General features: G+C 33.9%; 1 protein-coding gene across 1 annotated transcript; it reads left to right on the top strand.

Annotated features, from left to right (window-relative positions):
* The first annotated feature begins 40,573 nt into the window (after positions 1 to 40,573).
* LOC139869281 (calreticulin-3-like) lies at positions 40,574 to 119,552 on the top strand. The gene is made up of 6 exons (XM_071857595.1): positions 40,574 to 40,591; positions 41,297 to 41,393; positions 42,073 to 42,265; positions 118,931 to 118,979; positions 119,198 to 119,262; positions 119,489 to 119,552. The coding sequence occupies exons 1-6, from the start codon at positions 40,574 to 40,576 to the stop codon at positions 119,550 to 119,552; spliced, it is 486 nt and encodes a 161-aa protein (XP_071713696.1).
* The last annotated feature ends 11,167 nt before the right edge of the window (positions 119,553 to 130,719 follow it).

Here is a 130,719-nt window from a genome sequence, read left to right as displayed (position 1 = left end):
TATAATATAGTATTTCAAGACTATTTTTTCTTTCTTTTTGTGATGTAATAATCATTACCAGAAGTTCTTGAGCTGGAGATCTATTCGTTCTCTACCCAACATACGAAAACATGTTCGTGAACGGTTTATTTTCGTTCTCTACCTAAACCAACATACTTGCAATCTGATGAAAGAAGGAAACTTTTTGGTACATCATGATGATGATGATGATGATGATGATGATGATGTTGATGATGAGATGGGGGCCGCTAAACACAGGGACGAATTTGAGAGTGGAAAATGTCATTAGGGACTAAAATTGCAGGAACATTTTGAGAGGGACGGAAAAAAAGAAAATCGAATAACACAGGGACCAATTTGACAATTTTGTCTTAAAACATTATTTAAATTATTTTTCTGTAAAATGCGTTACTGATTATTATTGAATCTAAAATTGTAAAATAATACTCCCTCCCTGGTGTCAAGTATTAATAGTCTAGTATTTTTTTTTTATTTGTTTCAAAGCAATAGTTCACTTTCATATTAATAAATACATAAAATAAGAATAATAAGGTAAAATTTCTTTATACACTTAACTTTTACATATAAGACAAAAAAATATGTAAAAAATTAAAAGTAAAATATAAAGTAAAGAAAAAGTACAGTACTCTCAAATCCCTTTGTACGCTAACGTCAACGTACAATGCTCTCAAATCATTCATCAATCAACCATCTATCTATTTCTCAATAATACATTCCGTCAATTTATAAATTGACTGTGCACAGTATAAACCATCGCTTGCGAGTAGATTTATTCATCTGGTTGCGGAAGGCCGATCATGTTCATCGATTGTGAGTAGATTGATTGCGGTATTACAAATCAGTATCTATGATCTTAATGGAGGTGAAATTGAATCGTGATGAGGTATATCTAACCGATGAACAAATAAGAATTCGTGTTATCACTTATGTCGGGTTTAGATTTTATATTACTTAGTCAAATTACACGTATTTCTTAGATAGTTAAAAAGATTAACTGATTGATTAATTGAATAGCGCTCATGAACGTCAAATGAAGTTTACAGTTTGTTTAGGAACGATTTTGTTTATTATTAATTTTGGTACTATATCTAGGAGTTGTATAAATAGAATAGTTTTCTAGGGTTTCAATCATTTTCAGTTCATTCGTTGGTATCTGTAATAAATTTTCTCTCAAGAATATTTTCTGTGGTTGTATTTTGATTTATTCAGTTGTGATAATTGTGATTGTTTTTGAGTGATTATCTAAATCATTCATAGTTTGTTCATGGTATTAGAGCGGGTGCTTCATTCCCATCGTTTTACTTGAAATCCAAATTAGGGTTTCACTGTGAAGGGTGAATTGTCTGTTGAATTTAGGGTTTCTGTTTTAAAAGAAACCTGTGGTTGTTCTTCGTTTTGGGCGTGTTGATCTGGAACGAATTCTCGGTATATTAGGGTTTCAATTCAAAACCCTAATTTGTGATTGTTGAAGACGGCTCTTGAATTGTCTTCTGATTGTGCTTTCGCTGTAAAATTGAAGGTTGAAGGATGAGTACTCTGCGAGGAATTTTCTTCCTACATGTGTCTGTAGCAAATTCCTACACGTAAGAGCATCCGTGCTTACAGAGATTAATTGCCCCTACGTGTTATACTTGGCCTATAGCCAGGACTATCTCTTTCGTTATCTTTCTTTATATTCTTTATTGGTGTTAATTGCTTAAAGAATTTCACTACACCCAACTCTTGAACCTTGGTTTTTAGATTTGAAGGAAGCCTGATCAAGTATAGTGATTCTTTAGGCCTGGTGTCATTTTTTTTTTGTCAAGATGTCTAGTGATGAGGGTGAAGCTTCCACTACCATGATAAGTAAGTTGGATTTTGGTAATCCTCTTTACTTACACGCTAGTGACTTCAGTAGTACAACTTCAATCAATTTTAAACTCAAAGGTACTGAAAATTATAAGTCATGGGCTTGTGCCATGGAATTAGCTTTACAAACAAAAAATAAATTTGGTTTTATAAATGAAACTCTTGAAAAAGATGAAGAGGATGAAGTTCTCTCTAATCAATGAAAGGTGTAATGCTGTTGTTTTGTCCTGGATTTTGGGATGTGTTTCAGATGAACTGTATTATGGTCAAATTTATTCAAAATTGGCTTTTGTGGTTTGGGAGCAATTAAGGAAAACTTATGATAAAGTGGATGGTTCTGTTTTGTTTAATCTTGAACAAAAAATTACACTGTTAACTCAAAATGGTACTCCTGTATTTGACTATTATCATAAATTGAATTCATTATGGAAACAATATGATATTCTGTGTAAATTACCTTCATGTGAGTGTGATGCCGATAAAAAGAGAATAGAATATTATAATCAAAGAAAGCTAATGAAGTTTTTGATGAGACTGGATGATTCCTATCAGCAAGTAAGGACCACTATTCTAACTAGTTATCATTTACCATCTATTAATGCTGCATTCTATATAATTTCAAGAGAAGAGTCACTTAGAGGAGTTCATGATAAGAAATCTATAACAGGATCATCGGCATTTTTTTCCTTACACTGGTAAACCCAAAGGGTTTAAAACTAATCCCAAACCTGAATGCAAGAAGTGTGGTAGAACTGGACGTACGATAGAAAAATGTTTTGAGGTTATTGGATATCCACCAAGACATAATAATCTTAAATGTACTAAATGTGGTATGACAACTGTGGATAGGTGTTTTTGAGGTGGTTGGGTACCCACCAAACTTTAAAAGAACAAACTTTAATAACTCATCAACATTAAATACTAATCATTCTCCTAGTTCTAGTAGTGGTACCTGTGATACAGGTACAACTTCACTCACACTTTCAAATGAGCAAATTGCAAAGTTGGTTAACTTTCTTGATGGGAAAAGTGCTCCTGCACATTCTTTCTCTAATATGACAGGTGATTTTATGAATCTAAATGTGTTCTTTAACCAAAACATTCACAAATTCATGTCATGCAATATAAATGAAAAAGAAAATGTTAATTTTGGGTGGATCATAGATTCAGCAGCTAATCAACATATGAAAAATTCATGTAATGGTTTTGAAGTTGTTAATGATGTGTCAAACTTAAACTTAACAATAGGTCATCCAAATGGAATAAAGGCCAAAGTTAAACAAATTGGGAACTTAAGAATTTCAAAAGATTTAGTTTTGTATGATGTGTTGGTTGTTACTGATTAATGTGTTAATTTGTTGTCTGTGTATTGTTTGGTTAGAGATAACTCATTGTTTGTTGGCTCTGACAAATATGCATGTTATATTCAGGATCTGGTCTCTAGGAAGACCATTGTGACTGGTAGTTTATATGATGGTTTATACATTTTCAGTAATTCAAATAAGGGTGAGTGTCATCACTCTAACCATCAGTTGTGTATGTTGTCTAAATATACTTGGCCTAATAGACTTGGTCACCCTGCAGACCAAGTACTTAATATTATTAGTAATGAGCTGAATTTTGGAACTGATAACAGTTCAAGTCCTTGTGATATATGTCATAAGTCTAAGAAAACTAGAGAACCATTTCCACTTAGTGATCATAAATCTATACATCTGGGTGAACTTGTTCACCTGGATGTGTGGGGTCTAATATGATCGAAACGGACGATTTTATCTGAATAGACAGCAACGTCCCTTACCCCCAACCCCCGTGCAGTCTGACTACAGGCATACACGTTCAAACAGCTCATCCAATTGAGCGACTCGGTTGAGTTACGTATTAACATTCCACAAAGGTCTAAACTTTCTTAAGCACAATGAGATACAAGGTATGCCATATCCGAGAGACGTGATGTGTTTTGATGCTTTCGTTAATGATTGGGTTTAAAAAGGTAGTTAGGCCCTTAAAAAGAGTTCAACCATAAAGAACACCATTTCCAAGTCAGTTTGACTTCCATGAACACGTTCGGTTATCCTAACGGTCCAATCCTTTATGTCTTTAAACAAACAGTTCCTTAATTAACTAAGAATCCCTCAAGCGGGGTGCAATGCTTGAGACCGCATTATGAAGTGTACTAATCAGCACTGACCGGGTTCCATGGCCTTACTTAGCAGAGGTACAGCTTACAACAACAATTGTGCTTCAGCATGCACGTACAAAGTTTATATGCTTGGTGACTACACTAGCATGGTCTAGGACCGACAATGTACTAGGGGCCTAGTTAGATGTTTCACTACGAAAGAGTCCTCAGTCAGAATCCAAGGCTTGGTAGACTTACTACAACTGGTGTGACTCCGTCAAACTTACGTTGTATTCGATAGACTTCTCTTACCAAGGTGTGACACAGATAGTGTGCTCTGAATCGGGGTTCGCGACTTCCTAATAACAGAGCCGATAACTACGTTCTATTAGTAGGAAAAGTGATTGAGTTTAAAGCATAATCGGGAAGCATCTTGGCAACATACACAAACCATAATATTATTTCGGCATTATAACTGACTACATCATAGCATACACTAAAAAATAACTACTCGCTAATCATGGTAACAATATCACAAATCATAATAATGAAAGACATTATATAAAGACAAAGAATAGAAGTATGAGTAGATTAAACGAGTTCTGAATACAAAAGTGACAACTTCCAACTCCAGACCGCTCCTAATACAATCTTCGGCGTTCTTTTCTGGGTACTAGGTTTTCCGCACGGAGTCGAAGACCTTGAAAGTATGACTAATATTATAGAAAGAGAGAGTGAGAGAGAGAGAGAGAGAGATGAATTGAAGTGTGTGTAAAAATGGATGACAAATGGCCCTTAAATAGAAAAGGATTTTGCCTGCATACGGCTGGCAGGCCGTATGGCAAGCCGTATGGCCTGCCCGTATGGCATGGCAGCCCGTTTGTTGTGCTCGGATACATGGCAGGTCGTTTCCCCTTGTGGAAAGCCGTATGGCTTGCCCTGTTCTGCAGTTTTTGCTGGATCGTAACTTGATTTATGGGGTCGTAACTTGTCTTTCACCGTGTTCGCTCTAGAATATTCGTTTTAGCTCCGATTCTCTTGATTCTTTTTCCACCAGCTTCGTAATCACTTAATCTTCACTTTTATCCGACAAAGCGAGTATTTTGGCGATAAAGCTCGAATCTTTATTGTTTTTAGGTCTTAATACTGGGGTGAAAACATGACTTTTTAGCCGGTATCAAATATCCCACACTTAGACTTTGCTTGTCCTCAAGCAAACTTCTCAAATTTACTTTAAGAAATATTTTCGGAGTTTCCTTTCTATTGGCCTAAGCGGTTTGCTTTTTTATTATAAGAGTGAAAAGTAAGGTGAGTCATCTATGTTAAGGTTAAAACTATCTCTGCAAGCATGCGATGAGGTTACATGACTTAGGCTAGTTTTCACGGGTCACTCAAATCACACAAGTGTTTAAGGTTCCCTATAGATCTAAGAAATGAATTCACTCATAGCCAGTCATGTTGCACCCATCGTCATAAGCTTGATAAAGACTCAAATCCTTGCTACTAATGTGAAAACGGTAATAACCATAGCTTCTAGGTCATTTGTCAATTTGGAAGGAATTTTTGGAGTGGTGATAAAGTTATTTTAAGGGGTGAGAAAGGGTAATATAGTATTTTTAAAGACTTTTATTCTGAATTCGGAAATGAAAGATAGATAGGAGTGCTGATATTTGAGAAGCACTTTTGAACTTTTCTCCTTTTGTAGTGATAGGCATTTGCGGTCAAGTTCTTCTTCGGCGTTTCTCTTTATAAGTTCTGTCCTTTTCTCAGAACTTAAAATTTTTTATTTTATTTTTTTTAGAGATTTTATCTCGAAAAACTTTCTGCCGGTAAACCTTTTGCAAGACCTTTGCCGTGATACTTGAGAAGTTTATAACATCAGGTTTTTGGAAGGAATCTCATTTTCTGGATTTTTCGACTGGTAGTAAAGATGATGTGGATGTGGTTTGATGTAGTAGAAGTGGTGGAGGGTCTAAAAGGTTTATTTGACCAATGGCTAGCTCTGCTGATCATACACGAATCACATTTTGTTACTTGGAAATGCAGATCTAAAGCAAGTTCTGATTCTGAGTAAAGACGTCAGCACTCTCAAAAGAAAATAGTGAAGCATTAAAGATGAATGCTTATATGGTCTTATTTGGGTGCCTCACCATAATCAATTTAGGTCGATAATGCCTTAGTCATGCAATGCTCTATTAGAGATTTGGTTCGTCCCAACAAGATTTCTACCTTACTTAAGCCTTAATTTTTATTTACAAACGTTTTAGGTTTTCGAAAGTACTTTTTCGGAAAGGCTTTCTCTTGTTAAAGTTTTATGAAATTTGGCTTAAGAACTCGAAATCTTTGTAATGGGGTTATTTTAATACAGCATAAAAAGATTATTATACCAACATCCCACACTTAGACGAACATTGTCCCCAATGTTCCTAGTGTATCCCACACTTAGGAGTTTTAGTTAAAGATTTTTGGGAATATTTGTCTAGTGTTTATTTGGGTTGGAATCCCACACTTAGTGATAAGCTAGGATATGGCATAATTTAAAATTTGAGCTAGTAACGAGTGGAAAGGAATGAGTACTCCCCAGCGGATTGTCATGGTTGCTCGTGAAGAAACTGGCTGGCTTGTGAAGACATGTTGTTTCAGCAATCTTGGAAGTTACGTCCTTTATTGATTGGCTCATTTGTCATTCTTTATTCTTCTACTCTACTTTATTGCACGGGTTGCCTCCCGAGAAGCACTTTTGTTTAAGGTCATTGGCTCGACCATAATGATGCCTAAAAAGCAGACATCCCCCTCTGGTAGTTGTAATCATGATCTTCTCGAGGAAATGTGAGTCTTGGCGAATGGATTCGGAGAAAGTGCCAGACCAAAAGTTGTAGAAGATCCGGTATGTCTCTCGAAGATCTTCTGAAGGAGACAAAATGTGCGGTTTCAGCTCGTGACAAATATTGAAGTCCGATGAGAACATGATCCACGGCTCTGCTGATTGATCCATGAATGTCAATGATCTAGGCAGTGCTTGTAGTGATCATTTCTCTGACGGGATGCTCATTTCGGACGTCTTCAAATAGTCAGAAATTGTATTTTCAAATCTCAAAATCTTTTGAGCGGTGGTCTCTACAGTAGGAGTCTGTAGCTTTGCACAAATTTGTTAAGAGGCGAAGCTGAAAAGAAGTGAAAAGCAATCCTGACCCAAGCATTAATGTCACCGTCTTGGAATATATCTCCCGACATCCAGCTTTGAATGTGAAACTAGGATTAGTGGATTCGTGGAAGATACTTGCTATCTGTTTCGTAACAAAAGTTGCAATGTTGACTCCGTCTGTTCCAGGTGTGAGAACGGATTGTTGCGTCTTCCTTCTTCTGCTCCTACGTCTCATAACTCCTTGATAATCAGATCAGCGTGGTGATCAATTGTTATGTAAATCACTAGCCTGTCTGGTGTGCTTTCGAAATTATCTTTTTCCAAGAGAACGAAGAGGCTATGAATATCTTCGATCATTTTCAAATCAGAGTGATAAGTCGGGTGTCTGGTGAAAAGATCCATATGCTTCTGGATGAGAGTCAGGAGTGCTCGTTGGTTTGTTGAGCACGGAAGTGCAGATCCGGCTAAGGCATTGTAAACCTTAGAGTAAATGATCTTCTGATCTCGACAAAATCTTGTCTCGAGAATAGTGCAAACCATAATTGTACACTCGTTTCCTTTCTTCATGGTAGATATGATCGTAAAGGGTATTGATAAAGTCTTGAATGCGCTCTTCTAAGATTTCAACATTATCATCTTCTATTGATAGATTGAGGTTGTATTCATCTTCGATAGCCTTGATCCGCTCCTTTAGACGAGGTGTGAAAGCGATTGTTAATTTACGGATGGCTTCGAGAATATCTTCAAATTCATCGGTGTCATTGATGAAGGTTATCATGTCGGCGTGATTAGATATGACCGGAATCTGATCTGAAGAAGAGTCCGGCTCCGCTAGATCTGGTGTGGGTGGAGAATATGAATCATCTAGAATGTCTTCATTTTGCTCTTCTTCCTCGTTATCAACGGTATAGTTCTCTTCTGCAGATTCGTCTTATGAACGGGCTTCTTCAGCATTCTGGTGTTTCACTTTGACACTGGTGGGGTCAATCTCTATATCTTTAACCTCAGCCTTATCAGTTTTCTTTTTGAATCGAATAATTAAACTGTGATCCTCCGTCTCTAGCCTCATTAATTCTTCATGACGTGCTAAGCCTAGAGAGGTCACTATCGCAGTTTCTTTTACGTCTTCCATTTCTTCTTCTTCTATTTCTTCGCTGGGATCCTCTTCTTCCATATTTGGGTCGTCAGCAGACTGTGATTCGACACCCATTTCGATATCATCTGCTGGTAGTGGGGACTCATCATTTGAAGTGATCCGTTGGTGAAAATAGCAAACATCTCTGCCTGTTCAGAAAGATCTGTAGGTAGGTCAATTTTGAAGGTAATGCTCTCCCCATTTGATCGCAAGATCAAGGTTTGATTGTACACATCAATGACAGTCCTAGTCGTGTTCATGAAAGGTCTCCCTAACGTTATCTGCGTATTTAGGTCTTCCTTAATATCCATTACTATGAAATCCGTAGGATACAAGAATTTGTTGACTTTCACTAAGACGTTCTCAACTATGCCCTTAGGATATCGAATTGTGTGATCGGCAAGTTGGATTATCATTTTGGTTGGTGACAAGTCTCCTAGCTCTAATCTCTTGTAGAGAGAATATGGAATTAGGTTGATACTTGCTCCTAAATATGCTAGCGCATGAATGGTTCCAGATTGGTAGATCGAACATGGTAAAATAAATCAGCCCGTATCTCCTAGTTTCTTCGGTAGAGAGTTTCTGAGCAATGTCGAGCATTCTTCACTCAGTGAAATTTTGTTGGAATCTGGTATTATTTCCTTTGTAGAGAGAACCCTTCGAATATATCTCTTCTGGTTGGGAACTTTGGACATAGTGTCCAGGAATCTTCCATCAAGTTTGTAGGTATCAAGCTTGGATGGTACTTCCAGCAGCCTTCCAGGATAAGGTACATGAACTGGAGTTTGAGTGGGCAGCTTCTGAGTATATGTTGATTTGTTCTTGAGCCTAGTTGACCATCTCCGTGGTTCCTCTTCTGAGATTATGGAATCCATTTGCTTAGCTTCTTCTATGTGGGGATTTTGGATAGTATGACTTGGTAATCTTCCTTGTGGTCGGGTTTCAAGGCGTTGTGATAACTGTCCGAACCGCGTTTCTAGACTTTTGAGCAGATCTAATTGGTTTCACATGAGTATCTCCGTCTGGTCTTGTCTACACGCAGTTCTCTAATTTATCTGTTGTTGTCCTTAAATGAACTGAGTCAATTGATCATCAGTACCGAGAGCAGGGTTGGTTACTTTTGTAATTTGGGTGGTTGGAGAATTTTCCTCAGCTGGTGGTCCAGTAAGTGGAAGTGATTGATCGTAGGTTAATGGAGATTGTTGGGGTGGATAAGGTGGGTAACGATAGCGAAAAGGCTGATTGTTTCTTTCAAATTGGTTAACCCTAGGTTGTTGATTGAATCCGGGATTTGATTGACGAGCTGTGTATTGAACGTAACAGACTGAACTGTCAGGATTCTCGTACTCAACTTGATAATCTTCAATGGGTTGCGGGTTGGTACAGTTAACACAGGCCTGAGCCTGGTTAACCTGCTGCGGCTGCATCTTCAATTCTTCGAGTTGTTTAGAAAGAGACTCCATCTTGTCTTTGAGGGATTTGATGGCCTCCGTTTGATTATTAAGTGCGGAGAGTGGAGCAGATGATGAAGTTGTTTCACCACTGTTCCAGTCATGATGATGCATTGTCATCTTTTTGAGCAACTCCCATGCTTCGTCTGCGGTTTGGTTCATCAGATTTCCTTAAGCTGCTGCGTCGATCGTCGTCTTATGATTTACTGTGAGACCATTGTAGAAGGTACAGATTTGGGCTGACCGTTCTAACTGGTGATTATGACATTTCTTCAGCAGGGTTTTGAATCGCTCCCACGCGGTGTAAAGAGATTCATCATAACTTTGTTTAAAGTTAATGATGTCATTCTTAAGCTTAATTTGTTTAGAAGGAGGGAAATATTTGGTTAAGAATTTAGTAGCTATCTCCGTCCATGACGTGATTGAATCATTTTCCAATCCTTCAAACCATGTTTGTGCATGATGAGTGAAAGAATAGAGGAACAAGTATAGTCGGACTATATCTTGTCCTATCCCTGGCTGTTTGTAGGAGTTTGGAAGAGATATGAATTTATCTAGGTGAGAGTTAGGATTTTCATTCGACAGTCCATGAAATTGACAGCCATTTTGGATGAGCTGTATAATGTGATGTTTTAGCTCGAACGAGTGTCCTTGAATCTCTGGGAATCTGATTGGTCCTCCCCGACCTTCAATCGAGGGTTTGGTATTTTCTGCTAGAGTAACGCGCAATGCCATTTGATTTCTAATTCATTCTTCTTTGCGTGCTTTAGAGTTTATTGCGCCTGGATCAGGTACGAATAACAACGGCCCTGGTATAGATCGGGTTTGGGTCATACACTGAGTATGCCCTTTTGTTTTAAATTTTAAGTAGATAAGCTAGGTTCTAATTTAGTCTAAAAGTAAGCTAAAGCAATCTAAAGTAATCTAAGGTAATCTAAGGTAATAATCCTAGGTTTAATTATATTTTTGGTTCTTGCTACTGATTCTCTGGTATTTTGATAACAGAGCTTCGCACGAACTATTCGACAAACCAAGTGGCCAGGCTAACTACAGAGAGGTAGGATCCTTTTGGTTCCAATATATTTGGAGACTATTCGGAAAATCCAACAACCAAGTCCGAGTATAATTGTCTTTCTTAGACACCACTAAATGTTGTGAATAGGTTTGATAGAAGCAATATTGTCTGATATCAGATCCTCGGCAGTGGCGCCAAAAACTTTTTCTACCTCTTCATATGACCGAAACGGACGGTTTTATTTATTCAATGTTGTTAGGCCGCAAGGCGTCATAATCAGCTATCAGGAGGTGAGATCAATAGATTTTTTTTTCTTTGCCCTGGCCTAAATCGTACTACTCCTTATTATGGTGAGTAAGAGAAGTAAGACCTAGGGTCGTATTTTTAAGATATTAGTAGAATCGAACCTATAACTAAAATTTAAGATAATCCTAAAGTGAAGGAGTAGTGGCTTGTAACCTAATTTTGGGTTTTCAAGTTTATAAGATAAAATAAAGTAAATGCGATAAAATTTTTAATTCAGATAAGCTTAAAGCAAGTGCATACTATGGTTTCATCAGTTACTTTGCCGAGATTATATAATGCTGGCTCATGAATAGGGAGTGACCTTGTATTCATTACACTGGTCCTAATGCCCCTGTCATAAGACATGTCACTGGGTAATGCATTAGGCTTGAAGATTCTGAATAGACAGCAACGTCCCTTACCCCTGACGCCCGTGCAGTCTGACTAGAGGCATACACATTCAAACGACTCATCCAATTGAGCGACTTGGTTGAGTGACGTATTAACATTCCATAAAGGTCTAAACTTTCTTAAGCACAATGAGATATAAGGTATGCCATATCCGAGAGACGTGATGTGTTTCAATGTTTTCGTTAATGATTAGGTTTAAAAAGATAGTTAGGCCCTTAGAAAGAGTTTAACTATAAAGAACACCATGGCCAAGTCAGTTTGACTTCCATGAACACGTTCGGTTATCCTAACGGTCCAATCCTTTATGTGTTTAAACAAACAGTTCCCTAATTAACTAAGAATCCCTTAAGCGGTGTGCAATGCTTGAGACCGCGTTATGATGAAGTATACTAATCAGCACTGATCGGGTTGCATGGCCTTACTTAGCAGAGGTATAGCTTACAACAACCGTTGTGCTTCAGCATGCACGTACGAAGTTTATATGCTTGGTGACTACACTAACATGGTCTAGGACTGACAATGTACTAGGGGCTTAGTTAGATGTTTCACTACGAAAGAGTCCTAAGTCAGAATCCAACGCTCGGTGGACTTACTACAACCGGTGTGCCTCAGTCAAATTTACGTTGTATCCGATAGACTTCTCTTACCAAGGGGTGACACAAATAGTGTACTCTGAATCGGGGTTTGCGACTTCCCAATAACAGAGATGATAACAACGTTCTATTAGTTGGAAAAAGCGATTGTGTTTAAAGCATAATCGGAAAGCATCTTGGCAACATACACAAACCATAATATTATTTCAGCGTTATAAATGACTACATCATAGCATACACTAAAGATAACTACTCACTAATCATGGTAACAATATCACAAATTATAATAATGAAAGACATTATATAAAGACAAAGAATAGAAGTACCAATAGATTAAATGAGTTCCGAATACAAAAGTGACAACTTCAAACTCCAGATCGCTCCTAATACAATCTTTGGCGTTCTTCTCCGGGTACTAGGTTTCCCGCACGGAGTCGAAGACCTTGAAAGTATGACTAATATTATAGAAAGAGAGAGAGAGAAGTGAATTGATGTGTTTGTAAAAATAGATGACAAATGGCCCTTAAATAGAAAAGGATTTTGCCTGCATACGGCTGGCAGGCCGTATGGCAAGTGATAATGCTAAAAACGAACATATATTTCATAGCATTATTCCTCAAGAAAGATAAGCTTTTAGTTGCAATTGTTCTATTTAAAAGTGATATTCGTTTAAATAATAAAAGGTAAAGACAAAAGACAGATTCGACGAATTGAAGACGCAAAGGTCCAAAAAGCTCAAAAGTACAAAATACAATCAAAGTGGTTCTAATTATTGATAAGAAACGTCTCGAAATTACAAGAGTACAAGATTCAAAATGCAAAGTACAAGATATTAAATTGTACGCAAGGACGTTCGAAAATCCGGAACCGGAACATGAGTAAACTCTCAACGCTCGACGCAACGGACTAAAAATTACGAGTCAACTATGCACATAAATATAATATAATATTTAAATAATTCTTAAAATTATTTATATATTATATTTATATTAAAAATCCGTCGGCAAACAAAGAGCCAAAGCTGGGTGAGCTGTAATTTCAAACTCCGCGAGTTGCGGAGTTTGAAGGCAAAAAATTACGCGAGTCGCGGAGCTCACCTGGACTCAAATCCCTATAAAAGCAAACGCAGTTTGATCGCAAAAATATCATAATATCAATCTCTCTCTCAATATATACGTAATATATATATATATATATATATATATATATATATATATATATATATATATATATATATATATATATATATATATATATATATATATATATATATATATATATATATATTTTTTTTTTTTTAATTTTAATTTTAATTTTAATTCTAATAATAAGGGTATGTTAGCGAATGTTGTAAGGGTGTAAGTCAAAATTCTGTCCGTGTAACGCTACGCTATTTTTAATCATTGTAAGTTATGTTCAACCTTTTTACATTAATGTCTCATAGCTAATTTATTATTATGCTTATTTAATCCGAAGTAATCATGATGTTGGGCTAAAAATATTAAAATTGGGTAATTGGGCTTTGTACCATAATTGGGGTTTGGACAAAAGAACGACACTTGTGGAAATTAGACTATGGGCTATTAATGGGCTTTATATTTGTTTAACTAAATGATAGTTTGTTAATTTTAATATAAAGATTTACAATTGGACGTCCCTATAAATAACCATATACACTCAATCGGACACGATGGGCGGGGTATTTATATGTACGAATAATCGTTCATTTAACCGGACACGGGAATGGATTAATAGCCACTAGAATTATTAAAACAGGGGTGAAATTATGTACAAGGACACTTGGCATAATTGTTAACAAAGTATTAAAACCTTGGGTTACACTCAGTCGACATCCTGGTGTAATTATTAAACAAAGTATTAAAATCTTGTTACAGTTTAAGTCCCCAATTAGTTGGAATATTTGACTTCGGGTATAAGGATAATTTGACGAGGACACTCGCACTTTATATTTATGACTGATGGACTGTTATGGACAAAAACCAGACGGACATATTAAATAATCCAGGACAAAGGACAATTAACCCATGGGCATAAAACTAAAATCAACACGTCAAACATCATGATTACGGAAGTTTAAATAAGCATAATTCTTTTATTTCATATTTAATTTCCTTTATTTTATATTTAATTGCACTTTTAATTATCGCATTTTTATTTATTGTTATTGTATTTGATTGCACTTTTAATTATCGTACTTTTTAATTATCGCAAGTTTATTTTATCGCACTTTTATTATTCGCAATTTCATTATCGTTATTTACTTTACGCTTTAAATTAAGTCTTTTATTTATTTAATATTTTACATTTGGTTTTAACTGCGACTAAAGTTTTAAAATCGACAAACCGATCATTAAACGGTAAAAACCCCCCTTTATAATAATAATAATAATAATATTACTTATATATATATTTGTATTTTTATAAATTAAACTAATATAGCGTTAAGCTTTGTTTAAAGATTTTCCCTGTGGAACGAACCGGACTTACTAAAAACTACACTACTGTACGATTAGGTACACTGCCTATAAGTGTTGTAGCAAGGTTTAAGTATATCCATTCTATAAATAAATAAATATCTTGTGTAAAATTGTATCGTATTTAATAGTATTTCCTTGTAAAATTTAATAGTATTTTATACCCCTTAGCTTTAACTATCAAGTATTTTTGGCGCCGCTGCCGGGGATCATCTAGCTTAAAAGCCGGAAGCGCAACGCTAATAAATATATAAAAAAAAATTTATTTTTAGTTTACTTTTATAAAAAGACACTTTTTAAAAAAATACGTTTTAAATATTCGAAAACATAAAAAGAAAAACAAAAATATAATATTTTTAAGAGTTTGTTAAATATTTAAGTTTTATAAAGTTTCTTTATTTTTATTTTATAAAAATATAAGTTTTATTTAAATATTTTGTTTTTATTTAAAACATAAAATCAAAAACCGAAAAAAAAATTTATATATAAATCTAGTTTTAAGATTTTTATTTATAAAATTGTAACATATTTTTATTTCTATTCTAGTTTTTAAAATATAAGTTTTATTTAAATTATATAAATATTTTAATTAAATTAAAAACAGAAAAATAAAAAATATATATAAATAAAATTACGTTGAACCTGTCAAACGAAGCAACCTGATCTGAAATTTAAAACCCCGCGACTCGCGGAGTTTTCTAGCCTCGGGCACCGCAAGTCGCGGAGCAGCCCTGACACGGGTACACAGGAACCCTAACAGCATTAATTACGGGATAATTATTATTATTATTAATTCTAAACCCTAATTAGGGTATTTTTATTATAATATTTAGTTTTAATTAGTTTATTTTGTTTTATTTAATTTTATTTAGTTTAATTAAATTATAAAATTAATAATTTTATAAAATAAATAATATAAAAATAATATTTTTATAAAAATTGTACTTTTTACAACTTTTAGTATATTTTTATATTTTGTCCTTTTTAATTGTTTTAGCGTAATATTTGTGTTTTTCGCTAGTTTTTAGTTTTAAACTTAATTTTTGCCATAGTTATTTTTATTTATAGATTTTTAGGCTTTGTCGTAAATTCCCTTAAGTGCTTTTTCTTTAGACTAAGATCTAGGTGCTTTAGAATTTTGCGACGCCTTTTTAAATTTTAGTGCTTTTTTTTTTTAAGTTATTGCCATTTGGGATATAGTTTTACTTGTAAGCTTTAATATTTTTAGACACCTTTTACCTATGTATCAATTATCATTCCAATTAGTAATCTCAATTTGCGATTATAATTTTAAGTTAGTAATAGTAATAAGGTTGGGTTAGTCAAGTATTTTTAAGTTCTATAGTCATCTCTTTTTATTTCATATTTTTCGACGCCTTTTATTTTTCAACCCTTTTCTTTTACTTTTTCGACGCTCTCTTTTTCTTTCTTATTTCTCGCAATTCTAGTTTTAGGACATAGATTTTTATTCTACTTCTTATCTAAATTTCTTAAAATTACGAAAATTTATTTTAAGTGGTTAAATTGATAGACATCAAAATTTTCTGGTTCGTAGTAATAGTTGAATTTGTACGTGGACTGGGTTATTGGAGCCAAACAGTCCTCAATTATATTGAGACCAAACGAATCCTGCCCATCTGCTGCATCTTTTGGCTATTCGAAACGTGGGCAAAATCAGAAAAGTCTATTAATTAGATAACTTATATAATTTTTCTTTCCTTTTTAAAAACTAATAGGATATTCAGTGAATGCACCGAGCAAGACGTTCACCACCTTTTGTACGTTCACCACCTGTAACTAGATTAAGACATTTAGCAAATATTACCGCCGTTGATTTTTCTTTAGAATCGTCATCCAGTCGACCAAGTACTCCAATTCAAATTTCCCATAATCCATTTTTTGAACCCGACCTCACAATTGAGAGCCCGGAGAATCTTCAGGGACGATTCATAGATCCTGAACCATTATATTTTCCTCCGGAACCACCAATCATTCAAACAGAGATTGTTGAGGAACGAACCATTAAATCAGAATCCTCTAGTGATTCCGATTCAACAAATTCAATTATGGAGAATCTAGAACCTTTAAGTATGGAAGACCGAATGAGAGCTAAACGTACTGGCCAAGGTCAAGCAATTACTCATCCAGACATTAATGCACCAGATTATGAAATCAAAGGACAAATTCTACACATGGTCACTAATCAATGCCAATTTAGTGGTGCGCCGAAGGAAGATCCAAATGAGCATCTTCGTACCTTTAATAGGATCTGCACTCTATTTAAAATAAGAGAAGTTGAGGATGAACAGATATATCTCATGTTATTTCCCTGGACTTTAAAGGGAGAAGCCAAAGATTGGTTAGAATCGTTACCTGAAGGGGCGATTGATACATGGGACGTTTTAGTTGAAAAATTTCTTAAACAATTCTTTCCGGCATCTAAAGCCGTAAGACTTCAAGGAGAAATTGTTACGTTCACACAGAAGCCAAATGAAACTCTATATGAGGCGTGGACTAGATTTGAAAAGTTATTAAGAGGATGTTCGCAACATGGTTTAGACACCTGTCAAATAGTACAAATATTCTACCAAGGATGCGACATCACTACAAGAAAAGACATCGATATAGCAGCTGGTGGTTCCATTATGAAGAAAACCGAAACTGATGCTTACAAAATTATTGATAACACTGCTTCCCACTCACATGAGTGGCACCAAGAAAAAGATATCATTAGATCATCTAAAGCAGCTAGAGCCGATTCTAGCCATGACTTAGATTCCATTTCCGCAAAGATAGATGCTGTCGAGAGACGAATGGAAAAGATGACTAAAGATATACACTCAATACGAATTAGTTGTGAGCAGTGTGGAGGACCACATTTGACAAAAGATTGTCTTAGTATTGAATTAACAATGGAACAAAGAGAGAATATTTCATACATAAACCAAAGGCCTGGAAATAATTATCAGAATAATTATCAACCACCAAGACCGATCTACAATCAAAACCAGAATTATAATCGAAATATTCCATACAACAACCAACAAGGTCCTAGCAATCAATAAGTATCTAACAATACTTACAACCAGCAAAGACCTAATTTTCAAAACAAACCACCACAAACCGATGATAAAAAGCCGAATTTAGAAGATATGATGACGAAGCTAGTTGAAACTCAAACGCAGTTTTTCACATCTCAAAAACAAACTAATGAACAAAATGCTCAAGCATTTAGAAATCAACAAGCTTCTATTCAAAACTTGGAACAAGAAGTAAGTAACCTAGCAAGGTTAATAGGTGAAAGAAAACCGGGAAGTTTACCTAGTGATACAAATGCAAACCCCCGGAATGAAACAGCTAAAGCCATTACCACAAGAAGTGGTACAACACTTAAACCACCTGAAATACCTGTAACTTCTGATGAAGCTATTCCTACTCCACAAGAACCACAACCTGATCAAGATAAGGAAAAAGAACCGGTAGTTGAAAAGATTAATGAAGATAACACAGTTAAGGCTAAACCTTATGTTAAACCATACCAACCACCACTTCCTTACCCAAGTAAAATGAAAAAAGAGAAACTTGAAGCCGAGCAATCCAAATTCTTGGATATGTTTAAACAGATAAATGTAAATCTTCCTTTCATTGATGTGATTTCAGGAATGCCTAGATATGCTAAATTCTTGAAAGATCTGATCACGAATAGAAAGAAAATGGAAGAACTCTCGGCTGTTACTATGAACGCTAATTGTTCAGCAGTGCTGTTTAATAAGATACCAGAAAAATTATCTGATCCAGGAAGTTTCACAATTCCATGTTTTCTGGGTAGTCTTAGTTCAATAGAAGCATTGGCAGACTTAGGTGCTAGTATAAATTTAATGCCGTATTCACTATACGCTAAACTAGACCTTGGAGAATTGAAACCAACAAGAATAAGCATACAACTAGCCGATCGATCAATAAAATATCCTAGAGGGATAATGGAGAACATGCTAGTTAAAGTTGGTACTTTAGTATTTCCAGTAGATTTTGTTGTTCTGAATATGGAAGAAGATTCTCAAGTTCCTCTCATATTAGGAAGACCATTCTTAAATACGACTAAAGCAATGATAGACGTGTTCGGTAAGAAACTGACCCTAAGTATAGAGGACGAGAGTGTTACCTTTTCAGTTGATAGAGCAATGCAACAACCGCAATCTGCAGATGATACATGATATTATATTCAAACTATAGACTCACATGCAGAATTGTTAGAAGAATTTACAGAATTACAAGGAAGAGGAGAATGTTCTTTAGGAGAAGGTAATGAACCAATTGATGAAGCTGAAATGTTAGCTACACTAATAGCTAATGGATATGAACCAACAACAGAAGAAATTCAAATGCTAAAAGAAGAAGACAGATATCGATATAAATCATCGATAGAAGAACCACCGAAATTAGAGTTAAAGCCACTTCCAAACCATTTGGAATACGCTTATTTACATGGTGAATCTGAATTACCTGTAATAATATCGTCTTCTTTTATTGAAAATGAGAAATCACAACTCATTTCTGTGTTGAAAGCTCATAAACCAGCCATTGCATGGAAGATTCATGATATTAAAGGAATAAGTCCTTCGTATTGCACACATAAAATCCTTATGGAAGAAGGTCATAAAACGTATGTGCAACGCCAACGAAGACTAAATCCTAATATGCAAGATGTAGTTAAAAAAGAAATTATTAAACTGCTAGATGCAGGTCTAATTTATCCAATCTCTGATAGTCCATGGGTAAGCCCAGTTCAATGCGTGCCTAAGAAGGGTGGCATGACTGTCATTACAAATGAAAAAAATGAGCTTATTCCTACAAGGACTGTAACAGGATGGCGTGTATGTATTGATTATAGAAAATTAAATGACGCCACCAGAAAAGATCACTTTCCCTTACCTTTCATTGATCAAATGTTGGAAAGGCTAGCCGGAAATAGTTACTATTGTTTTCTTGATGGATTTTTCGGATATTTTCAAATTCCAATAGCACCCGAAGATCAAGAGAAAACCACATTCACGTGCCCTTATGGTACTTTTGCTTACAAACGCATGCCATTTGGACTTTGCAACGCCCCTGCAACCTTTCAAAGGTGTATGATGGCGATTTTTCACGACATGATAGAAGAATGCATGGAAGTTTTTATGGATGACTTTTCAGTCTTCAGTGATACATTTGAATCATGTCTAGCTAATCTTGAACGAATACTGATTAGATGTGAACAATCAAATCTAGTACTTAATTGGGAGAAATGCCATTTCATGGTTAAAGAAGGCATCGTTCTTGGACATAAAATTTCAAAAGAAGGAATTGAAGTGGATAGAGCTAAAGTAGATGTAATTGCTAAACTTCCACATCCCACCAATGTTAGAGGAGTTAGGAGTTTTCTAGGGCATACCGGTTTTTACCGACGTTTCATAAAAGATTTTTCTAAAATTGCCACTCCTATGAATAAACTCCTAGAAAAGGATGCTCCATTCATCTTTTCAGATGACTGTATCAAATCTTTTAATATTCTTAAACGAACATATATTTCATAGCATTATTCCTCAAGAAAGATAAGCTTTTAGTTGCAATTGTTCTATTTAAAAGTGATATTCGTTTAAATAATAAAAGGTAAAGACAAAAGACAGATTCGACGAATTGAAGACGCAAAGGTCCAAAAAGCTCAAAAGTACAAAATACAATCAAAGTGGTTCCAATTATTGATAAGAAACGTCTCCAAATTACAAGAGTACAAGATTCAAAACGCAAAGTACAAGATATTAAATTGTACGCAAGGACGTTCGAAAATCCGGAACCGGGACATGAGTAAACTCTCAACGCTCGACGCAACGGACTAAAAATTACGAGTCAACTATGCACATAAATATAATATAATATAATATTTAAATAATTCTTAAAATTATTTATATATTATATTTATATTAAAAATCCGTCGGCAAACAAAGAGCCAAAGCTGGGTGAGCTGTAATTTCAAACTCCGCGAGTTGCGGAGTTTGAAGGCAAAAAATTACGCGAGTCGCGGAGCTCACCTGGACTCAAATCCCTATAAAAGCAAACGCAGTTTGATCGCAAAAATATCATAATATCAATATCTCTCTCAATATATACGTAATATATATATATATATATATATATATATATATATATATATATATATATATATATATATATATATATTTTAATTTTAATTTTAATTTTAATTCTAATAATAAGGGTATGTTAGCGAATGTTGTAAGGGTGTAAGTCAAAATTCTGTCCGTGTAACGCTACGCTATTTTTAATCATTGTAAGTTATGTTCAACCTTTTTACATTAATGTCTCGTAGCTAAGTTATTATTATGCTTATTTAATCCGAAGTAATCATGATGTTGGGCTAAAAATATTAAAATTGGGTAATTGGGCTTTGTACCATAATTGGGGTTTGGACAAAAGAACGACACTTGTGGAAATTAGACTATGGGCTATTAATGGGCTTTATATTTGTTTAACTAAATGATAGTTTGTTAATTTTAATATAAAGATTTACAATTGGACGTCCCTATAAATAACCATATACTCTCAATCGGACACGATGGGCGGGGTAGTTATATGTACGAATAATTGTTCATTTAACTGGACACGGGAATGGATTAATAGCCACTAGAATTATTAAAACAGGGGTGAAATTATGTACAAGGACACTTGGCATAATTGTTAACAAAGTATTAAAACCTTGGGTTACACTCAGTCGACATTCTGGTGTAATTATTAAACAAAGTATTAAAATCTTGTTACAGTTTAAGTCCCCAATTAGTTGGAATATTTGACTTCGAGTATAAGGATAATTTGACGAGGACACTCGCACTTTATATTTATGACTGATGGACTGTTATGGACAAAAACCAGACGGACATATTAAATAATCCAGGACAAAGGACAATTAACCCATGGGCATAAAACTAAAATCAACATGTCAAACATCATGATTACGGAAGTTTAAATAAGCATAATTCTTTTATTTCATATTTAATTTCCTTTATTTTATATTTAATTGCACTTCTAATTATCGCATTTTTATTTATTATTATTGTATTTAATTGCACTTTTAATTATCGTACTTTTTAATTATCGCAAGTTTATTTTATCGCACTTTTATTATTCGCAATTTCATTATCGTTATTTACTTTACGCTTTAAATTAAGTCTTTTATTTATTTAATATTTTACATTTGGTTTTAACTGCGACTAAAGTTTTAAAATCGACAAACCGGTCATTAAACGGTAAAAACCCCCCTTTATAATAATAATATTACTTATATATATATATATATATATTTGTATTTTTATAAATTTAACTAATATAGCGTTAAGCTTTGTTTAAAGATTTTCTCTGTGGAACGAACCGGACTTACTAAAAACTACACTACTGTACGATTAGGTACACTGCCTATAAGTGTTGTAGCAAGGTTTAAGTATATCCATTCTATAAATAAATAAATATCTTGTGTAAAATTGTATCGTATTTAATAGTATTTCCTTGTAAAATTTAATAGTATTTTATACCCCTTAGCTTTAACTATCAGCAAGCGGTATGGCCTGCCCGTATGGCATGGCAGACCGTTTGTTGTGCTTGGATACATGGCAGGTCATTTCCCCTTGTGGCAAGCCTTATGGCAAGCTGTATGGCTTGTCCTGGTCTGCTGTTTTTGCTAGATCGTAACATGATTTCTGGGGTCGTAACTTGTCTTTCACCGTTTTCGCTCTAGAATCTTCGTTTTAGCTCCGATTCTCTTGATTCTTTTTGCATCGGCTTCGTAATCACTTGATCTTCACTTTTATCAGACAAAGCGAGTATTTTGGTGATAAAGCTCGAATCTTTATTGTTTTTGGGTCTTAATACCGGGGTGAAAACGTGACTTTTTAGCCGATATCAAGGTCCATATAGGGTTACTAATAGAGATGGGTTCAGGTTTTTCCTTACTGTTGTAGATGATTACACAAGAGCTGTTTGGGTTTTCTTGCTTAAGTCAAAAGATGAAGTCAGTTTTTATGTTGAATTGTTACATGAACAGTTGTTTTCTCAGTTTCAAAAGAAAATCAAGATCATTAGAAGTGATAATGGTAGTGAGTTTGTGAATACTAAGATGTCAAATTTTACAATTAAAAATGGTATAATCCACCAAATAACCTGTGTTCATACTCCTCAACAGAATGGGATTGTTGAGAGGAAACATAGACATCTACTAAATGTGGCTAGATCTCTAATGTTTCAGGGGGGAATACCTCTTGCTTTTGGTCTGATTGTATACTTACTGCAACTTATTTGATTATCAGATTGCCATCTTCTATGTTGAATGGAAAGTGTCCCTTTGAGCTGGTGTATCATAAAAAACCTAATCTTTCCCATTTGAGAGTGTTTAGTTGTCTTGGTTTTGCAACTATTTTAAATAATAATGATAAGGTTTCTTCAAGGTCTGAAAAGTATGCTTTAGTAGGTTACTCTACTGTCAAAAAGGTTACAAGCTGTATAGTTTTGATAGTAAAACTATTTTGTTTTCAAGAGATGATAGGTTTTATGAAAATGTGTTCCCATTTAAAACAATGGGAACTTGTTGTGATAAAAATGATAATGGTCTTAATCAAATTAATTTTTTTGATATGTATGAGGTTGACAATCAAAGTGCTCAAAGTCCCAATGATGAAGGGAAGGATAACTTAAGTAGTGATGGCAATGGAGGCAATCTGCCAAATGATGTTGTTCCATCAGGTCATACTGGTAGTATTCCACCATCTGCAACATTACATGCTAAAACAAATCACCCTGAGAGTAATAAAAATGTTTACAATAAAAATGATACGCCAGGACCATCTTCTACTTTAAGAAGTTCTCAAAGAGACATCATTAAATCTAAAATATTTGATGATTTTGTTTTAGATGGTAAAGTTAAGTATGGAATAGAAAAAATTGTTAATTACAGTAAGTTAATCCCTGAAAATTCCTGTTTTGTTTCTTCTCTAAATAAGTGTGTTGAACCTAATACATATTGGGATGCTTGTAAGTCACAACATTGGGTAGATGCTATGAATACAGAGATGGAAGCATTATATAGGAATGATACTTGGGAATTGACATGTCTGCCTCCTGATAGAAAACCAATTGGTTGTAAATGGGTCTATAAAATTAAATATAAATCAAATGGTCAAATTGATAGGTACAAGGCTAGGCTTGTAGCTAAGGGTTATAATCAAAGAGAGGGCATTGACTTTGATGAAACCTTTTCTCCTGTAGTTAAAATGACCACTGTGAGGTGTGTGTTGAGTCTTGCTGTTGTTAATGGCTGGGAAATATTTCAGTTATATGTTAATAATGCATTTCTGTATGGAGAGTTAGATGAGGATGTTTATATATCCATACCTTTAAGCTACTTTAATGAAAGTGAAAAAAGAGTATGCAAATTAAAAAAGAGTTTATATGGTTTAAAGCAAGCCCCAAGGAAGTGGAATGAGAAGTTAACTTCTGCCTTGGTTGAGCATGGTTTTTGAGCAAAGCAAGAATGATTATTCCTTATTTGTTAAGTCTGATAAGGATATGTTTGTGATTTTACTGGTTTATTTTGATCACATTGTTATTATTGAAAATAATGTAAATGAAATAAAGAAATTTAAACAGTTTTTAAATTCAAAGTTTTTGATAAAAAATTTAGGTGTTTTAAAGTATTTTTTGGGAATTGAAGTTTTAAAAACTAAGAGTGGAATCTGCTTGTCACAAAGAAAATATTGTTTGGAATTATTAGCTCAATTTGGTAAGCTAGCAAGTAAACCATCATCTACTCCTTTAGAGTCTGGTTTTGTCTTTAATACTAATGTGTCCAGTCAAGATAAAGCTTTGCAAAATCTTAAAGAATATCAAAGATTAAATGGCAGACTTATTTACCTTACTTTAACAAGGCCTGACATTGCTTACTCAATACACTTGTTAAGTCAGGTTATTCATGCACCATTGGAGTCACATCTGAAGTGTGCTCTTAGGTTGTTAAGGTATTTAAGGTGCACCTGGATTGGGTGTACACATATTAAAGAATGATAATCTGAATCTGGTTGCATATGTTGACTCTGACTGGGGTAAAGCTAGTATGGGCAGAAAGTCTGTAACAAGTTATTGTGTTTTCTTGTATGGGTCCATGATTTCATGGAAGATCAAGAAACAAGCAACAATATCTAGATCTTCAGCCGAGGCTGAATATAGAGCTCTTACTGATGTTGTTTGTGAAATTATTTGGATTCTGAAGTTGTTGGATGAGTTCAAACGTGAAACTGTTTTGCCTATAGAAATATTTTTGCTGATAATAAAGCTGCTATTAAAATAGCTTCCAATCCTGTGTTTCATGAAAAAAAAAACAAAGCATTTTGAGATTGATTTGCACTTTGTAAGGGAAAAGTTGTCTAAAAATATTGTTGATGTCAAAAAAATTCAGTCTGCAGACAATATTACAGACTTGTTCACTAAAGGTATAAGTGGTATACAACATGGGGTTTTGTGTGACCAAATGGGTTTAATAAACTTGTTCAAATAATTAGATTGTGGGGGGATGATAAAAATAACAATCTAATTATTTGTTTTAGCTTGTTCTTATGTTTGTTTGGATGAGTTACAGGTTGCAGCATCAATGGTGAGAGCTGTCGATGTGCTTACTTGTATGTTGGTCATGTTACTGAGAAGACTCAATCACTTTGTGCACCATGTACAGATTAACACTGAATAATGCACCTGGTGTGGGGTTCATGTTAAAATGTACACATATGGGACATAGTTGTTGATTGAGTAATCCATTTTACACCCTTTATTAAGTTCAGGGGTCAAATTGACACATTTCTGGAAGTTATCAAGTCTAAGGACTGGTTGTGTCATTTTACTATTCTGGAGTTGTATAAATACAATAGTTTTCTAGGGTTTCAATCATTTTCAGTTCATCCGTTGGTATCTGTAATAATTTTTCTCTCAAGAATATTGTCGGTGGTTGTATTTTGATCTATTCAGTTGTGATAATTGTGATTGTTTCTGAGTGATTATCTAAATCATTCATAGTTTGTTCATAACCATTTGTTTGGTTTTTAAGATCCCGTATACTTTATATTTTGTCATTAAGCTAAACAAGATTCCATGGGGCTGCTTTTAATTTTCAACGCAGGCTACATTGGTGCATCGTTATAATGGTACGTTACCAAAAATTACCCGAATCGAGCATTGTACTATCTTACTTATGTGAAGTAGGATATATTGGTTGTTCAAAACATGAAAACTAATCACAATCAAGGGTCGTGAAAATGTGCATTAATGTGTTATGCATGGCAGTAAATATTGACTTTTAAGACTGCTCGTATCGGTACCATGATGGTACCGCCATTAGACCCTCCTTTGTATCACGCTGATATTAGCAAACCCGCCGTTTGCCGCCCTCCAACCACTCGCCCTTCAATTTTCTGTGCAATGACAACTTGAATTACATATATGCTTTTACAAATGGCTATTTTTTTTGTTTTATCCCCCAAACGGCTACATCTTTTGAATTATTTTTATTTTTTACTTTTAATTTCTAATTCTATATATATACATACTCCACAACTTCACAACAAATACACACTCCACATTATATTACACTATATTACAACAATATCTACAAAATATTTATACAAAATGAATAATATCGATTACGATTTCGAAGATATTGAGCAAGTAACAAGTGCATACGATCCGCAACAACAACTCGAAATTCTTGATTTTTTAGATGCCGAAGAAGAGGAAGAAAATCAAGAACCTATTCTGAGAAATCCAAGAATATTTTTTCATAGAGATCGGGCTGGAAGATCTACACTCTTGTGGAATGATTACTTTTTCGACACACCAACCTTCCCCGAAGATAAATTTTGAAGAAGGTTTCGAATGAGCAGTCAATTGTTTAATCGTATATCCGCAGGTATACTCAGTTATTCTCAAGAACCTATTCCTTCATACTTTAAATATTTTCATCAAAGACGGGATGCAACCGGTTTACTCAGGTTTACTGTCTATCAAAAAATCACATCCGCTATACGACAATTAGCATACGGTGTTGCTCCCGATATTTTTGTTAAGTATTTGCATATTGGTGAAACAACATCATATCATTGTTTAGAAAATTATTGCAAAAGTGTTATACATTTATTTTCAACTAAATATTTAAGAAAACCGAATACTCATGATTTTTAACGTTTAATTACAAAACATGAGCAAATACATGGTTTTCGGGGCAGGCTCGGTAGTCTAGATTGTATGCATTGGGCTTAGAAAAATTGTCCAGTCTCTTGGAAAGGTCAATACACACGAGGCGATCAGGGTCACCCAAAAAAAATATTGGAAGCGGTCACATCGTATGATTTGTAGATTTGACACGCTTACTTTAGACCAGCTAGTTCAAATAATGATATCAATGTGTTAAACCAATCCGATTTATTCAAAGAGTTACTTGAAGATAGAGCTCCACCGTATAACTATACGGTGAATGGGAAACATTTTACAAAAGAATATTATTAAACATATGGAATTTATCCTGATGGGGCGACACTTGTTAAATCATTCAAAAGCACGGTTGAACCAAAAACATCAAAATTCAAAAGGTACCAAGAGTCAGCAAGAAAGGATATCGAACGAGCTTTCGGTGTACTTCAAGGTCGTTTTGCAATCATTAAAAGTCCTGCAAGACAATTCTATATTGAGAAAATCCAATGTGTTATGTATACGTTTTGAAAATGATGGAATGTGTTTTGGTTATATAGCAGGTGTCAAAATGGGTTTTGATAATGGGTCAAAATATTAGAAAAGAGCTAGAACTGATCTTTTAGCAAGAGGTGCACCGCACCAATAAGGTGGTGCTCTGCACCATATAAAGGTTTTAGCTACTGACTTCGGCTTTCCAAAAATTAGATTTAGGGTGCGTCGCAGTTGAGCTCAATTATGCCGTACCCTTATAGAGGTGCGCCACACCCTAGCTATGGTGCGCCACATCTATTGTTTGTAAAAAAAGTGTCGTTTTCTAGTAATGAGTTTAAGGGCGTCACAGTATGGATTCATACTAGACCATGTTGTGATATGATTATGTAGAGCGGCTGTGTGATGTAGTGCCATACACACCTTCCGATTAGGAGAACCCCCTGGAATTATGACTAATGTGTTTTACGCGATATATGATATGATTTAGCACCGTGGGTGCGATATGTGATATGATCTGGCACCAATGTAGTGCTTACTTGATTTTCTTGTTATGTAGGTGTACTTAGTATAAATACGGTGAGGCCTTTATACAATGATCATTATTGTTTGTATCTTTTATCATTCACAGACTGAGCTTTTTACTCAGTCGGATTTTTCTTTTTCTACGGCAGGTATTTTTGAAAATTATGGGATGAGCATGAGTGCTTTAAGAATTGAAGATATTGTAAAGACCTACCATTACATTATATTAGTTTGGATATATTTTCAAGATTCGAGATTCTAAGATAATATTGTTGTCAAATTTATAATCAATGAAACAAGGATTAATTATTATTATTATCAAAAATTATGAAGACATTAATTATTTAGCAATAAATGTGACATCTCGTTCCTTGTATGGAACGCGGTGTTACATTATATTAAATGATTTAGACTGAGTTTTTTTATTACGATTGGTATTTGTGTTACTCGTGGTGTGCGATGGAGAATGGGTAAACCGATTCTTAAGAGAGTAAAATGGAATGTAATTAGTGGGCTTACGCGGATGAATATTTTGTTAGAAATGCATAGTGGATAGTTGCTATTTTGTAGCTATTAGTTGTTGGACGTTAGCAGTTAGCTATTTAATAGCCTTGTTCTAATAAATAAAGAGCGTAATCATAATGTAGTCGTCTTGAGTTCTTGTTCTTTTGCATATTAAAATAACATAATTTAATTTTCTATTAGCACATCCAACTACCAGATCATATATTATTAATAAATTTTGGTCTTAAAAACGATCAATAAGTTGATAATGATGCGCATAGCTGCACATCAATTGCGCAATACCCTGATGACGCGCATAGCTGCACATCAGTTGCGCGAGGTCTTAATGATGCGCATTGATACGACTTTGATTCGAGACAAGTCAAATCTCCAAGAAATTAGAGAGAAAAGAACAGAAATTTTATTAATTGAATTTGATATTATGAGCATACAATTGAATCAGATCATCTCTTAATAACCTAACCAATCACTCTAACAACTTGAACAGACTAACTAACTCATGACACGTGTCACTACTAATTACATTGACTAGTTAACCTGCTAATTACTCATCATAACGTTTGGGCCTATTCTTGGGCCTTTGTGATTTCCTTGTGTTGGGCTCATGGCTATTTGTTGGGCCTGACTCCTTATTACATTCCGCAGCCCTATCACCAGCCCTATCATTACTCTCCTCTTCAAAAACATCCATGTCCTCATGGATCAAGTCAGCCTTTATTGCCAGGTAATCACTTTCATCAATCCAGGTAGCCTCATCAATGGGTAATAATTCCCATTTAATTAACACTTGATTTACCACAACCCCATCTCGCATAATCTGCCTAGTATCCAACACATGTTGAGGCACCAGAATTGGACCACTACCGTTATCTAATTCAGGCAAAGGGTGACATAAAACAGCCTCATCACCCCTAAATTTCTTCAACAAAGAAATGTGAAAAACTGGATGAATTTTTGAACATTCTGGTAGTTTGAGTTTATAAGCCACTGCACCAATTCTTTTTTCAATTTCATATGGACCAAAATACCTTTTACTGAGCTTTTGATTAATCCTTTTTACCACAGACAATTGCCTATAAGGATGCAGTTTGACCCACACCAAATCACCCTTTTGAAATTCCATGGCAGTCCTATGATTATCTGCAAGCAACTTCATATTTGCATTAGCTTGAGATAAAGCAGTTCTCAGTGATTGCAGCTGAGCATGTCTCTCTTGTAATAACACATGTAATGAATCAACATTTGTGGATTCATTGAGATAATCTGATAAAACAGGTGGAGCCCTCCCATACATTGCTTCAAAAGGACTTACTCCAGTAGCAGAATGAGTTGCTGTATTATAATGAAACTCAGCCAAGGATAGAAATTGATACCATTTTTTTGGGCATTCAGAGACAAAGCACCTCAAATATTGTTCCAAGCATCTATTTATTACTTCAGTCTGACCATCTGTTTGAGGATGGTAGGAAGAGGACATTTTGAGTTTAGTGGAAGAAAGCCTGCATAACTCTGTCCAAAACTTACTAGTGAACACTTTGTCTCGATCTGAAACCACAGATTTGGGCATGCCATGATACTTAACCACTATTTCAAAAAACAAATGGGCAACAGATTGAGCTGAATATTTAGCAGTTAGCCCCCCAAAATGAACACCTTTAGATAATCTGTCCACCACTACCATAATTACAGAAAAACCATGTGAAGAAGGCAGACCTGTAATGAAATCCATGCTAACTTCTTCCCAAACCTGCTCAGGAATATTCAATGGTTGCAGTAATCCATAAGGAGCAATGTTGAGTGTTTTAACTTGTTGACAAATCACACACTGTTGAACCCACTTGGCTACATCTTGTTTAATGCCTGGCCAATAAAAATTTGCTGCAAGTCTCATGTAACTTATATGGATACCTGCATGACCACCCACTGGAGTAGCATGATACTCATCTAATAAGGCTTGTTTCAATGACTGAACATCAGGAATGAACAACTTGCATTTATAGTATATCAACCCATCTTTGACTTTCCAGTGGACTTGTTTTTCTACACTGCTTCCAATATCTTTAATCAATTGTTGAGATTTGGCATCTTCTGCAATAAATCTTCTTAAATCATCAACCAAATCAAATTGAACAGTTGAGATTGCCATGAAAGATGCTGTATTACTTGGTACCCTGGATAAGGCATCCGCAGTGACATTAGCAATTCCAGGTTTATTGGTAATATCATATTGATATCCCAACAACTTAGTAAGATAATGGTGTTGTTCAGGGGTCTGAATTACTTGCTCCATCAAGTATTTTAAACTTTTATGGTCAGTGAAAATTGTGAATTTACCCCCTAACAAGTATTGTCTCCACTTAGAAAGTGCTGCAGTGATGGCATACAGTTCACGGATGTATGTTGAGGATCTTTGTAACTTGAGGCTCAATTTTTTACTGAAAAATGCAATAGGGTGCCTTTCTTGTAATAAAACTGCACCTATTGCTGACCCACTAGCATCTGTTTCTACTTGAAATGGTAGGTCAAAGTTGGGTAACTTTAAAACAGGAGCTGTCACCATCTTTTCTTTCAAAGTGTTGAATGCTTTTTCTGCATTTTCAGACCACTCAAAAGCATCTTTTTTAAGTAATTGAGTCATAGGACTAGCTATACTAGCATACCCTTGGATAAACTTCCTGTAATATCCAGTTAAACCTAAGAACCCTTTTAATTGTTTAGTATTCTGTGGGACAGGCCAATCAACCATGGCTTTAATTTTACTAGGATCCGGATGCACCCCATTAACATCAATTATGTGACCCAAATAGTCTATGCTTGAAACTGCATAACTACACTTGCTTGCTTTAACATAAAACTGATGGGACCTCAAAATTTGCAGAACTTTTGTAAGATGTTCCACATGCTCAGCTACACTCTTACTATAAACCAATATATCATCAAAGAAAACTATGACACATTTCCTCAAAAGCCCTGTAAAAATAGTGTTCATAGTCGCCTGGAAGGTAGAAGGAGCATTTGTCAAACCAAATGGCATCACCTTAAACTCATAGTGTCCTGAATGAGTTCTAAATGCAGTCTTATGTATATCCCCTTCTTGCATTCTAATTTGATGGTACCCTGCCCTCAAATCAAACTTAGTAAAATAAGCAGCACCATGCAACTCATCTAATAGCTCCTCAATGGTGGGAATAGGAAACCTATCCCTAACAGTCACAGCATTTAAAGCTCTATAATCTATACAAAACCTCCAAGTACCATCCTTTTTCTTAACCAATAAGACTGGTGAACTAAAACAACTTGTACTCGGTTGAATCACACCAGCTAATAACATTTGGTTCACTTGTTTCTCTATTTCATCTTTTTGAAAATGTGGATACCTATAAGGTTTCACATTCACAGGTTGTGCAGTAGGTAACAAATTGATTCGATGGTCTAAAAATCTTTTGGGAGGTAACTCCTTTGGTTCAGCAAACACATCAGAATAATACTGAAGGACACTCACAATGGTTGGGTCCAAGCCTGGTGGTAGCTGAATAGGATCTTGGATGACATCAGGTTGTAAGTTGTGCTCAAAGAATTCCAATTGAGGGGTGGTATCTTGAACCCAAAGCATGTAATAGTTGAAAGAGGGTGCAGACTTCACCAATCTTTTAAGTTGCCTGCCAGTGATTGGTTCTACTAAGGTAGATGAAATACCCTGCAACAACACCTGGTGACCCTTATCAACAAAACTCATAGTTTTGTTCTTGTAATTAGTAGTCACATCTCCTAATTCTTCCATCCATGCCATACCAAGAATTGCATCTGCCCCATGAAGATCAATTACATAAAAGTCTGTTTCAAAGGAATAATCTTGAATTCTGACAGTGACTTTAACACATTTACCCAAACATTTCAAGTGTTGACCATTACCCACCATCACATTAAACTGATCAGAAGGATGTAAGGCCAAATTGAGATATTTAACCATTCTTTCTTGTAAGAAATTATGGCTACTACCACTATCCACCATTAGTTGTATCTTCCTATTCACTATTGTGCCTTCCATTCTTAATGCTCTAGGGTTAGCTTGACCCCATAAGGCATGAAGACTAATGGCAGGAGTCTCTGCAGACCTATCTTGAGTATCATACCTCATATCCTCTTCACTTATGACCTCTTGATGTTCAAGATCAGATAATTCTTCCTCATCTAAGTCCATAACATGCAGATTAGGCCTTGAACTGCATTTATGACTTCTACTCCATTTCTCATCACAATTGTAACATTCATCTTTAGCATCTTTTTGAGCCCTTTCTATATCAGATAATTGTTTGCCTAATCTGGTATATCTTGGTGGGTTAGGTTTGACAATTGTAGATTGAAATGGTCTGTGGGTTGTTGGAGTTGGTAAAAAGCCCTGTTGCCTATTAAACCATGTATTAGGAGATGGTTTATCCTGCAACTTAGCTTCATACAATTTGGCTAATCCAATTGCTTGACTCAAGGAGAAAGGTGTCTTTGACTTAACCTCCCTTCTAATCTCAGGCTTCAAACCAGCGATAAAACAACTCTTTAATGTACGATCAAAAAGCTCTCTTGTTTTACAGCATAATGCTTGAAATTCCAACAAATAATCTTGAACTGTACCCTTTTGTACTAATCGTGTTAAAAGTTCAATTGGATCCTCATAAGAAGAAGGACCAAAATGCACTTTTAAAGCAATCACAAAATCAGGCCAAGAATGAATTTGATTAGTCATCTCTACCCACTGAAACCAATTACTTGCATTACCTTCAAGATGCATTGCTGCATATGCTAATTTGTGAGCTTCAGAAATATTCTGCATCGTAAAGAATTTCTTTGCCTTATACAACCACTCCGAAGGATCTCCACCCCCAAATTTTGGAAATTCCATGGTGAATTTCTTCGCCGGAAACACTGTATTCGCCGGATTAATTGCATCGACATTTTGAATCGCCGGTGGTGGAGGAGTTTGAGACGCCATAGCTAACAACGCTGTTTGTAATGGTTGCAAAGCTTGAATGAAACGCTCAGTCATGCGTTCCAAGATCTCACTTTGTGACGATGATTCCGCCATTGTTGCCGGCGATTGTGGCCGGAGCAAGAACAATGAAAGCACCAAATGATACGACTTTGATTCGAGACAAGTCAAATCTCCAAGAAATTAGAGAGAAAAGAACAGAAATTTTATTAATTGAATTTGATATTATGAGCATACAATTGAATCAGATCATCTCTTAATAACCTAACCAATCACTCTAACAACTTGAACAGACTAACTAACTCATGACACGTGTCACTACTAATTACATTGACTAGTTAACCTGCTAATTACTCATCATAACGTTTGGGCCTATTCTTGGGCCTTTGTGATTTCCTTGTGTTGGGCTCATGGCTATTTGTTGGGCCTGACTCCTTATTACATTCCGCAGCCCTATCACCAGCCCTATCACGCATTGCTAGGCATCGGTTACGCAAGATAAATGTAGCATCGGTAAGATTGTACATGCAAGATGAAGAGTGTACGGTGGTGGTACTGAAAATAGAAAGGACACTGTGGCAGGTTGACACGATCCTGACTCTACATAACGGCTGAAAAAGGACAGTAGGTCGTAAGGGGGCAGCACTAAGATAATGGCAGCACCTTTTGCAGCTTTATGGAATAAAAGGACAAGAACAAAACAGCGTGGCACGAATATGTCTTTTTGTCCCCTTACGTGGCACTAAGGGGCAAAAGCTTACATCTATAAATAGACATAACCTGGGCTGAAAACAATTCATCCACTCAAAATCATTCTCAATAGTATTATCTTCTTAATACACAATCTACACTAAGTAGCACATGCAATCGGAAGAGTCATTTAGCACTCCTTGAGGTTTCAGGTAATGTTGTCATAACATAAACCCTAACACCGCCCTTGAGCCATCAGTTCCGGCTAACCCGAATGATGGTGTGTCATGTTTAACCACCATTTCTGAGATCATCATCTCGTATTAGGGTTACTCATGGTGCTCCGAACCGGAGAGTTAAACACAAAGAACCTTAAATCCCCCTTATTTGTTGATCTTGCATAGACTGAACCTTTTGGACCATTTTATGCTTGATCAATTGATAAATCGAGTAGCTCATCATTAATGATCGTAATCACAATTAACGATTTATATATCGATGTATCATAATAATTAAAAATATTTATTGTGAAGCAATTATTACCTGACAAACATCGAAATAGTATTATTTTCACTCTAAAGGTGTTGAACAAATGTTTAATCTTTAATTTTATTTGTGATGATTCATTTAATTAGGTTTGTAGTCGAGGTAGACCTCCTATTCGTTAAAATAGTTGGCTGATAATACCATTGTAATCTTGTTGGTTCATCTTCCCTAACTTCTCGCTAGGGGAAGACTTTTTCGTTTGTATAAAAGTTTATCTGTTCAAAAGGAAGTATTAAACGTTGTAAATTTATCTTTAGATCCACATATATTATTGTGAGAGGTCATGTCGCAAACACTCTTTACTATAGGTAAAAAAAAAGTGACTTACATTTCTTAAGAATAATTGAGAAATGATATTTACCTCAAGATTGAAGAACATTTGTCTACATCTCACTAGAGAAACAACTATCAATATTTTAACTCATCTTATACACTGTGTTCACAGATTTTGTTGGGTGTGGTTGTTTAGGCACACATATTTAAGCACAAAAGTATTTACATTAACTTTTTTAGATATTACATTATTTCATAGTATTTTTTTATTCAAAAGTATTTATGCTATTTTTAATTATTAAAAAGCATATATTTTTACTTACTTCGGTATGTTGGTGCAAAAATAAAAGTAAAGGTGGGAAGAAGTAGATGAACTATGAAGATTAGCTTAAACCGCTTCACTCGTGTGACATAGGGGCGTAATAAATTCTATAATACTAATCGACTTTATTACTTATCGATTTGAATATTATTTTTTAATAAACTAGATGCATGGTCATCGTAAGAACATTTATATTTATTACGCGATACATAACAATGCAAAATGAACTATCACATTTTTTTAGTTAATATACATATATTAATGACAACGGGGACACACCACCTCTGGAGCGCCACAAAGGTCATATTCTAGTCTATTACAACACCAACAATTTTTAACCCCAGGTTGACATGTCTTTCGACCCCTCGCTGGAAAGCAATATGCATCCATATGGTGAACATTCAATGAGTTTGGACTCTCAAAAGGAGTTGATACGGTTAAAATATCAATATCAGTCTGTGATATCTTCGTAGCCAATTTATCATCATTGTTATTATTTCCATCAATACCTGCAATAATGAATACGTATTTTAGATATTTGAAATAACATTAGATGAGTTTAACTAAAAAAAAGTTCGATGTATAAATATAAAAGTGAAGATTAGATGACTAAGACTAGAAATAGTCATTTACCTAACACGAGAAGACTAAGAACAAAGAAAAAATGCAACATATGTTTGTTAAACAACATCTTCATAAGATATTTGAAAATATGACTATGATGGTGACCCTTTTTATACTACAAAGATTGCAATAAATTGCATTAAGTACACGAATTTAGAAAGTAGTTGCCATAAATGGTTGAAGACTTTTTTAGTAACTACACTCTGTATTTGGTTTATCTTGATCTTAACTACATACAATGTACACGAGTTTTATTATTATTCTAACCGAGTATATGTATAAGGTTTTATATGTTCATCATATTCGAGAAAGGGTCATGATTTGTATATGTTGGTGCATAATCCCTAGTTTTAAGTTTGTCATTTAAATACATTCGTTCATGTAATAACATTTTATATTGTGACTTTTGAATTGTTATGTGTGTATTTTAATATTTAATCAATAGTTAAACTGCAAACACTGTCGACCGAGTGAGTTCACTCACTCGACCGATTGAGTCCACATAGTTGACCGACTGTCTAACACAGTCAACCGACTGTGTCTGAATGCAGTATCTATACGGGATTTGACCTCCATTGTGAGATTACTCATTACCTTAACCTTAATACGTGTGTTTTCATCTCAGTTGGTTCCCAACACCAAAACTCAGAGAATATACTCGTTTAGGTGTTGTTCTAATCTATTTTTTCATTCTAGGTTCGATAATTCGACCCCAACACGACCCGACATTCAATTAACCCTTGTTCTAGTGATTTCCGCCATTATATCGAGTCACAAACGATTCTAAGATCCTAATAACAACGTCTACAATATGTGACTACCTCAACTTTTCTGACTAGGTTTTCTCAAGCTAAATCGATTGTATAGAATTCCCGACACGATAAGCAAACTGTTATTTTCGCGTCTTGGATTTTTCTTGAGGTTTATACAATCACACAAACCCTTAGACACACCTTTATGCCTACACATATACATTATGAACTATAATAATGTATCAATATACACCTAAACCGAAAAGGATGTTATTTCTGGCATGATAAGCAAAGTATTTTTGTTAAGTCTTTTACCTTTTCAACGGGACTTTAAATTTTTCATAAGTATTTATGAAAACGTACTTTCACTTAAACTCGAATCCATACCGTGACTACGATAAAATATTCAACACTTATATATGTAATTTATAAATATGTACAAGTATGTAAATAAGCAATTATAAGTATTTTCTTAAGTAAAAATACAAGACTTTATTTGTTAAAATACAAGTAAACTGAATGCATACACTCATTAACACTAATCAAATGCTAGTTCACTCACATTAATCCATAAACACTACCATTAACCTTAAGCTTATGATCACTAGCACCATTAACACCTTAATGACCTTTGCATGGGATTAACATCTAATTACTTCCACCTAATTACATGCAATACATATCAAGTCATGGCATTAAATTAGATTGCATGAAAAATGACCTTCCCCCTTTTTTCCTCCTCTTGGTCGTTCACCACACAAGCACACACATACATTCCATTTTTTTACTTCTTCTCAAACACTTCTCTCTCAAGACCACATTCATACACCTTTATATCATCTTCAACCACCATCATCCTATCTTCATCTTCATCTTCATCTTCATCTTCATATCTTCATCATCTTAATCTTCTTCACTAGGGATGGCAAAATAACCCGTACCCGATGGGAAAACCCGAAACCCGTTATATTTGGGCCGTGTCTGACCCGAGTCCGACGGGTCATGGGGCGGGTATGGGGATGGTTACAAAAAAATTTCCGGGTTCGGGTTCGGGTATGGTTTTGGATACAAACCCGTTAACCCGACCCGTATACCCGACCCGCATACCTATATACCCGGCCCGAGAAATTTTAATAATAATTTTTATGTAAAATTGTAGTATTAGTATTATATTTTTAATGGATGAAAAATTTCTTTTATTTTTTTTGAAAACGAGTATAATTTTATTCAATATAATCATATACAGCAAGTTTTCGAGATGTGATATTTTATATATACTTTGTGTATTTGAGTATTTTAGAAACTTTTTAATCAACTTTTTGTATGTGATATTTTATAATACTTTAAACATGAAGTAGTTAAGTTATTTTTCGAAATTTTGATTTGGTAACTTGTTGAAAAATAGATACATAATGACTAATCGGGTATAACCGTTTACCCGTGGGGAACCCGAAACCCGATAGTATGTAAGTAAATGGGGACTCGACGGGTTCCGGGCCGGGTTTGGGGCGAAGTTTCTTAATCGGGTTTGGGTCCGGGATTACTTAAACCCGCCCCAAACCCGACCCGATGCCATCCCTATTCTTCACCAAGAACACCATCAAAAATTGTAAGAACAGCATCAAATTCTTATGAATTTGTTCATGATTTCAAGTCCATTTTCAAGATAGAAAGGATGTAAGTGCCCAGAACATAGTGTGTTACTAACACACAAGGATTGTTCGAGAGCTTTTCCACTATCTAAACATGTTAAGGGCTGAGATCTATCATTTACAAGTTTTATTTTGAGTATTACATTAAGTTATAATAAGGGTCTTCGTCAACTAGATCCTACTATGTAGATGTAAAAGCAAGAACATTGTGTTTCAAACACCATGATTGTTCATATGGCTATTCTAGATCTAGCAAGATGAGACTTCAAAAGATGAAGTTTAATATGTAATAAGACTCATAACCATCTTAACTTATAGATCTATACACATAAAATCAAGAGAAAATGGTTAAAACTCAAGAACACACATTTTTCTTAAATTGGTCCAAATATTTTACTTGAAATTCATGACTTAAAAATCAACTTATACTTGATTTCAGGAACTCATATTTTGATATGTTGTTCATATATATGTTCATGACTTCCAGTAAAACTTTCATGAATTTTCTCATAGAAAAAGTCATTTTTCATTTATTTTTTTTGGTGACTCAGGGTCCACATCTGAGCCAATCTGACCATGGTCCAAATGACCATGCATATTCAAGATTAAAGATTTATTTGGAGAAATGAGTTATTGTCTTGAACACTATACTTAAAAAGGAAAATTTCACAATTTTAATCACCGAAATCCATTGAGTAAATATTGAGAAATGGTCACCACAAGTTGACACATGTTTTTGTTAAAGTCGGATTTTGATCATAAAGATCACTCTTAAAAACTATGTTAAAAACAACCTGGAGATGATTCCTTTTGAACGTGTGTTCATTTACATCTTAAATGTTCTCTGTAAAAGTCTTAATTGAAACAAATGAGTTTTGCTATTTTTAAGCTTGTGTAGAAGCTTATAGTGTAAAACAGGACTGTTTTGCACACTTGTGAAAAATAGTCATTTTAATTAAATTTTACTTAGAATTAAGACACCAAACTTACATGGTTGTTTATAGGACTCAAAAAGATAACTTTGAAAGGTGGAATCATCATATTTGAATAATAACTCAATGATTTATACTTGTGGGAAGTTGGTGCTTCAAATCAGAAAATCCTTAAAACATAAACTAAGAAACACATGTCCTTTACGAAATCAAAAACCCGAAACGAATACGTAAAACTTACCAAATTAGATCAAAAACTTAATCAAACACTATATTTAGTATAATATAGTCTCTGACCTAAACCAATTGACCTAGGTACAATGTCTCGGATTTCATCCTTTGGCTTCAACACCACAACTGACAACACGAACACTTGTTTATTGCATTGTGAGTTTCATAGCCCCTCTTTACTCGTTTTATAACTATTTTGAGGTGAGAATACATGCCTAATTTTTTAAGACATGCTTTATGTTTTTCAAAACGTGTTTGCTATATATATATATATATATATATATATATATATATATATATATATATATATATATATATATATATATATGGTTTCAATCCATGACTAAGCACTAAATGGGGTACAAACCGGATAAGTAAATATGAGCCTCACGTTAAGAAAAAATCTCATTTTATATCAAAAATGCGGAAGGGCAAAATAGTAATTTTGTAAATAAATTTCCATTACTTTTATCAGTCGCGTCTTTTATCATCTGCTACCAAATTAAAATCCAAAAACATAGGTCCGCTCCCTGTTCTTACTCAAACACCATCGTATATTCATCAATCCATAAATTCACACTCCAGATCTTGGAAATCTACCGGCAACAATCTCCGGTGAAACCGAGTAATAATTTCTGATGAACACGTGGCGTCTGCTCCATCGTTCAGCGTTTTTACCAATCCTTACAAACGAGTGGTTTGATTTTCCGATGAACTTCGTCCGGTAACGGAGTTGCTGGTGCCGAAGATTATTCCTGTAACTCTACATCTGGATCGATTAGGTCAGTTGTTTGGTTCACTTTTAATTATGTAGTGATTAACAGTTACGGTGTTTATTTGATGCATGTGGAAATTGTAGCTATGTGTAATTAGGTCATATTTGTATGAAATTGTAGCTATGTGTTAGTTGAATAAAATATGATTTCATGATATTCATTTATAATGTTGAAATTGATAGCCTGCTAGCTTTTCATTATTATTTTTCTTCTTAGTTAGTTCTTAACATGAAAATGTAATTGATACTTTAGGGTTAGTGAGGTGATTAATTCGAAATATTAATGGTTATGGAATTGTTGTCATAAAGATGCATAGTATCTTTGTTTCACATATGCTATAACTACTAATCAAGCTAAAGGTAGCTGTAAAGTGAGATTAGGTTTAGGTTTTGCTTTTTACCCGCATTGGAGATAGGTTTTATGGTGCTTCTGATAAGCCTATAGGTTTTCCATACACCATGGAAGCATGGTCAGAGGTATAATCATGTTTAGATCAAGTTTAGTTATTGTTATATGCACTTTTCTATCTTGCCTTTTATTATAGTAAATTGAAGATTTAAGCTATTTACTAATTAAGCTGCTGTTATATTGTGTAATATTAACCCTAATTGATTTTACTGTATTTGATTTATTTGATTGAGGTAAGTGCTATTGTAAATGGAGTCTGAGTTAGAATATTAAGAAATTTCTTTAGGATATATAGGATTTTAATAGTTAATTTTTATTGTGCATGTTCACACTTTTAGTAATAGTAGCAACATATTCACACTTTTTAGTAATAGACTTAGTATCATTTTTTTCAAAATCATAGAAACTGTAAGGAAACTTAGAGTTGTTTTGATTGGTAAACAAAAGGGAAATAATGTCGGTATTTAATTTAATTTTTAATGTCTAATTTAAAATACTGGTTAAAATACGAGAGTTAGATGCTAATCTCTACTTTGCAAGATAGTTTTGACAGTTTTCAGTTTACATATTGTTGTTTCTGGTGAAGTATTTAATGGTAAAAAAGTGAAAGTATGTTGCAGTTATGTGCAATTATCCTTTTAGAGTGGCTATGCCCAGTGTTCTATATTTGTAGATACAAAAGATGTAGTGTTCTTACATGGAATTTTATATCTTCATACTTAACTAAAAGTGTTTTTGTTAATTGTAATTTGTGGCAAATAGATGGGTGGCAGAGCCAGTGGGTGAAGTCTGATTGGAAACAAAGTGAAGGAAAGGTTGGTTCGTTTAAGCACACGGCTGGCTCATGGTCAGCCGATCCAGATGATAAAGGTAAAAAAAAAAAAATTAATGTCATGCAGTTTGCAAAATTAGGGAATTTTTAATGTGGATTGATAGTTTTGTATTTAAAAAAAAAGAAAGACAAACTATTGAGGGTCCATTTTTTGGGTGCACATGATTAGTTTTTGAATGTAGTCAGGCAATGCCTTTAATTGAGTTTTTTTTTTCCTTCCATGTTCTGTTGCATTGTCTTTCTTTCATTGGAGTATAAACTAGATTTGGGATGCACTTTGCAGCCATAAAGGCCAATAGGTGTGGCCTAAATTGTTTGCTATTTTATAGCATTTTATCAATTTTGTTGGTAAAACTACATGATACCGGTACTGGCTTCCATTTTCTTTACATCCTTAACGTTTACTTCATATATTTATGTCTTTATAACCATCAGTTCTAGTGCAATAGTACAAACTAATTGGTTTATTCATACTGTCATGTTTATAATGTAAAGGAATTATTGGGAAATACTAATAAGGTGAACAATCAAGTTAAGTTGTAGTTGTATAAACAAAAGGTAACTATATATGTGAAGTCAAAACTCGATATACGTAATCAAGATTATTGAACAACTTAATATATGTTTATCGTCATTTAGTAATATCCACCAAACATGTGAAACAAAATAAAAATCCCTGAATTTGAAAGATCTTTATATTGTTTTCAACTCTTTCAGGTATTCAAACAAGAACTGACGCCATACATTTTGCCATCTCTGCAAAGATCCCAGAATTCAACAACAAAAATCGAACACTGGTTTTGCAATATTTTATAAAATTCGAACAAGATATTGAGTGCGGTGGTGGCTATACCAAGCTTATGTCTGGATATGTCAACCAAAAAAAATTCGGTGGTGACACTCCCTACAGGTTCAACAATATAACAAATCCATATTATCATTCATCGCCTCATTTTTATCATTAATCACCTCATTTTTATCATTCATCTTGTTTTTCATCATTCATCACCTCATTTTTATCATTCATCACATCCTTTTTATCATTCATTATATCTTTTTTTATCATTCATCTTGTGTTTAATCATTCATCACCTAATTTTTATTATTCATCTTGTTTTTTATCATTCATCACCTTATTTTTTATCATTCATTACCTCATTTTTATCATTCATCACTTCATTTTTATCATTCATCTTCTTTTTTTATCATTCATCACATTATTTTGTCATTCTTCGCTTATCATTCATCAGCTATCTTTATCATTCACTGGGTATTTTTATCATTCATCGGATACTTTTTATCATTCATAACGTTCTTTTATCATTCATCGTTTATCATTCATTAGCTGCTTTTATCATTCATTTGGTATTTTTATCATTTATCGGGTATTTTGATGAATGATAAATGCTTGATGAATGATAATGTTTTTTGATAAATGAGAAGTGTTTGATGAATGATAGCGTTATGATGAATGATAACCTTTTTCTGATAAAAGATGAGTGTTTTTTACATGAATGACAACAATTAGATGAATGATAATTGTTTGATAATTGGGCATTTGGTCTATGGTATGATTCTCACTTTCGGTGCGGGAGGTCCCAAGTTCGATTCTCGGAATGCCCTATTCTTTTTTATAATACTAATCATATTATATCAACTATTTAAAATTCCACTACTTATGTAAGTCTATTAAAATATTTGATGATATAAAATATTTTAATGCAAGATAATCATTTTGTGAAATGGTTATTGTTTTCTTATGAATGATAACCGATTTTTAAAAAATGATAACTATTTGATGAAAAATAAGTTAGATGAATGATAATTTTTTCTAATGAATGATAATTTTTTCTAATGAATGATAAAGGGTTGATGAATGATAATTGTCTGATGAAATGATAACTATTTGATGAATGATAATTGTTTGTCGAAGAATGTTAAATGTTTTTCGATGAATGATAAATGTTTTTCGATGAATGCTAAACATTTTTCGATGAATGTTTGATGAATGATTAATATTTCCGATACATGATAATTGTCTGATGAAATTAATAATTCTTTTTTGATGAATGATAAAAAAAAAATTTCGATGAATGATAAATGTTTTTCTGATGGTTGGTGGTGATTAGGGTGGTTGGTGGTGGTGGGTGGTGGGTGGTGGTTGGTTGTGGTGGGTGGTGGTGGTGGTTGTGATGGTTGGTGGTCGTAGTTGGTGGTGGGTGGTGGTTGTTGGTGGTGGTGGTTATTGGTGGTGTATATATATATATATATATATATATATATATATATGGGTGGTGGTGCGTAGTTGGTGGTTAGTGATGGTGGTGGTGGTTGGCGGTCGTGGTGGCGGGTGGCGGTGGGTGATGGTCGTGGTGGTGGGTGGCGGTGGTTGGTGGTGTTGATTGATGGTGGTGGTTGGTGATGGGTGGCGGGTGATGGTGGCGGCGGCGGTGGTGATTGGTGGTGGGTGATAGGTGGTGATGGTGGTTGGTGGTTAGTGGTGTTGGTCGTGGATGGTAGTTGGTAGTGGTGGTGGTGATGGTTGGTGGTGGTGGTGGTCATAGTGGTGGGTGGAGGCGAGTGGTGGTGGGGGTGGTGGTTGGTGGCGTGTGGCGGGTAGCGGGTGGAGGTGGGTGGTGGTAGTGGTGATGGGTGTTGGTGGGTGGTGGTGGTTAGTGGGTGGTGGTGGGGGTGGTTGTGATGGTTGGTGGTCGTGGTTGGTGGTGGGTGGTGGTTGTTGGTGGTGGTGGTTGTTGGTGGTGAGTGGTGGTGCGTGGTTAGTGGTGGTGGTGGTTGGTGATGGTGGTGGTGGGTGGCGGTGGTTGGTAGAGTTGATTGATGGTAGTGGTTGGTGGTGGTTGGTGGGTGGTGGAGGGTGGTGGAGGTGGGGGTGGGTGTTGGTGGTGGAGGGGTGGTGGTGGTGGTTGGTGGTGGTGGTTATGGATGCTGGTGGTGGGTGGGTGGGTGGTTGGTGGTGGAGGTGGTGGATGGTGGTGGTTGGTGGTGATTGGTGGTGGTGGGTGGTGGTGGCAGGTGGTAGTGGTTGGTGGCGGGTGGTGGTGGTGGGTAGTGGCGGGTGGTGGTGGTTGGTGAGTGGTGGTGGTAGTGGGGGTTGGTGGTGGGTTATGGTGGTGGTGGGTGGATGGTGGTGGTTGGTGGTGGTGGTGGTGGTGGGTTGTGGTGGTGGGGGTGGGTGTTGGTGGTGGGTTGTGGTGGTGGTTGGTGGTGGTGGGTGGTGGCGATTGGTGGTGGCAGCGGTTGGTGGTAGCGGGTGGTGGTGGTTGGTGGCGGGTGGTGGTGGTGGAGGGTGATGGTGGTGGCGGGTGATGGTAGTTGGTGGTGGTGGTGGTGGTTGGTGGTTGGTGGTGGGTTGTGGTGGTGGGGGTGGGTGGTGGTGGTGGTGGTGGGTGGGTGGTGATGGTGGTTGGTGGTGGGTTGTGGTGGTGGTGGGTGGGTGGTGGTGGTTGGTTGTGGTGGTGGTTGGTGGTGGAGGTGGTGGTGGTTGGTAGTGGTTGGTGGTGGCGGCGGTTGGTGGTGGTGGTTGGTGGGTGGTGGTGGTGGGTAGTGGTGGTTGGTAGTGGTGGGTGGTGGTTGTGGGTGGTGGTGGTGGTGGTTGGTGGTGATGGGTGGTAGTGGTTGGTGGTGGTGATGGCGGGTGGTTCTGGTGGTGGTGGTGGTGGTGATGGGTAGTGGTGGTGGTTGGTGGTGGTGGGTGGTGGTGGTGGGTGATGGCGGATGGTAGTGGTTGGTGGTGGCGGATGGTAGTGGTTGGTTGTGTTGGTGGGGGTGGGTGTTAGGGCTGGGTGGGTGGTGGTAGTGGTGGTTGGTGATGGTTGGTGGTGGCGGGTGGTGGTGGTGGGTGGTGGTGGGGGGGGGGTGGGTTGGTGGTGGTGGTGGTTGGTGGGTGGTGGGTGGTGGTGGTGGTTGGTGGTGGTGGTGGTGGTGGTTAGTGGTGGTGGGTGGTGGTGGTTGTGGGTGGTGGTGGGTGGTGCTGGTGGTGGGTGGTGGTGGTTGGTGGTGATTGGTGGTGGTGGTGGTGGTGGTGATGGCGGGTGGTTGTGGTGGCGGGTGGTGGTGGTGGTGGGTAGTGGTGGGGGTGGGTGTTGGTGGTGGGTGGGTGGTGGTGGTTGGTGATGGTTGGTGGTGGCGGCTGGTGGTGGCGGGTGGTGGTGGTTGGTAGTTGGTGGCGGTGGTTGGTGGTGGTGGCGGCAGGTGGTGGTGGTTGGTGGGTGGTGGTGGTTGGTTATGGTGGTGGGGGTGGGTATTGGTGGTGGGTGGGTGGTAGTGGTGGTGAGTGGTGGCGGGTGGTGGCGGTTGTGGGGTGGTGGTGGGGGAGAGGGTGGTGGTGGGGGTGGTGGTTGGTGGTGGTGGTTGGGTGTTGGTGGTGGTTGGTGGTGGTGGTTGGGTGGTGGTGGTGTTTGGTGGTGGTGGTGGGTGTGTAACATCCCGCCTTTTTCCGTTTACTTTTCCGTTTAACTATTTAAAGTCCGTTATATGATTATGACATCCCTCGTTAATACGCGTTTTAAAATATCTCGTTTAGGTAATTCACGCACCCGCAACCGAACTAGAGGGACCATTGTTGCCAAGAGAGCAAAGAGGTGACTAGGTCAACTAGTCAACCCTTCACTCTCATCCATTCATTAATTCTTTTCCTTTTTCCTTTTTCTCTAACACTTTCACCAAATCTCTCAAACACCACTTCAAGAATTCATCATCCAAATCAAATCGAGCAAGCATCCATCTAAACAAATTGCATATTCGGAATCCTCTCATCTTCCTCTTCGATTCCATACCGATTTCATCAAGTTTGGGTAACTTTCTAAAATCACTAGATTTTGTGTTCTTGATGTTTTTAACTTATAAAGTTGTTAATTAGTGTCTATGGCTCAAGTCTAACATGAATATATGATTTATATGTTCGATTTCGTTATTTGAAGTAACTAGTTTGAATATGAACTTTGGTGTGTTTGATTTGGTGATTTGGTTGTTTGAATGTTGTTAAAAGTGATAAATGCATGTATTAAATGTGTTCCTAGTATCACTAGCTTCAATATGATGTGTAGGTTGTTTTAGAAAACTTCATCAACATGATTAGTGATTTTGATGTTGTTGGTTAGGGTTTGATAGAATTTAATGTGAACATTTAATGCTTTGAATGACATGAAATGTTATTTGTAAGTGTTAGCTTGTATTGTATGCTTGATCACCTTCGAAACGGCGTATCATTCATGTAAATTGGTTGCCGAATCATCAAATTTCATTTATGAACTTGAATGCATTCAATGAGGAGCCTTGAATGTGATTTTGGTTGTTGTAAAAGTAAATGTGATTGTTGAAATGTGTTTAGTTGTTTTCCTTGTCAAAATACCTTTCCGATGATATAAGATACATGTTTTGGTTGTTTGCGGGTCATAAATGGTGATTGTTTGAAGTTAGGTTCGTGCATAAAACTTAAAAACTGCCAGATTTCTCTGTACAGGTAATGGCGCGGCGCGCCATATACCCGCGCGGCGCGCCAAAGTGGTCTGTCCAACTTTGTCAATTTTCGAATAATGTTTGCTATGCTACGCACCTCCGATTCACACGTAACTTGTTCTAACATGCTCATACATGATTAAAAACCTCAGAAAAATAGTTCGGGACCCGACCCGAACGTGTTGACTTTTTCGTTGACTTTGACCGACCAAAGTTTGACTTTTTGTCAAACTTAACCAAATGATTATGCAACCTTCCTAACTTGTTTATATACTTGTATCTTGCATGAAACTTGACAATTTGATTTCACATGCTACATAATCGAGTCGTAACGAGCCATAGGACTAATTGAACATCTTTGACCTATCGTGCTTACCGTTATTGATACGACCTATTTGTTTAGGTCAAGACTAGCACTATCCTTCGCACACGTTACTTTGTGAAGTACTTTTCATACGTGCACTCAAGGTGAGATCATAGTCCCACTTTTACTCTTTTGCACTTACATTTGGGATGAGAAAACATAAACGTTTCTTTTTATTAAGTGAACACAAGTACAGGAAAACAAACATTCTACATACGAGTTTGAACAAAAATCCTCAATTCGATTATCATTAGTTACACTTGCCGGGTGTAAGCGAGAACTTATGTTATATGGCCATATGGGTTTGGCAAACCCTCATTCAAACGGTTCGCTACCGTTTACGAATGAAATGTATTTTCGAGAAACAGTGTATGTTCTAACACTATTGTGATGGGGTTCTATGGAAGGAATGTTAAGCATTGATAATTGGGTGCTCGTGAAACAAACTTTTGGAATGTATTACTATTATATCATTGTTGCAAATCTTGTGGTTCACTTGTACTTACTTACTCAAACCTATGATTTCACCAACGTTTTCGTTGACGGATTTCTATGTTTTTCTCAGGTCCTTGAAAGCTACTTGATACATGCTTCCGCACTCTTTTTGATACTTGCTTGGATGTCGAGTATACATGCATAGTTGGAGCGTCTTTTGACTACTTTAAATTGTGTCGCATAGGTTTCATTCGTACGTTAAACATTGTAATGTAACTAGTCTTTGAACTACATTTGTAAACTTGAAACATCCTTTTACTTATGAAATAGATGTGACATATTTTGGTCAAACGTCATGATAAAGACTTATGACCACGTAACGGGACCTAAGTAGACGGCGCCGTCAAACATGATTTGGTCGGGTCGCTACAGATGGTATCAGAGCTGGTTTAACCTTAGCCGTAAAGGTAGTCAGGCGCCGGCTGTCAGGCCGGGCACTCATACGGACTATGCTTTTTGGCGGGTTAATCGTAGAGGGGGTTCTCACAGTGTTACCTGTGACGAAGCATTGGCTCTTACCCCTTGCGATCCCTTGGAATTTGAGGGTTGGCAGTTTGGCAGAAATGCGGGCCGTAAAATCAGTGTCTGAGGTACACTCAGTGGTCACCAAGCGGTTAGCTGGAAAGGCACTGGGTGGGCTTCTACCCCATCTGTCGCTACAGATGGTATCAGAGCGTTGGTTGTAGGGATTTAGAGTTCATTGGTGTCAACCTCGAGTCATAGGGTACATTGGTGAGTCTAGACTACAACCGGCATATAGACTTGAAGTAGGAATTACTTGACTACTTGTGCATGTATACTCGAACGCTTTTACTCATATCTACTCTTAGTTCATCTTAATCTCACGTTGTTTAATTTGATTGACACGCCACCTTGACTATATGAAATGATGTCGAATGCACATATGAATCAGGGTAATATAATTTCCGGGATTATATTACGGTGACTCATATGAACGTTCCGACATTATGGCATAAAGAATTTAAGGCGAGTCAAGGAAAATTTTCTCTCTATCTTTATTCCATATCACGGTTAGTGTTATTTAGAATACTAACCAACGGTATTCTTGTGTCTTGAAGGAACAATGGCTCCTCGTCGTGTACGCCGCAATGAAACTCCCGAACAAGCTCTCGAACGGATGATAGCTACCGCCGTAGATGCGGCCATGGCCGGTCACTCATCCAACAACAACAACAATAATAACAACAACCACAACAACAACCACAACAACAACCACAATGGAGCCGGTAACTCAAACGAAGGGTGCTCCTATAAATCCTTCATGGGGTGTAAACCTCACACTTTTGATGGAACCGGGGGACCGGTCGTGCTCACCCGATGGTTTGAACAAACGGAAGCCGTCTTTAGCATAAGCGGTTGTCGGGACCAAGACAAGGTCAAATACTCCACTCACACCTTCGCCGGTGTCGCTCTTACATGGTGGAATACTTATGTACAATCGGTGGGTACCGATGAAGCTCACGCCCTCTCTTGAGCCGACTTGAGGGAAAAGATGATTGTCGAATATTTCCCTCGTGAAGAAACCCGAAGGCTCGAACAAGAGCTAAGAACTTTAAAGGCGATCGGAAATGATCTCAAGGCTTATAATCAACGATTTTCCGAACTAGCCTTGATGTGCCCAAATCTTGTGAACCCCGAAGCTTTAAGGGTTGAACTTTACATGGATGGTCTTCCAAAGAGTATCAAACACGGAGTAATGTCATCCAAACCCACTAATCATCAAGAAGCTTTGAACATGGCCCACAAATTGATAGAAACGGTTGACGAAATCGTAGTTCCGACACCTAAGGCCGAGGATAAATTGAGCGGCAACAAAAGAAAGTGGGAACCCTCCCAATCAAGCAACAACAACTTTGCTAAGAAGCCTTACACCTCCGACGGCAAGAAGGGTTATGCCGGGAACCTACCTCTTTGCAACAAATGCAACAAACATCACTTTGGTGAATGTGGCAAGTTAATCTGCCACCGGTGCCAAGGATTTGGTCATAAGGCCAATGAGTGTAAAAGTGTTGCCCCCATCGCTCGAAAGGGGCCCGATGCACCAAAAACGGGCACTTGTTATGAATGTGGCCAAACGGGCCATTATAGAAATGCATGCCCGAAGAGGAAAGATAACACCAATACGTGCGGCCGAGCTTTCAACATCAACACCGAGGAAGCCCGAGATGATAATGAAATGGTCACGGGTACGTTTCTTCTCAACAACACTTATGTTACTTGTTTATTCGATTCGGGTGCCGATAAGAGTTTTGTATCCAAGACTTTGACTCATTCTTTCAATACTCCACCACGTCCACTAGATACCACTTATACCATTGAAGTGGCCAACGGAAAACTATTGAGTGCCAACACATATTACCGGGGGTGTACGTTAAACATTTTGGGTAATGAGTTTGAAATTGACTTGATACCCATGGAACTAGGGAGCTTCGATGTAATAATCGGTATGAATTGGCTAGCCAAAACGAAATCTCACATCCTTTGTGATCTTAACGCAATCCGAATCCCTATCGAGAATGGTGAACCTTTGATCGTCTATGGCGATAAGAGTTGCACCGGACTCAACCTCGTTTCGTGTATTAAAGTTAGAAAACTACTCCGTAAGGGTTGTTTTGCGATCCTTGCTCACATTAAGAAAGTCGAGTCCGATGAGAAGCACATCGATGATGTGCCAATTGTTAGTGACTATTCCGATGTATTTCCCGATGAATTGCCGGGTCTTCCACCTCATCGACCGGTTGAATTCCAAATCGATCTTATTCCGGGAGCCGCACCCGTAGCACGTGCACCATATAGACTCGCTCCATCCGAAATGCAAGAATTGCAAAGTCAAATCCAAGAACTACTTGATCGTGGTTTTATCCAACCTAGCCATTCACCTTGGGGCGCTCCGATTTTGTTTGTTAAAAAGAAAGACGGATCCCTACGAATGTGCATTGACTATCATGAACTAAACAAATTGACGGTTAAGAATCGATATCCTCTTCCTCGCATCAATGACCTCTTTGATCAATTACAAGGGTCTTGTGTACATTCAAAAATCGATCTCCGCTCGGGTTATCATCAATTGAGGGTTAAGGGGGAAGATGTCTCCAAAACCGCTTTCCGAACTCGTTATGGTAGTTATGAATTTCTTGTAATGCCATTTGGTCTCACTAACGCACCGGTGGTGTTCATGGATCTTATGAACCGTGTGTGCAAATCGTATCTTGACAAATTCGTTATCGTGTTCATCGATGATATTTTAGTCTATTCAAAAAGCGAAGAAGAACACGAGGAACACCTCCGACTTGTGCTTGAACTTTTAAGACAAGAACAACTCTATGCCAAATTCTCCAAGTGTGAATTTTGGTTAAAGGAAGTTCAATTTCTTGGTCATGTTGTAAGTGACCAAGGTATTAAAGTCGATCCAACAAAAATCGAAGCCATTAGTAAATGGGAGACTCCTACTACTCCTACTCACATCCGTCAATTCTTGGGTCTCGCCGGATACTACCGTAGATTCATCAAGGATTTTTCTTTGGTTGCTCGTCCTCTAACCGCTTTAACTCACAAGGGAAAGAAATTCATTTGGGCGACCGAGCAAGAATCCGCGTTTCAAATCTTGAAGACAAAGCTAACCACCGCTCCTATCTTGTCACTTCCCGAAGGCAATGATGATTTTGTTATATATTGTGATGCCTCGAAACATGGTTTTGGGTGTGTATTGATGCAACGGAAGAAAGTCATTGCTTATGCCTCTCGACAACTAAAAATTCATGAACGGAATTACACGACTCATGATCTCGAACTCGGAGCCGTTGTCTTTGCACTTAAAATGTGGAGACACTATCTTTATGGAACCAAGAGTACTATCTTCACCGATCACAAAATCTTTCAACACATCTTCGATCAAAAGCAACTAAACATGAAACAACGACGGTGGATTGAAACTTTGAACGATTACGATTGCGAGCTTCGTTACCATCCCAGGAAGGCAAACGTAATAGCCGATGCTTTAAGTCGAAAAGAAAGAGCGGTGCCTCTTCGTGTCCGAGCCTTAAACATCACCATCCACACAAACCTTAATAGCCAAATTCGGGTAGCCCAAGATGAGGCTCTCAAGGATGAAAACCTTTCACACGAGCTCTTGAAAATTCTCGTCTCTCGATTCGAAATTAGGGAGGCCGGACTCCGATATTACGCCGGAAGGATTTGGGTGCCTAGTTATGGGGACCTACGAAGCCTTATTTTAGATGAAGCCCATAAGTCACGATACTCGATTCACCCCGGTGCCAATAAGATGTACCACGACCTTAAACAACTATATTGGTGGCCGAACATCAAAAGGGACGTAGCTACTTATGTTTCCAAGTGTTTGACATGTTCCAAAGTCAAAGCCGAACACCAAAGACCATCCGGACTACTTCAACAACCCGAGATTCCGTAATGGAAGTGGGAAAGGATAACGATGGATTTTATCACCAAGCTACCAAAAACGACGGGCGGTTATGATACCATTTGGGTTATTGTTGACCGTCTCACCAAATCCGCACACTTCCTTGCCATGAAAGAAACGGACAAAATGGAGAAACTTGTACAACTTTACATTAAGGAGATCGTAGCCCGACACGGTGTACCTTTATCGATTATCTCCGACCGAGATGGCCGTTTCGTTTCTAGATTTTGGCGTACATTGCAAGAAGCGTTGGGAACGCGTTTAGACATGAGCACCGCATATCATCCTCAAACCGATGGACAAAGCGAACGTACAATTCAAACCTTAGAGGACATGTTACGAGCTTGCGTGGTTGATTTCGAAAAAGCTTGGGACAAGCACTTGCCTCTCGCCGAATTCTCCTACAACAATAGTTATCACGCGAGTATTAACGCCGCACCATTCGAAGCATTATATGGCCGAAAATGTCGTTCTCCTCTTTGTTGGGCCGAAGTATGCGACAAACAAATCACCGGTCCCGAACTTATTCATGAAACAACCGAGAAGATCGTTCAAATCCGAGATAGGCTTCGGACGGCCCGGAGTCGTCAAAAGAGTTATACCGACAAACGATGCAACGACCTCGAATTTCAAGTCGGTGACCGAGTAATGTTAAAAGTCGCACCTTGGAAAGGTGTAATTCGTTTTGGGAAACGCGGGAAGCTAAATCTGCGGTATATTGGTCCTTTCGAAATCTTGGAGCGTATTGGCACCGTTGCTTATCGTTTAGATCTTCCGCCTCAATTGAACTCCGTTCATCCTACCTTCCATGTATCTAACTTGAAAAAGTGTCTTGCCGAACCCGATATCGTCATCCCTCTCGAAGAACTTACTATTGATGACAAACTTCATTTTGTGGAGGAACCGGTTGAAATTGTGGACACCTCCGTCAAGACATTGAAACAAAGCCGAATCCCGATTGTCAAGGTTCGTTGGAATGCCAAAAGAGGACCCAAGTTTACTTGGGAAAGGCAAGATCAAATGCAAAAGAAATACCCTCACTTATTCTCGATTCCGGAAACGCAAAATTTCGAGGAAGAAACAACAACTACTATGCCTACTTAAATTTCGGGATGAAATTTCTTTTAAGGAGTAGGTAATGTAACATCCCGCCTTTTTCCGTTTACTTTTCCGTTTAACTATTTAAAGTCCGTTATATGATTATGACATCCCTCGTTAATACGCGTTTTAAAATATCTCGTTTAGGTAATTCACGCACCCGCAACCGAACTAGAGGGACCATTGTTGCCAAGAGAGCAAAGAGGTGACTAGGTCAACTAGTCAACCCTTCACTCTCATCCATTCATTAATTCTTTTCCTTTTTCCTTTTTCTCTAACACTTTCACCAAATCTCTCAAACACCACTTCAAGGATTCAGCATCCAAATCAAATCGAGCAAGCATCCATCTAAACAAATTGCATATTCGGAATCCTCTCATCTTCCTCTTCGATTTCATACCGATTTCATCAAGTTTGGGTAACTTTCTAAAATCACTAGATTTTGTGTTCTTGATGTTTTTAACTTATAAAGTTGTTAATTAGTGTCTATGGCTCAAGTCTAACATGAATATATGATTTATATGTTCGATTTTGTTATTTGAAGTAACTAGTTTGAATATGAACTTTGGTGTGTTTGATTTGGTGATTTTGTTGTTTGAATGTTGTTAAAAGTGATAAATGCATGTATTAAATGTGTTCCTAGTATCACTAGCTTCAATATGATGTGTAGGTTGTTTTAGAAAACTTCATCAACATGATTAGTGATTTTGATGTTGTTGGTTAGGGTTTGATAGAATTTAATGTGAACATTTAATGCTTTGAATGACATGAAATGTTATTTGTAAGTGTTAGGTTGTATTGTATGCTTGATCACCTTCGAAACGGCGTATCATTCATGTAAATTGGTTGCCGAATCATCAAATTTCATTTATGAACTTGAATGCATTCAATGAGGAGCCTTGAATGTGATTTTGGTTGTTGTAAAAGTAAATGTGATTGTTGAAATGTGTTTAGTTGTTTTCCTTGTCAAAATACATTTCTGATGATATAAGATACATGTTTTGGTTGTTTGCGGGTCATAAATGGTGATTGTTTGAAGTTAGGTTCGTGCATAAAACTTAAAAACTGCCAGATTTCTCTGTACAGGTAATGGCGCGGCGCGCCAAAGTGATCTGTCCAACTTTGTCAATTTTCGAATAATGTTTGCTATGCTACGCACCTCCGATTCACACGTAACTTGTTCTAACATGCTCATACATGATTAAAAACCTCAGAAAAATAGTTCGGGACCCGACCCGAACGTGTTGACTTTTTCGTTGACTTTGACCGACCAAAGTTTGACTTTTTGTCAAACTTAACCAAATGATTATGCAACCTTCCTAACTTGTTTATATACTTGTATCTTACATGAAACTTGACAATTTGATTTCACATGCTACATAATCGAGTCGTAACGAGCCATAGGACTAATTGAACATCTTTGACCTATCGTGCTTACCGTTATTGATACGACCTATTTGTTTAGGTCAAGACTAGCACTATCCTTCGCACACGTTACTTCGTGAAGTACTTTTCATACGTGCACTCAAGGTGCGATCATAGTCCCACTTTTACTCTTTTGCACTTACATTTGGGATGAGAAAACATAAACGTTTCTTTTTATTAAGTGAACACAAGTACAGGAAAACAAACATTCTACATACGAGTTTGAACAAAAATCCTCAATTCAATTATCATTAGTTACACTTGCCGGGTGTAAGCGAGAACTTATGTTATATGGCCATATGGGTTTGGCCATCCCTCATTCAAACGGTTCGCTACCGTTTACGAATGAAATGTATTTTCGAGAAACAGTGTATGTTCTAACACTATTGTGATGGGGTTCTATGGAAGGAATGTTAAGCATTGATAATTGGGTACTCGTGAAACAAACTTTTGGAATGTATTACTATTATATCATTGTTGCAAATCTTGTGGTTCACTTGTACTTACTTACTCAAACCTATGATTTCACCAACGTTTTCGTTGACGGATTTCTATGTTTTTCTCAGGTCCTTGAAAGCTACTTGATACATGCTTCCGCACTCTTTTTGATACTTGCTTGGATGTCGAGTATACATGCATAGTTGGAGCGTCTTTTGACTACTTTAAATTGTGTCGCATAGGTTTCATTCGTACGTTAAACATTGTAATGTAACTAGTCTTTGAACTACATTTGTAAACTTGAAACATCCTTTTACTTATGAAATAGATGCGACATATTTTGGTCAAACGTCATGATAAAGACTTATGACCACGTAACGGGACCTAAGTAGACGGCGCCGTCAAACATGATTTGGTCGGGTCGCTACAGGGTGGGTGGTGGTAGTGGTGAAGGGTGGTAGTGGTGGTGGTTGATGGTGGTGAGTGGTGGTGGTGGGTTGTGGTGATGAAGGTGGTACATAATATGTTAACTTTTGTATATTTAAGTTTTATTAATTATAATTATTAAAATTACTTTTTTACCCTTCCATGCATTTTAAGCTAAAATGAAGTTTTATGATATTTTGTGGTTCATATTTGCTTATCCAGTTTGTACTCGTTTTAAGCTTAACCACGGATCGTGCCCCTATATATATATATATATATATATATATATATATATATATATATATATATATATTGAAGCTTGATATGAGTTAACTATGTGGTTACTTTTAAATGTTTTATAACTTGGAATGGGAATCATGTTTCAGCTATGTTTTACGCTGTGGACACGAGTAACTAAACTATATTCTACGGAGTAACTTTTATAGTTCACTGAAATCCTGATTCCAATATTGTTAATTACCTGGTTTTGGTAAACACGAATAATGGGGATAGATCTTTAGGTTTGACAACAACATCCGGACTTAGTAGTTAAACTAATTGGATGCTCAGACTTCGTCACGGGTCATTTTTGGACTATGAGTGTTGGGTACGGATACTTATGTATCTAATTGGTTAAGTTCAATATTGGGAGCTCTACTATATAGAATATACTTTTTGACTGTTTTCGAACCAACTTGATAATCGTTTGGAAACTAGCTTGAACTTGAACTGTTGTTAAACTTTGAAACCTTGTGGTCCACAAAAACTATTTGAAGACCGTTTATGAACTTGATAACAGTGAAATCTTATAGTCCGGGGAACTGTTTACAAACTTGAAATGTTATGAACTACGAAGCTATTTTCGTACTTGAAAGCTCAAGATCATATTACTTCTAAACTATCTATGAACTTGAAATCTTGCGATCCGTGTTACGAGTAAGCTATTTATAAACTTGAGATTTTGTGATACGTTCTACTATGAAACTATTTATGAACTTGAAAACTTACAATCCGTATTACTAGTAAGCTATTTATAAACTTGAGAACTTGTGATTCGTTTTACCGTCAACTTATGTGTGATCTGTGAAACCTTTTTAAACTATTTTCACGACAGATCACAAACTGATTTAAACTGTGAACCCTTGTGGTCAAATCGTTTTACTTGTGCAACTAAAACCTATGAACTCACCAACGTTATGTTGACCGTATTTTTATACATGTATTCTCAGGTATTTAACATTACGCTTCTGCACTCTGGATGAAGACATAGATAATCACATCACGAGAGTCAGCTGAGCTGGTTAACTGATGTACGAATGTTGTTGGGACCTATGGATCACGGCACGTCCTGAAGGCCTCGGGCTGGATCGTGACACAATACATAATAAATTGTTATTCATACACAATCAAACATGTATTAAGGGCTTTTGGTTTGTGGGATTTAGAAGAATTTATGGAATTTGCATTTTAAAACCCACCAAATCCTATTTTTGTTGGAGGATTTGAATTTACTTAAGATTACAAAATCCCATGGAGATGGGATTTCAAAATCCTTTGTATTAGTAAAGGATTCTCATATCCCACATTTCAAATACTTTATTATTATAATTTTTGTTTACATTTTATGGTTTACGCTATATGTTTTACGTGTAGGTTTATGTTTTACGATTTATGTTTACGTTTTACCCTTACGTGTTACAATTTTACGGTTACGTATTAAGTATACGTGTTACGTTTAACGTTTTATTTTTATGTTTTAAGTTTTACGTTTAACGCTTACGTTAACATTTTATGTTTTGCGTATTTCACAATACGCTTTATAATTTACGCTTTACGTTTACTTTTTACACTTTGAATTTACATTTTATTTTACTTTTACGTTTACGTATAGTAATTACATTCTACGTTTTAAATCTCGGGATTTCAAATCCATGAACCAAACACATAATAGGATTTCAAATATCACGGAATTTAAAATCCTGAGATTTCAAATCCTCGAACCAAACGCCACCAGTGTTGAATAATACAACACTTTTATGCACATTTGATTGTGTATGAATAAAAAATAGTTGTATAAAATCAATCTACTCCGAGAAATGGATCTTCGAGAAATGGATGTATTTTTACTCGGATATATGTGATCTAATCGATTATCATGTGATCATTTTCAACTTGTTTACCTTAAAACATGTTGTTGGTACAATTTATAATTTAGACACCTATTTTATGTAAAGTCACGCGATATTATTCAAAGTTACATAAAATAACGTAAAGTTACGCATTTTAGGTAAAGTTTTTACTTAAAGTTCGTATTTTATGTTAAGTTACGTAATCGTACTAAACGTTACGTAAAGTTACGTAAGTTATTGTGATGATGATGATGAATACGTAACTCATTCATTGGAGTCCAACAGAATAAATGCTATGTAATGCTGTGTATCGATTATGGAGGTTTAGGGTTTATATTTATAGGCAATCTCGAATTCTAGAACCTTCTCAGCCGTGTAAGTCCTTCTCATAACTAACTCTCAATGATATCAACTATATTTGTATCATAAACGTATTTAGATAAGATCTGTTAAACGACTTTAGGGGAGCGCGTGTGTTGCGCATACCACATGGTAGCTACACTAGGTAGATTTAGTCAACGAATGTGCAACGAATGCGCAATGACTGCACATTGACTTTCCTCAACACACGGGTATTTATCAATTATCTGAAATCTTACGTACCTCGTTAGGCGGCCCTAACGAAGTCCAAATTAAATAAACAAACATGTTCTGTGACCCTTGTCACAAACTGGTCTTGATCAAATAATAAAATAACACTATTCACATAATTAAAATGAAAGCATATAAAGACACATAAGAAACCCAAAGGGCAAAATAGTCCACTTACAACTAGCCCAGGTTTCTGTCTGTTACATTATGATAGGTTCACTCAAGGTGTCTTTTATAACTAAGTGTTGGTTTATCATTTGGTATTTTTGACTTTAAAAATCACTTTTACTATATCACCACTTTTTATCATTTTTGAAGAAAGATAATTCTTTTTCTTGTTCAAAATAGTCACAAGCTAGTGATTTTAGTTTCAAATTATTATTACCACTAAGTAACCTTTTGTTTGACTATATGAGTTTCGAGAATACTTATTGAGATACTTAGAGTCTAATCTTAGATATTATGTCTTTCACTTAAGGCTCTAAGATGTGTGACAACCTACGTATTCTAGCATGTAAGATCAATTAATCAAGCACACATTAAGCAATAACTCATGTCATTTTTCATGCAAGGATTCAAAGCACAAGTAATTTTAATTATCACATACATTGCATTGACCTAAGTTTCATGGCAAGTTTCAAGGTGCTTCAATTGTGTACACTATAGTTGTAATTTTGACCCAACCCCACATTTTTCTTTACATGCTTAATATGTGAGACTTATTTTTCAAAAGTTAACTTGGTTTATTCAAAGAATGCTTCTTTGTACAAGTTTTTCATTTTAATTAATGTTTTGTTCATTATCAGAACATTTAGAGTACACAAGCTTTATAATATTAAATAAACCTATTCATTTATAGATTATTACTAAAAACAAGTAAGCTTACCTCACCATATGAATGGTGGTATTTTTACTCAATGTAATGGATGTATGTTTGAGCATTCGTGTTCCTTCCTTGACTACACATCACATGAGTGTTTTGAAGTTGCTAGAAAACACGTTTCTTCATTCTCTTACTTGAAGCATCCAACTTCATTCGAGTCTTGATTATACATTCTCAATTTTCATCGTGATGCGAGACTAACTCTTCCAAAATATATTTTACGTTTCAAACAAGTAGAGCTTAGTTCCAAGATCTTTGACTCGAATTTTTGCACAAAATTGTTTTAGATACAACAAAAACATTTTTGAGCAAAGATTAGAGCAACCGCTCTGATACCAATTGTAAGTAACTAGAGGGGGTGAATAGTTACTTAGTAGTTTCTTAAAACTTTTTTGAAATCTTAGACAATCAAAACATAAGTTTTAAGTGTGAAGCATTTGTGTTTGTTAATACAAGTATGTAAAGAATGTAAGTGTGCAAACACAAAGATTTATAGTAGTTCGGGAGGATGTTAACTAATCTTCCTTAATCCACTCCCCGATTCACTAATCGGGAGTTAGCTTCATTAAGCATTTCTCCAAATCCGACGGAGATCCGTTTACACTAAATGATCTTCATTAAACCACACCAACTTACTTAGATTAAACTTGTCTTCACCTTGGACAAGTATTAATTCCCAATGGAATTAATCATCATCCTAAATCCCTTTAAGGAAGAAGAATCACTAAATAAGATGATGTTCTTATCATAAGATTAATTCTACCAACTCAATCTCTCATACTTCTTCAATAGGTCACACCAACCTTACTTAGACCAAACTTGTCTTCACCTTGGACAAGTATTAATTCCCAATAGAATTAATCATCTTCTTAAATCCCTTTAAGGAAGTTGAGTTACCAAGTAAGATGGTGTTTTCTATCACAAGAACTATTTAACTTCCTTGACCCCCCAAGGAAATATCTCACAAAGTAAACTTAAAGATGCAAATGATAAGCATAAATTTTACAATGTAAATCTCTCTTTCTCTCTTATAATCTCTCCATAAATATGTGCTTGAGGCTTGGGAGATTAGTTGATATGACTTTGAAAGTAAGTTGGAAAGAGATAGTCTTCTAGTTTGGCAAAGTGGTGTATTTATATTTCAAGAAAAACTTGACAGACAAAACTGCGGTCGATGCACGGTCGACCGTATAGTAGACCGCGTAGCCTCTGTCAGCTTTTCAATATATCAATTGGAGCTCATTTTTCTTCGAATTTTTGGCTTCTTTACCCAATATAGAGCCTTCAAAAGATGCTTAATACACCTGGAAGTCCTTAACCTTCATCTTATACTTTGGATGCATTCATTAAGGTGGACATGAGCTTGTAAAAGAGGAAAGTCACATAGTCCTTGCATTGTGTCATTGATTTCTAAAATTGTATATGCAGATTTTTGTGCTTTGACAAACCACGAGCTTCCAAATATCATATCACAAGTCTTCCACACTTTTGTCAACATTTGATTGCAAGTATATACTTTTATTGGTTACTTGCAACACTTTAAATAAGACCAATTTGTTTTACATGAAGAATTATAGGAAATTACACTAATCAAAAGAAATAAGCATACTTAAGCATGTAAGTAATTCTTAATGATTAATCAAGTGGAGAGCATCTCTTTAGTTGTGACTTAATGACCATCCTAATCATGTCTAGATATATTTTAGATTTAAAAGGATGTTTTGCAATTAGATACAAAAGAATATCTTGCAACACTTTTGTGTTTACCCTTAATTGCAAGCTAAAGTGTCATTATGACGTCATTAGGTGAGATTAACCAAGATTAGCATTCTAGTGACTAAAACTCTTTTGGATATGAAGAGGGCACTTATTCTAAGCATGTTGAATAAGGTTTTGTGAATTATAGATGCCCCAAAGTGCTCAAACTTTATTTGGTCAAGAAATTTAGATAGAACAAACTACGGTCGATCCACGGTCAGCCGTGGATTCGACCATGTACCTGGTTTCTCAGAAACCGAGGTACAGGACACCCACGGTCTGACCTGCGGTCGACCGTGGTTTGAGACGTGTACTTTCTGAGTTTTTCAAAGGACTCTTTTGACTTGTTTATTATGCGTATCGGTCGTTTGTTAGAGATCATGTAGGCTTGTGAACGTGTGTTGTTCTATGCGCTTTTAAGCCATTAAGACTTGGTGTCATCATCAAATAAAGTTATTAACATTTGAATATTATTATTAGATCACTAACCAATATTCAAATACTAGATTTGTAAAACACTAGTAAAAAAGCATAATTTTAAAAAAAAATTTGCTTGTGAGGCTATAAGCCTTTGGGTTCTTCGTCTTGACTTTGATGATCTTTGTTCTTGCATTTGTGGTGTTGTATTTTTTTAGTTAGTCTCGCTTTTGTTTCTTTATCGTAAGCTTTTATTAGGTTGATTGTTTGTTTAGCTCGATAGTTTGTATGTTTGTTTGTTCAAGGAGGTTTCTCCTTTTTGGTGAAATTCCTTTTATTATAAAATTTTTCCGTTGTTCGGCGAAAATTTTTTACATTTTGACTTGCATTTTATAATATATATATATATATATATATATATATATATATATATATATATATATATATATATATATATATATATATATATATATATATATATATATATATATATATATATTCTTACTCATTCAAACAAGTATCAAATAAGATTAATTTTTGAATTAATCAAATAATATAATTTCATACAACATGTCTTAAAATTGACTTATATACACAAATATAAATATAAAAATTAAGTAAAATATAATATAATATAATGTAATATAATATAATGTAAAATAATATTTGAACATAGTCACTTTAGTTAATATGCATACAATAAACTACTATATATAATAATAATTTATTGTTATATTTGATCTAACACTTAAATAATTTTATAACAATTTTTACATGTTACATGCAACCTTAAATATTTATATTTATAATTTATAATACTAATAAAAAATATAAAAAATTAACGATAGTTCTCGAAGCAATCTTTAACACACATTAAATCATTATACATAGTGATTACTTTTTATTTTATAATAACGATTATCAGGTTCTGCAATACTTTAAAACATGTAATAAAAATTAAAATAATCGAGTAAAAATCTATAATAAGAATAAGAATATATAATTATTCAATAAAAATAATGTAATAACAATAATAATATACGGTATAATTAAATATATTATAATAATAGTTCATAGTTCATATTAATAATATAGTATTAATAATAATATACTAGTAGTATAGTAACAATAATTATAATAATTATAATATGAATTCATAATAATTATAAAATTAATATAATTCATAATAATAGTTAATACCATGTCTACAAAGTTTGAGACCAATATACCTTCTTGAAAAACTAAAACTTAAAAATCAGACGCTACTTTGGTTTATAGAGTCATGCTATTTAGACCGTCCATTTTTACTTAATCCGTGTGATCATGATTCTTTAGACAACACTAGCTAAAAATTAAATGTGAGTCCACCTTAAAACCATGTAAAGGAACATTATACTTAGTTTTTTCAGACTACTTTTCAACAATATTTCCACTTTTCAACTCTATTTCTACTTCAAGTCACTTTTTTAATTTATCAGCTTTAAGTCATTTTATTATCAAACTTTTTAAAAGAATTAGTTAATATCTTTTAGTTAATACACAATTAATCATCTATATAATTACAACTTAATAATATAATTGAATACCAAATTTTAACACTCATTCTTAAATCTTGATAAAAGGTAACAAATTTATTTATAAGATATATATATATATATATATATATATATATATATATATATATATATATATATATAAAATGATGTTATTTTATTTTTTATTTGTGAGAAAACTGAATTTAATTAAAAACCATTTTTCATGAAAATGTGAAAAAAGAGATTATAGCAAATGAACAAGTTGGGTTTACATCTTTTCTACCCACCTTCGACCACCAACAAAATATATCATGAATCAACAAAATATAACCACCTTCATTTTAATTTAACAAAATTATCATGAATGAACAAATTTTTGGCAAAACTAAGTTACATTTATCATGAATCAAAAAATATGTGGTTTGATTTAACAAACCATCATTGCTGACCATCGTCAATAACCACCTTTGGCCACAAACATACCGCCTTAGCCAACACCGCCACTGCCCTATCCTGAAGGTATTTCGTATACCCAAGAGACATATTAAATTAATGTGGCTAATGTGTTTTGATCTAAGTCGGGTCATACCCAATAACAAGCTTACCGACACCTTATTCATATTTAATCTTTGCGATTGGATCGTTGATTAAATATGTGACACTTGAATTTTAGAAAATGGTTTCTAAAATAATATTACTTGATTTATATATATATATATATATATATATATATATATATATATATATATATATATATATTATGGAAAAATTTATATATATATAAAGGATTTAATTATTTATAGGTTAAATAATTAATTATTTTATGTTACATTTTATAAATTGGTTTTATAAAATAATGTATACATAAAAATAGTGTGGAAGTATTATAAATTTATATTATAAAAGTTTACTTTTATAAAATTTAAATTTATATAAAAAAATAAGTGGCATGGGAGATTGGAGTGTGCATGCATTTTGGTTGGTCACTTTAAAAGTAACTTCTCTTTCCATGTGCATGTGCACCTAACCACTTAATGATACTTACACATTTTGTACAATCAAGTAAACTAAAAAAATCTCTCCCTCCCTTTCTTCCTTGTCTTGGTCGAAATTTTGAGAGAGAGGAGGGTGTTCTTGAGTTTTTTTTTTTGAACTCATTTCAAGTGTCTAAAATCCTAACTAAAATATTGGTGGTGTTGGTCACAAAGGCTTGTGGGTATTACACTCTTGAGGCTTCAAGTTAGAGGCTCCATTTTTCATCATCATCTTCATCATTATCTTTTGAATTAACCCTCAACTAGCTTGATGAGGTATAATGTGATGACCCAGAAATTTCTGACCAAATTTAAACTTAATCTTTGTATGATTAACGTTTCCGACACGATAAGCAAAGTCTGTAAAACTGAATCTCAATATTTTTGAAAGAGTTCATAAATTCAATTACCCATCGACTGTCCTCGACGATTCGCGAACAATTATATGTAAATAGATACATATATATACTATAACTTGAAAGCGTAACAAGTATTAATTGTATGATACTGTGCATTAAACTTATTGGTTTAAATATCTATTTGAATATTTATGATAGGTTGGAATATTAATTGCATGAATAACTTGCGACGTGTATTTAAAACGTGTTTATCGAATATATATTAACTTGGTTATAAAACGTTTGATAATACTATTATTGTTGTAATTAACGAGAAGATGATTTATAGAAGTAATTGACCAAAACACTCAAATGTATAAGTTATATTTCGAGTGATATAGTTTATGGATAATTTAAGTCTATATTTTGACAAAGGTACGAGTCATGAAACGTAAAGTACCAGTTTTCTAAGCGTACGAAAATGCGTTCGAAGAACCGGAACCGGTACTTAAGTTGAGAGTCAACGTACTACACATCGGTGTAAAAATTATAAGTAACCTATGCACGAGAATATAATATAATATTTAAATAATTATATAGATTAAATATATATTTATATATAATATTAATATATTATGTCGACATGTTAGAATCAAACGTGCATAAATTAGAAATTTAACCTCAGCAATTATGGAAATGAAAGGAAGAAAAGTCCGCGATCGCGGGACCGTCGGTGGCAGAATTTGAGTATAAATCGAATTCGTTGCTACTTGAATCCATCACTCTATCTCTCTGTCTAATTTACTCCCTAACATTATTTTATTTTTATTTTTATTATTATTAAGATTAATATTATTAATCTTATTATTATTAGTAGTATTAGTATTATTATCATTATTATGAGTATTATACATAAAATACTACGACGGAGTGATGTTCGAGTTATTTCAAAACGGGTTTTATGAGCGGGATAGAGTTAAAGAAATTATGGGTTATAGCTATGGAGGTTATGAGTATTGTTCGGGGGTATGCTCATGAGATCAAACCAGTGTTTATCATCTCCATTGCGTCTACGTACTTTCCTACAATATTGAATCAGAATATTGATACGTGAGCATTCATATCTTATCTTTTATATATTAATAGTGTATCCATGTCTAGTGCTCGAGTATATATGTTTATGCATGTTTGTATGCTAAATTTAGTCGTTAATGAATCACGAATTTAATACATATACAACTGATATAAGGTATATGATATGCATGTTTTTGGAAAGCTGGCAAAAAATCAATAACTTTTCATTTAGAAATCACGTAATTTCGATGAACGAATTAAAAGATATGGTCAACTGAATTATGTTTGACGTTAATTGAAATTGTGTTTGAAATTGTAAATTAATATTTAAACAACTTGTCTATGAGATTGATAAATTGGATTTTTAGATATTACTAATCGAGTAAATGATTTTCTATATAAGGCACATCTCGTTTTGTTGAACAATTGTCAAAGTTGAATGTCTTATCATGTTTTAAAGCTTTATAAACACTATAATCTGATTTTACAAGTATTGGAAAGCTATGTGAAATAATAAAATATTTTTGATTGCCATGATAATTCAAATATAATATAGCTCCTGAAATAAATAATATTTGAGTTTGATAAACTATAAATTCGTTTAATTATCAAGACTGATACTCTGTTAATATAATAAACATGTATAGATTTAAAGATCATTTTGGGTCAGGTTGACTTTTGAGATGACTTTTGTTAACTTTTGCATGTCGGTCTCGAGCATTAGGATTGTGATACACTAAGACCCAACCTAGCTTATTAGACATGTATTGACCAACATATGTTCTCTAGGTTGAGATCTACGGTTAATTTTGCATTCCAAGTTTCGATCACTTTTTGGTGAATGACCTTATGTGCTGCTAAGGTGAGTTTCATTTGATCCCTTTTTAATTGCTTTTGCAATCTATATTTTTGGGCTGAGAATACATGCAATTTATTTTAAACGCAATGGATACAAGTACATACTTAATTCTACACTGAGTTTAAACCGAAAATCCCTTAGCTTTGGTAACTAGTAGCTGCCGGTTATAAGAACTGGTGGGCGCGAATAGTTGTATATGGATCCATAGGGCTTGACATCCCCATCTGTTCCAAATATAGAAACCCTAGCCTGAACTATAAAACAGACGTATGCTATTTGAGTTTGGTACACGTTGGTTTGCGTGTATTGTACATGTTGGTTGCATGTATGTTAAAACATGGGTACTTATTATAACGTTAAAGTTTAGTTACCAGGGTGCTCAATCTTGTAGAATAATTTGATAAACGTTTCGGATGAAACAACTGAAATCTTGTGGTCCACCTTTATATACAGATTATGCGATACATTAAAACTATGAACTCACCAACCTTTGTGTTGACACTTGTAAGCATGTTTATTTTCAGGTTCCTAAAAGTCTTCCGCTGTTTGCTTATGTGTTATACAAGCTATGTGCATGGAGTTTTGCATGCTTTATTCGAGAAAACGTTGCATTCACAAAATCATCACCATGTATCTATTTTGACTGCATTGTCAATAGAAGTATTATTGTAAACTATTATTTATGGTGATTGTCTATATGTAGAAATCATCAGATGTCGAAAACCTTGGATTTAAATATTCATTTATGGTATACCTTTTCAAAAGAATGCAATGTTTATAAAACGTATCATATAGAGGTCAAATACCTCGCAATGGAATCGATGAATGACGTATTCGTCCATATGGATTTGGAGCGATCGTCACAGTTGGTATCAGAGCGTTGGTCTTAGCGAATCAGGTCTTGTATGAGTGTGTCTAACTGATAGTTGTTAGGATGCATTAGTAAGTCTGGACTTCGACCGTGTCTACATCTCAAAAGTTTTGCTTATCATTTCTTATTGAAAATTATCTGTCTATCATCTTAAGTCTAAACACGTCTTATTGCATTGATTGCATAGATAGTGTATAGACAAAATTCATATCTTGGCATATCTATTACAGTAAACTTTGCCTGACATCTTCCGTAAAATCCTCCGTAACTTATGGGATTATGGTATTATAAATACATATGTAAACTATGTATTGAGGAATACCAAATTAGTCCTATAATCTATTTCATTCCAAAAATCTTTTCCTTGATTACACAAAATGGATCCTGTATCTAGTTCAAATTCCTTAGATTCCGACAACTATTCCGATATGGATTTCCACTCGAGCTCCGAAAGCAGTGTGACCGGAATGGATCAACCAATCAGCCATCATCTATTCTGGATGAATTGGGGATGGGTTCGTAATCTACTTAATCATTGGAGACAAGAAGAAGGTGATCCCTTCCATCCACCACATTCACCTCTTGGCGAAGAACCTGAAGCACTTACCGGTGAACCTGTTCGAAACACCATTTTCTCTCTCATTTCCAGAGTATCCCGTCACGATTATATACTATCTCAAATTCTGAATCTTATTCATCCACTTGTTTGAACCGACAATCATCTCGGTGTAATAGAAGAAGTCAACGAGCTTCGCGCTCGAGTAGTGACTTTGGAGAACATGATGCGCAACTTGCAGGCATCACAGGCACCGCCAGCATCAGTGGCAACAGTACCACCGACAACAACACCAACAGTACCATTACCACCACCAACAACATCCATATCACATGCCTCAACATCACAATCTGTACCTCAGATATCAACATCATACGCACCATAGGTACCAAGGAGTACCAGCAACAACAAACGATGAAGTATGGATTCATAACTTCATCGAAGAAATATTCTACGGCGATTATGTAATCTCTAAAATCTTAGAGATTATTTATCCCAGTTCTAACCGTTAATCAGATAGAATAGAGATGATAGAAGAAAGAATAGAAACCCTGACAGGAATGGTACGTGATTTACAAGCTAGACTTGTTATACAGCATCACCAGAAGTATCACTAGCAACACCTGTATCACCACAAGATCCACCAGCTCCATAACCATCGATGATATCGACACTACAATCACCAATGGGTATATTGTAATAATGAGTTATGAAGTATTAACTTATTATTTCCAAAGAATTTATATATATATATAAATTTTGAAACTATAATATATCTTTTCTTACTAAGCTATTACGTATGAATTTTAAGGGATAAATGTTACTCGGTTAATTCATATTACTAATATGCTATAATGTACATCTTTCGCTAACGACTTAACCATAGTTAACTACAATCTCTGTTTCAACTCAATGAATTTCATTTCCTAATAAACCAAGCGTATTATTCAATTACATAATTGATTTTACATTTTCATTTTCGATGTACTCAAAACTTTCCAGAAAACATCATCTGTGCCTTGTAAGGTTCACAAAAATTCCACGGGCACCAACATCCTTTGATAGTGATCCAAATGAACATATATTTAGTATCAATATCCTTCCAATATGTAAAGCTTTTAGTTACTATTGTTCTATTTTTATGTAATAATCGTTTAAATAAATAAGTGCAAAGACGAAAGACGAAAATGAAGATTTGAAGACGCAAATGACCAAAAAGCTCAAATGTAAAAGATACAATCCAAGTGGTTTAATTTATTGATGAGAAACGTCCAAAAATGACAAGAGTACAAGTCGCGAAACGCAAAATACAAGATATTAAATCGTACGAAAGGACGTTCGAAAATCCGGAACTGAGACATAAACCGAGCATCAACGCGCAAGTCAACGGAGCTAAAATTACAAGTCAACTATGCAAAAGAATATAATATAATATATATGTATTTAAATAAAATGTCGGCAAAGAAGAAAACAAACTATATGTTAGCTGTCACAGAAGGCCATTCGATCACATGGCCTGGAGGCTCTATCTCCATGAGATCGCATGGAGGGGAATTCCTGGCCAGGTCCTATAAATTGCAAAGTTTTCAGCCGAGTACACACACCTTTTCTTCTTTCTTTCTCTCTGTAAACATAATATATATTTATAATTATAATATTAATTTTAGTATTAAGTTAATAATAATTGGGTTATTATAAGGAATGTTTTACGAGTTTTAAAGTCGGAGTTTTGTTCGTGTAACGCTACGCTATTAAATACCACTGTAAGCCATGCGATCGCATGATCACAAGGCAGCAAACCCATGCGACTGCATGGGTTGACTGGACAGGTCAGGTTCCTTAAAACATTAATTACGCGTCGGGTTTTAATTTTACAATAATTATTATTATTAGGGTTTAATTAAAATATTAATTAGTTTATCTTAGTTTTATTTTTAGTTTTAATTAGTATTATTAAGTTTAATAATTATTATTAAATATATAGAATAATATTTTTATTATAATATAAAAATAATATTTTTATAAAATTGTATTTTTATCAACTTAGTTTCTTTTTGTATTTTGTTTTTTTATTGTTGTTTAATTCGTAAATTTCGTAATATTTGTCGTTCGTAATTATAGTTTTAAGTTTAGTTTTGCTGTAGTTATTTCTATACTTCTAGATTTTTAGGTTTTGTCGTAAAATCTCTTAAGTGCTTTTTCTTTAGAATTAAGATTTAGGCGCTTTAGAATTTTGCGACTCCGTTTATATATTTTAGTGCCTAAATTAAGTTTATTTCCTTTTTCAAAATAGAATTCCTTTTAATCCTTAATATCTTTAGGCACAACTTTTTAGATTGAATTTCCAGACTTTTTGTTTTCGACGTTTGTTTTTCGACTTCTTATTTTTCGACGCGCTTTTTCTTTCTCATTTCTACGCTCTAGTTTTTAGGACATAGAATTTTTTTATTATCTTTAAATTTCAACAAAAAATTATTTTAAGCGATTAAATGGATAGATATCCAAATTTTCTAGTTCGTAGTAATAGTTGGATTTGTTAATGGCGAGTTGTAGGCTTCTGATTTAAAGGGTCCTGGCTACCTGCTGCATCTATTGGCTATTCGAAACGTGCTCAAAATCAGAATAGTCTATTAATTGGATAAATTATATAATTTTTATATTTATAACTAATAGGATATTCAGTGAATGCACCGAACAAAATGTTCACCACATTTCATACGTTCACCACCTGTAACCAGATCAAGACATCTAGCTAATATTGCCGCTGTTGATTTTTCTTTAGAATCATCATCTAGTCAAACGAGTACTCCAATTCAAATTTCCGATAATCCATTCTTTGAACCTGACTTCACAATTGAGAACCCGGAGGATATTCAAGGACAATTCCAAGATCCTGAACCACTAATCATTCCTCCTGAACCACAAACTGTTAAATCAGAATCCTCTAGTGATTCGTATTCAACAAATTCAATTATGGAAGTAACTGAACCTCTAAGTATGGAAGATGGAATGAGAGCCACACGCACGGGCCAAGGTCACGCTATTATTAAGCCAGATGTTAATGCGCCAGATTATGAAATCAAAGGACAAATTTTACACATGGTAACTAATCAATGCCAATATAGTGGTACGCCAAAAGAAGATCCAAACAAACATTTTCGAACCTTTAATAGGATTTGTACTCTATTCAAAATCAGAGAAGTTGAGGATGAACAGATCTATCTCATGTTATTTCCCTAGACTTTAAAGGGAGAAGCCAAAGATTGGTTAGAATCATTACCTGAAGGGGCGATTGACACATGGGATGTTTTAGTTGAGAAATTTCTTAAAAGATTCTTTCCGGCATCTAAAGCCGTGAGACTTCAAGGAGAAATTGTTACGTTCGCGCAAAAGCCAAATGAAACATTATATGAGGCGTGGACAAGATTTGGAAAGTTGTTGAGAGGATGTCCTCAGCATGGTTTAGACACTTATCAAATAGTACAAATATTCTACCAAGGTATCGACGTTGCTACACGAAAAGATATCGACACAGCAGCTGGTGGTTCCATTATGAAGAAAACTGCAACCGAAGCTCACAAAATTATTGATAACACCGCTTCCCACTCGCATGAGTGGCATCAGGAAAAAGATATTTTTCGTTCATCTAAAGCGGCTAGAGCCGATTCTAGCCATGACTTTGATTTCGTTTCCGCAAAAATAGATGCTTTCGAGAGACGAATGGAAAAGATGTCTAAAAATATTCACGCGATACGAATCAGTTGTGAGCAATGCGGTGGACCACACTTAACGAAAGATTGTCACATTGAGCAAACGATGGAACAACGTGAGAATATTTCCTACAAGAACCAAAGGCCGGGAAATAATTATCAGAATAATTATCAACCACCAAGGCCAAACTTCAATCGAAATCAAAACATTCTTTACAATCCAAATGGACCCAACAATAACTCGTATAACTAACAAGGTCTGAATAACCAACCAACTCAAAATAACACTTTCAATTAACAAAGACCTAGCTTGTATAACCCACCACAACAAACCGAAGAGAAAAAGCCAAATCTGGAAGAAATGATGGCAAAGCTAATGGAATCTCAAACACAATTTATACATCTCAAACCCAAACAAATGAGAGGTTTGATCAGTCATTAAGAACTCAACAAGCTTCCATTGTGAATTTAGAAAAACACGTAGGTACTCTTGCTAGCTTGATGAGTAAGAAGGAACAAGGAAAGCTACCGAGTGATACTGAAGTAAATCCTCGGAATGAGAATGTTAATATGGTTTCTATGAATTTTGAAAAACCAACATCAGAAGATGGGAAGGTTTTAGATGTGAGTAACAATGAAGAAGTTACACCACCACCACCACCACCCGAGTTTGTAAAGCCAATGGTAGCACCATACAGACCACCCATCCCGTTTCCAAGAAAATGAGTTGAGTATGAGCAAGTGACATGTAATAAAGTTTGTGATACCTCTGGAAAGAAGAAGAAGAAGAAGAATAAGAAAGTGCAAGAAACAAAAACCGTAAAAGTAAACCATATGAAGACAGTTCCACCAAAACCTCCACCCAGGGTAGGTGATCCGGGTAAATTTATTGTTCCTTGTCTACTTAGTGATTGTGTCATGTATGATGCACTAGCAGATTTAGGTGCAAGTGTGAGTGTTATGCCTCTTTCATTATATAAGAGATTAGGAGTAGGTGAGTTAAGTCCAACGGAGATGACTGTTCGACTCTTTGATCAAACCATTAGGCACCCAGTTGGAATTGCTGAAAACCTACCTGTTCAAGTAGGTAATTTAACCTTTTTAGTCAAATTTATTGTCATTGACATAGAAGAGGACTCAAACATTCCTCTAATTTTAGGTCGACCATTCTTAGCATCCACCAGGGCGTTATTTGATGTAAGAGAGGGTAGAATGACACTTAGTAATGATGAAAAATTGATCAACTTTGTGAGTCGAAAGTCTAAATCTCCACCAACCAAAACTGCTGAACCAACAAAAACGATTGGTAAGAACTATGTTGTTTTACCAACTCCAACGGTAGTGCTTAGCAATAATAAAACGCCTAAGTGTGGGGAAAATGAAATAACACCTAATGATGACCTGATAACAAAGAACCCCGTTGTTGATACAAAATTAAATGACTCCATTATTAATAGTTCAATGAAGAAACTTATTAAACGGATTCGCGATGCTAGAACCAAGGGGAACTTTAAGTTATGTAACCGGTTAGTATCCAATTTATCGCCTAAAGAAAAGGCGAAACTAGTTGAATTTATGGATATTACACAGGAATCCGACCAATGCCTTAAAACAAAAGTCACAGATATGCAAGTTGATTATAGTCCAAGAGAAATTGATGATGAAGTTAATCACAATTTCGACACCATAGCTACCTAAGTGTGGGGAGATTCAAATGTTCTAAAAAGAAAATGCTGTCTAGAGTTAGTTGTTCTGTTCTCGTGTAGTTCCGAGAATGGAATTCGATTGGTCTTTTCCACTAGCATACACTAAAGAACTAGTTTTCTCCCCCCATTCTAAATTTTTTGTTTTGTAGGTTTTGTATGAAATTAATACGCTTTTTAAATTTATGTTTTGTGTGAATTTAAAAACAAAAATTTTCTTTATTTCATTAAGTTTAAAAAATGATTTCTAAAAATCGTCGTAAGTTAAAGACTAGATCATAGAATCGAAATTGCTTTACCCGAGGGCGGGACGAAAAATTTTGTTATCATTCTTTTTAATTTTATTTGTTATCATTCTTTTTAATTTTATTGATCTAAAGTATACCAAAAAAAATTAAAAAACCCAAAAATATTTGCTTTTAAAATAATCGCTTTAACGACAAATTTTAAATTTTGTCGATGGACGGACTGGGTAAACATACCGAAACTACCTTAAGTAAAAGGAAACAAAATTTTAAAAATTATTCATTTAAATTGTTTTAATAAATAAAGGTTTTATAATATATATATATATATATATATATATATATATATATATATATATATATATATATATATATATATATATATATGTATATATATATATATATGTTTGTAGTTTATCTTATGTACAAAACTGGGTAAAACAGTGCACTTTCAAAGACTGGCATTAAAGTTCAGCAAAAGCTACTAATTTTGACGACAAGACGCAAAATATCAAATGTGATATAAAATAATATGTTTGAAAACTCGGTATTTTTAATCACCTTTCTACACTAATCACCCTCATGAATTTATAATTATAGTCTGATTTCATGCAAATGAGGGCATTGCATGATCTCAAGTGTGGGAAAGGGTTATAAATTCTCTCGGGTTTACACTTAGTTTAATTGCCAAATTTTGTGAAAATTTAAAAAAATTTCAACTAAATGAACTCAAAATCATGTTTATACATATTTATGAACGATAAAACTAGGTGTTAGTGCCGAAATTATTGTTACCTCTGAGAGAACATAAATGGAGAAACAACCCAAAATGATTGAATTCATTTAAAATGGAATAGAAGAGAATAAAAAGGCAAAGAAAAGAAAAAATAAAAGCTAAGTGTGGGAAGAATTTACCAAGTTCTTTAAAACACATATCACATATTTGGTACAGATTATTGTAGGTACTTTTACTTTGAACTAAACTAATCAGTTTTACCCGATTTATTGTAATACCTTTGAAAGAATAGACGGATCTACACGATGAATCAATTCCATCATTAAAAGGAAGTAAAGTCTTCCGAAAAAGACACACGCTTCTTGATTTAGGTCAAGAAGTTGTCGTCCAGACCAGCTGTAGGTTGACGAAAAATCTAGAAAAGTCATCTCTAAAATCAGCTGGAAATCCACGGACCTCAGCATCAGACAGGGTCGCCATGTGGTCAGACTTATCCTAACTATGAGAGGATCTGTCTCATAAAATGGGGAGGGTGCCGTGCAAATTAGCTTAATAAGACTAATGAATCAGACCCCCAGAAAGGATAATCTCCTTAAAGATTAAAAATTAGCTTTTAAGCCTGATATTACTCAATCCTTGAGATTGACCTTAAAGATTGAAAACTACAAACTCATGGAATTCAATGATATCTAAACTTGAGCTTGAACGAGAAAATATTTTGATCAAAATTTAAACCGATTTATTTTCTGAAAAACCTATTTTCAATGCGTTCATTACCATTAAACGTAAAATTCTAAGAATTCACCGGAATTCATTAGGTCACCTGAACCAAATCGGGTGTCAACCGTAAGAACGGTGGTTACATAGCATGGTCGAAGACAGGACCTTGTGCCAGACCGAAAAATTATAGGGTGATCTTTACTATTGCTCCTACAAAGGATAGTAATTGCATCTGACACGTTGTAGACCACGAACATCTGCATGTCATTCGACATTGCCTTAACAGTTGCTTGTTCATCGCTTTCCTTTACAACCGGATGGTAGTTTATTGAAAGCTAATATACGGAGCAAGTAAACTGGATGTGTGCTTTCCTAATACAAGGATTAGCAAGTGGGTGACACAAAACCATAAGTTTTGAGCTAAAATTTCAAATCTGAAACCCACAAAACCCACAAAGACATTTTGCAAACACCGGTGAAGGGTTATTCTGGAAAACTTGTCTAGGATAAAATCTAGCTTGAATTTTCAAAAGATCAAATGTTTTCATAAAGATCCAATTTCCTTAAAGGATCTAAATTTTCATAGTCATGTGAGACTGTAAACCACATCATTGTTATCATTGTTTATACCGCTGTATCAAAATCTCTTATGTATAAAGTGTGAGAATAAAAAAGTGTTTCGAGTAAAGTGTGATTTTATTTCAAGTTCTGTATTGCTTAAGGACAAGCAACGTTCAAGTGTGGGAATATTTGATAGTGATCCAAATGAACATATATTTAGTATCAATATCCTTCCAATATGTAAAACTTTTAGTTACTATTGTTCTATTTTTATGTAATAATCATTTAAATAAATAAGTGCGAATACGAAAGACGAAAATGAAGATTTGAAGACGCAAATGACCAAAAAGCTCAAATGTACAAGATACAATCCAAGTGGTTTAATTTATTGATGAGAAACGTCCAAAAATGACAAGAGTACAAGTCACAAAACGCAAAGTACAAGATATTAAATCGTACGAAAGGACGTTTGAAAATCCGGAATCGGGACATAAACCGAGCATCAACGCGTAAGTCAACGGAGCTAAAATTACAAGTCAACTATGCATAAGAATATAATATAATATATATATAATTAATATAAATTATATATTATATATATATATATTTAAATAAAACGTCGGCAAAGAAGAAAACAAACTAATGTTAGCTGTCACAGAAGGCCATGCGATCGTATGGCCTGGAGGCTCTATCTCCATGCGATCACATGGAGGGGAATTCCTGGCCAGGTCCTATAAATTGCAAAGTTTTCAGCCGAGTACACACACCTTTTCTTCTTTCTTTCTCTCTGTAAACATAATATATATTTATAATTATAATATTAATTTTAGTATTAAGTTAATAATAATTGGGTTATTATAAGGAATGTTTTACGGGTTTTAAAGTCGGAGTTCTGTCCGTGTAACGCTACGCGATTAAATACCACTGTAAGCTATGTTCTTCCTTTTTAAATTAATGTCTCGTAACTAAGTTATTATTATGCTTATTTAAATCGAAGTAATCGTGATGTTGGGCTAAAATATTAAGATGGGGTTATTGGATTTTGTACCATAATTTGGGTTTGGACAAAAGACCGACACTTGTGGACATTGGACTATGACTATTAATAGACGGGGGATATTGTCTAATTGAGTGACAACTCATTGGAACCTGTCGAACCTATCTTAAAATTAGTTAATCAAATAATTATTAAAATGATTACGAATATTCTATTTAGTGACGTTCATACGACATCGTTTACAATCATTTAATTAATCAATTGGATTGGGTAATTGATTATTCATTATGGCCAAATGAATAAATTAATGTATCATGGACTAATTAAAACAGAGGTGGATTACATACAAGGATAATTGGTGTAATTGTTAACAAAGTATTAAAACCTTGAATTACACGCAGTCGATAACTTGGTGTAATTATTAACAAAGTATTAAAACCTTGTTACAGTCTAAATCCCTAATTAGTTGGAATATTTGACTTCGGGAATAAGGTTAATTTGACGAGCATTTTATAATTATGACCAGTGGACTATTATGGACAAAAACTAGATAGGTATCAAATAAATCAGGACAAAGGACAATTAACCCGGGTAACAATTAATTAAAATCAAAACGTCAAACATCATGATTACGGAAGTTTAAATAAGCATAATACTTTTATTTCATATTTCATCGTACTTTTATTTACTGTCATTTTAATTACTGCAATTTACTTTATCGCAATTTAAATTCTGTCATTTATATTATCGTCATTTATCTTTACGCTTTATTTAAAATCAACAAACCGGTCATTAAACGGTAAAAAACCCCTTTTATAATAATAATATTACTATATATAATTATATATATTTTATATAAATATAGTTGTTAAAAATAAAGTACGTAATCACTAGCTCCCTGTGGAACGAACCGGACTTACTAAAAACTACACTACTCTACGATTAGGTACACTGCCTATAGTGTTGTAGCAAGGTTTAGGTATATATTCCATCTATATAAATAAATAAAACTTGTATCATATCTCACCGTATTTCGTAGTAAACAATAATAGTATTTCGTATACACCGCTGCACACATCATCCTTCACCAAGGAATATCAATAAGAATAAATAATGAAGTATTGATTTCATTAGTGAAATATTCCGCGAAAATTATATGATCTCTAATGTTTTAGAGATTATTCAATTCTAATTCAAGCCAAAAATTAAATGAGCTTAATATGATATTAACTCATTAAATCAGTATTACATCTGAAGAAATATATATACATATATTTTCATAAAAACTGTAACGAAATTCTTTTATACAAAATATTACTTGTGAAATCTTTAACGGGTAGGTAATACTCGGAAAATATATAAGTTCACACCTAATATGTTACATTGTACATTCTTCAACTTTGATTCAAAAATTATTAACTATGTTCACAGCAATATACAATCGTTTCCATACAAATTCAATTACATATTCTGACAGAACAGAATCCAAGTCAAGATTTAACAAGTGACATCATTCTTAGATCTCTACAAAGCTATACTTTGACTTCAAAACTGTGAAAGATCCTTTAGCATTGTTATTATCGAAAATAATCTTGCAATTCCTTTTCAAAGTATCCAGTTTTACCACACTTCCAACCGTCAACTTCGACTTTTCAGATTAACCTTATTATTACCTTGACATATATGTTCTTGTTACCGGGGAACCTTTCATGTCCCACCACATTAGTAGTAAATTTACCAACAACTTCATTGATCCTTGACCTTCCGAAAAATCATTATACTCATTGAAATCCTATCATGTACTCATCCACATCTTGTAACGAGAGTTGCCATACCAACTACCGAGAATTAGCAATCAGTATTTCGAATCTCGCAGTATTTCTACATCGACAGTTATATGCATACATATAACATTTATCTCTTAGAATTATGATCTTCCATTCTGAAATTCTGAAAAGCACCCAGTCTACGAATCAATACTCTGAATGTTGAAAAAGCTGAATGAAGCAGCTAAAACTGTAAATGACCTTAACAGTTAAAGTTGGCAAAGCTCAGAAAAGTTGGAACTGGAAAACGGATTAAGCAAACCATGAAGGAGGATGTGGACAAATCACAAGGACTAAACCTGCCTTCAAAGAATACAAATAATTCAGTATCTGCTGAAGTCATTAACGAATACCTTGCTCCTAACTCGAAACCTTTACGAACAAATCTTCTTCATCATCCTTCGATATTAGAAATTCTAAGATATCATCATATCTTTCATTTCTGAAGATATCTTCATAACTATTATTATCCGAAATTATTTATCTCTTCGCGCTATCTGTGTTACATCATAAAAGAAACTATTTTAGTTTCTAAATTCTAAAAATTTTGAAAAATTGATGTTTTGAAGTAGTGTTGGGAATTGAAGCATGAGTTAGTATAATATAATGACACTTGATCAACGTGATTATATTACAGTAAGTCATGCTGAATTTCTAATGGAACGTGATAAAGGTTCACAGATCATACCCTCATCATGAACCATGTTATATAACTCTTTCATTCTATATAATCTCTAAATATATCAAGAAAATATTTTTCTTGATGATTCTGTCTTTTCCGGATATTCTGGTAATTTGACAAATCAAGATCGTGCCATTACAATTTCTTTCTTCGAATATTAACTATGTTCACTCTGAAATGTATAGCTACAAATTCTGGACCATTATTCGCTTGACTTAAAGTCGGGAAGAGAAAACGAAAGCATGAAGCTCCGAAATATAATGGAAAATATAAAGCCCGACAACAACACATAAATTACAAACTGTATATATCAATGCGTATAGCAATATAAAGACACGGGAGAATGAAAAATACTATAATCCCAAGGTAATAGTAGAAGAAAATAACTTCCTCTGGTAGCAGATGAAAAAGAAGAATGAAGGATACGACAGCCAGGAAAATATCAAGAATCAGAACTGGATTAAGCATTTTCACAATCTATTGGGATGTATGAAATAAGAAAGAAGATTATAGGAGTGGTGAAAATAAATGAAACGGAAGAGGTCAATTTATAGCGAAATATCAGACATAGCGATCGAGGCAGGTTACGCATTTAATAAAAGGAAATCTTAATTTCCTTAATTCCCGAAGAATCAAATCTTATTTAAATTATGAAGATTTTCTATTCCTTAAATTCCGGAAATCAATCGTTACTACGTCAAGAGTTAAAACGAATCTCTACTCTCCATTTCACTCTATTACGATAACTTCCCTCATACGCTTCGAGTAATCGGATTATTTATCCATATTATTCAACGGTGAAAGCATTTTTATTGTTAGCCATGACGACCTCACTCAAATTTCGGGACGAAATTTCTTTAACGGGTAGGTACTGTGATGACCCAGAAATTTCTGACCAAATTTAAACTTAATCTTTGTATGATTAACGTTTCCGACACGATAAGCAAAGTCTGTAAAACTGAATCTCAATATTTTTGAACTACTTTCATATATTCAATTACCCATCGACTGTTCTCGACGATTCGCGAACAATTATATGTAAATAGATACATATATATACTATAACTTGAAAGCGTAACAAGTATTAATTGTATGATACTGTGCATTAAAATTATTGGTTTAAATATCTATTTGACTATTTATGATAGGTTGGAATATTAATTGCATGAATAACTTGCGACGTGTATTTAAAACGTGTTTATCGAATATATATTAACTTGGTTATAAAACGTTTGATAATACTATTATTGTTGTAATTAATGAGAAGATGATTTATAGAAGTAATTGACCAAAACACTCAAATGTATAAGTTATATTTTGAGTGATATAGTTTATGGATAATTTAAGTCCATATTTTGACAAAGGTACGAGTCACGAAACGTAAAGTACCAGTTTTCTAAGCGTACGAAAATGCGTTCGAAAAACCGAAACCGGTACTTAAGTCGAGAGTCAACGTACTCCACATTGGTGTAAAAATTATAAGTAACCTATGCACGAGAATATATTATAATATTTAAATAATTATATTGATTAAATATATATTTATATATAATATTAATATATTATGTCGACATGTTAGAATCAAACGTGCATAAATTGGAAATTTAACCTCCACAATTGCGGAAATGAAAGGAAGAAAAGTCTGTGATCGCGGGACCGTTGGTGGCAGAATATGAGTATAAATCAAATTCGTTGTTACTTGAATCCATCACTCTATCTCTCTGTCTAATTTACTCCCTCACATTATTTTATTTTTATTATTATTTAGATTAATATTATTAATCTTATTATTATTAGTAGTATTAGTATTATTATTATTATGAGTATTATACATAAAATACTACGACGGAGTGATGTTCGAGTTATTTCAAAACGGGTTTTATAAGCGGGATAGAGTTAAAGAAATTATGGGTTATAGCTATGGAGGTTATGAGTATTGTTCGGGGTATGCTCGTGAGATCAAACTAGTGTTTATCATCTCCGTTGCGTCTACGTACTTTCCTACAATATTGAATCACAATATTGATACGTGAGCATTCATATCTTATCTTTTATATATTAATAGTGTATCCATGTCTAGTGCTCGAGTATATATGTTTATGCATGTTTGTATGCTAAATTTAGTCGTTAATGAATCACGAATTTAATACATATATAACTGATATAAGGTATATGATATGCATGTTTTTGGAAAGCTGGCGAAAAATCAATAACTTTTCATTTAGAAATCGCGTAATTTCCATGAATGAATTAAAAGATATGGTCAACTGAATTATGTTTGATGTTAATTGAAATTGTGTTTGAAATTGTAAATTAATATTTAAACAGCTTGTCTATGAGATTGATAAATTAGATTTTTAGATATTACTAATCGAGTAAATGAATTTCTATATAAGGCACGTCTCGTTTTGTTGAACAATTGTCAAAGTTGAATGTCTTATCATGTTTTAAATCTTTATAAACACTATAATCTGATTTTACAAGTATTGGAAAGCTATGTGAAATAATAAAATATTTTCGATTGCCATGATAATTCAAATATAATATAGCTCCTGAAATAAATAATATTTGAGTTTGATAAACTATAAATTCGTTTAATTATCAAGACTGATACTATGTTAATATAATAAACATGTATAGATTTAAAGATCATTTTAGGTCAGGTTGACTTTTGAGATGATTTTTGTTAACTTTTACTTGTCGGTCTCGAGCATTAGGATTGTGATATACTATGATCCAACCTAGCTTATTAGACATGTATTGACCAACATATGTTCTCTAGGTTGAGATCTACGGTTAATTTTGCATTCCAAGTTTCGGTCACTTTTTGGTGAATGACCTTATGTGCTGCTAAGGTGAGTTTCATTTTATCCCTTTTTAATTGCTTTTGCAATCTATATTTTTGGGCTGAGAATACATGCAATTTATTTTAAACACAATGGATACAAGTACATACTTAATTCTACACTGAGTTTAAACTGAAAATTCCTTAGCTTTGGTAACTAGTAGCTGCCGGTTATAAGAACTGGTGGGTGCGAATAGTTGTATATGGATCCATAGGGCTTGACATCCCCGTCTGTTCCAGGTATAGAAACCCTAGCCTGAACTATAAAACAGACGTATGCTATTTGAGTTTAGTACACGTTGGTTTGCGTGTATTGTACACGTTGGTTGCATGTATGTTAAAACAGGGGTACTTATTATAGCGTTAAAGCTTAGTTACCAGGGTGCTCAATCTTGTAGAATAATTTGATAAACATTTCGGATGAAACAACTGAAATCTTGTGGTCCACCTTTATATACAGATTATGCGATACATTAAAACTATGAACTCATCAACCTTTGTGTTGACACTTGTAAGCATGTTTATTCTCAGGTTCCTAGAAGTCTTTCGCTGTTTGCTTATACGTTATACAAGCTATATGCATGGATTCTTGCATGCTTTATTCAAGAAAACGTTGCATTCACAAAATCATCACCATGTATCTATTTTGACTGCATTGTCAACGGAAGTATTATTATAAACTATTATTTATGGTGATTGTCTATATGTAGAAATCATCAGATGTCGAAAACCTTGGATTTAAATATTCATTTATGGTATACCTTTTCAAAAGAATGCAATGTTTATAAAACGTATCATATAGAGGTCAAATACCTCGCAATGAAATCGATGAATGACGTATTCGTCCATATGGATTTGGAGCGATCGTCACATATAATCTCTAAACCCACTTTTAGTTTGTAAGTATATTTCATAGCTTGATCCTTCTTGGGATTTAACTATAAAATGGTTAAAGTTTAACAAGCTTTAAATCGGTTTTTATGCTTCCGCTTTGAATGATTCTTAAAATGGTTTAAGTGTTTTGAGACTTGTTAAATCCCAACAATGGTATCTAGAGCCGAAGTTATTGGAATATGCTTCGAGATGTTCTTTTAAACCCACTATATTTTTGCATTTTATGAACATGCATCATTGTAGAATGCAAAAAATTTCGGGTTTGGGTGGGTTTCTTTTTTGGCCAAAATTTTGGGGACCCAAAATGGGTTTTTAGGTTCTTCCATTTTGGTCATGTTTGGTTACATGTTAATGTTCACTATCCTAGCCTTGACCATGTGTTTGGTTGCATGCTTGTTTGATTTATTATTTATTCATTTGGTATGTAATATTATTTATTCATTTGGCATGTAATATTATTTATTCATTTGGTTATGTAATTTATTTTATATTTGGTATGTAAAATAGATTAGGTTGTATTTTCATTTTCTAGAGAAAAATGTATTAGGATATATTTTTTTGTAAAAAATGAAGATGCACAAGATGGAGCAAAGGAAGAACACAAGAAGAATGCATTTGGATGCAAGATTTAGTGGGAGATGTAAAATCTCCTACTTTGTGTTTTGACCCATTAACCGGTGACATTTGTTTTCGGCTAAACAAATGTCCACCAAAAGGCTTGATTGCGAACATATTGTTTTGCATGTGTGGTTGTTTATTTGTTTGATTATGGATTGTATGTTAGGTTGCTACAACATATCGACAAAACAAAATTATAATTTAATTGATTAAATTAGAAATTATTTACCACATGCAATGAGCAAAACTTTAATTTAAATTGGTTAAATTAAAATGGCAAAAAGGATTTTAATAATTGGTTATTAAGACATAATAAAATGATTTATTTTCAAAGTAATAAATTGACTTTGTTACATGACATGAAAATCTTTTCATAAGTACCACACACTAAATGCATGTTAGTGTATGGTATAAATGTTTTCTTAAACTAGAAATTATGAAAACTTAAAATCCCTTTTATTAACAAGGTAAACAAGTTTAACGTCATCCTTTTGTGTGACACTTAGGCATATTAGGGAACTCATGATGGGATAAAGGTCACCTAACCATTATGAGCAAACTAATATGATTAAGGTGAATTTCGCATGCTTGTGGCATAAAGGTCACCTAACCACTTGTATGTTAAGTTTACATGTTTACACAAGTAGGACGACTTGATTTGGGAATCATGAACTTAGGGTCACCGAAGCATGAGGAACAAATAGGCGTTGATGGGATAAATATGCCATGCAAAAGGATTGCATGATCCCATACCTTAGGAGTTGCAAAGGGATTGTAATTGTCATATAAATGACTACCTAGCTAAATCAAATAACGGGATAAAGGTTACATAACCGGAATTTAGTTTACCGTTAGATTCTAAAATTTAATATATCAATTGGATATAAAAGGGTATTGATTGTTAAATTAAGAATGATACTTAAACGAACTTTGTTAAATTTTGTAGATGGCCGCCAATAATAACAACATTCCAAACGCACCAATTAACTTTAATAACCTATCTTTAAGGTCCTTACTCGAAAAGAAAAAAACTCAACCATACGAATTTCATGGATTGGTACCGCAATCTAAGAATTGTCCTCAAGCTTGAGGATAGGGCATATGTGTTGGAAGACCCTATTCCCGACCAACCCAGGGAGGATGATGCCGAAGGCATGGCATATTGGGAGAAATATTGCGCCGATTCGGTGCAAGTTTCTTGCCTTATGCTTGGGACCATGGTCCCCGAACTCCAAAAGGACTTCGAGCATCATAGTGCATATGACATGATCACACAATTGAAGGAGATGTTCCTTCAACAAGCTCGTGTTGAGCACTTTGAAACGGTTCGAGTGCTTCATGCATGTCGAATGGATAACTCCCAATCCGTTTCATCTTATGTCCTTAAGATGAAAAGCCTAATTGATCGATTGCACCATCTAAATTGTAGCGTGTCTAATGAATTAACCACGGACCTTATCCTCAACTCCTTGTCAAAAAGGTTTGACACATTCGTGATGAATTACAACATGAATGATAAGAGCATTGGCGAATTGCATGCCATGCTTAGGACGGCCGAATCAAGCATGGGTAAAAGGGCTTCACCCGTGCTTATGATCAATCAAGGTGGGTCCAAGAACGATTCCACTTCTAAGCCAAAGGTGGCTAAGAGGAAAGGACCCGCCTACCAAGGCAAGGGTAAGGGAAAGGGGAAGATGGTTACCCCAACCAACAAAAACAAGAAGCAAAAGGTTGTCGGTCAAGCTAACCCCAAGGAAGATCCATGTTTTGGTTGCGGTGAAATGGGTCACTGGAAACGCAACTGCCCGATCTACCTAAAGGAGTTGAAAGAAAAGAGGGATGCAGGGCAAACCTCAGGTAATGTATATATGGTATACATTGAGCTAAGTATTACTTCTTATAATACATGGGTATTAGACACAGGATGTGGAACTCATATTTGCAATTCTTTGCAGGGGTTCAAAAGAAGTAAACAAGGAGCGGGAACAACAAGTCACTTCATGGGAAATGGTGCAAAGGTGCACGTAGAAGCTCAAGGAGACTTTGTTTTAAAGCTACAAACTGGGTTGGAGCTTGTTTTGAAAAATGTTTTGTATCCTCCTAATTTGACTCGAAACATTATTTCTATTTCCCGTTTATGACAATGTGGTTTTGATTTTAATTTTGTTAATGATGATATCCATGTTTCTTTAGATAATGTGTTCTATTTTAAGGCTTCACCTTTGAATGGTATTTATGAATTGGTTCATGATGACACATCATACAATAGCTCAATGTTCCATGCAAACACCAAGAAACTCAAAAGGGATTTGAGTGATTCCTACTTATGGCATTGTCGCCTTGGTCACATAAACAAGAACCGAATGCATACACTTCAAAAGAATGGTCTTTTGAAATCAAGTGAACTAGACTCATTTGATGTATGTGAATCTTGTTTACAAGGCAAAATGACTAAAGCACCTTTCAAAGAGACATATGAAAGGGCTAAAGACTTATTAGGATTAATACATTCGGATGTATGTGGACCCTTTAAGCCCAAGACTAGGAATGGTGAAAGATACTTCGTTACTTTTATTGATGACTTCAGTCGTTTCGGATATGTCTACTTGTTAAGACATAAGGATGAAACTTTTGAGGCATTCAAAGAGTATCAAAACGAAGTACAAAATCAACTTAATAAGACAATCAAGGTACTTCGTACCGATAGAGGAGGTAAATACCTAAGCGATGCTTTCCAAGATCATCTTAAAAGTTGTGGGATTATCTCATAACTCACTCCTCCTGGAACACCCCAACTTAATGGAGTTTCCGAAAGGAGGAACTGAACCCTAATGGATATGGTTCGATCTATGATGGCAAGAAGCTCGTTACCTCTATCATTTTGGGGTTATTGTCTATGCTCCACGGCTAGTATTTTAAATATGGCCCCAACTAAGAAAGTGGAACGAACTCCTCATGAGATGTGGTTTGGAAAACCTCCTTCTCTATCATACTTGAAAGTATGGGGATGTGAAGCTTATCCTAAGAGTTTCGTCACTAATAAGCTGAATGCTCGATCCATGAAGTGTATCTTCATAGGATATCCCAAGGATGATATGGGATACTATTTCTATGATCCAACCGAGCAAATGTATTTGTTGCTCGAAAGGCAGAATTCCTTGAAACTAAGTTCCTAATGGAAGGTAATAGTGAAAGGAAGATAGATCTTGAAGAGGTTCAAGATCAAGTAGATGATACACAATTGGTTAACACTAGCACTCAACATGAAAATGTTGAGAATGATCAAATGGATGATCAAAGTGTACAAGACGTTCGCGGATCTGGTAGGATTAGTAATCCTCCTGAGAGATATGGGTTTCTCATGGATGGTTCCTATGTGGTTGATTTGGATGAACCAACAAACTACCAAGATGCTTTATCAAGGATTGATAAAGGTAAATGGCAGGAGGCCATGAACGCCGAGATGCAATCCATGTATGAGAACCAAGTTTGGAAACTTGTTGTATAACCTACTGGCTCCAGGCTAGTTGATTGTAAATGGCTTTTCAAGAAGAAAACCGACATACATGGAAACTTGAATACATATAAAGCTAGACTTGTAGCAAAAGGTTTCACTCAAACTCAAGGGGTTGACTATGATGAAACTTTTTCGCCTGTGGCAATGCTAAAGTCTATTAGGATATTATTTGCCATTGCTGCTCATTATAATTATGAAATATGGCAAATAGATGTCAAGACCGCTTTCCTAAATGGATATCTTGAGGAAGATGTCTATATGGTTCAGCCCGAAGGTTTTGTTGATCCAAAATATCCTAACAAAGTATGCAAGTTAAAGAAGTCAATCTACAGATTGTAACAAGCATCTAGAATGTGGAATCATCGTTTTAATGAGGAGGCCGAGAAATTTGGCTTCATTAAAAATGGTGATGAAGCTTGTGTATACAAGAAAACGGGTGGGAGCACTATCATGTTCCTTGTACTATATGTGGATGATATATTGTTATTTGGAAATGATATTCTGGCAATGCAAGGTGTTAAAACTTGACTAAGTAGATGCTTCTCCATTAAGGATCTTGGAGAAGCACAATACGTTTTGGGGATTGGGATCTACAGAGATAGATCCAAGAAATTGATAGGTTTGAATCAAAGTGCATACCTTGAAAAGGTCTTGAAAAGGTTCAAGATAGAGAACTCTAAGAAAGGTTTGGTACCTATTCAAAGAGGAACGCTCCTCAGTTCATCTCAGTGCCCCACCACAAAAGATGAACATGAGAGAATGAAGAATGTCCCATATGCGTCTGCTATTAGGTCAATCATGTATGCAATGATATGCACTAGACTGGATGTGTCATGCGCTCTTAGCTTGACAAGTAGATACCAGAATAACCCAGAAAACAGTCATTGGATTGAGGTTAAAAGTATATTGAAATACCTTAGGAGGACTAAGGATATGTTTCTAATATATGGGTCTGGTGAGGAGGAACTCGCAGTAAAAGGTTACATGGACGCGAGTTTCCAAACTAATTGAGATGATTCTCGATCACAATCCGGTTATGTCTTCATGTTAAATGGAGGTGCGGTCTCTTGGAAGAGTTCAAAACAGGATGTTGTTGCATTATCCACTACAGAGTCGGAGTACATTGCCGCCTCATTGGCAGCTCGGGAAGCTGCATGGATGAAGAAATTCATCGGCGACTTAGGAGTAGTCCCTTCCATTTAGGACCCTCTTGAGATCTTTTGTGACAACGAGGGTGCGATTGCTCAAATCAAGGAACCTCGTGCTCACCAAAAGACCCGTCACATTAAGCGGAGATTCAACTACATAAGGGATGAAGTTGAAAAGGGAAAGATATGTATTCGCAAAGTTCACACAGATCTTAATATAGTGGATCTACTCACGAAGCTCTTACATGGAGCAAAACATGAAAGGCATGTTAGTGCATTAGGGCTTCGATATTTTAGTGATTGGTTGTGATCTGTTTATATATTGTAACGGAACGAAGTGGTTCAAATTCATTAATATAATTATGGTATTAATTTATTTTGAGTTAAGTTCCTATTTTGCATATTTTATCCATGAATAAGTAATTATTCTAAATTCTGTAGTCGATCACATTTGCGGGAATAAGTGTGAGGTTTAGACTATTATGAACTTGGATTGGTATACATTCACGGGATGAATGTGGGGCAAGGTTGCAACCAAGGTTCATAGATATTTGTGGGATACAAATATTGGAAGACCCGCTCTCAAGATTTACTTAATGGAGCCTTTGTGGTTGATCACATGTAATCTTGAGTAAATGTGAATGTCATTGTATCCTCTGACCTGAGATACATATTGGGTTCGGATATTTACCAAGTATTGTGCCTTGATTCTTTCCTTCGCTATTCTGAAATATGGTAGTTCATAAGGAAGAGCTCACGTATAATACAAGGTATATATTTAGGACGTATGTAGTCAAGATGGAATTTGTCCCTCTTATTCATTGAGAGTCAGATGTCTAAGTCCTGATAAAGTTAAATCTAGAAGAGAGTGATCACTCTGTGTCTCTTGGATTTAACATGACATATAGGATAAAAGGATGTGATGAAAGATTCACCTATTCATGTTCGAGTTGGGATCTCGAAAGAGATGATGTTATTGAATGGCACAAAGTCATAACATATTGGGGGTGATGGACGGTCGTTAGATGGTATCCATCACTTGCATTAATTTCTTATGTTTCTCATGCATGTGGGAGATTGAAGGTATTTCGTATGCCCGAGAGACATATTAAATTAATGTGGCTAATGTGTTTTGATCCAAGTCGGGTCATACCCAATAACAAGCTTACCGACACCTTATTCATATTTAATCTTTGCGATTGGATCGTTGATTAAATATGTGACACTTGAATTTTAGAAAATGGTTTCTAAAATAATATTACTTGATATATATATATATATATATATATATATATATATATATATATATATATATATATATATATATATATATATATATATATATTATTTTAGAAACCATAGGATTTAATTATTTATAGGTTAAATAATTAATTATTTTATGTTACATTTTATAAATTGGTTTTATAAAATAATGTATACATAAATATAATGTGGAAGTAATATAAATTTATATTATAAAAGTTTACTTTTATAAAATTTAAATTTATATAAAAAAATAAGTGGCATGGGAGATTGGAGTGTGCATGCATTTTGGTTGGTCACTTTAAAAGTGACTTCTTTTTCCATGTGCATGTGCACCTAACCACTTAATGATATTTACACATTTTGTACAATCAAGTAAACTAGAAAAATCTCTCTCTCCCTTTCTTCCTTGTCTTGGCTGAAATTTTGAGAGAGAGGAGGGTGTTCTTGAGTTTTTTTTTTTTTTTTTTTTTTTTTTGAACTCATTTCAAGTGTCTAAAATCCTAACTAAAATATTGGTGGTGTTGGTCACAAAGGCTTGTGGGTATTACACTCTTGAAGCTTCAAGTTAGAGGCTCCATTCTTCATCATCTTCATCATCATCATCATCATCATCATCATCATCATCATCTTTTGAATTAACCCTCAACTAGCTTGAGGAGGTATAATCTCTAAACCCACTTTTAGTTTGTAAGTATATTTCATAGCTTGATCCTTCTTGAGATTTAACTTTAAAATGGTTAAAGTTTAACAAGCTTTAAATCGGTTTTTATGCTTCCGCTTTGAATGATTCTTAAAATGGTTTAAGTGTTTTGAGACTTGTTAAATCCCAACACATCCAACAGCAGTGGCCATCGTCATCGACCAACACTGTCACCAGCGTTGGTTTGAAAAATAGAAAAAAAGAAATTACTGATGTGTTTTGCCTAGAAAAAAAAACTTCTCTTTTTCCAGAAAAAAGAACAAAGTCGGAATATATCTAAACACTGACCACCACCACTTCTGTAGATTTGAGACAGATCTATATATATCTAGCCGGTTTTTAACAGATCCATGTACATCTGGGTGGAGTTGTTGAAATGACCCGTCCTAATCCATCCAGACGAAGTCCATATCGATTACAAACGATTCACAATAGTTGATTACATCGCGAGGTATTTGACCTCTATATGATACATTTTACATACATTGCATTCGTTTTTAAAAGACAAACTTTCATTTCATCGAATGTTGACGGCATGCATACTATTTCATAATATATCCAACTATAATTGACTTAATAATAATCTTGATGAACTCAACGACTCGAATGCAACGTCTTTTGAAATATGACATGAATGACTCCAAGTAATATCTCTAAAATGAGTAAATGCACAGCGGAAGATTTCTTTAATACCTGAGAATAAACATGCTTTAAAGTGTCAACCAAAAGGTTGGTGAGTTCATAAGTTTATCATAACTATCATTTCAATATTTTAATAGACCACAAGATTTCCATTTATAAATATATGTACACTCGCAAGTGTATAAAACCGTTCTGCTTATGTTGAGGCCTCAGTAACCAACCTTAACAATAATATAATAAGTCATCTTCGCAAAGATGGATACGTATACTCACAAGTGTATAAATAATCCTCGAAGTACTTAACATCCGCCCACTAGCTCTTATGTCTAGTGCAGCCTACAGGATGAGGGTATTAAGCCCGATAGATCAATCTTTAGGATTCGCGCTTACATGCTCTTATAACATGTAACTAAATTACCTAGCACATCAATCTGCAGAATATTATTTTTAATCACTTGTCTCTATTTCGTAAAGCATTTATAAAATATTGCATGTATTCTCAGCCCAAAAATATATATTGCAAAAGCAATTAAAAAGGGAGCAAATGAAACTCACCAAACTATATTTCGTAGTAAAAATACATATAACGTCATTGAACAAGTGCAAAGTTGGCCTCGGATTCACGAACCTAAATTAAGTATATATATTTGTGTGTTGTTAATATTTGTCTAGCAAATTAGGTCAAGACATAGTGTACCACAATCCTAATGCTCGAGTCTAATATGCAAAGTCAACAAAAGTCAGTTTGACTAAAAATGATTTCAAGATTTTATACATGATTATTATATAGTTTAAATATCGTCGTTTTATATTTTTAAATATTTTTAAAAGATTTTACTAGAGTAAACAATATAATTCTTTTATTAATAAATATAATTTTATATAAAAATTTACTTTTATATATCTTAAGTAATAAAATTTATAGAGTTCATACAATATTATGATAGGTTTTATTAAGGTAATTATATTATTTGTATTACTTATTTATTTGATAATTTAACATTTATAAAAATAATAAGTAAAAGTTGTATTATTTTGTAATAATAATTATTATTATTCTATTGATAAAAATATCAATTTTTATATTTACTAAAAATGATATTATAAAAATAATGAAATTTTATATTAACAATGATATAAAATAATAATTTTTGTAAAAAATGATAATTTTATCTAAATCAATATCTTACGATATTTAAATTTCATCATGATACCCATATTCATTATTTCCTAATCAATTTGTTAGTAGCTTTTAAATCGTCCTTTATGTCACGTTCATTTTAATGATAATAATAATAATACTAATTATAACTTTAACGATAGTAATAATAATAAAATAACAATTTTTAATGATAATACTTTTTATTGATAATAATAATAATAATAATAATTTGATAAAAACTAGAACGACGATAATAACGACGATAATAATAATCATTTTTAATAATAATATCAAAATTTCAATTGACTATAACTTCTAATCCGTTCATCGAAACCATTCGTCATCTAAAGGAAAAGTTATTAATTTTTCGCTAGCTTTCCAACGACATGCATATCTTATACCTTATATCAACCGCAGGTGTAACTAATTCAAGATTCAACATAACCTAACTATGGGCAATATCAAAAGTACAAGCATGCATAATCCTAAATACTCGAGCACTAGTCAGGGATACACTATTGTTATGTAAAAATTTATTTACAAGTACTCACGTATCAATATTGAGATTCAATATTGCAGGAAAGGTACGTAGGCGCAACGAAGATGATAAACACTAGATTGACCTCATGAGCAAACCCATGAACCGTACTCATAACCTCCATAGCTATAACCCATAATTTTCTTAGCCCTATCCTACTCATAAAACCCATGTTGCAACAACTCGCGTGCACTCCTTATCGTAGTATTTTATGTATATTACTAATACTAGTAACTACTAATACTTCTAATAATATTTATATGATTAATAATAATAATAATAATAATAATAATAATAATAATAATAATAAAATAAATAATATAAAGAGTAATATCATTCAGAGAGAGATCGAGATAATATATCATTTACAATGGAACCAGAGTTGCTCGATTTATAAAGGTGGCTTGACATTTCTATCCATGTGAACGCACAACAATTACCACACGGTTTTGTTTCAAAACCACGTATCATTTTAATTAATATAATATAAATATTATTTAATTTATAGAATTAATTAAATATTATATTATATTCTCGTGCATAGTTGATTTGTAATTTTTACACCGATGTGTAGTACGTTGACCCTCGACTTATGTACCACTTTCGGTTTTTCGAGCGCACTTTCGTACGTTTAGGAAACTAGTCTTTTTCGTTACGCAACGTGTACCCTTATTAATAATTTGACTTTCTCATCAACAAATTACTTTATAAAAAATGCAACTTATATAATTGAGTGTTGTGGTCATTTGCTTCTATAAATCAGTGACTCGTTGTTTATCAAAATATATTATTTTAAATTAAGACATTTTATCACTAAGTTAAAATATAAAGATGTATATATACATATTTAGAAATATAAGTTTGTATTATAACATTTAGTTTTTCAAAACTATTTATATTTCAAAGTTTATTTTTATTTCGTTTAAAATAATTTAACGCGTAACGTTTTCATTTTAAAAAAATATTAAATAGATACATTTAATTTATGTACTAATCGCTTTAAATATCAATTGCGTCACTAGGCGAGCGTTACTATTGTGTACTTAATTTGAAAACATATATATTTAATGAACATGTTTTAAATATACGTTACAATCACTATTCCAACTTTCGTTTATTTAATGGTTCGTGAATCATTGAAATTTGGTCGAGGTTAAATGAATGTATGAACATAGTTTAAAATCCTTGAGATTTAACTTAACAAACTTTGCTTATCGTGTCAGATTAATATAAAGATAAAGTTTAAATTTGGTCGAAAATTCCCGGGTCGTCACAGTACCTACCCGTTAAAGAAATTTCGTCCCGAAATTTAAGTGTGGTTGTCATGGCTAACAATAAGAATGTTTTCATGACACGTACGAGCTAGAAATTAGCGTTTCATCATCATTGAGTAATATAGATAAAATGATTCGATTACTTGAAGAGTACGAGTGAAGCTATCATAAAAGAAATGAAATGAGAAATAAAATTTTGTTTTAACTTTTGACGTTGTCTTCGTTGAATTCCGGAATTCAAGGGATTTAAAGAAAATCTTCGAAATCTAAAAGATTTGATTCTTTGGCAAATCAGGAAATTAGGATTCTCTAATTAAATGCGGAGATCTGCCTTGATTTCACTATCAAATATTTCACTATAAATTAACTTCTTCCGTTTCATATCTTTTATCATTCCTACACTTAATTTCCAAAGATTGTGAAAATGCTCAATCCAGTTTTAATCCTTATCGTCACCCTTATTATCGTAATAATCATTCTCCTTTTGCAACTTCCATCAGAGGAATCTGCTTACTTCTACTTTGCCCTTGGGGTTATAGTGCTTTTAATTCTCCCGTGTCTTTATGTTGCGATAAACATTGATATACACGGTTTGTAATTTATATGTTGTTATCGGACTTTATATTCTCTCTTATATTTCAATGTCCCTATTTCTATTCTCAATAAACACTGTCATCCACAGTTAATACTCCCTCCCATTTTCTGCGATTTATACTCCAATTTTTTATTTTGGAGCTTTGTCCCTTCGTTTCTTCTTCTTGCGGTTAGGCATCTCTTGTAATGGTCCAGAATTCACATATATAAATTTCGGAATGAACACAGTTAATTGTTCTAGGAAAGAAATGGTAATAGTACAATCTGACTTGTCAAATTACCAGAATTCAAGGGGAAAAAATAGGACTATCAAGAAAAACATGTTCTTGATATGTTTATAGATTTAGACAGAATGTAAGAGTGATGTAACATGGTGCATGATGACGTTATGATCTGTGAATCATCACGTTCCATTTAGAAGCTCAACATGACTTACTGTAATATAATCACGTTGATCAAGTGTCATTATATTATACTAACTCATGCATCAGTTCCCAACATTACTTCAATAACATTCATATTTTAAGCTCGAAAGTTTACAGAATATAGAAACTAACAGTTTCTATATGATGTAACACTGATAGCATGAAGAGATTAATGATTTCAGATAAGAATAGTTATGAAAATATCTTCCGAAATATGGAGGATATTTATAATGAAAGATACAATAATATCTTAGAATTTTAGAATCAAGTTGTGATGAAGAAATTCATTCACGATGATTTAGAGTGATTAAGGAGCAAGGTATTCGCTAAAGATTTCATTAGAAACAGAATCATCAGGATTTTTTTTTTTTTTTTTGTACAAGTTTAGTCTTTGTGATTTGTTCAGAGTTTCAGAATGAGATATCATAATTCTAGGAGATAAATGTTATATGTATATATAACTTTTGATGTAGAAACACTGCGAGATTCAAAATACTGATTGCTGATTTCCCGATACTTGGTATGCAAATTCTGGTTACAAGATGCCGATGAGTTCATGATAAGACTTTAATAGATAAATATAGGGTTTTGTCAAAGAGATTTAAGCCAAGGATCAACGAGGTTGCTGGTACGTCTGCTGGTAATATGATGGAATATAAAAAGTTCCCTTATAACAATAAAAGAGCACACATATATATCAAGGTTATAATAAGGTTGTTTCGAACGAAAAAATTGAAGTTGACTTGTTGGAGCTGTGACAAAATTGGCTAATTTGGAAAGACATTGCAAAGTTATTTTCGGTAATAATAACGCTAAAAGAATTAGCACAGCTACGCGTTAAACGTTTACTCAGTTTTCGAGAGTTTTCAGGTGCATAACTATATGCATCGATCTTTTCTTCCGTAGATGAAGTGCGGTTGGTTCATCCTCTCGATTGAGGTGTTTTCAAGAATTATGAAAGGTTTGAACGCAGATTGTAATTGTCAAGATACAAACGAGGTTTAAGATGAGATCAAGTGGCAAACTTGAAGAATTGTTTAGTTTCATATGTTATAATCAATATTTTAATTCATTTTAATTGTCCAATGTTGGTCCTCAGTTGATAGTCCACAGTTAGCAATTTAATAATTCATATATATATATAATATTCGAATTAAATAATACGTATCGTGACCCGTGTACATGTCTCAGACTCGATCACAACTCAAAGTATATATATTATTACAGAATCAACCTCATCCCTGTATAGCGAACTCTATCATTACAGCATATAGAGTGTCTATGGTTATTCCAAATAATATATATACATGCGTCGATATGATATGTCAAAACTTTTGTATACGTGTCCCGATTATTTAAAGTGCGTAAAATAAATAACAGAAATTAAATGACGATAAATAAAATTGCGAGAATATAAATAGCGATAATTAAATTGCGATACATAAAATGTAACCAGTTAGCTAGGAACAGTTAGCTAGGAACAGTTAGCGTGGATTCTTAACAAAATTTCAATTAGTTAATTCGTTTGTTTCTAACAATTTTTATTTTGTCCAATGTTTTTCTTCATTATGCCACTTGTTGGATTCTGATAGATAAAAGTCCAAATGAAATTGACTTGGAAATGGTTATTCTGTGGTGAACAGATACGTGTATATGTAGGATAGTGATTGAACGTTGAATCAGATTCGAAGAATGTACAGTGTAACTTATTAATGTGAAATCTAAATATTCCTCGGGTACTACCTACCCGTTTAAATATTTTCACCATTAACAGTTTGTAAAAAAAAAATTCAATTACAATCTTTATGAAAATATACTTGCATATATATTTTCTTTAGATGTAATCATGGATATAATGAGTTAATATGATATTAATCTCATTTGCTTTTCGGTTTGAGTCAGATTAAGTAATCTCTAAAACTATTATGAACCACATATTCTTCACAGAATATTAATGAAGTTGTGGATCAATACTTCATCGTTCATTGTTGTTGGTATTCCTTTGTATATATGGTGTGTATGTTGTTGATATTCGTAGGACAGATTGTGATGTTGAGGTGTGGGATGTGGATGTTGCTGTTGGTGGTGGTGATGGTATTGTTGATGTTGCTGATGGTGGTACTGTTTATGCTGCTGGTATTTGTAACCTTCGCACCATATTCTCCAAAGCCACTACTCGAGCGCGAAGTTCGTTGACTTCTTCTATTACACCAGGGTGGTTGTCGATTCAGACGAGCGAATAAATAAGATCTAGAATTTGGTATAGTATATGATCGTGACGAGATACTCTGGAAATGAGAGAGAAAATGGTGTTTCGGACAGGTTCGCCGGTAAGTGCTTCAGGTTCTTCGCCGAGAGGGCAATGTGGTGGATGGAAGCGATCGCCTTCTTCTTGTCTCCAATGATTAAGGAGGCTACGAACCCATCCCCAATTCATCCAAAATAGATGATGGCTGATTGGTTGATCCATTCCGGTCACACTGCTTTCGGAGCTTGAGTGAGATTCCATTTCAGAATCCGAGGGACTTGAACTAATGAAGAATTCCATTTCGTACGATTTTAATAAGGGATTTATTTTTGAATGTTGGATGGTATTCTAACTATATAGAAAATCTATATATATAGAGCAAAAGGTTTCGTAGATTACGGCGGAATTTACGGGATATGTCATGCAAAGTTTACAGTAATAGATATGATAAGATATGATTTAGCAGATACGCTAAGATATGAATTTTGTCTATACACTATTCATGCAATCAATGCAGCAAGACGTGTCTAGACTAAGAATGATAAGCAGATAATTTTTGACACCAGATGATAAGCAAAACTTTTTGACATGCAGACCAGGTTCAAGTCCAGACTTATTAATATAACCTAACAACTACTAGGTCGAAGTCCAGACTCACTAATGTATCCTAACAATTCCTAGTTAGACACACTAATGCAAGACCTGGTTCGCTACGACCACCGCTCTGATACCAACTAAAATTACCCGTCCTAATCCATCCGGACGAAGTCCATATCGATTACAAACGATTCACAACAGTTGATTACATCACGAGGTATTTGACCTCTAGATGATACATTTTACAAACATTGCATTCGTTTTTAAAAGACAAACTTTCATTTCATCGAATGTTGATGGCATGCATACCATTTCATAATATATCCAACTATAATTGACTTAATAATAATCTTGATGAACTCAACGACTCGAATGCAACGTCTTTTGAAATATGTCATGAATGACTCCAAGTAATATCTCTAAAGTGAGCAAATGCACAGCGAAAGATTTCTTTAATACCTGAGAATAAACATGCTTTAAAGTGTCAACCAAAAGGTTGGTGAGTTCATAAGTTTATCATAACTATCATTTCAATATTTTAATAGACCACAAGATTACCATTTATAAATATATGTACACTCGCAAGTGTATAAAACCGTTCTGCTTATGTTGAGGCCTCAGTAACCAACCTTAACAATAATATAATAAGTCATCTTCGCAAAGATGGATACGTACACTCGCAAGTGTATAAATAATCCTCGAAGTACTAAACATCCGCCCACTAGCTCTTATGTCTAGTACAGCCTACAGGATGAGGGTATTAAGCCCGATAGATCTGTCTTTAGGATTCGCGCTTACATGCTCTTATAACATGTAACTAAATTACCTAGCACATTAATCTGCAGAATATCATTTTTAATCACTTGTCTCTATTTCGTAAAGCATTTATAAAATATTGCATGTATTCTCAGCCCAAAAATATATATTGCAAAAGCAATTAAAAAGGGAGCAAATGAAACTCACCATACTGTATTTCGTAGTAAAAATACATATAACGTCATTGAACAAGTGCAAAGTTGGCCTCGGATTCACGAACCTAAATTAAGTATATATATTTGTGTGTTGTTAATATTTGTCTAGCAAATTAGGTCAAGACATAGTGTACCACAATCCTAATACTCGAGTCTAATATGCAAAGTCAACAAAAGTCAATTTGACTAAAAATGATTTCAAGATTTTATACATGATTATTATATAGTTTAAATATCGTCGTTTTATATTTTTAAATATTTTTAAAAGATTTTACTAGAGTAAACAATATAATTCTTTTATTAATAAATATAATTTTATATAAAAATTTACTTTTATATATCTTAAGTAATAAAATTTATAGAGTTCATACAATATTATGATAGGTTTTATTAAGGTAATTATATTATTTGTATTACTTATTTATTTGATAATTTAACATTTATAAAAATAATAAGTAAAAGTTGTATTATTTTGTAATAATAATAATTATTATTCTATTGATAAAAATATCAATTTTTATATTTACTAAAAATGATATTATAAAAATAATGAAATTTTATATTAACAATGATATAAAATAATAATTTTTGTAAAAAATGATAATTTTATCTAAATCAATATCTTACGATATTTAAATTTCATCATGATACCCATATTCATTATTTCCTAATCAATTTGTTAGTAGCTTTTAAATCGTCCTTTATGTCGCGTTCATTTTAATGATAATAATAATAATAATACTAATTATAACTTTAACGATAGTAATAATAATAAAATAACAATTTTTAATGATAATACTTTTTATTGATAATAATAATAATAATAATAATAATAATAATAATAATAATAATAATAGTAATAATAATAATAATAATAATAATAATAATAATAATTTGATAAAAACTAGAACGAAGATAATAACGACGATAATAATAATCATTTTTAATAATAATATCAAAATTTCAATTGACTATAACTTCTAATCCGTTCATCGAAACCATTCGTCATCTAAAGGAAAAGTTCTTAATTTTTCGCTAGCTTTCCAATGACATGCATATCTTATACCTTATATCAACCGCATGTGTAACTAATTCAAGATTCAACATAACCTAACTATGGGCAATATCAAAAGTACAAGCATGCATAATCCTAAATACTCGAGCACTAGTCAGGGATACACTATTGTTATGTAAAAATGTATTTACAAGTACTCACGTATCAATATTGAGATTCAATATTGCAGGAAAGGTACGTAGGCGCAACGAAGATGATAAACACTAGATTGACCTCATGAGCAAACCCATGAACCGTACTCATAACCTCCATAGCTATAACCCATAATTTTCTTAGCCCTATCCTACTCATAAAACTCATGTTGCAACAACTCGCGTGCACTCCTTATCGTAGTATTTTATGTATATTACTAATACTAGTAACTACTAATACTACTAATAATATTTATATGATTAATAATAATAATAATAATAATAATAATAATAATAATAATAATAATAATAATAATAATAATAATAATAATAAAATAAATAATATAAAGAGTAATATCATTCAGAGAGAGATCGAGATAATATATCATTTACAATGGAACCAGAGTTGCTCGATTTATAAAGGTGGCTTGACATTTCTATCCATGTGAACGCACAACAATTACCACACGGTTTTGTTTCAAAACCACGTATCATTTTAATTAATATAATATAAATATTATTTAATTTATAGAATTAATTAAATATTATATTATATTCTCGTGCATAGTTGATTTGTAATTTTTACACCGATGTGTAGTACGTTGACCCTCGACTTATGTACCACTTTCGGTTTTTCAAGCGCACTTTCGTACGTTTAGAAAACTAGTCTTTTTCGTTACGCAACGTGTACCCTTATTAATAATTTGACTTTCTCATCAACAAATTACTTTATAAAAAATGCAACTTATATAATTGAGTGTTGTGGTCATTTGCTTCTATAAATCAGTGACTCGTTGTTTATCAAAATATATTATTTTAAATTAGGACGTTTTATGACTAAGTTAAAATATAAAGATGTATATATACATATTTAGAAATATAAGTTTGTATTATAACATTTAGTTTTTCAAAACTATTTATATTTCAAAGTTTATTTTTATTTCGTTTAAAATAATTTAACGCGTAATGTTTTCATTTAAAAAAATATATTAAATAGATACATTTAATTTATGTACTAATCGCTTTAAATATCAATTGCGTCACTAGGAGAGCGTTACTACTGTGTACATAATTTGAAAACATATATATTTTATGAACATGTTTTAAATATACGTTACAATCACTATTCCAACTTTCGTTTATTTAATGGTTCGTGAATCATTGAAATTTGGTCGAGGTTAAATGAATGTATGAACATAGTTTAAAATCCTTGAGATTTAACTTAACAAACTTTGCTTATCGTGTCAGATTAATATAAAGATAAAGTTTAAATTTGGTCGGAAATTCCCGGGTCATCACAGTTGTGACGGATCTATATAGATCTAGCCGGAGTTGTGCAAAACCACCGACACCTGTCTCTGAAAAATGACATAGGTTGGAAGCGGAGGTCGGAGTATTTTGGTGTTGATCAACAGCGACAGAAGTGGTGGTGGCGGAGGTGTAGTTTTTAATGGTGGAGCGGATGTGGAGTTTTTAATGGACGTGAAGTACAACAGGAGCAGCAACTGAAGTGATGGCAGAAGTGGTGTGGTGGCGGCGAAAGTGATGGTGTGGTGGCGGCAAAAGTGGTGGTGTTGGTGTGGTTGGGAGAAAATGAAAGAAAAGTTGGGTTTTGAGAGAAAATAAGGTGGAAGTGGGAGATATAATGAGAGAAATGGGGAAGCATATCCAACCGTTTACAGCCGCATAGAAAACAATTTATATGCTGCGCATACAACGATTTACCCAACTTTTTCCTCATAATGATGATTTTATCGATCTAAGAAATTAATTGTCTTATTGTTGTAATGAATTGATAATTAAAGTTTCGTATTATATTCTATTAATTTTTATTTAAATTATCTATTGCTAATAATTTTAATTATATTTATGAATATTATTTAAATTTATTTAATAAATATGAGTTGGTGCACATTAATATATATGTAAATAATTATTATAAGAAATATTTCCTACATCATTATTATATTATATGTTAAATGTTAAATATTAATATTAATATTAATTAATATAAATTAATATTAATATATTATGTCTAATATCAACTATATATATATATATATATATATATACTTTTTATAAGCTGAGTTTTATGATTTTAAATATGATTTATCACACTAAATTTTTTATAGAAATATAAAAATACATAACCATATTAGTTGAATTTTGATTGAATTATGATAATTTATCCTATAAAAATTTATAGTAAAAATTTATATATATACTATTTAAAAGTTCAGTTTCATCATGATTTTAAATATGATTTATCACACTATAAATTTTTGTACAAATGTAAAATTACTTAAGTATATTAGTTGAATCTTGATTGATTTATGGCGCTTTATCCTATAATAATTAATAGTATAAATGTAAACTTTGATTAATAACAACTATTTTAAACAGAAATATAAATATATGTGGTTCATTGAAAATATAATTTAAGTCTTTTGTTTCTAATAGTAACATCAACTTATTATCCGAGAGCATTAAAACAACAACAAAAATCGCATATCATATTTCATTATATCTTGTACATGTTAAATGCTCCTTTTCAGTTTTTAACTTTTGATTTGTCTAAACTTTTTATCTTTTAACGATTTTAAATTTCTTTAACCTTTCATCCCCTATATAAGGATAAGGATTATGTAACATTCCAAGTCATGTCTAATTGTTTTCTAATACACAATTATAAATTGTTGTTGTTAGTTTCTCACTAACATATATTGTCAATTAGATTAATCTTGGTAGTGTTTTTGAAGTTTATCATTGATGCTATGTTTGGTGTGATTGACATTAATAATAAGACAATTTTTGTCATTGATTCTTAATTATAAGTTTTAATCACCTCAATGGTTTTCACCTAATGCATCACGAATGTTCCCTGAATATGGGAATGTGTATGAAAATCTAACGATCAAGAGTTTCACCACCACATTTTCTTCATTAAACTTTCAACTATAAGGTGGCCAATGCCCAGTAGAAGTTAATAACACAAAAAGTCATTGTTGTCTAATTTATGATGATTAAAAAATTTACATTTTTGCATATACTCACAAGCTCACATAGTTGAATACATGTGTATGATTTCTAACTATCTTATTTAACTGTAGACATTACTTTGTAACTTTGATTGCATATTGCCTATTATGTTGTCTATGTATAAATGTATAATTAATTAGTGCGTTAAACCTTTATTGATACATGTATAAGTCATAATTTTATATCTATTTTCTTTAAAAAAAATTTAACCCAAAAATATTTTAAGTTAATTTGTTCTTGATTATTAATAACAAAGTATTTTGATTTTATTTGTGTGCATATAAGTATTTTATACATTTTATGAATTCCTCCTTTTATTTTTGCATCATTATATCTTATTTGTTGTTTTTAAATATTAATTTAACTACTATTATTATTATTATTATTATTATTATTATTATTATTATTATTATTATTATTATTATTATTATTATTAGGGCAAATGGCCCGAAAGGGTAACCTATATTGTCAAATTTGACAATCAAGGTAACCCCTAATTTCACTAAGCCCAAAAAAGACTCCAATTTAATTTTTGCGCAGTAAAAGGATTGCGTGTTCTAATTTTTTAAAATTGAGGTAATTTTTGTCAATGTGGACAATTTTTATTTAAAAAAATTCCACATGTATTTACCACCTTTACTTATTTTTTCCACCTATATTCTTTTTTATCTTAGTTTAACACTTAAATAAAGAAACAATAAACTTGTTTATCTATGATGTTGATTTAGAACGAATTTTCAAAAAGTAAAAATGCAGTTATGTTCTAAATCTCATCTTGATTGTTTCTGCAAATTTTCACATCCTAAATCGAAGAATCGGGCATGAATCTGAAGGTCAAAATTCGTATTAAAAAGTTAACAGATTCTTCTTCCTTTAAATTCGAAAGAGATGCTTCGATTCAGGTTCTGTTAAAGATAGAAGAAGCATATGGATGTGATTTACAACGTTTTTCATTAAGAAGAAATCATCTAAAATGCAATGGATTTCGATTTTGATTCATAGGTTCATGAAGAACAACCGCTAGCAGATTCATCATTTGATTTCCAATTTTGTTGATGTTTTTGGATCGTAATCTTCACAAATTATCCTAATCGCTGCATAAGGAATATGTTCCAATCGATTTTATGTATTAATTCAAAAAACTTCAACTTTTAGAAAATTTCACGAAGAACAGAGCATTAGAAACTTAAAACCCAATTAATCAATTCATTGATTCATGTAATTTCGCTGATTTCTTTAAAACACAAAGGTTCGATTATGGTTTCCTACATCTTCTGTTTCATTGATTATGTAATTTCGTTGATTTCTTTAAAACTGAGTTCCAATGCGGTGATAGTGGTTATTGAAGGTGGCCGGCGGTTGTTGCAGGTGGCCGGCAGCGGTGGTGACGAATGCTTATAACGAAAATGGTGGTGGCCTTGAATTAAACCACATGTGGGTCTTGGTTGCAGGTGAATCTGAGTTTCCATTTTGGATCTTGGTTGTACATTCATGAAAATAATAATAAAAAAAAAGAGGTAGAAAAAGGAAAATGCACATGGAAAATACATGTGGGTTTTTTTAAAATACAAAATGTCCACATATACAAAAATTACCTCAATTTTAAAAAATTAGAACACGCAATCCTTTTACTGCGCAAAAATTAAATTGGAGTCCATTTTGGGCTTAGTGAAATTGGGGGTTACCTTGATTGTCAAATTTGACAACATAGGTTACCCTTTCGGGCCATTTGCCCTTATTATTATTATTATTATTATTATTATTATTATTATTATTATTATTATTATTATTATTATTATTATTATTATTATTATTATTATTATTATCTCTATTTAAGTACGGAGGAGGAGGATGATGATGATGATGATGATGATGATGATTGATTAGGTTTATTTCGTTGCTTTTAATGGATACTTTTCATGTGTATCAAAGTTTTAGTTAATTCTAATTTCATGATCTCAGATTATTAATATATTATCAAGTTTTTCCTTATAAACAATAATCCAATGTGAATTTTAATTATTTATTATATTTATTTAAGTAATTAATGGTGCGAGTATCTATAGTTTCTATTAAAATGCTAAAATGATGACATCATAAATAAGCATTTTCCTTTTTAAAAAAAATCAAAATACAAAAAGAAAAATTTATAAGTCATGTGATGATGTAATAATACTAAAATATTAAATTAAAAACTAATTACTTTTATTTAAAATAATTAAACCCACGGTAAAAATTATACTCCGTTTTTGTATCTGTTCCAATTTCAAATTAGGGTTTCTTTATATCTAAAAAAAACACACGTACAGAGTTCTAAAATCTTTCTCAGAGCTTTGATAATAGTTCTAAAATCTGAATCATCCCTCTGTTACATCTTCTTGAAACCCTACATCTAGGTATTTTCTTCAACATATAATTTTATTTCATATTCAATTGAAAGACATCATTAAATCGGGGATGTTTTCGGAATCAACATGTAATATTCTCAATCTTCGAGATTTATTTTTCATATAAGGTTTCTTCCTTTTCAAGTATGTAATTTACATGTAGATAATATCATTTACACTCAATTACTTTTATCATTCTTCATCTTCTCAGTTCATTCGGGTTATTTACCATTACCGCTGCAATCGGGATTATTGTTCCAGTATTATCATTTACACTTAATCATTAGGGTTTGTTTTCTGCATCTCAATAAAATCGGGGCATTCTATATATGTTTGATTCTCATGATGCTTTATAATTTTAATTTTAATTTTAATTGTAATTGTAAATTTGTAATTGGGCAGGTTGATTAGGGCTGTCAAATGGAAGAACAAGAAGTTTGAAAATTGGTTCCAGGTTTCATATTATAATATATATATATATATATATATATATATATATATATATATATATATATATATATATATATATATATATATGTGTGTGTGTGTGTGTGTGACGATCGCTCCAAATCCATATGGACGAACACGTCATTCATTGATTTCTTTGCGAGGTATTTGACCTCTATATGATACGTTTTCTAAATATTGCATTCTTTTGAAAAGGCATACCATAAATGAATATTTAAATCAAAGGTTTTCGACATCTGATGATTTCTACATATAGACAATCACCGTATATAATAGTTTACAATAGTACTTCCGTTGACAATGCAGTCAAAATAAGGTACATGATGATGAATTGGTGAATGCAACGTTTTCTTGAAAAATATGCCATATAAGACTCCATGCACATAGCTTGTCTATCATATAAGCAAACAGCGAAAGACTTCTAGGGAACCTGAGAATAAACATGCTAACAAGTGTCAACACAAAGGTTGGTGAGTTCATAGTTTGTATGTTTCGCATAATCTGTATATAAAGATGGATCACAAGATTTCAGTTGCTTCATCCAGAAACGTTTATCAAAATATTCTACGAAATTGAGCACCCTGGTAACTAAACTTAACGTATATATAATTTGTACCCTTTGTATAATCATCTTAATAATACACGCAAACCAACGTGTATGCTTCTCAAATAGCATACGTCCGTTAAAAGGCTAGTGCTCTAGCTCGGACGGGGATATCAAGCCCTATGGATCCATATACTACTACTCGCGCCCACCAGTTCTTATAACTGGCAGTTACTAGTTACCAAAGCTAAGGGATTTTCGGTTTAAACTCAGTGTAGAATTTAGTATGTACTTGTATCCATTGTGTTTAAAATAAAGTGCATGTATTCTCAGCCCAAAAATATATATTGCAAAAGCAATTAAAAAGGGAGCAAATGAAACTCACCTTAGCAGCACATACAGTTGTTCATCGTAATGTAACCGAAACTCGGTATATCAAAGAATCGTAGATCTCAACCTAGAGAACATATGTTGGTCAATAAATGTCTATCAATCTAGGTCAGGTCATAGTGTATCACAATCCTAATGCTCGAGATCGACATATAAAAGTTATCCAAAGTCGTTTCAAAAAGTTAATTTTGACAATAGTTTAACAAAACGAGACGTACCTTATATAAGGATTCATTTACTCGGTTGGTAATATTCAAAAATCCAAATTATCAATCTCGTAAACAAGTTGTTTAAATCTTAATTGTAGATTCAAAAGCAATTTCAATTAACTTCAATCATAATTCAGTTGCTCATATCTTTTAATCGGTTCATCGAAATTATTCGATATCTAAATGAAAAGTTATTGATTTTTCGCCAGCTTTCCAAAAACATGTATATCATATACCTTTTACCAGTAATATATGTATTTAATTCGTGATCTATTATAAACTGTTTAACGACGAAATTTAGCATACACGTATGTATAAATATATATATACTCGAGCACTAGACATGGATACACAATTAATATATAAAAGATAAAATATGAGTGCTTACGTATCAATATTGAGATTCAATATTGTAGGATAGTACGTAGAAGTAACGGAGATGATAAACACTAGGTTTGACTTACGAGCAAAACCCTCGAACAATACCCATAACCTCCTTAGTAATAACCCATAGTTTCCTTAGCTCTATCCCACTTGAAAACCCATTTTGAAAGTGACACGCTCATGACCTCGTCGTAGTATTTTAAGTGATATAATTAATAATAATAATAATATTACTATTAATAATAATAAAATAAATAATAATAATCTTAATAATAATAATAATAATAATTTAAATAAATAAATTTACACATAGTAATATATGTGTAAAACAACTCGCGCAAAAACCTGGTATTTATAGGCATAATTCCTGATTCTGATGCCCATGCGATCGCATGGGTTTTATGCCTATTTCTCATGCGATCGCATGGCCGTCAGATCCAGCTCACATATTTTTATTTTTTTATTTGTCGACATAATAATTAATAATATATATAATATATTTAATTTATATAATTAATTATATATTATATTAAATTCACATGCATAGTTAACTTGTAATTTTTGTTCCGATAAGTCGTACGTTGTTACGCGACTTATGTCCCGGTTCCGGTTTTTCGAGTGTCCCTTCGTACGCTGAGAAAACTTGTAATTTTCATTCTGGGACACGTACCTTTGTCAAAATATAGCCTTAAATTATCCCTAAATTATACCACCCAGAGTATATCTTAAACTTTAGAGTATTTTGGTTATTTACTTCTATAAATCATTGTCTCGTTATTTATTAATATAATAGTATTTATCAAACGTTTCATAACCAAGTTAATATCTATTCTCAATATTTATAAACACGTTTTAAAATACGTATCGCAAGTTATTCATATAATTAATTCTTAACAGTTAATATTCCTTATTATTGTATGTGTCCAAATTACGTTATTTAAACAAATAATTCACCATTTATTTCGAATACCGTTAAAATGAATGATTTCTCAAATCAAGTGGACCTCTCAACAGAGACTCGTAATAATATCATAATTCTTAAGAGACTCGGTAAATATCTTTTACTTGAATCGTTTGGCATAATCTTTTAACTCTGTAGTTAAATATATTAATCAGATAATTAAACCAATAAGTTTAATGCACAGTATCATATCCTCAACACTTTGTTACGTTTTCAAGTTATAGTATATGTATCTATATATAATTGTTCGCGTTTCGTTGAGAACAATCGAAGATTAATTGAACAGTTCAAAATTTTGAGATTTAACTTCATAGACTTTGTTTATCGTGTCGGAAACATTAATCATACAAGATTAAGTTTAAATTTGGTCAGAATTTTCCGTGTCATCACAGTACCTACCCGTTAAAGAAATTTCGTCCCGAAATTTGAGTGAGGTTGTCATGGCTAACAATAAAAAAAAGTTTTTATGACGAATATGAGTCGATAAATAGAGTTTTATCACCGTTGAATAATATGGATAAAACAATCCAATTACTTGAAGCGTATGAGAGAAGCCGTCGTAATAAAGTGAAATGGAGAATAAAGATGCGTCTTATCTCTTGACGTAGTACCGATTGATTTCCGGAATTTAAGGAATAGAAAATCTTCATAATCTAAATAAGATTTGATTCTTCGGGAATTAAGAAAATTAAGATTTCCTTTGATTAATTGCGTAATCTGCCTCGATTGTTATGTCTGGTATTTTGCTATAAATTGCCCACTTCCGTTTCATTATTTTCACCACTCCCACATCTTCTTCCTCATTTCATACTTCCAAAAGATTGTGAAATGCTTCATCCAGTTCTGATTCTTGATATACTCCTAACCTTCATATCTGTCATTCTTCTCTTTCATTTACCACCGGAGGATTTTATTTACTTTTACTTTTATCTTGGGGTTATAGTGTTATTAATTTTCCCGTGTCTTTACGTTGCAATACGTATTGATATACACGGTTTGTAAATTTCGAGGTTGTTTTCGGGCTTTATATTTTTCATTATATTTCGGAGCTTCATGCTTTAGTTTTCTCTTCCCGACTTTAAGTCAAGCGAATAATGGTCCTAAATTCGTAGCTATACATTTCGGAATGAACATAATTAATGTTCTAAGAAAGAAACGGTAGTAGCACAATCTGACTTGTCAAATTACCAGAATACCTTGAAAAAGACCGAATCATTAAGAAAATATTTTCTTGATATTTTTAGAGATTATATAGAATGAAAGAGTTATGTAACATGGTTCATGATGAGGGTATGATCTGTGAACCTTTATCACGTTCCATTAGAAACTCAGCATAACTTACTGTAATATAATCACGTTGATCAAGTGTCATTATATTATACTAACTCATGCTTCAATTCCCAACACTACTTCAAAAACATCCATTTTTCGAAATTTTCAGAAATTAGAAACTAAAATAGTTTCTTTTATGATGTAACACAGATAGCGTGAAGAGATAAATGATTTCAGATTAGAATAGTTATGAAAATATCTTCAGAAATATGGAGGATATTTATAATGGAAGATACGATGATATCTTAGAATTTTTAATATCGGAGGATGATGCAGAAAATCTGTCTATGAAGGTTTAGAATAAGAAGTAAGATTCTTACTAATGGTTTCAGCAGACACTGAATCATTTGGATTCTTTGAAGGTAGATTTCGTCCTTGTGATTTGTCTACAGCTTCCTTCATACTTTGCTCAACCCGCTTTCCAGTTTCAAACCTTCTCTTTTTCTGTGCTTTTCCAACACACTACTCTTTATCATCAAACTTTCGACTGTTAAAGTCGTTTATAGTTTTTGCTGATTCATCAGCATTTTTCCAAAATTCGTAGAACTAGTTTCGTAGTTTGGGGTGTTTTTCAGAAACTTCACATTCGAAGTATGTAAGTCTAGAAGATAGACATTATATGTATATATATAACTGTTGGCGTAGAATTGCTGCGAAATTCAAAATACTGGTTGCTAATTCCCGGTAGTTGGTATGGCAATTATTGTTACAAGATGTGGATGAGTACAGGATAGGGTTTTAATGAGTATAATGATTTTTCAGAAGGTCAAGGATTAATGAAGTTGTTAGTAAATTTACTGCTAATGTGGTGGAACATAAAAGGTTCCCCGGTAACAAAAACGTATATGTCAAGGTTACAATAAGGTTAATCTGAAAAGTCGAAGTTGACTGGTTGAAAGTGTGATAAAACTGGATACTTTGAAAAGGATGGCAAGATTATTTTCAGTAATAACAATGCTAAAGGATCTTTTACATTTTTGAAGTCAAAGTATAGCTTTGAAAGATGTAGAGATCTAAGAATGATGTCACCTGTTAAATCTTGACTTGGATTCTGATCCGTCAATATCAGAATATGTAATTGAATTTGTATGGAAACGATTGTATATCGCTGTGAGCATAGTTAATAATTTTTGAATCAAAGTTGAAGAATGTACAGTGTAACATATTAATTGTGAACTTATATATTCCCGAGTATTACCTACCCGTTAAAGATTTCACAATTAATATTTTGTACAAAAGAATTTTCATTACAGTCTTTATGAAAATATATGTATGTATATTTCTTCAGATGTAATACAGATTTAATGAGTTAATATCATATTAAGCTCATTTGATTTTTAACTTGAATTAGAAATGAATAATCTCTAAAACATTAGAGATTATATAATCTTCGCGGAGTATTTCACTAATGAAATCAATACTTCATTATTTATTCTTATTGATATTCCTTGGTGAAGGGTGTTGATATTCGTGGAATTCTTGCAAACTTCGCAAGGTGCAAATGATGTTTTCTAGAAAGTTTCGAGTGCATCGAAGATGAAAGTGTAAAATCAACCATGTTATTGAATAATACACTTGGTTTATTATGAAATGAAATTCATTGAATTGAAACAGAGATTGTAGTTATCGATGATTAAGCCGTTAATGAAGGATGTACATCATTGCATATTAGTAATATGAACTAACCGAGTAGTACCTACCAGTTAAGATTCACACGTAATAGCTTAGTACGAAAATATTTATTTTGATTTCAAAATTCATATATATTAAATATACATAAAATTTCTTCAGGGGAAATGAGTTAATACTTCATCGGTTATTGTTGCTGGTATTTCTTGGTAACTACGGTGCGTATGACGTTGATGCTCGTGGAACAGATTGTGAAGTTGAGGTTTGCGATGCAGATGTTATTGGTGGTGCTAATGGTACTATTGGTGTTGTTGTCGGTAGTACTGTTGATGCCGGTGATGCTGCTGGTGTTTGTAACCTTTGCACCATATTCTCCAAAGCCACTACCCGAGCACGAAGCTCGTTGACTTCTTCTACTACATCGGGATGATTGGCGGTTCGGACGAGCGGATGAATAAGATCCAAAATTTGAGATAGTATATTATCGTGACGAGATACTCTGGAAATGAGAGAGAAAATGGTGTCTCGAACAGGTTACCGGTAAGTGCTTCAGGTTCTTTGCCAAGAAGGCAATGTGGTGGGTGAAAGGGATCGCCTTCTTCTTGTCTCTAATAATTAAGTAGGCTACGAACCCATCCCCAATTTATCCAGAATAGATGATGGCTAATTGGTTGATCCATTCCGATTACACTGTCTTCGGAATTCAGGTGAATATCCATATCGGAATAGCTGTCAGAGTTTGAACTAGATACAGGATCCATCTTGTATAAATAGGGAGATGATTTTTGATATGAATTAGATTATAGAATTTAGTTTGGTATTCTTCAATACATAATTTACATATGCATATATAATACCAAATTCGATAAATCACGGAGAAATTTTCGAAAGATATCAGGAAAAGTTTACAGTAACAGATACGCTAAGATATGAATTTTTGTCTATACACTATTTATGCAATAAATGCAGGAAAACGTGTCTAGACTTAAGAATGATAAGCATGTAATTTCCGACAAGAAATGATAAGCAAAACTTTTAACTTGCAGACACGGTCGAAGTCCAGACTTACTAATGCATCTTAACAACTATCAGTTAGACACATTCATGCAAGACCTGATTCGCTAGGACCAACGCTCTGATACCAACTGTGACGATCGCTCCAAATCCATATGGACGAACACATCATTCATTGATTTCATTGCGAGGTATTTGACCTCTATATGATACGTTTTGTAAACATTGCATTCTTTTGAAAAGACATACCATAAATGAATATTTAAATCAAAGGTTTTCGACATCTGATGATTTCTACATATAGACAATCACCGTATATAATATTTTACAATAGTACTTCCGTTGACAATGCAGTCAAAATAAGGTACATGATGATGAATTGGTGAATGCAACGTTTTCTTGAAAAATATGCCATATAAGACTCCATGCACATAGCTTGTCTATCATATAAGCAAACAGCAGAAGACTTCTAGGGAACCTGAGAATAAACATGCTAACAAGTGTCAACACAAAGGTTGGTGAGTTCATAGTTTGTATGTTTCGCATAATCTGTATATAAAGATGGATCACAAGATTTCAGTTGTTTCATCCAGAAACGTTTATCAAAATATTCTACGAAATTGAGCACCCTGGTAACTAAACTTAACGTATATATAATTTGTACCCTTTGTATAATCATCTTAATAATACACGCAAACCAACGTGTACGCTTCTCAAATAGCATACGTCCGTTAAAAGGCTAGTGCTCTAGCTTGGACGGGGATATCAAGCCCTATGGATCTATATACTACTACTCGCACCCACCAGTTCTTATAACTGGCAGTTACTAGTTACCAAAGCTAAGGGATTTTTGGTTCAAACTCAGTGTAGAATTTAGTATGACTTGTATCCATTGTGTTTAAAATAAAGTGCATGTATTCTCAGCCCAAAAATATATATTGCAAAAGCAATTAAAAAGGGAGCAAATGAAACTCACCTTAGCAGCACATACAGTTGTTCATCGTAATGTAACCGAAACTCGGTATATCAAAGAATCGTAGATCTCAACTTAGAGAACATATGTTGGTCAATAAATATCTATCAATCTAGGTCAGGTCATAGTGTATCACAATCATAATGCTCGAGACCTAAGGTCGGGCTATCATCAACTACGCGTCAAAGAAGAAGATATTCCGAAAACTGCTTTTCGGACACGCTACGGTCATTATGAATTTTTGGTCATGCCGTTTGGGTTGACTAATGCGCCAGCTGTATTCATGGACCTCATGAATCGAGTTTGTAGTCCGTATTTAGATAAGTTTGTTATCATTTTCATTGACAATATTCTTATCTATTCCAAGAGTGAGCAAGAGCATGAGCAGCATTTAATGTTGGTATTAGAATTGTTAAGAAAAGAACAGTTATACGCCAAATTTTCTAAGTGTGCATTTTGGTTGAAAGAAGTGCAATTTCTTGGCCACGTTGTTAGTAGCAAAGGAATTCTGGTTGATCTAGCTAAAATTGAGGCCATTGAAAAATGGGAGACTCCTAAGACACCAACGCAGATACGCCAATTTTTGAGTTTAGCTGGTTATTATAGAAGGTTTATTCAAGATTTTTCCCGAATAGCTAAACCATTAACAGCGTTAACGCAAAAAGGGAAGAAGTACGAATGGACTTCTGAGCAAGAGAGTGCATTTCAATTACTGAAGAAGAAGTTGACTACAGCACCTATTTTATCGTTACCTGAAGGGGACGATGATTTTGAGATATATTGTGGCGCTTCGCGACAAGGTTTTGGTTGCGTCCTTATGCAACGGAAGAAAGTTATAGCATACGCATCCCGACAATTGAAGATTCACGAGCGGAATTATACGACGCATGATTTAGAATTGGGAGCAGTAGTGTTTGCATTGAAGATATGGAGACACTATTTATATGGGGTTAAATGCACTGTGTTTACTGATCATAAAAGCCTTCAACATATTTTTGATCAGAAACATCTGAACATGAGGCAACGTAGGTGGGTCGATCTGATAAACGACTATGATTGTGAGATTCGCTATCATCCCGGGAAAGCGAATGTAGTGGCCGACGCTCTAAGCAGAAAGGAACGGGAACCAATTCGAGTACGAGCAATGAACATAAAAATTTGCATGAATCTCAACTCACAAATCAAAGAGGCTCAACGAGAAGCTCTTACTAAAGAAAACATAGAAAATGAAATAATGAAGAAGTATGAGAAGCAACTCATTATACAGGAAGACGGAATTCGATATTTCGCAAACCGTATTTGGGTACCGAAGTTGGGTGGATTAAGGAAGTTGATATTGAACGAGGCACATAAGACAAGATACTCGATACATCCTGGAGTTAGAAAGATGTATCAAGATCTTAAGACGCATTATTGGTGGCCTAATTTAAAGACAGATGTTGCAACATATGTTGGGGAATGTTTAACTTGTTCCAAAGTCAAAGCAGAACACCAGAAACCGTCAGGGTTACTTCAACAACCAGAAATCCCAGAATAGAAATGGGATGGTATTACCATGGATTTCATCACAAAGTTACCTAAGACTGCCTGGGGTTATGACACCATTTGGGTAATAGTTGATCGTCTCACCAAATCTGCACATTTCTTGCCTATAAAGGAAACGGATAGAATGGAGAAACTATTACGATTATACATAAAGGAAATTGTTTCAATGCATGGAATACCTATTTCCATTATATTCGATCGTGATAGTAGATTTACATCAAAGTTTTGGCAATCACTACAGGAGGCCCTGGGAACCCGTTTGGATATGAGCACCGCATATCATCCGCAAACTGACGGGCAGAGTGAAAGAACAATTCAGACTCTTGAAGACATGCTCAGGGCATGTGTGATCGATTTTGGAAACGGATGGGATAAATATCTACCATTAGCAGAATTCTCGTATAATAATAGTTATCATGCGAGCATTAAAGCTGCACCATTCGAAGCACTGTATGGAAGGAAGTGTAGATCCCCTATCTGTTGGAATGAAGTAGGAGATCAACAATTAACTGGTCCCAAGATCATCCATGAAACAACTGAGAAGATAGTGCAAATCAAGGAGAGATTGAAAACAGCCCGTAGTCGCCAAAAGAGCTACGCCGATGTCCGAAGGAAACCATTAGAGTTTCAGATCGGTGACATGGTTATGCTAAAGGTGTCACCTTGGAAAGGTGTAATACGTTTTGGAAAAAGGGGTAAACTGAACCCAAGGTATGTAGGCCCGTTCAAGATCATCGAACGCATCGGACCGGTAGCTTATCGACTCGAGTTACCATAACAACTGGATAGGGTACATAATTCATTTCATGTCTCAAACCTCAAGAAATGTCTTGCAACGGAAGATCTCACCATTCCTCTTGAAGAAATCCAAGTCGACGAGAAACTACAATTCATAGAAGAACCAGTCGAAATCATGAACCGTGAAGTTAAACAACTCAAGCAGAGCAACATACCAATCATCAAGGTTCGTTGGAATGCTCGAAGGGGTCCCGAGTTTACTTGGGAACGAGAGGATCAGATGAAACAAAAGTATCCACATTTGTTTCCCGACAACGCAAAATAGGTACAACTTTAAAATTTAGGGACGAAATTTATTTAACGGGTAGGTACTGTAACGACCCGGATTTTTCCGATCGTTTTATACTTATGAGATTAATATTTACATAAAATAAACCTTACCAACATGATAAGCAATCCAAACTGTTGAGACTTATGTTTTTGAAAAGAGTTTCACACAACGTTTGACCGTCCAATTTGACCGATGATATCACGAACTATATAACACACGATAATTATACGATTATGTATATGTACATATCTATACATATTTAACATGATTTAAGGATGGTTTAACATTTCATTGTGAACTAACAACAATAAGTTATAAGTATACTTTGAGACCACTAGCTTAAGTTTTCAAAACGATAACTATATGAAACGTTCTTTGACATATATACTTACAATCTATAATGTGTTGGTGATCTATGTCACCAATATGATTTAAGTGTAATGGGATTAATTTGTAACCAAAATAATCTTGATAAATATCGATCAAGTTTGGGGAAGTGTGGAGTGCACACTTGTTTGAACTTATCTTGATTATGACGGGGGTTCGGGGGCAGCGCCCCCGATAAGCGGGGTCCAAGGGGTGGTAACCCCTGGCGGGGTCCAAGGGGCAGAGCCCCTGGCTGAGGTCGAGCTGCCAGGTCAGCTTGTAAATTTTTTTTGGGCTAACATTGCTTTATTAAAAATGTCTTAAAATTTTATTTTGGCCCGGTTTGACCCAAAAATAAAAGCCCAGTTTTGAGCCTCTTTTACAGTTATAAACCCGTCCATATTTGAATTCTCGTTCCGATTCCTCAAAATTTCTACAAGTATATCTAGGGTATATGTAACCGTATCATACCCAGCTTCTATACGTATTTACTATTGGTATATACCAACAATAAACTTCAATGATCAGCCACTAGACATGATGTTACATGTGGGAACCAGCCATTTAACCTCATGTGTGACTTTTGTGCAAGAAAACAAACTAAATCTCCTATATATCCATTCCATAATCATGCTATTTTGCACACACACACATACAATTTCATTTCCAATTTTCTTTCAAGTTAATTCACTCCGTAATCTCTCTTCATTTACCTACTCAAGAACGTATCAATATAATCATCCGATTTCAAGGAGATTACTTCCAATCTTTCAATCCCACTCCACCACTCTTTTGGTTCCAAGATTTTTCTTACCTTTTCCAGTAGCTTTGTCCAAGTAACTTGAGGTAGTAACCTTATTCATAACCTTATTCGATTCATATTTATATAGCTATCTTATTTTGTGTTATAAAATTTTAACAACAAGAACATAGTTTGAGTGATTTCAAACTTGTTCGCAAACTAAATAGATCCTTCTAATTTGATTTTTAAAAACACTTCAAGACCTGTAATATATCATATTATGACAAAATCAGATTAATCATATCTTGGCTAATTAACATAATATTTAATATATATTTACTTATGATTTGATTTTATATATTTCAGGACCACCCGTAAACAACACGAGAAGATTAATCATAAGACCTCATGATTGTACGCAACACGTCATTTGACAACACGGTACTTTATGTACGCAACACGTCACTTGACAACATGGTACCATGGGTCGAGATTAATTCTGATCAATACAAATACGATGGGGTCTTTATTTATTTTATTTAAGCAACTAATTGTGGACCACTAACATTGGACTGCTAACTACGGACTAAGAAAATATTAAAAGTATTAAAAGTATATATATATATATATATATATATATATATATATATATATATATATATATATATATATATATATATATATATATATATGTAACGATTACTTGAAAAGAAAATATGTTGATATATTATATATATGGTTAGGTTTGTGATATCAATCGGAGACCAAGTCGTGTTTATTACCTTCAAGGCAAAAGTGAGTATATAGTCCCACTTTTAAACTCTAAATATTTCGGGATGAGAATACATGCATTTTATGATTTACGTTATGGACACAAGTGATTAAAAATATATATTCTACGTTGAGTTGTACCACTGGCATACTTCCCTGTAACTTGGTAACTATTATTTACATGAGGTATTGTAAACGCGAATCCTATTGATAGATCTATGGGGCCTGACAACCCCAACCGGACTGGACGACCAGTATTCAACAGTTGCACAGTACTTCGTTTCGGTGACTACACTTGGTACGGTGTAGTAAGATTTCATAATAAAGGGAATATGCGACGTTGATTAAATGTTAAGTATGGTTATCAAGTGCTCAACAACTTAGAATATTTTTATTAAAACGTTTATATATGAAATCTTGTGGTCTATATTTATAACGCTGCCGGCATTAAACCTATATCTCACCAACTTTATGTTGACGTTTTAAGCATGTTTATTCTCAGGTGATAACTAAAAGCTTCCGCTGCAACATGTTGAATTTAAGCAAGATCTTGAGTATGCATATTTGTGTCAAAAATAAAACTGCATATCGGAGGATTTGTAATGTAAAATATTTTGGAGGTCGTATTGTTATTATCACATGTAAAGTTTGTAAGTCTAAGATTATCGCTAAACGATAATCATTATTAAGTTGTTTAAACCTTGTATTTGTAATAAATGCTATGGTTTGTATTGTAAAAACGAATGCAGTTTTTGAAAAATGTCGCATATAGAGGTCAATACCTCGCGATGAAATCATATGTTATTGTATTCGTCTTTATGGTTAAGGTCGGGTTATGACAATTCTCAATATTTATAAACACGTTTTAAAATACGTATCGCAAGTTATTCATATAATTAATTCTTAATAGTTAATATTCCTTATTATTGTATGTGTCCAAATTACGTTATTTAAACAAATAATTCACTATTTATTCCGAATACCGTTAAAATGAATGATTTCTCAAATCAAGTGGACCTCTCAACAGAGACTCGTAATAATATCATAATTCTTAAGAGACTCGGTAAATATCTTTTACTTGAATCGTTTGGCATAATCTTTTAACTCTGTAGTTAAATATATCAATCAGAAATTAAACCAATAAGTTTAATGCACAGTATCATATCCTCAACACTTTGTTACGTTTTCAAGTTATAGTATATGTATCTATATATAATTGTTCGCGTTTCGTTGAGAACAATCGAAGATTAAGTGAACAGTTCAAAATTTTGAGATTTAACTTCATAGACTTTGTTTATCGTGTCGGAAACGTTAATCATACAAGATTAAGTTTAAATTTGGTCAGAATTTTCCGGGTCATCACAATATATATATATATATATATATATATATATATATATATATATATATATATATATATATATATATATATATATATTAATGAGAGGTTGAATTACAACTAATACTTAGTTATTAGATATGTTAACATCTTCAGTATGTTAAGAATATGCTTTCTCATTAAAAATATTTTAAAAAGTCTTATGGTGAGTACATCTTGAATAAAGGTTTATGGCTGTGGCATTTTGAATGGTATTTCCATTGGTTTTCTTAACTTGAGCATTGGTTCTAATTCCATTTGCTTCTCCCAGATATTTAATATTTGATTTTCAGTGTTCTAAGTATTTTTCAATGCTCTCAGACAAGGGCATGTGGCAAGACCCAAGATCATAAAGGTCAAGATCATAAAGGTATTACTTCTACCATGCCTTTTTTTTTTTTTAATATTTTGACTTTCTTAAGTAGATTTCTATAATCTATACACTTCAACAAGGAATAATCTATCCCATTCTCTTTCTCCCTCTGTTTCATCACATCTTTCTCCCATGTAGATGTTCTTGATTTTAACAATTGTAGTAACCAACCTTCTTTGTATAGTAATGTGACCCATCTAACTTTCTTTGAATAGGAACGTGCCCATCTACCGTATGCAATTTCTTTAACCAAGATAAAAAAGACGTTGTTAACTGTCATGTAAGTGCTTGAACATTTTATTGTGTTATTGATTAAATTGTGATAGTTGTAACTTTCTTAGTAGTCATAAACAACTATCAAATTGGCCAACCCCTTAAAGATTCTAAAAGCTCTAATGGGTCAAAGTATTCTTTAATATATCATATACTACTTGCTAATGGATTTAGTACAAAATATATTCGGTTTCATTATTAAATTTAGACCCATTTAGTATTGTTCCTATCAGCTACCAATTGGATTTGAATCCACTCGTGTTGATTAATCATGATGATAAAACATTAGAAGGATGAAGATGAAGACGATGGTATAAGCCATTTGATTTGTGGATATTTAAGGTGAGTATAAATCAGTTCAATTGCAGGTAATTAATTTTCATTTTTTATTTAACCTAATTAAATTATCATATGGTTGTTTTGGTTTATGTGGATGAAGCATAAGAAATCTTAACATTGTGTGTGATATTTACTTATTGAACACCAAGTGTTCGATAAAATGCCACAAAGAAGTTCAAGATCGACTGTAGTTCTTTCTCTTTTATTATTTTAATTTGAATGATTATCAAATTCATTCAAGTTCTTCAATGCAATCCTTTATTTTTTAGGTAAGGAGTAACATTGAGATGTGAGAATATAGCATCAACAGATAGTAGTGTTAGATAATGCTCAGGTATTTTTTTGGAGTTATAATATGTTGTTACTTATGCGTATGTTAGTTACGTTACTTATCCACCATCACTAATTATGCAGACAATTGTTGTGTAGGTTGTGTTTAGCGAGGCTTTGAGAACACAATAGAACACAAATCCCAACCATGCCTAGATTTATGTTAGCTTCTATCGGTTGTTGTGTAGGCTGTGTAGGTACTTTCTATCGTTATTAAATGGTCCTTTTATTTATGTTTTGTTTAATCATCTTTATGCTTTCTTTGTTATTTATCGAATTTTTAAAATGGTACTACAGAAACACGATGATTGTAGATATATGTTATTAAATGGTCCTTTTATTTATGTTATGTTAATCATCTTTATGCTTTCTTTGTTATTTATCTAATTTTTAGAATGGTTATGTTATGGAAGTTTTTCAGGTTGGAGATTATCATCTAAGTCTTGTTAAGTTGAGGACGCAATCGAACATTTGAGTAAACAAATTTTGAAGTAATATCACCCTTTACTCTCATGTTAGTTCTTATTACCATTGATTATATTAATTTGTATATTCATCTTCAACTTTAGTTGTTTTTGTTGGTGATTTTAGCATGATCCAACATACATTTTAGGGATTGGATTACTAACTTAAAAGTGTCTTTCGAACCATTGATACGTTACACGAATTCGGAGAAGTGTGGAGTGCACGTTCGTAAAACGTGAGGTGGTTTGAGGTTTCCTTTAGACTTGGAAATGTTATTTGGAACATAAGAAATGCGAAACAAGACTTGAAAAGGCCATACGAGTGAAAACCTTGAGTTTGGAAAAATGGAGTGCTGGTCAGGCTTAGCCCGCGGCGCGGCTCAACCACCCGCGGCGCGGCCTAAGGCACAAAATCCATGTCGAGACTTTTGGCATTTTCAAGTGTTTTTCCTTTGTTAGCCCGCGGCGCTGCTCAAGGGCCCGCGACGCGGCTTAATACAGGGGACGCTGAAAAGATGTCTTTTTCACCCAAAAGGCACATTTCGAACCCCAAACGTTTTGGGGTTGTTCCAGGGCATTTTAACTCCGTTTTTTCATGTTTTTGGACCATTTTAAGTCTAAATACATGAATGAGAACTTCCAAGCAACTAGTGGGTATGAATCAAAGGTTGTGATTCTTCATCAAACCTTTTGACCCATCATAAATACACATTTGGTGTATTTGAAAAAGGTCCTTTTTACACACACTTTCATTTCATACAATTAGAGGATAATCTCTGCAATAATTTTGATTGTTTTCTTTTAGCCAAGACAACAATCTAGTCTTTGTCTTATCCCAATCGAAACTTCGTGTAACCCGTGGCTAATTGGGTCGAAATATTCGATTAGGAAAGTGTACACACGATTCAAAGATCAATCCGGAGTCGGTTCCGTTTCAGGCACGAAGATTACTTACAATCCAAGTTCTTAACATTCTAATCGAATATTTATCACCATGTCCGGTGAAACGGTAAAGGAAATGACTTCAAGGTTTGCAAAATTGGAAAGGTTTGAAGGGGCAGATTTCAGGAGATGGCAAAAGAAGATGAAGTTTCTTTTGACTTCATTGAAGTTGGTGTATGTTTTGTCAACTCCAAGGCCCGTTGAATCGGATGAAGAGACCATGGAAAATGCCCGGTTAAGGAGCAAATGGGACAATGATGACTTGCTGTGTCGTGGCCACATTCTAAATGGTATGTTCGATGTTTTATTTGATGTTTACAATTCGGTTGAATCGGCCAAGGAACTTTGGGATAAATTGGAGGCCAAGTATATGGCCGAGGATGCATCTAGCAAGAAATTCCTTGTTAGTAATTTCAACAACTACAAGATTGTTGATACTAGGCCCATCATGGAACAATTTCATGAGATCCTTAGGATCTTGGGGCAATTTACCCAACACAAAATAAGTGTGGATGAAACTTTTAACGTTTCATCAATCATTGACAAATTGCCACCTTCATGGCAAGATTTCAAACACACACTCAAACACAATAAGGAAGAGATGAATTTGAATGAGTTGGGAAGTCACTTGAGAATTGAGGAATCAATTCGGGCACTAGATAGTGGCAAGGGAAAGGGTAAAGAAGTGGGATCTTCTTCAATCAACATGATTGAAGATAAATCTCCTGGAAATAAATACAACAAGAAATCTAACAACAAGAAGCGAAATTCTGAAAACAACAAGAATGCGTCCAATAAGAAGGACAAGAAGTCTTGTTGGAGATGTGGCAAACCCGGTCACTTTAAGCGGGATTGCAAAGTCAAGATGGTAGAAGGAGCAAGCACATCGGGTGCGGGCCAAAGATCAAAGGATCCTACTCCTAATCAAGGTCAAAATTCTGACTTTGTGACTATTCCAATTAAGAATTATGTTTCGCATATTTCTGATGCATTCTATGTACAGGATGATACAATTGGATGGTGGGTAGATTCGGGTGCAACTTGCCATGCTTGCAAGGATCGTGAATGGTTCAAAAATTTTGTACCGGATAAGGATGTTTTGCACATGGGCAACGAATCTAGTGCTAGTGTTGTTGGTTATGGAAATGTTGTATTGGAGTTTAGCTCCGGAAAATCTATTACTCTCTATAATGTATTGTATGTACCTAACTTACGTAAGAATCTTGTATCTAGTCCCATGTTGAATAAATGTGGGTATAAATAAGTGTTTGAAAGTGACAAATATATATTGTCTAAATGTGGTGTGTTTGTTGGTTTTGGGTACTATAACAATGGAATGTTCATGCTTAATCTCAAAAATGTTCCTAGGGCCATTAATTCTACTTGCATGATTAGTTCTAGTATTTGTAATTCCGGTTTATGGCATGCTCGTTTAGGTCATGTACATTACAAACGAATGTATGAAATGTCTAAGGATGACTTAATACCAAGTTTTGATAAACATTTAGATAAATGTAAAACTTGTATGCTAACAAAGATCACTAGACAACCTTTTAGAGAAATAAACCGGAAATCATCTTTATTGGAACTAATTCAAAGTGATTTATGTGATCTTCATGCTACTCCTTCAATGGGTAACAAGAAGTACATGATTACTTTTATAGATGATTCGTCTAGGTATTGCTATGTGTATCTTTTGCATTCTAAAGATGAAGCTTTAGACAAATTTAAAATCTATAAAACTGAAGTAGAATTGCAACTTGATTGTTCAATTAAAACGTTGCGTACCGATCGAGGTGGCGAGTACTATGACCCGGAATATTTTCAATCGATAGGAGTTATTCACCAAACCACGGCTTCTTATACGCCACAACAAAATGGTATAGCCGAAAGGAAGAATAGGACACTTAAAGAGATGGTTAATTCCATGTTGTCTTATTCCGGTTTGAGTGAGGGATTTTGGGGGGAAACCATGCTAACTTCTTGTTACATCTTGAATAGGGTTCCCAATAAGAATGGGAAGAAGATTCCATATGAACTTTGGTTTAACAAACGTCCTAACTTGCATTACTTGCGAGTTTGGGGATGTAGGGCGGTCGTGAGACTTCCGGAACCCAAAAGGAAAACATTGGGTGAAAAGGGTATTGAGTGCATCTTTATTGGATATGCCGAGCATTCCAAGTCGTATAGATTCTTTGTCATTGAGCCGAATGATACCATTTCGGTTAATACCGTGATTGAATCTAGAGATGCAATATTTGATGAATCTAGATTTACATCAATACCTAAACCAAAGGAAGTGGTACCTATTGAAAGTACCTCCCAAGGTGCTCAATTGGAAGAAATTTCAAATGAGACTCATGAGCCACGTAGAGGGAGTAGGAAAAGGACTCCTAAATCATATGGTGAGGATTTTCAACTATTCTTAGTTGAAGGAACTAGAGATAATGTCATATCTCAACTTCATTATTGTTACAATATTGAAGAGGATCCGAGGACATATGATGAGGCTATGAGGTCTCGTGACTTTGCCTTTTGGAAAGAGGCAATTCGTGACGAGATAGACTCTATCGTGGAAAATAATACATGGATTCTAGTTGATTTGCCTCCCGGTTGTAAACCTTTGGGCAACAAGTGGATCTTCAAAAGAAAGATGAAAGTTGATGGATCGGTTGACAAGTTTAAAGCACGTTTGGTCATACAAGGCTTTAGGCAAAAGGAGGGTATTGATTACTTTGATACTTATGCTCCGGTTGTGCGTATCACCACCATTAGATTGTTGATTTCGCTTGCGTCAATTCACAATCTTGTTATTCACCAAATGGATGTAAAAACCGCTTTTCTTAACGGTGATTTGGAGGAGGAGGTGTACATGAAACAACCGGAAGGTTTTGTCATGCCGGGACAAGAGACAAAGGTGTGCAAGTTGATTAAGTCTTTGTATAGACTTAAACAATCACCAAAGCAATGGCATCAAAAGTTTGATGATGTCATTTTGTCTCATGGCTTTATGATCAACCAATCGGATAAGTGTGTGTATAGCAAATTTGACCACAAGGGGAATGGTGTGATTATTTGCTTGTATGTGGATGACATGTTGATATTTGGTACTAGCCAAGATCAAGTTGATAAGACCAAAGAATTTTTGTCATCTAAGTTTTCGATGAAGGATATGGGGGTTGCGGATGTGATTCTTGGGATAAGGATCATCCGTGGTGATAATGGCATCACAATAACTCAATCTCATTATATTGAGAAGATCCTCAAGAAGTTCAATCTTGAGGATACCTCCCCGGTAAGTACTCCCATTGATCCTACTCTTAAGCTCTTACCCAATACGGGTTCGGCGGTGTATCAACTTAAATACCCGAGTGCTATAGGGTGTCTAATGTATGCAATGACTTGCACTAGACCGGACATTACCTATGCGGTGGGTAAATTGAGTAGATTTACTAGTAACCCGGGTTCTCACCATTGGCAAGCTGTGAATAGAGTATTTAAGTATTTGAAGCGAACCAAGGACTTTGGTATCACGTATACCGGCTTCCCTTCTATCTTAGAAGGTTATTCGGATGCAAGTTGGATAACCAATATGGAAGATCATTCTTCTAATACTGGTTGGATATTCCTACTTGGTGGAGGGGCAATTTCATGGGCTTCCAAGAAGCAAACATGTATCACAAATTCAACAATGGAGTCGGAATTTGTTGCATTGGCTGCGGCGGGTAATGAAGCCGAGTGATTAAGGAATTTGGTTTATGAGATTCCTTTATGGCCAAAGCCCATTCCTCCTATTGGTATACATAGCGATAGTGCTTCAACGGTGGCTAAGGCTTATAGTCACATGTATAATGGTAAGTCTAGACACTTGGGTGTTAGACATTCCATGGTACGTGAATTAATCACAAATGGAGTGATCTCCATTGATTTTGTGAGATCGGAACAAAATCTAGCGGATCACTTGACCAAGGGACTAGCCAGAGACTCGGTGCACAAGTCGGCTATTGGTGTGGGATTGAAGTCCATCTAAATCTTTCAAAGTGGGATACCCAATTCCCTTCTAGTACAACGCTAGAAGCTTGAATTCAATGAGGAAAGCCTATTTTGAGAAGATTGGAACACATGTTTATCATATAATCCCAAAGGTATGTGTTCGGACCTACAAGATAAAGTAAGGTTGAAGTTTATAACTTCTTAATAGTTCTCTTGATAAATTGCATTGTAGGAGCAAGACTGAAGAGAGCTACCTAAGTGGACATGAAGTTGAGCCGCTTCAAGAAAGCTCTGGACTTAGTTTTCTATATGTTCATGATTGGATTGGGACACATGGCTCCTAATAGTGTCAAGTTTGTATTGTTAGAGATTATGGAACTAGTGTGTATATTATCGACAGGTTTTCAAATGAATTGATGGGTTCAAACTATTAGAGCACCCTGATTTTCGAATTCTTGCACGTGTAATATACTATGTGTAAATTCAATCCATGTGACATTTACATTTACGCATTAGTTTCTAATTGTTGGTATTTTAGTAATCAAGGATCATACTAAAATGGGGGGGATTTGTTGGTGATTTTAGCATGATCCAACATACATTTTAGGGATTGGATTACTAACTTGAAAGTGTCTTTCGAACCATTGATACGTTACACGAATTCGGAGAAGTGTGGAGTGCACGTTCCTAAAACGTGAGGTGGTTTGAGGTTTCCTTTAGACTTGAAAATGTTATTTGGAACATAAGAAATGCGAAACAAGACTTGAAAAGGCCATACGAGTGAAAACCTTGAGTTTGGAAAAATGGAGTGCTGGCCAGGCTTAGCCCGCGGCGCGGCTCAGCCACCCGCGGCACGGCCTAAGGCACAAAATCCATGTCGAGACTTTTGGCATTTTCAAGTGTTTTTCCTTTATTAGCCCGCGGCGCGGCTCAAGGGTCCGCGGCGCGGCTTAATAAAGGGGACGCTGAAAAGGTGTCTTTTTCACCCAAAAGGCACATTTCGAACCCCAAACGTTTTGGGGTTGTTCCAGGACATTTTAACTCCGTTTTTTCATGTTTTTGGACCATTTTAAGTCTAAATACATGAATGAGAACTTCCAAGCAACTAGTGGGTATGAATCAAAGGTTGTGATTCTTCATCAAACCTTTTGACCCATTATAAATACACATTTGGTGTATTTGAAAAAAGGTTCCAGATTTCAACCATTTTACACACACTTTCATTTCATACAATTAGAGGATAATCTCTGCAATAATTTTGATTGTTTTCTTTTATCCAAGACAACAATCTAGTCTTTGTCTTATCCCAATCGAAACTTCGTGTAACCCGTGGCTAATTGGGTCGAAATATTCGATTAGGAAAGTGTACACACGATTCAAAGATCAATCCGGAGTCGGTTCCGTTTCAGACACGAAGATTACTTACAATCCAAATTCTTAACAGTTTTTGATTAAAGGTATCATGATAAGTTTTTATCATTTGCAACCGTTAGAGTTAGGGTTTTTTTAGATTTAGTTTTCACTTAATATTATTGTGTAGATCAATGATATTCAGTTGTGGTTCTCTACTATTAAGAAATAGAAGAGTGCATGGAACTTTTTGGGAACTAAGAATTTGGATTCCATTTTTTATTTGTTGTACATTTATGCTTAGTAGTTAAACCGTGTTTGGTTATTTGGTATAGGTGCTGGGCAAATCTTGGAAATTAAGGATAAAGAATATATATGTTTTTCATTGAGGTAACTCTGTTCACTTGATATTTGATCACAATTTTTGGTGTCCTTATACATTTACTGTATCATTATTTCTCTTCTGATACAAGATGATGACCAGGTATAGACTCATGTCCAGTTTTCTTCTATATCAGTGTGTGGTTTAAGAAGTTTCCAGTTGTGATGATTCCTGATGGCAGACTTATTATTTTGATTTTATGGTTGTATCGCTTAAACATAAAGGAGGATTTCGAGAGGTAATTGCCTCAAAGTTGTTGCGAACAATTGTGCTCATGTTATTTAGTTTTCCCTATGTTTTGCATATGTTAAATATTATTTTTACCATCATTTGCAACTTTGTAAAATGAAAAAATAGTAATGAATATATATTATCATACATCAGCCCTTTGTTTAATTATGTGTTAACTCTCAAACTATCTTAAGTATATGTTCTTTTTATAAAAATATACACTTATTAGTAACACAAATTAAGAGTTTTTATGAATTAAGATATTTTTAAATCATCTTTTAGCCAATGGACTAAAGAGCTCTTAATTGTGAGTTGTTGCAGTGAGTCTTTAATTTTCATGGCTCACATGAAGATCTCAATCGAGAAAGAAAAGACCAAACCATAACCCATATAAGAATATTGTTTACACTGGGTACTTTGAGAGGGACTAACATTTTGTATCATTTAGTATAATTTATTCTGACCAAATTAAGTATATCAATCTGTATATAAAAACAACGACAAGTTCTTTAGTCGGAATCTTTGGTTCCGCGGTTCATTAAACTAAATGACTTTAGTATTTACATTCACTTAATACCTAAAATATATTATTAAACAGTTTCATTTATACAAACCCGTGATTTCACGGGTCATTTCACTAGTAAAATAAATAACTATACTTAAATATTTTGTACACATATTATATGAATAAAATACCGCATTCTTACTAAAATAAGCATAAACATATATAAATATACAACTTGTAAAATGTAATATTTATATACAGTATTATTTTTGAAATTTTAATATATTGTAATTATAATTATTAATGTTCAATTCTTGATAGATTGGTTTATGCACAAATCAACCCTATATGTATAATCCTTTAAATTTCAAAAAAATAATACTATGTTACTAATTGATGTCATTTTATTAATAACTTACTACTTGCGTTTATTTATTTATTTATTTATTTATTTAATGACTCATTTTAGTTATCAAAGTACACAAAATTTAAGATTTCATAATTTTATTATGTCATTCTAATCTATCTTAACTAAATTTATTAAAATAAATATGCATGGTCATATATAAATAAGTGCAAGACGATCATGGTAACTATTTAAGAAGCAAGTTAACAAATTTTATTAAAATTTTATTACTTTAAACTATGTAGAATTTTGTTATTATATACATTTACTAAATAGTAAATTGTTTACAAGAATTTACAATAATCTTAGTTGACGTTTTAGCTAACTCTGTTATTCAATCATTCGTGAATATAATAATACTGAAATGTAAGTTAAATCGTGCAATGCATGGACATTTCCTACCGGTATCAATCTAATTGTCAACAATCATCGGCTATTTGCTAATGATTGTTAGCACATGGACAAAAGAATATATATATATATATATATATATATATATATATATATATATATATATATATATATATATATATATATTCATGAACATTATAGATGAGATGAAAATATGAACATTTAGTAGAGACACTTTGTGATAAATGTTTTTATTTTGGCGAAAAAATGCTCGAAGAAGTAATATATAACAATTATCGTGTTTTTCGAGCGTATATTGAGGTTTTAGCTATTGGGGTTTAGATATTATGGTTTATAGGGTTTAGATATTAGGGTTTAGAAATTTATGGTTTAGGGTTTAGATTTAGGGTTTAGATTTAGGATTTAGATTGAGTTTTTAACACGAACGGTTTAGAGTTTAGGGTTTAGGGTTTGGTGTTTTGGGTTTATGGAATAAACCCAAAACACCAAACCTAAACCCTAAACTCTAAATCGGGCTAAATTTTACTTCACAAAACATGAAAGAAAAAAAACGTTCATATTCTTCACGAACAATATTATCTTGAATGTTATTTTTGTCGATCATTTTTCCGCCTAAATAATAGCATTCATCACGAAGTGTCTCTTCTAAATGTTCATATTTTCGTGTGATCTTGATGCCAGAAAAAAAAAATTCCAAAAAAAACAAAATTTTTTTTTTTTGCTTCCCCCCAATTGGTTACTTCCCCATTGATCATATATATATATATATATATATATAAATGCGTTCGAATGAGAACGTTCTCATTTTAAGTTTTCGTGAGAACAGATCTGAACCACAAATCTAGTTTAGATGATTTAAATTAAATTATAATTATTTAAAATATTGTAGGGGTGTAATAGACATTAAGATTAGCATTTAGGGGGCGATTATGTATTTTAATTTGTTTGAATCGGTTATCTTCAACAAGTATATCCTATTTTTTAGCAACATGAAAATTCAACCCAAATGCTAAAATTGTCCATCACACATCAACCGCATGTTTTTATTATCATTTCATCACTGACAAATAAAAACTCCATTTTAGAAACTCCATTACTGCTCGGCTCATCGATGATCTTATTTGATGCAAATATACGTGTTCAATGTCCATGCCATTTTTTACATTCTTTATAGATGATGCATCATCATATATACATATACATCCCAGTTTTTAGTATTACAGTTACTAAAAAATGAAGAGTATATACAACGCCTCCATTTGCATCCTATAATATTATGGCACTTTGAAACCAATGTTTGAAATTATCAACGCCTCCATTTGCATCCTATAATAGTACCAATATCTTAATATATTAGCAACCTATTAATGCGAATGCATCCAGTTTATACATGCAGAACTGTTTAACGTAATTTTTTTTTAAATGGCAGATTGCATTTTCGATGATGCATTTGTGGAAACAAAAGGCCATAAGAGGATGATTATTATTTAATTAATTGATGCAAAGCAATGTTGAGATGTATATTTAATAATAATAAAATAAACCAGATATATCAATGCATCCGTTCTTAATATGAATCATTTTATTTAAAATTTGACTATTTGCACTCAAATACTCCGTAGTACTTGATTTGGTGGTTGCCTTATATTTGGATGCAATAGTTTTTTCTCGTATGTTATTTCTTGATAAATTTAATAATTGAAATCTTAAATTATTAATTGAATGTAGATAAGAGACGAAAAGGTTGAATAATCACGTTCACATATATATCATATAGAATTAAAGTACACAGTATACACAATATATTATAAAAAAGGTGATGCTTGTTTTGAGATAGAATATACCGATGTATGTATGTGAAATGATTAAGGGTTAAAAAGTCGGAGATAATTTAGGAGAAAGAGTAATCGAGATTTAGAAGGGAGAAAGAGAAAAGTACATGTTTGCCCTTTTGTTGGCTAATAAGTGTTCTCATGTTTATATACTACGAAAACATTCTCATGGGATCAATACCTTTATATATATATATATATATATATATATATATATATATATATATATATATATATATATATATATATATATATATAGGGGTAGGATCAAGAGGGAAATAACCAATCGGGGGAAGCAAATTTTTTTTTTTTTCGTTT

Source organism: Rutidosis leptorrhynchoides, chromosome 9 (genome assembly GCF_046630445.1).
Source record: "Rutidosis leptorrhynchoides isolate AG116_Rl617_1_P2 chromosome 9, CSIRO_AGI_Rlap_v1, whole genome shotgun sequence".
In the NCBI taxonomy this organism is placed as follows: domain Eukaryota; kingdom Viridiplantae; phylum Streptophyta; class Magnoliopsida; order Asterales; family Asteraceae; genus Rutidosis; species Rutidosis leptorrhynchoides.
Note: the sequence above shows the minus strand (reverse complement) of the source record. Positions and strands in the feature narration are given on the sequence as shown.

Coding starts and splice junctions, on each gene's coding strand:
- LOC139869281 (XM_071857595.1), top strand. Junction 41,394..42,072: donor AGCCGATCCAGATGATAAAG/GTAAAAAAAAAA, acceptor CAACTCTTTCAG/GTATTCAAACAAGAACTGAC. Junction 119,263..119,488: donor AAGACGTTGTTAACTGTCAT/GTAAGTGCTTGA, acceptor TGTTCCTATCAG/CTACCAATTGGATTTGAATC.